This window comes from Nesoenas mayeri, assembly GCF_963082525.1.
Source record: "Nesoenas mayeri genome assembly, chromosome: 8".
Classification (NCBI taxonomy): domain Eukaryota; kingdom Metazoa; phylum Chordata; class Aves; order Columbiformes; family Columbidae; genus Nesoenas; species Nesoenas mayeri.
In genome coordinates, this window is record NC_137554.1 from 9,036,608 (window position 1) to 9,180,786 (window position 144,179).

At 40.3% G+C, this 144,179-nt stretch overlaps 7 protein-coding genes across 7 annotated transcripts; 2 read left to right on the plus strand and 5 right to left on the minus strand.

The window, feature by feature from the left end:
- Positions 1–11,121: 11,121 nt before the first annotated feature.
- RPF1 (ribosome production factor 1 homolog) lies at positions 11,122–18,329 on the plus strand. Its single transcript, XM_080348640.1, has 9 exons — positions 11,122–11,382; positions 11,478–11,534; positions 13,670–13,750; positions 14,164–14,259; positions 14,978–15,131; positions 15,714–15,796; positions 16,675–16,856; positions 16,951–17,077; positions 17,897–18,329. The coding sequence occupies exons 1-9, from the start codon at positions 11,221–11,223 to the stop codon at positions 17,936–17,938; spliced, it is 984 nt and encodes a 327-aa protein (XP_080204766.1). The 5' UTR covers positions 11,122–11,220; the 3' UTR covers positions 17,939–18,329.
- Positions 18,330–19,284: 955 nt separating this feature from the next.
- On the minus strand, positions 19,285–23,088 carry GNG5 (G protein subunit gamma 5). The gene is made up of 3 exons (XM_080348770.1): positions 22,937–23,088; positions 21,688–21,843; positions 19,285–19,526 (listed from the first exon to the last, which is right to left on the minus strand). The coding sequence occupies exons 1-2, from the start codon at positions 23,015–23,017 to the stop codon at positions 21,718–21,720; spliced, it is 207 nt and encodes a 68-aa protein (XP_080204896.1). The 5' UTR covers positions 23,018–23,088; the 3' UTR covers positions 19,285–19,526; positions 21,688–21,717.
- Positions 23,089–24,025: 937 nt separating this feature from the next.
- Positions 24,026–40,651, plus strand: SPATA1 (spermatogenesis associated 1; the record flags this gene model as incomplete). The annotated part of the gene is made up of 13 exons (XM_080348838.1): positions 24,026–24,284; positions 25,127–25,233; positions 29,084–29,201; positions 31,217–31,270; positions 31,369–31,699; positions 31,801–32,040; positions 33,763–33,889; positions 34,029–34,089; positions 35,075–35,192; positions 35,974–36,099; positions 37,687–37,856; positions 39,725–39,823; positions 40,547–40,651. The coding sequence occupies exons 1-13, from the start codon at positions 24,249–24,251 to the stop codon at positions 40,649–40,651; spliced, it is 1,692 nt and encodes a 563-aa protein (XP_080204964.1). The 5' UTR covers positions 24,026–24,248.
- A 5,064-nt stretch (positions 40,652–45,715) lies between these two features.
- On the minus strand, positions 45,716–51,019 carry CTBS (chitobiase; the record flags this gene model as incomplete). The annotated part of the gene is made up of 7 exons (XM_080348929.1): positions 45,716–45,901; positions 46,909–47,070; positions 47,752–47,849; positions 48,405–48,576; positions 49,183–49,391; positions 50,335–50,473; positions 50,888–51,019. 7 exons carry the CDS (start codon positions 51,017–51,019, stop codon positions 45,716–45,718), a joined length of 1,098 nt encoding a protein of 365 aa, XP_080205055.1.
- A 354-nt stretch (positions 51,020–51,373) lies between these two features.
- LOC308042912 (vitellogenin-2-like) lies at positions 51,374–74,100 on the minus strand (the record flags this gene model as incomplete). The annotated part of the gene is made up of 34 exons (XM_080348681.1): positions 51,374–51,489; positions 51,632–51,793; positions 52,912–53,071; positions 53,152–53,249; positions 53,698–53,789; positions 55,104–55,290; positions 56,435–56,570; positions 57,252–57,390; positions 58,490–58,632; positions 58,725–58,937; positions 60,488–60,571; positions 60,733–60,780; positions 61,139–61,453; positions 61,714–61,889; positions 61,978–62,206; positions 62,953–63,097; positions 63,289–63,474; positions 64,216–64,309; positions 64,633–64,822; positions 64,916–65,035; positions 65,638–65,739; positions 66,409–66,533; positions 66,960–67,057; positions 67,166–67,383; positions 67,738–67,956; positions 68,999–69,124; positions 69,601–69,766; positions 69,850–70,007; positions 70,115–70,265; positions 70,700–70,848; positions 70,958–71,119; positions 71,271–71,522; positions 73,344–73,495; positions 74,061–74,100. The coding sequence occupies 34 exons, from the start codon at positions 74,098–74,100 to the stop codon at positions 51,374–51,376; spliced, it is 5,151 nt and encodes a 1,716-aa protein (XP_080204807.1).
- A 4,663-nt stretch (positions 74,101–78,763) lies between these two features.
- LOC308042913 (vitellogenin-2-like) lies at positions 78,764–101,368 on the minus strand (the record flags this gene model as incomplete). The annotated part of the gene is made up of 35 exons (XM_080348682.1): positions 78,764–78,882; positions 79,467–79,628; positions 81,040–81,199; positions 81,934–82,031; positions 83,162–83,253; positions 83,582–83,768; positions 84,210–84,345; positions 84,999–85,137; positions 85,532–85,674; positions 85,764–85,976; positions 87,022–87,111; positions 87,992–88,042; positions 88,537–89,127; positions 89,509–89,684; positions 89,775–89,997; positions 90,117–90,261; positions 90,816–91,001; positions 91,113–91,206; positions 92,439–92,628; positions 92,714–92,833; positions 93,491–93,592; positions 93,703–93,827; positions 94,127–94,224; positions 94,382–94,599; positions 95,511–95,729; positions 96,069–96,194; positions 96,988–97,153; positions 97,238–97,395; positions 97,521–97,671; positions 98,246–98,394; positions 98,481–98,642; positions 99,212–99,463; positions 100,907–101,058; positions 101,164–101,184; positions 101,299–101,368. 35 exons carry the CDS (start codon positions 101,366–101,368, stop codon positions 78,764–78,766), a joined length of 5,484 nt encoding a protein of 1,827 aa, XP_080204808.1.
- Positions 101,369–104,878: 3,510 nt separating this feature from the next.
- On the minus strand, positions 104,879–119,334 carry SSX2IP (SSX family member 2 interacting protein; the record flags this gene model as incomplete). Its single annotated transcript, XM_080349113.1, has 13 exons — positions 104,879–105,219; positions 105,418–105,535; positions 107,547–107,658; positions 109,896–110,069; positions 110,529–110,665; positions 112,175–112,325; positions 114,135–114,306; positions 114,384–114,459; positions 116,031–116,166; positions 116,429–116,539; positions 117,908–118,108; positions 118,355–118,521; positions 119,292–119,334. The coding sequence occupies 13 exons, from the start codon at positions 119,332–119,334 to the stop codon at positions 105,138–105,140; spliced, it is 1,680 nt and encodes a 559-aa protein (XP_080205239.1). The 3' UTR covers positions 104,879–105,137.
- Between the last annotated feature and the right edge of the window lie 24,845 nt (positions 119,335–144,179).

Here is a 144,179-nt window from a genome sequence, read left to right on the forward strand (position 1 = left end):
ACCAGTATCACTCCATCAGAACAAACTGTGAAAGGATGAACAGAAATATTAAGGGTGAGTCCTGGTTTTCCAGTATCTTCTCAGGATTGAGCCTCAAAAATGAAAGTCAGCTTTTCTGACAGTAATCTCTCGTAATTACAGCTGAAAATGATGCAATTGTCAAATTCTCAACAGCCTTGGAAACTGGACTTGAAGCGTTCAAAGTGAAAATAAAGGCATGAGCCTTCAAAACATTTCACACACAGACACTTTTTGCTGATATTCGCAATTAGAACTCATATTTCTGTCACTAAAGAAAAAAGACATACTATTTTTTTCGTTGTTGATACAGTTTCGGATCGGTTACAGGTTTTAATTTCTGTTTTGGATACTCCCAGGAGGTTGTCAGTGCAGATGCCCCTGACTCCACTGAGTCATCGGCTTCTATACAGCTCAACCATTTCCCTCCACTGCAGGTATCAGATGCCACGGATTATCTTAACTCCAGTTCTGTGGGTTTTTTTCTTCTTCAGGCTTATTAAGAAACAACTCTTGGACTGTACTTTTACCAGAACAGGTATTTGAATTCCTTTTACTCCCAGATTCCATAGAACCATGTCCCAGATGGCTTAACATTGAAAAGGATTCCATTAAGTCTTGTATACGGATGTACGAAGATACAATATCTACAGAAAAGCTTTAAACTGAAGAGCTCTAATACTGTAAAATAAAGCATTCAAAAGTGAGGAAATACAGAACTACATTTGCCTGGGAAACCTTGGTTTGACTGGTGTATGGCTATCCTTTACAACTGGACCATCGTTCATTTAGTGTACAAAATCTACAGTTTTCTCAGATAAGGGGTAGGCTTTTTGCTAGTTTTTAATCCTTTTTACTAAGTACATAGCCTTCTGATACTATTTATTGTTCACTAGCCAGCTCCTTCCCAGAACCTAATTCTGTTGTAGGAGTTTTACATGTTTAGCTCCCTGAAGTATTACAGTTCTCATGTTTGGTCTAGGATGTGTAGTAGTGGTACAAGTAAGATGTATGCCTATGGATGGAGGGATAAAGAGTATTTACTATTAACAGACTCAAACCATTCATTTCCTTCCTTATGGTATACCATAGCAAGTTCTACTGCTCAACAAATTTTACGAGTTTAATGTATTATTAGTCACAAGATTATCCTGCCTTCATGCTAAGCCTTTACAAAGATTTTCTTAAAACCCATTGAAACACTTTTCACTCCAAGTAAGTAGTTTGGTTTCTGCCATGCAGTGCCCTGATGGTGCCATACATATGTAAAGGAGTTTTCCAGATCACAGTGGGTGGAAGCTTGGTTTGAGAATACACATGAACATCCAGCAGCATTGAAGTTTAAGGTAGCAACTACTAAAAAACCTTGGAAACATAAGTATTTAAAGGCCAGATGGTTCAGGAAGCTAACAGGAGATTAGCTGGCATCAAAATCTGGGACAACAAAAACAGTGAAGAGGGTTATCTGCTGCAGTTTGCTTTTTGAAATGAGAAAAACTGAAACAGTTGATGAGGGCAAACATGAAGGGGACAGCACTTTTCAAAGAGTTTAGTACTGCAGAGAGTTGTGGAGTGCCTGCCTCTTCCTAGGGCAGGATAATACCTAGAACTACAGCAAGTAGCAGATTGATATCTCGCCTGAAAAAACAAAATTACCTTATTTACTTTCTGCCAACAGGCATAATAGACTGAAAGATCTTGAGCCCAAAGGAAAGGAAATAATTATGCCCCAAAATATATGGACTGTTTCCTCCTGAGATGGTGTTAAGGACAGGCTGCTCTCCACAGAGCTGGAGGGGTGACCAGAGAAACAGCAGCATGGCCAATGGATGCGGTGATGTTGGTCCTTGTTAGGGTGCCAGTTTGTTCCCAGGATTATCAAGCAAAATACAGCTAAAAGAATAAGTGAGAACTAAATCTTAAATACAAGCCTCAGACTGGATAAAAGCACAGAAAAGTATACATTCTGTTGTAAAAAAAAAAAAATAATCTAGAACAACATGCTCAACATGTATATACATACATATAAACATATATATACAGAGGTCTGTAAAGAGACTGCAATAATCTCAGCAGTATATTCTAGTTAAGTCTTTTAAAAGTAGAACATAACTTGGTCTTGATAAATAACTTGTGTGCAGATTCTAGGGCAGTCTAGTCAGGATCTCCAGCAACACCATCTCTCCATCTTTCAACAATTCTGTGGTTGGCATCGTATCAACATCATCAACCCTGCAGGTTGTGTAACAAGATCATGGTGCAACCCTTAGGGATGAAAGTGGAGGTGCTGGTAGGATGACAAAGTCCTACCACCCACATGCAGTAAGAAATATTTGAGATTAGGTGAGGCTGCAGTCAAACATGAAACATTAAAAATACTGTTTATTAACAATCATAGAACCAATTAAACTAAATTTATATAAACTATTTAATTAACAGATTAGAAAGCCTGAAGTGAGCTCTGTGATCTCCTAGTCTGACTTCCTGTGTAATGGAGAACAGATTTCCCGGAACTTAGTTCCTGTCTGAGCTAAATTCTGTCATTTTAAGGGGGAAACATCACATCTTGGTACAAATATCAACAGAAGAGTTAGCATAATTCTTGGTAAACCTCTCAATGGTTCACTATGGGTAACTATAAATTAAGATTGCAAGTCTTGGATTTTTGTCTGCTAGAGCTAAGCCATGTATTTTTAAATGGATTTTTACTGCATAGAAAGGTACGTAAATTACCCCTATTAACTTTCTCTTTGATAAGCTAAATAGGTGGAACTCCTTGAGCCCCACATTAGGAGACTATCCTAATCCTTTAATCATGTCTTATGTCTATTCTATGAAATCACTTCAATTTTTCATCACTCTTTTTGGATTCAAGACACAAACCCTATGGACAACATTCAATTTTGGCTTGTGCCAGACACAGAAGAAGTATAAACCTCTCTATTCTTTCTCAGCATTTACTTGCTTGGGCAATCAAAAGTTAGATACCCTATTCTAGTCACCCTGTCGGAGAAGCAGGGATTGTGGTCTGTTAGTTTCCAACTCCTTTTCAGTGACTCTGATTCCGAGGAGACAACTCCCTATGACATTTGCTGGGTCCTTGCACTTCTTTCTGGAATACATGTTATGTGTATTTATCTGTATAAGGCAAAAATGTTTTCACACTAATTTTGTAGAAGCATAAGGCACAAAGGGACTTATCAGAAGTTACCATGAAGTATTTGTGAAGAAGGAAACTGAGGACAGGACAAGTCTCCTGAATCCCATACTGGCACTAGAGCTGCCCATTGGTATTTGAAGTCAAATTGTCCAGATGCATTGTAGGCTGACAGATACAATCCTGCTGTCACACTGAATGTTGTCATTTCTTTTCAGATGCATTTAAAAGTTTGCCGGTGAAATAAAAAAATAGGGCTTGAACCATTTAGCCAAATCCTTTCTTGCCAAAGGTAACTATCTTGTACTTTCTCTCTCTTAAATAATCCCACACAAACTTAGGAAATAAAATACGTTCCCAAGAAGGAGGAAAACATGATCAAATTGGAAATATAGACAAAGGAAAATATTATCTTAGCTAATTCTTCCCTGTCATATTGTACGGTAACTTTTACTGAAATGATGCTTTTGACTTTGTTCTCTGTCTCCTGCTGTAGGGAACAAAGAGAGCTTTGGTGTCAGTCTGTGTTGGGTAGAGCACCAAACTTGCTGAACTGTGTAGACCAAGCAAAAGAGCTACTGTAATTAAAGATCTAACTTAAGTCCAGATTTCATCCAAGAGTTTCATTTCTTCGTTCAGTCAAACTCTGTGCACCAGACAGGATTGGCTCCGACAAGCTTCTACTGTAAAATGCTATAGAAGAGGCCAAAATCTAGGCCAGAGCAAGGGATCGTTCTTGGGAAGCTCTCTGGATTCCTGGAGGGCAAGGTGGGGCTCTGTACGTGGGAGGAAAACGCCAGTGATCTTCTGTTACTAGTAATTAGGTGCAGCTTGGGTTTCATTAATAAGAGCTACATATGCATATTGGAAAAAAGAGTTTATCTGACACTGAGATTATTACATGTTGCCAGCTAAATGTCTTACAATGTTCATTACCTTTGTTATTTTGTGATTAGCACTTATAAACGCCTGAAAGCGTTTACCAACATACAAGGAAAAAAAATGTTCTGCCACTGAGAGTTTATACTGTAAAAGAGAAGGAAATCTTCTGGTAAATCTTCATATTATCCCACCAATCTGCATAATATTTTGGAACTACTTCTTGCATTAGCAGTTGTTTTTATTAGCTTTAGTCATTTTGCTTTTGATGTTGTTTATGATCACTACCAAATATAGAAATGTGCTTTCCAGAAAGTTATCCTGATGTGAACACCCAGCATGGACATATCAGTCTTAAAAATTTTGATATACCAATACAGGAAGAAAACAGAATCTTATCAGGGGAAATGGATTTGGTGGCCTTAAATAAAAGAGCACTGCAACACTGCAACTCTAGTGATTATTCATCAAAATTTAGCAATACAAACAGAGAAAAACCCAAACCTGTAACGTAGCAAAAAAATGTCTGTTTTAAAATCCATTCATTGCAGTCTCTACCCAGGTACTATCTGTATATTATGGCAGATACTCTAAAGTTCTTATAAAACTTTTTAAATGTTTGTTTGTTTATTTTCCCTCCATTTTGGTGTTTCATAGCATCACAAGTTTTCAGGAAAGAAGAAAGCACTGTGATTCTCTAGCCTGACCTTTCGCACAGTACAGGTGACAGTTAGATCCAGTGATGCCTACATAATTTCTGGTGGAGCTGGAACAATTCCCTTGGAAAAAAATCCACTTGCATTTTTTAAAAATTTCAGGTGACAAGGAATATTTCACAAGCCTACCTATCTAATTTTTTTCCAAGGCTTAGTTAGTCTAAGGGGTTTGTTTAGTTTGGTTTGGGTTTTGAATCAAAACAAGTCTCTTGACTCAACTTTCAAACACTACATCTTTAAAGATTTGTTTGCTAAACTAATGATTTCTATGCTTACAATTATTCTCTTACATAATTCCAGGTGAGTTAGCTCTTATGTAATTCATTGATGGGCTGAAGAGATTAAGATTTTTATGTCTCTTCTGTAAGAAGGGTTTCTAGATCCCAAATCAACCACGTAGTTCTGTTTAACCAGTCTGTCAGTTTTCGTAATGATATGAGGCCAAGCCAGGTTGGCTCCACCAAGGAAATCCTTAATTGCTTTTCTGTATCACTACTGTTCATACTGCAGTCCTCATCAGATAACTGATCTATGTTTTTCTTTCCTGGAAATATTGGCCTGCACTTAACTATATTAAAATGCACATTGTTCAAGTTATCTCATCTTACCAAAGATTTTGGTAACACTGTGGAATAATCCCTTATCATGTCTGAATTCATAACTTATGTTTCTTATGCAAATATTATCTTACAGATTTCTAAACTAAGTGCCGTGTGTCACTGGCCATTGATAAATATTTCTGACTTGTTAAGAATGCCAAGTAGAAAATGGTCCTAACTATTTTTCCCAATTTAAAATGTAAAGTATCTAGTAAGAGCTAGAGAGTAATATAGCCAGACACTGCAATGCATTAAACTAGAATAATATTTAAGCAACATACTTAATTGTTCATAATGTGTGTGTTGATACCATGGAGTCAAAAGCGATCTGCAAGGGAAACAACAGTTTCACTTAAGGTGTTTCACTCTGTAACAAAATAGTAACCTTATTCCTAGAGTAGAGTAGAATAGAGTATTTTTAACAAAGAGAAAATTCTTAGATCTCAGTGGGCGACTGAGAAGAAGAAAAAGAAGTAAAGAAGAAAAAGAAGTAAAATTATTTGCTGTACCAAGTTCTATTTATTATAGAGAAATTTTTCCACTAGAGTGCAAATACACCTTAATATAAAATAACAGGAAGTCAATAAATAAAATGAAAACACAAGGTAGCATATTCTGAAAAATATCTGGCTAGAAATGAGTGTTGGATGAATGTTGAAACTCTCTCTTCTTTAGCACATGAAGGGATGTTTTACCAAGGTACCCAAAGCTGTGTGTAATTGCCACCAACAGAGATACCAGCATTACTTCTTACAAAGAGGACCCTCCTCCTGCCCCAAGAAACACCAGTTTTCCTACATACCCACAAACCTGGTGAAATGTTGCCATTTACTACTTTCTCTTCTACAGGAGAAATCTTTAGAAAGGATTGTGATCTCCAAAAGCAGCAAAATGAATTCAAAAAATACCATATTGGAAACAGTAGATGCTTCTTCAGTACTTTGCCATGGGTAACTATTGGATGAACTTCTTAAAAAGTCTAAACCTATCAAATTGCCATTTTCTTGTTTATAGAATTTCTATTTGGGGAAGTATTCCAGCTTTCTGCATGAAGGACTTGAAGCTCCAGCAAACTCTTTTTTCTTTTTGGCTTACAGGCAATTAGTGCATTATCTAGCAGTTTTAATCTACTAACCAGAAGTGCTGACAGAGTTGTAGGAAATCAAACACCCAGTATTCATCAGGCTGATCTGCAGGATTAAGATAATGGCCAGCTATGCCATCTTGATAGATCCTGTGGGAGTGAATTATTATAATGTTGGTTATAATTACCTGTTTAAGCTTGTGTTGACATCCGTATCTAAAACAGCTGTAAAATAGTTTTTTTAAACTCTAATGATCTTTAAAACTGGGCACTCGCAGCAGACTATGGAATTCCCATAATTTTTAAGTAACACATTTGCAAGTTTTTTTGCAAGAATACTACACAAAACACATAATTTTTCAAATGCTCTCCTTTGCTTCATTTTTTCCTTGGATTATTTACGTGTCACTCTCTCAGGCTTCCAAATGCTTGACTTACTTTTCCTTCTTACATGCATGCACGTACACGTTCTGAGGTGTTAGACACAAACCATTTAAATGCGTCAGTAATCACTGCTCTTCACAGCGAATGGCAAGGGGGTTACACTGAGCTGAACTGCTGCAGGATGGAAGCGCCAGGGAACTGTGGGTCTGTCAGCCTCACCTCAGTCCCCAGGATGACTGTGGAGCAAATAGTCCTGGGAGACACTTCCAAGCACCTGAGGGACACAAAGGTGACTGAGAACAGCTGGTGTTACGTGGCGTTACCAAGGGCAAACCTTTGATGTGAAGGCTGGCTCAGTAGAGGAAGAAGAGCAGTGTGTGCTGTTGACCTTGGATTTAGCGACGCCTTCAGTGTGACCTCCCATGGTACCCTCACCGTCAAACTGGTGAAATGTGGAGCAGAAAAATGCTCTGTAAGGTGGGGGATAATTGGCTGGGCTGTGGAGTACAACAGGTGTTGATCACCAGTGCAAAGTCCACCAAAAAGGTGGGTGATTACTAGTGGTGCTCCTCAGGGACACCTACGGCGGCCAAAACTCCTAATGTCCTGATTGATGACCTAGATGAGGTAACACAGTGCACTCAGAAAGATCTGCTGTGATACCTACTGGGGAGGGGGGCATCTATACTCCGGAAGATAAAACTACGCTTCAGAGGGGCCTTTGCTTTTTTTACCATTGTTTGCTTTCTTAAACCTAGGACTTTTTACACAAAAGCTATACAAAGCACAAAGATTGTAAAGAAACCCTCAAAAGCTAGGGCATTACAGAATGAAAACTGACTTAAGAATATTTCATTTGGTCTTCTCATTCACTCGCAGTACAACAAACTTTAATTTCATTCCAGGGACAGGCACTAAGTCTGCATTCCTCATTTGCTGGGTACCGAACCTAAGGTATCTGGAATCTCATATCTAGAGTGATGCTGAATGTGGTGAAGTTAATTGTGAACCTAATTAAACACAGTTGTGATTTGAACACATGGTGCTAAATATTCTCAAAATATCCCAGTTCAGGTGTCTTACGCGAGGCATTCTAAATTCATAGATACATTTGATAAATTTTGTTTTGGCAAACTTTTTAAATTTTCCCATCTGTATAATGGACATAGTACTTTCTGTCCAATAAGCACCTTAATGTTTGCACACAGCTCAGATGCTGTGAAGAAGAGTAACCCAGAAAAGCGTGTGAAAATAATTAATGTTGGTGTTAAGGGATTACAGCAGGTATTAGGAGCACACAGTAAGATCTAGTGTCATCCTGAAATGTTAAATCATAGTCAGCTTTACTGAACGTGATCAACAGTTTTTCCATTAGAAGAATTGCCCTAGGGACTGAAAATACTGACATTAAAGACTATACACAAGATCCACTAAGGAATGCAAGCCTGTAAGTCTCAAACAGACAATCTTGAAAGCTGCCCATGTGGTTTCTGCATAGGCACCTTGTCATTTTACTTTGCTCCCCTACGTAATGCTCCCCTCAAGAAACAGCTCTGGGTATGCCCAGTTCTGGGAACATTCTGTTGAGGGCTAAGCAGTTTAGCATTTATTTCAGGCTTTCGCCTAGCTGGATGAACAAGAGGCTTTTCTACAGCAGAGATCCCAGATGGCTTCATACAATGGCAATAACAAGCATCACAGGCCTACGCTCTCTAAAATATACAATGCAGACTTTCTCTCCAAAAGTGACGGTATAGATGTCACTTTAAAGAAATTCTGCTCATGAATCTTGTCATCTCTAAATCACTGTTACCAGTTGGTGGTTATCTGCTTTAACAGCAACCACAAAGAATACTAGCTTGCTGATTCTGAGGGGAGTTGCTTTGCCTAATTAACGAGGCAATGTAACTACAGTCAAAATAGATCTATTTTTGAACCACCTACAACAGCCCTTTGTTTTAGTTTTCAAGTGAAAAACAGTATTCTGCAGGAAGAAAGAAGCCTGTAGGTCACGTCTCTCTTCCAGCGCAGGCAGTGGTTTGTCTGGTTCGGAGCACTGTGTTTTCTAGGATATCTTGTTCAGTATAATGAATCTTGAAGACAAGAGGTATGTCCTGTGTACCTTCTGGTAATCAAATTAAGAAAAGCAAAATAGGAAGACAGCAAAGTGTTGGTTATTGCATTAAAAACAAACAAACAAACAGGTCTCTGATAAGTTTTTGGATGCAGAGACACCTTCCTCTCTTTTCTCATCTCCTACCATAAATATTTTCTAACTTAATTTCCTTTCTGCAGCTGAATTTTTGTTCTTTCAACTTAATCCCAAGATACTTTTCAATTGTTTAAAATGCCAGAAAAGCAAAAAAATCTCATGCTTTATCAATACAACTCAAAATGATGCAGCCATGACTGCAGTTGGGTCAGTAGTAATTTACAGAACTTTCCTTCAAAAATTCCATAGTGCTGACATGGAATATATGTCTCTATTTATCACTCTCCACCATGGAACTTACTTGTTGTTTTACAGAAATCAAAGCTACTAGTGCTTTCCATTTTTTTATTTTTTAACCCAGCAGCTTCTTCCAAAAGATGGTTTCCTGCCAATGCTATGTTAGTGATAAAAAGAGAGTATCCTGGTTATCTACACAGAACAGAGTTCATGGCTAAAATAAGCAAAAGACCTTGGGGCCTCCTCGATGCAGAAATTAAACCAATACTTTGCATGCATTTAGTAGCTGGGCCTTCAACTGAAGTTATAATTGCACCTTGTTAGTAATCTTATTTTTACCAAGTCCACAACGTGTTTCTTGTGTCTTTTTATTGCCCCTCCCCTGCCCTAGGAAGTTCTTGTATCATTGTATGTTATTATTTTGTCCTTGGCAGAAAAGCCTTTGGATAATATTAGGAGGCTGTCTTCCGTCTTGCCGCGAGGGAGAAGAATAATGTGTTTTTTCCACACGTAAGCACTCAGTGAGCATCACACAGTTACGCTGGACAACAGTTTGCAATGATCCCCACAGAAACACCACTGCAAACTGGAATTACAAATAACTCCGAATTCCCCATTAGCTCTGCTAACAGCAGTGATGGAAATCTCTGCTAATGACTTTTAGCGATACCCCTGCAATCTCTGCCATTTGAATCAGCGAGTAAGACAAAGTTACAGAAAGTCCTTTGTCTGCATAGTCTCAACTAAATCCCCCAAACCTTAATCACCATGGAAACTACTTATCCTTAAGGCACTAAGGACAGCTGCAATAGTTTCTCTTGACAAAAATGGGAGTGAGGCTCAGAAAAATATAGGATTGTGCATAATTAGGCCTTTGATCTTTCATTTACATCTGTGTTTAGTAGGAATAGCCTCCGTGAAGCAAGCTGAGTTGCATCATTAAATTCTTCAGTAGGACAGAAGTAGGTTTGGGACATGGTTTGGTTCTGGTTATTTCTAGATCTTTTTTCCATTATCTTCAAGTGCATATGTTAACAGATTTCTTTTTCACTTTTCTAGTAAGAGAAACTTAGCAATGCAAAATAGTGTTCGTATATAAAATTAGGAGACATATTCCAAGCTTTGAGACAATCCTTGGGACAAATGGAAGTAATCAGTCCCACTGAGCCACTGAATTTTGGAGTCTGAGATTAAAAATGGCTCAAATGTAGCACAGGCCCCACCGAAATCCTGACATATTCAATTTCCACAAACCACAGTATATTCTTCACTGTGCAGCAACACTCACACACCTCCAAGCTGGAAAATCAGCGCAGGAACAGGCCACCTCATTTCCAGCTTTACACAAATGTAATGTCCTTATTTAGTTGCGAGGGTTGTTTAATTTCAAGCTAAGTTTTAACAGGTTTTATTGGAATAATTCCCAGGAACGTTACCATCAGACAACCCCGCGGCTCTGCGGACGCTCCCAACTTAACTCGGGTGAGCAAACGCCTGGACGTGAAACGCGCACACGGGCAAACACCGCTGGGTCACCATGTTGCTGCCATTTGTGTAAACCCACCGCTGTGTCTGTTCAAAGCTTCCCACTTTGAGGTCCCCGATTGCGAGTCACACTGCGGCAATAGTAACGATTTGCACTAAACACCCCATCGCACCGCGCCCCGTGTCCGCGTCCGCGCCTCCTCCCGCCGGCGGTTGGCGCAGAGTGAAGCCCCGCCCCCCACAGCGGCCCCGCCCCTCGCACCGGCCCCGCCCCTCACAGCGGCCCCGCCCCTCACAGCGGCCCCGCCCCTCACAGCGGCCCCGCCCCTCACAGCGGCCCCGCCCCTCACAGCGGCCCCGCGCTCGGCCGCCCCAAGCGCCGCTCCCCGCGCACGCGTGCTCGCGGTTGGCGGGGTCAGGGGTGAGGGGTCAGTTCCGCCGGCAGCAGCATGGCGGGCGGGGACAGCGGCGCGGCGGGCTCGGCCGTGCGGGATGGGCCCCCGCCGCCCCCGGAGCGGGTTCTCTTCCCGCCGACCTTCAGCGTGTCCGAGATCAAGAACAAGCAGCGGCGGCACTTCATGTTCCTTCGCTGGAAGCAGCAGCAGAGGAAGGTGGGGGAGGGCCCGGCGTGGCGGCCGGTACCGGAGGGCGGGGGAGGCCCCGGGCCGCGGGTCTGGCTAACGGGTCGCTCTCCGTGTCCCTCCAGGAGAAGCTGGCCAACAAGAGGAAGCGGAGAAAGGAGCGGGAAGCCCTGGGAGACAAGGTGAGTGCGGGCTCAGGGACCCCCGTATGGCTGGGGAGGTGTCGGCTGCGGCAGGAACGCGGTGGGTGCTGGTTACACGGGGCCCAGACGGGTGCGGTGGGTCTGAAACTGACAGCGGCGTGAAAGCAAGCGCTCCCGAAAAGCCTTCTCTGTGTGCTGTAGGTGGTACAGCTTCCTGCTGGAGGAATTACACTCCAGTGAGTGTTTTCTGTATAAGCTCAAACCATCAGCTCTGAGCAAACAAACCCTGCCCCGACCTGGGTTCACGGCTGGGCTTGCTGCTTTTCCTCACCTGGGGCACGCTGGTGAATACCTGTGTTACTGCAATCTCACAAGAGTTATAGATGTTCTATACGTTATACGGGTTATAGATGTCCTATGCGTTATACGGGCTATAGATGTCCTATGCGGGTTATAGATGTTCTATGCGTTATACGGGTTATAGATGTCCTATGCGTTATACGGGTTATAGATGTCCTATGCGGGTTATAGATGTCCTATGCGCTATGCGGATTATAGATGTCCTATGCGGGTTATAGATGTCCTATGCGGGTTATAGATGTCCTATGCGGGTTATAGATGTCCTATGCGCTATGCGGGTTATAGATGTCCTATGCGGGTTATAGATGTCCTATGCGCTATGTGGGTTATAGATGTCCTATGCGGGTTATAGATGTCCTATGCGAGTTATAGATGTCCTATGCGCTATGCGGGTTATAGATGTCCTATGCGGGTTATAGATGTCCTATGCGCTATGCGGGTTATAGATGTCCTATGCGGGTTATAGATGTCCTATGCGAGTTATAGATGTCCTATGCGCTATGCGGGTTATAGATGTCCTATGCGGGTTATAGATGTCCTATGCGGGTTATAGATGTCCTATGCGGGTTATAGATGTCCTATGCGCTATGCGGGTTATAGATGTCCTATGCGGATTATAGATGTCCTATGCGCTATGCGGATTATAGATGTCCTATGCGGGTTATAGATGTCCTATGCGGGTTATAGATGTCCTATGCGCTATGCGGGTTATAGATGTCCTATGCGGGTTATAGATGTCCTATGCGGGTTATAGATGTCCTATGCGCTATGCGGGTTATAGATGTCCTATGCGGGTTATAGATGTCCTATGTGCTATGCGGATTATAGATGTCCTATGCGGGTTATAGATGTCCTATGCGCTATGCGGATTATAGATGTCCTATGCGGGTTATAGATGTCCTATGCGCTATGCGGATTATAGATGTCCTATGCGGGTTATAGATGTCCTATGCGCTATGCGGGTTATAGATGTCCTATGCGCTATGCGGATTATAGATGTCCTATGCGGGTTATAGATGTCCTATGTGCTATGCGGATTATAGATGTCCTATGCGGGTTATAGATGTCCTATGCGCTATGCGGATTATAGATGTCCTATGCGGGTTATAGATGTCCTATGCGCTATGCGGATTATAGATGTCCTATGCGGGTTATAGATGTCCTATGCGCTATGCGGGTTATAGATGTCCTATGCGCTATGCGGATTATAGATGTCCTATGCGGGTTATAGATGTCCTATGCGCTATGCGGGTTATAGATGTCCTATGCGCTATGCGGATTATAGATGTCCTATGCGGGTTATAGATGTCCTATGCGCTATGCGGATTATAGATGTCCTATGCGCTATGCGGATTATAGATGTCCTATGCGGGTTATAGATGTCCTATGCGGGTTATAGATGTCCTATGCGTTATATACTAGTTATCATTGAATTGTAGGTGTCCAGGATATCAAGGCTAAAATGTGTTGCTGTTGAAAGTGGAGTTTCTTTCTTCACGAAAGAGAAGCAAATTAGATAGAAAGTTCCCCTCCTGTTATTTGTTTTTGAACTCAGTTTTTTAATTAGACTGAAATTAAGCAGCGTCACTATTCTAGCGATGCTTCTCTTCCGTGCGATGTGCTCTGGTGTCCCAATACACATGCATATCTTTAATCAAGGTGATGTTGTGACTTCTTTTCTAAAAGCATAAAATATTAATATTTCTGATCCTATTTAGAAATATTCACAATATCATGGTATTTTTAAAGTATTTTTTCACAATAGACTTCAAAGTTACGTGAATGTGTTATGCTAATAAACTTATTTATTTTAGGCACCTCCAAAAGCCATACCAAAGACTATTGAAAATCAGAGAGTGTACGATGAAACAACTGTAGATCTCAATGATGAAGAGGTAACTGCTTAATTTCTGCATATGCTATTAAGTTAACCATTTTTATCCAAGAAGAGATATAAAATGGGTTGATGAGACTTAACATTCAGTGCTCTCCTGTTCAGGTGCTGATGAGTTACTTTTTACGTGTGATGGTTTCACTAAGAGGTGATATTAATCTTTCATTACCTACATTATATAATTGCCTTTTACATTACTGTTATTGATAGCAAAACCTGTCAATCAATGTTCATCACACTAGATTCTTAAAAAATGTAAAAACCACATATCTTGTGATGATTAATTACAGGACAGGTCTTGTGAACTGAAGTTTTTCTCACTAAATTCAATTTCATCAGAATTTAGATCAGATTGAACAATTGTTCTTCAGTTATTTAATGTATAGTGGATTAACAAGACTTCTGTTCTTCCAGGTTGCTTTTGATGAAGCAACTGATGAATTTGCACCGTACTTCAACAGACAGACAGTTCCCAAGATTCTTATTACAACATCAGACAGACCTCGTGGGGTTCGTATGTTTTACTTGGAGAGTTCTGAGCAGTCAGCTGGTTATAAGATACCAAGGTTTTCATACTGCAGTTGGCAAATTAAAGCTGAAAATAATAGCTTTCACTTGGATTTCTTTCTGCCGTTTTATTCAGCAACTGTCAATAACCTTGTATATGCATCTAACCTATGAGTTTCTCTAGAACTGTTTGTTTTCTTCATAAAGCAAAAACAACCTCATGCATACGTTTTGATATGTGAATGATTTGCTTACCTGACTGGGGAGATTATGGACATTTGTGAAAAACATTAAAGAAGTAGTTTTAAAAACAGTAGGATGTACACCTCAAACAGTTTATCTGGAAACTCAGACTTTAGTACCTGAAGTAATAGTTATATTGTATTTTGAAATGTTATGATCTTTTTGTAAAGCAATGTCCTTAATAATTAATGAGTTTGGGATTTATGCTTTTGGAATTTTTGAGTTTTTCTGTGATGGGGGGAGGGAGGGTGAAAAATCCTCTAAATAAGAAAAAAGGTCCCTGATGTGCTGCAGTCTACTGCAAGTATGTTTTTTTTCCCCCACTGTCTGCACAAAGTAATTTAATAGCTTGTCTTCAAATGTTTATAGAGATACTGGAAGTAATTTATCATCAGGAGGGCAGCAACCCTCCATTCCCCTCATATTCAAATTTGACACTGTATTTTCCACATTGCAATTTAACTCACCTGTTTTGCAGAGAACAGTGAGATTCTGTGAACAACTGTCATCTGTTATACCTAACTCACATGTCTACTATCGAAGAGGACTGGCTTTGAAAAGAATTATTCCACAGTGTATTGCAAGGGACTTCACTGATTTAATCGTCATTAATGAAGATCGCAAAATACCAAGTATCCTTTTGTGTATTTGTTAAACTAGATATGCTAGCTCTGAGCCTATTAGGGAAACAAAGTGATTCTGTAGTGTGCATCAAAGATCTATTTTAGTCTAGGTTTTTTCTCTTCACTCTGCAGCTTACAGTGTAACTACAGAGTTAAAAATCACTGTGCCAACTGGAATATCTGATGGCTAATGGTACTTGGAACTATTAAGGAAAGTGCAGTGACTTTTTTTTTTAGTTTGTAATTTATGGATAAACATTATTTCAGTAAATTTAACGGTTTGATTAACAAGTTTTTCTGACTAGGAAGTTGCATTTAGTTTTTCTGACTAGGTAAAACATTGCTAATTAATGAGTGGGAAGGTGACAAGGTAACTGTGGTTAGCTATTGAAGCAAAATTTAATGGACTGACTTCAGAACAGTAGTTAACTGGTTTATGAATGTATGTTGGAAAATATAATGAAACCGTGTAATTCAGACATAGGTTATGGATATAATATTTCAATGTAATACTGTGTTTCACAGAAAATATTCCTCTGTAAATTACATGTTCAATTTTACCAGCCTTTTTTTTTTTAACCCTGTGAACAGATGGTCTTGTTTTAAGTCATCTGCCTGATGGTCCAACTGCTCATTTTAGAATGAGTAGCGTCCGTTTGCGTAAAGAAATAAAGGTGAGACTCCAACAAAATAATTTTTAAACAGGGTAGTCTGTTGTTTAGTGATAAATATATTTAGTCTGCTTGAACTGTCAAAACTGGTTGTGCTTTTGTACAGTTCAGCTGATCTCGTAAAGGTGTTTTTCATAAGCTAACAGAAAGCTAAGGATTAGTATATTCCACTGCCATAAGCAGCATATTTCCTTTTTCATAGTTATTTGATGAATTGCTTTAACTGTCTGCCAAGTATATCTATAGTCATGCCAATAAATAGCAGCTGATAACCTACATCAATAGTGAATGCCCAGTGTATAGTACACACACAGTAAGGTACTTAAACATCAGCAGTATAGAAGATTTCAATAGAGGTAGTTCCTAGTCTTGAATAAAACCTAGTTATTCTTATTCTTACAGCCCTGTCACCTCTTAGGTAGTTAAGGATTGCTTACTTAGCCCTAATTAATTTGCAGTAAAATGTTCTTTTTCTTTTGAAATAAGTAATTTTTAAACTTCATCTGTTCTTATTATAGAAGAATCCTTTATCTTTGTAGTCCCGTGTACTCTGAGTTGGCATTCCCGGGATAGGAACCTTGGATTATTCCCTATAAGGGGTGCTGCTGGAAACTGGTGCAGGAGAGAGGAAATGTAAAATTACTTGTTATTTTTCATTACATTTATATTGTTGGTACCAAAGATGCTGATGTTACCAGCTGCTCCTTTACTTGTATACAAACTTAGATTGCATTTGAAGAAATGATTAGGGCATGTTATCGGCCCTGTTAAAAGAATTTGGCCCTGGTTGTCTTCCCGTTATTTCAAACTCTGCTTTGATAATATATTAAAATCCTTCTGCGTTCTATTATTTGCATTCTTATCTCTCACTTTCATTTCAGCGAAAAGGGAAGGAGCCCACAGAACACATACCTGAAGTAATCCTGAATAACTTTACAACACGACTGGGCCATTCTATTGGTCGCATGCTTGCCTGTCTCTTCCCACACGATCCTCAGTTCATTGGAAGACAAGTAGCCACATTTCACAACCAGCGAGACTACATCTTTTTCAGATTCCACAGGTGATGTTTTGATGTTTTTTGCAAAACTCACAAACGAGAGAGAATATTCTTGTAACTTACTTCCTAACTCTTTTTTTTTCTTTCCTTCCCCAAGATATATCTTCAAGAGTGAAAAGAAAGTGGGAATTCAAGAACTTGGGCCACGTTTTACACTAAAGCTGAGGTCTCTTCAAAAAGGAACCTTTGATTCTAAATTTGGAGAATATGAATGGATTCATAAGGTATGTCTAAGTAATTATAGTAGTCCTTCTTGGGAAGTGAGACTGAATCTGACATGAAATTTAACCGCAAAATTTAGCTTAAAACAGTATAAATGCAGTTCTCGATTCAGAAGTGTTTAACTGATATATTTAGAGGTACCTTTTTGAGAAATGCGAAGTAGAAGAATTCTGCTATATTGCAAGTCAAAAATAAAAATCACAAGGGTAATGAATATCAATATACCACAACTACTTATTTGCAGAATGTAATTTCTGTAACATACACAGGTATAAGCAGTTGTGAACAAGGGTGTAAGCTATTATTGGAACCCTAGTAAACTTGAGAAGCTATTTTTGTACAAGGTGAGTGCAAGAATCATCGTATAAAAACAGTTAAGCTATTTACATAAATGTCAGACACTTTTTAACAGTGAATGGAAAGTAACACTGACCACTGCACATCTTCAAGTGGAATGGAAGTATTACTCTAGGCAATGATAAATCACTTTTCCAGTCATTTTCACCATAAAATTGTAGTTGATTGGCAAAACTTAGAAGTCAGTATCCACGCTATACCAGAAGGAAAATGCTAATACTCATGACGTAATCCATGGAATGGATAATCTTGTTTTAAAGACACTTTGCTGTCAGCAGAGAACTGTTACATGTTCTTCAGTTCTGTATCAATAATCTCAAATTCTTCTCCCTTGTTAGTCTTGAAAAGCTGTAACTGTAACACATTTCACTGCCTACCCTACTGTAAACTGGAGTGGTCATCCTTGTTTGTAGCTTGTTGCATGAATTTGCTGGTTAAAAAAGACATTATCTTTTAAATTTCAGCGCCGAGAAATGGATACAAGTAGAAGAAAATTTCACTTATAAGGGACAGCCATCTGCCAGCTGCTGCTGACAAGAAATACAACTGCTTTGAACTGTGGATTATCTCAGACTGCTATCTGATTATGATACTGGACAGTACCTGTCTGCAGAAAGACAATCTGCAAACATTAAAACTTCTACAAGAGCAGATTGAGTAGGATGCATCTTTCTTCCTATGTTTGCAGTTAAATCCAACGTGACAAGGACAGTGACTCTTTTTCCAGTTTAGCAGGAAAAACTGTGGCAATGTCAGAGCAATCTGTAATTCAGCTGTCACCGAAGATTTGCCGTGACTTCTGCTGTTCTGTAAATTACACTTTGCAACATCAAAGACAATAAAGATTTTGGATAAAGATAGTCTCAGAGTATTTCTAGTTATACAGCTTTTCTTTTCTGTTACGCAGCTAAACCCAGACATCTTCTATTAATCAGGTAAGAGGTAAACATTTTAAACCTCTTTCTAACTTACAGCATGCTGTTCCCTGACAGTATGGTGATAGTTTTCCAAAAACAGCCTCCTATCTAGAGAACAGTGAGAGGCCCTATGCCATCCAGGAAGTCTGTGCTATTTTATTTCATTAACATCTTGCATAAAATAGCCACATTGCTGAAGTTACAAAAACAATATGCTTGACTCTTACAGGTGTCTTTTCTTTAAATGTTGTATTTAAAAGAGGTATATACCCAAAACAGTCACTGTTATTGTATATAAAAAGAAATAAATGCTGATGGGAAAGAATTCATAAGGCCAGCTTAGAGGAAGTATATAAAACTATCTCATCTAAAAATGCTGCTCAGTTGAACGTGTGAAGTCTCTGAGTGAGGTTTTTCCCATTAAAATTTTAAAAATGCTTTTTCACCCTCATAGCTATACTCAAGTTGGTATTACCTGCAAAATAAAATGCTCTTCTGCCTTAAGTTTGCACATTCGCTGGCAGCTAAAAAGCTAAGTTTTATTTCAATTACTTTCTTTTCATATGCAGCTAGAAGTACTGTTTCATATATACCTGAAGAGTAAGATGGCTCATAGAGTAACCTATGCACTAGGGTAGAATTTACCTTCTAAGATAGACTGTCTTTATTTAATGTCTACAATAAGGGGCAGCTGTGTAGTTAGATTATAAACTAACAGCCCAAATATTTTGTTCTGTTACACTTAGAAGTATAGTACCGATGAAGCCTCATTGTTCTGCAAGACTACCAACCCCAGGCAAACTTGCAGCAGCACAGAATATTTAAAGACAGGCTCCTGTACACATTCTCCAGCTGCTGCAGAGTCGTGCAGTAATGGGTGAGGTGTCAACATATCCCGAAGTTAATCAACTCATTACAGTAATCTCAACACTAGACTAAGTCAAGACACTTTTATTTTTTGCTCGGCATATAAAACTGATTCCCTTATGAAACAGAAGTGTTGTAACTAGGATACAGTTCATTTGGAGAGGTAGATGGTAAGAGGTTCGACGACAGTAGCAATTCTACAGTTAGATTTGGCACGTCAAAGCTAAGCTTTTGTACAGACTGCAAACCAGGCCACTCCTTGAGGCACTCTGCCCCTACACACAGCAGCTAGGAAAAGATGCTAAAAGATCTGAAAAACAAAAACAAAATGTGGTTAGAAAAGTATCAGTGCTAAGTAAAGCAACTCTATATCTAAGAACATGTACCTTCAGAATATGCCATGGACAGCTACTTAGAAAAAAACAATCCTTTTCTCAGATGTTTTATAAAACTGTTGGTTTATAAAATAAACTTTTCAACGTGAAGCTGTCCACAAGGGTATAAGGTGATAATCAAAGCTATTACAAAAGAACTGAAGCTTAGTGTCTCCTGGAAGCCAAACAGCAAAGTGGAAGGACAGAAAAAGTTGTTCCTGGTCACTTGGTACACTTCACAGAGGTAGTACTGACTGTGCAAACACAAACTCTATTGGGTCACCGTGAAAACACCAGGATTACAACTAAAGAAATTGCCTATTTTGAGGAAGTGCTTGCAAAAGATGATACGGAGTAGGAAAAAAAAAAAAGGTTTTGTATTGGTAACGTAACTAAAACTGCTATTATAATGACTTTTGCTTGTAATATCAGCAGAAACAAGTGCTCTGTGCCAAAATCAGAAAGGGGGAAGGGCTGTAATTGAGAATGAAAATACTAAGCCTTTTGTGCCCTGTGTACGCACATGTGTGGGTGAGACAAAGGAAACATTATTCCCTGATGTCCACACCCAGGAATTACTAGACCGTGGCAAAGCTCAGTGGGGAACTGTATATGTCACCGATTAACGTACCGTTTATTTGGCTTTTCATAGGTTATCAGTCTAAAATGCTCACAGCTGATCTGATTTCTTCCTTGAATCACTGCTTACAGCTGAAGCTACAGTAGTGTGAACACAAGACAGTGTCCAAGAATAATATCTTTTAAATAAGAATAGTTGATAAAATTCACAACAGAGATAACTTTAAAAGCTACAAGAACTCTTAAGGCACATTTCGGTTATACTGTTGTAATTCACTGCTCAAAACAATGGGGGAAGTGGTTTTGTTTGTTAAATAGTGAAGCATCAACCTCTATACTGTTACTGCTTTACTAGCATGAACCACCTTGCTTACACACAAACTTTTTGGAAGCTTTCTACTGTTTGCTTGAGAGGAGAACAATTTTAAAGAACAATTTTGACAACTCATTCTGACTGTGGTCAAATTTCTATATAGCTGCCGAAATAATGCAACTCAAATATAGCCAACTACAATTCTTTAGGTGATATAAGTCAGCTATAAAACCAGAATTCTTGAAGGTCAAGACTCACTATGAGATTTCTAAGGATTGTGAACTATGGTTAACTGCATATCAGGTGCTTCTGAATAACATGCTCTCAGTCCCAACAGATCCAAGAGGGAGAAGAGGGACATGGTAAAATTATAATGTATTTACTGTGGGCAAAATATCAAATTATTGGGACCCTCAGAGTCTTGGTGAGACTACTGTGGATCTAAAACTCACCTTTCTAAATAGGTTAGTCTGAAATCTAACCACCATAATTTTCAAGGAATGCCAGATCAGTAGTCTTCATAGTGATAGCAGTAGTGCTAATGAACCTATAAAAGTTTTGGAATGAAAATCCAAAGGAGTATCCAACTGTTCCTAATTACTCAAACTGCTACCCATGTAGTGGCTTATTTAAGTGGAGTATGGGCCTTTATACAATTCTTGGACTAAGTACTATTTAATTTTGGCTTAGAGGGTGTGTCCTAGAGGGAACAGTGCTCTTCTTTGAGACCACCACTAACCTATCTTTGGAAGTGCTCTTCCAAAGTTTAAGAACTAAAGTCTGCTTTATCTGCCACAAACTGGATTCACCATGTATGCTGTCAGGCAAGTAGTCCTATGTGAGAAAAGGGAAACAATACCCTTGCACAGAAGGAAGATACGTCAGAATTACTGTACAGCCGGGTTAGTCCAAATAGCAGCTCAGTAGTAGCTGGCGCCACTACTGCTTTGCTGCAGCAACAGAAACTGTGGGAAGCTCTGCAACAGCTAAATGCTACTCATAATATTTATGAACAGCACGTGTCCAGTACAGAGCTGCCGGCAGAATGGGGCAGGAGGGGCCCACAATGTGGACCTAGACCAACACCAGCTGCAGAAGTCAAGTGTCTCTCCTGAATACTTTTACTACAAACAGTCTCATTTAAAGCCTGCTATTGTTATCTGTTATTGACAGAGCAGTTTGTGAATCGTAATTCAAGAACTTACCACTGAAAGATACCGAAGTAGTTCACATAATTACAAAAATGAACAAACTTTCTGGGGTCTGAATGGATTTGTACTTGATGATACTCCTGTCAGGAGAGGATCATGTTGTGCATTCTGCAGGCAGAATTGCTTCAAGTCTGCTGCAGCCTGAGAAACCTGGTAATAGTGAAAGTTTGCATTAGGATTCACAGAACACTTGACTGAGGATGTAGCTAATAAATACTGCTAAATGACTTTGCAATACAGTTTATGTAGATTTTATACAACAACTTCATCGTAATTTTTTTGTTTCTTAAATGCAAGAAGTTTTGCAACATTAGAATAAGAATTAATTTGTAAATTTTTCATGTTAAACTTCTAAGCCTGAAGGGTGAAAGATGAACATCTTGGAGATGGCTTTGTTATGAAGATCCTTGTTCTAGCCTGAATTGGTTAAAAATACAGCCTATAGTTTAAGATGCTCTATTCAACTGAACTGGCATTTTATCTTCCCTTGGAAAGCCATCCTTACTATGAGATCGCGTGTGGGTTTTTTGGTAGGCAGCACCTACCTAAAAGCAGTGAAAAAATTATCCATCCTGCTTTTCTTTGCTGTAACTCTGAACTCATCAAAAAAAAAGTTTCAGGAAGTAGCACCTTTAGTGGTATCTTGTATTTGCCGTTTGCCCAGAGTTTCTGTAATTGGGCAGGGCCCAGTCTCACCCCGAAAATGCACAAGTTCAATGCCGCAGCACGTCTTGCAGCAAAGTCTCCATTTCAGTGTCAGGGCCAGGCCAGCCAAGGCAACCTGTTGCATCCCCAGCTCGGGTGCCCTGTTCACCGGGCTGATGGAAGAAGAGTATCTCCAGAATAAGGAAATGAAGGGGAGAGTGGGCACGTCCATCCCCGAGCAGCGCTCGGCTGGAGAGCAGCCCCGGGGTCCCCGCGGGCTGCAGGAAGCGAGAGGGCGCGGCGGGCCAGTCCGGGCCCCGCTCGGGCCGAGCCCCAGGAGGCGGCGGCGGCGGGAAGGGACCCGGCTGCGCGGCTGGGGAGGCCCGACGGAGCCCCGGGGCTAAAGCCCTGGAGCGGGGCGCCGCCGCCCAGGAGGGCCGGGGCAGACAGCCCCGACCTGCCCCGGCCCAGCCCCTGCCCCGCCGGGCAGCCCGGCCGCCTCCGAGGAGCGCCGCGGGGCGCGGCCGCGGGACGGTGTAATGGCGGCGCGTCCGCCCCGTCCCGTCCCGTCGCGTCGCGTCCTGGCCCCGCTGCTCACCTTCACGCGAGTCACGCTGGCCTCCAGGCGCAGCTGCTGCACCACCTTCTTCATGGCCGCCACGTTGGAGGAGCCCGACATGGTGGGAGCGGCGGCGGGCACGGCAGGCGGCGGCACACCCAGCACAACTTCCCGGCGCGTCCCAAACTCTCCGGCACGGCGGCGCCTGCGCAGCGGCCGGGGCCAGCGCTGCCGCGGGGGGCGCTGCGGGGCCGGGCGGCAGCGCGGTGTCCGGGGCTCTCACGGCTGCGTGTGGCCCCGGGGCTGCTCGGCTGGGAGCTCCGTGTGCCCGGGCAGGGAGAAGCCGCCTGGAAACATGGAAATGAAGGACACGGGGACCGATGGGAAGAACTTGTGCTGTAACCTGCAGTGTCTTTGTTTGCGACTAACTGTGGAGAAGTGACGGGGTGTTCTAGTCAGGGCATTCGTGAGAGCTCAGTGCAGTGTAATTGTGCGGAGACGAGTAAGGACACGGGCTCTTTTAAGTGGGCACTTCTCACTGACACGAGGAGTCTGAGTTCCACGCACGGAGCCAGGGCGAGACCTGAAGGTGACCTGGCCGGTCCGGTCACTCGTGCTCAGGGACAGGTGCATGGGCAGCAGCAGGGGCGCAGAACAGCAGGGGCGTTCAGCAGCCTGGACGTCAGGAGGTTTGTAACCTCTGAGATGCTGGAAGAGCCTTCCAAGTGAGAGCACTAAGAAAAAACAGGGTTAGGACAGAACTGTGGTTTATAGTTTATGAAAAGACTTTTTGTGGCATGGTTGCCCAGCACAGTCGGGTTTTCCTGGAATACTGTGTTTGGCCAGAGCAATGCACCGTGCCGCTGGCTTGGCTGCAGTTCACAATAATCGTCCCTTTAACAGAGATACACCCAGACCCTGCAAGAATCCCATTTTGTGGGGATTTAGGTCTGTCTTCAGGAAAGCAGTACTATTGCGTAGAAAATTATATGCAACTGAAGTATATTCATGAAAGGGGAGAAAATGCGAAGAGGAAATCCTCCAGGGCGGATCTCTCAGAGCTGCAGGGCTGTGATTTAGCAATTCCCTCAGTTACTTAGGTAATACTTGTGTAGAAGGTGTGGCAGAGTCTGTTTGTCTGCAGTTAGCCAGAAGCTTTCTGCCTCAGCACAGAAACAACTTTTCCATTTCATACCTGGAAAGAAGAACAGTAAATGAAAATAAAGGGTATTAATGGGGTAACTTCTCTTGTAACAGATTATCATGAACTTCATTCTTAAAGAAAGTTTTGATCAAAAAGAAAATTAGAAAGCCCACCTGGCATCTGATGTGACCAAGCACAGGGAACAACATGTCGTTCAGTCAAACGAGACCTCGAACACCACAGGTGAGAGTTTTTGTACTTTTCCATAAAGATGATTCAGGTTTCACAAGTAAAAATAAAAAATATTAAAATAAGTGACACTACACCATTTCTATGTGATCTGAAAGGAAAAAAAAAAAAGGTTTTAACATAATATATATAGAAAGTATTATTTTCTGGTTTATATTTAGTAACTTCACAATTGCAAGGATATATAATATAGCATATTTGCATGGCTTCTAGTTATACGGAAGAGTACCATCCTTGTTAATACCATCTGATTTTCACTGAAAATATCAAGACCCAGACACTAACAGTCCCATGACCACCACAGATTTGAACACCATCTAAGTGAACCTTGCTCAGGGCAGGCTTAGTTATTCTTGTTGCATACATTACCAGGAGCATTTCTGTGCTTCCAAGGTAGCTGATATTATCAACAACTGTCAGATATATATAGATTTTTTCCTTTCTGGCAAGGTCAAGCTGTGGTGTTGTTTGGATCAAGTTTTCAAGGCTTTGCACTTTTTATGAGATGAACAAAGGCAGGATTTCAGGTGAAGTATTCCTGTAGCCGTGACACGCTCTAGAGTATCAACTGGTCCTCTCTTTTCATTGTTGTGTTTGTTCTAATGTGGCTTAGTTTGATGCTCTCAGCTGGCATTCAATCATACATTGCTCAACTCATCACTATTCTCACAGCGTAGTCATCATTGTCAGATAGAGCCTCACTCTTCTAGTGTGTGTGCTAACATCAAAGGAACCATTCCTGCCTCCACAAATTGAAAGTCCACCTAAGCAAAACAAAATGTATAGGAAGAGAGTTGTAATATATTTACAATTATGATCATCTGTTCTTTATTTAGTTGGTGGAGCTACATGTTTTTTATGTCCCGGAAGAAGTGTGGAACTTCCAGCTGAATACAGTTCCTGTAGCTCTTAGTAGCAAATTCATCTCAGCTGGATTTATAAGGTGAGTATAGACTTAGGCTTCATGTATGTGGTAGGCTCTTTATGTTGTCAGTCATTTCGTCCAGCTGTTGCTCTATAGAGCACAACTACATCTCTTGGAAGAGACTTGTTCTCTAACAATTTCCAGAGGGTAAGTGGTGCACCTGTCTAGCATTATGTCTGCTCTGACTGTATCAGGCTTTGCTCCATCACAGCCCTCGGTGTAGACCGGGGTGCCAAACTCATTTTCACCGGGGGCCACATCAGCATCGCGGTTGCCTTTCAAGGGCTGAATGTAATTTTAGGATTGTATCAACATTGATACAATTTATACAATTTCATGCAATTGATACATTTATACAATTGATACATTGAGACAATTTGATGGAGTTGATACATTGATATCATTGATACAATTTGATGTAATTGATACATTGATACAAATGATACATTGATACAATTTGATGCCATGGCTACATTGATACGTTGTTGATACAGTCCTAAAATTACATTTGGCCCTTAGAAGTCAACCGCGAGGCTGATGTGACCCCCCGGTGAAAATGAGTTTGACACCCCTGGTGTGGGCTATTGAAATGCATTTCCAGAGCAATGCTGGTATTTCTGCAGAATAATTGATGTTGTAAAATCACAGACTTATATTCTTTCTGTCTTCTTGAGCTTGGTTATCAAAATCTTGAATTCTTTTTGGCAACGGGCTGGCTTCAAGGCAGAGTGGCTTGGTGAAGATGCGAATGCCTGTCACATCCCGGGAACAATCTGGGCTCTCAGTCCAAAGAAAGAGCTTAAGCTGTGTTTCTCAAGGGGAAGCATTACAGCCCGTACAAGGACAAGCATATTTTCTTTTGTCTTCAGTAGTATTTCTGAAAGGTTGTGCACAACACCATGTGCTATGTGTGCTCTCAGGTTGCTGTTTAGAGGACTTATTGAAAGAATACCCCAGTTCCCAGTCCTAGGTCCAAACCTGGTATAGCGAGTTGCAGTTTTAATGTTTTGTAACTTTGAAAGTTTGTTTTATGTTCCTAAACACTCTACTTACAAAATCTGTGTGTATCTAGTGTGGTAAGAAGTTGTAGAAAAATGAATAATGTAAATATGTGTATCGAAACGGAGCTTTTACACGCACCTTGTGTGCTCCTGTGCAGAACCTGTCAATTTAGCTTAAACTGCAGGGAGTGTGGTTTTTAATGAAATTAACTTTAGGCTTGTATGGGCTACTCAAGACAAGATACTGCGTAGCTGGAAAGATTGACAGCAGTCAGGTATGAACATGTAGGGCAGAATGTATTCATTTTCACAGCTTCTTTTGTTGAAAGGCTGCTCAAAATCAGAGGAAATAACTGCATGTATCCATTTTCTTTGCTGTTCTTGTCTCTGGTAGAGGTGCTGGTCATTTCATTTCAAGTCATTTCATGTGACTGGACATCTGTCACTGCCCTCTGTTCTCTAGTGTAAATTTATTTCACTAAGGCTCAACTCCGAGTTGTCAACTTTAATTAGGATTCTCATTGATTTCAGTGGGTTTATATCTGTCTGGGTATTTGTTGCTTGGCATTGAGTCTTAAATAATTACTAATTAATTATTCTATGGGTTTTATGCAACGCTGCGGTACATTAGCATTAGCAATAACTGCACCTGGAATGTGTACCACTGTTTACAAAAACAAAAATGTATTTTAAGAAGCTTCTCTTATTATAATCTGGAGAGGGAGCAGCAGCCTTGCTGGTACTAATGCTTGTTTGGACATTGTTGATAATACTGTCCAGTCAGCTTGACAATCCTAGTACTGAGTCAGCTTAACAAAGGATTCATGGGTCTAAGTACAGGGCACTTCCATTAATCACAAAATGAGGGGAAAATATTAAGTGTGTAATTGTCTAAGGCCCTGATTTCTTCTTCCCATGAACTTGATTTCTCAGCCTCTGTGATCTTTATTTATTCCTCATTCCTCACCACAGAAGCCATACTTTTGTTACATCTAGATGAGATGGCTGCAATGAACTCTAGTTTGCATTACTTTTAAAGGAACACCCTGAAGCAAATGACTCAGATGTGACTAGTTTTCTGCTAGCCAGTGGCAGAAAGTAAGAAATATGTTATTATATGTTCCTTGCAGCTGCACTGGAAAATAATTTTCAAATAAATTTCTGCCCTGTACCTCAGGTTCAATATACTTAGATAATTTTTGCCCACAATATGTTGTAGTTACTTAGATGTTTTCCCTGCTGTTCATAAATGCCTTAGATTTAGATTTCTTGCTGGTTTGGATGGGCGTTATCAGTGAAGGATGTGCAGTGTTAGAATGACTTCTGAAAGAGGTCACATTTACTGTGTTTCAGAAGAACATTCGAGGGGTGTATCTTCTCTGAGACATCAGTTTGAAGAAATGACAGTGAATGAGAGATATTTGTATTATAGATCATCTCTTTTCTCACATTAAGACCTTGAAAGGATGTGTATTGAATTATGTATCCGTCTTTCACGTATTTCTTTATACATTTGAAATAAATGGCATTAGGGCTAATGTCTGCAGCAAGTGTGGGCGAAATTGGCTGTTGGAGAAATAAACAGGAGCTAAATGTAAGGGACCAAGCGGTGTGGCCTGGATGTGTCCACACTGCAGACTTCGATCTCCTCTGCTGCACACCTGTGCTCCATTGCAGATTCATGATCTCGAGGAGGGTCCTCTAAGTCCGGAGTGTTTGAAGCAATGCAAGAGAAGCTTTGTAGCCCACTGAAGTACTGTTTTTACGAGATGAAAGAGGGTGTTTTTACACACCTAGGGTGTAAAATGAAGGCATATAGGGCTGTTGGCCAGTGCAAACTAACCCTGAGAGGTTAATGTTAAAGACCTGTCCAAGCTGAAGGGATGGCACGTTCTTGTCTACACTGTTTACTGAGAATGGCATGTCCTGTCCCCAAGCTACGTCTGTGCATTGCTTAAGAGTGATAGCTGCCTGGGCCAAAATCACACTAGGTATTATACTAACACTTCATCAGCATGGGTAATTAACAGTGTCAGGCCTGAATTTGTTCCATGGTTAATTTAGATGGCAGCATAGGAGCAATTAGAATTGCTTATGTTGTGCTGTAGAGCTTTTGTGTGCCTCTTGCACATTTGGTTTTATTCTGAGGAGATGCTTTTTATTCTATAGTGATTTTTATACCAAGCTCATTACTTTAACATTTGCATGGCTTCCAGTAGTACATTAAATGATGCAATTCATATTTGCATCAGCTCTCTCATCTTTAGCCTATGGTGGAAATGTTCACACTGCGGTGTTTGGTTTGGATTTAAAATACATTTGCATGTACACATGCCCACTCCCAGCTGTAAATTTGTGTCGGAGAAGACAAAAGTCAAAGGAATGTGCCTGCTACTTAAAGTGGGCAGTGATGAAGACTCCTCTAGCCCTTAGTGCTTCAACAGGTATGTTTTATGTGCCTGGACCAGACCCACGGAACTTTGTCACCTATATGGAAATGCATGACTGCAGTTTCCAACACTTTTATTATTCATCTGCAGATGAGCAAGAACATTCTGAAGGAGTCATTTTCAAATTTCAGCTACTTGCATATTCTTCCTTTGTATGGGGTTCCTAAAATATGAACATTGCCAGTTAATGTTATGACAGCCCTTGTAATACAGCCTACCATACCGTGATACAATGTTCTGACTCTACTGCATTAAGACTCTCTGGCCTATATGTAATTAGGTTGAGTTCTAGGACATAGTTCCCATTTTTGGTCATTTTGTCCACGCAAGCATGTATACACCATTATCTTCCCCCTCTTACTAACTAGCCATCATTATTTGATCTTACAGATGTATTAATGAATAACAACATTCTAGGGTGTCTCCTCACATCACGTTGAGAGTGCTACGGGAGAAGCTTGGAGAATATCTGGGTGGAGCTGCCGTTGTGGATAAATTCAAATTTTTGAAATGCATTGGGAAAAAACTAGCAGTGGTAAGTTAATATTCTTTTTATTTAGTGCTTTTGTGCTTTATAATGTAAACCACACATTTTGTTCCCACAGATTAGATAATATCCCAAGAAAATAGCAATAACTTTAGGACGACTGTTAATGGTTCTTTTTAAACATGCTGGAGCATAAGCTCTTGTCAGAGCACATCTGCTTCCCAAATACAAAGGCACAGCCGGGCAGGTATATTAGAAACATCCATTAAACATTAGATGTAATTAGTTGCCATCCAGTGAAAATATGCTAGTTTTGACAAGTCAATAGATTAAATATGACAAATCTGGTTGCATTTAAAAAAATCCCCCTAAGGTCATTGTTGCCAGTACATGGTTGGGAATATGGCACTTGAAGAATTTGCAATGGAACCTGAGTAAGGCAGAGCTCCTCTGATGGTTCCTGCTCTGACCTGCCCAAAAGCCTTTCAAAGATCAGTCCCTGAATAAAAACTTCTCTGGATGTACAATTGTCTTCCCCTAATTAGTCCAGAAATACAGCCTGAGATTTATGTATTAAAAACCTACATCTCTGAATCATAACTGTTCTTCACATTGACTCTCTATGTATTTATATCTTACAGCCTGTAGTTAAAGATTAAATAAATTTGAAAATCAGTCCAACTGAAAGTTTGTTCTTGTAATACACAAAGATTTAAGTCATGTACATGAGTACAGGATACTTTTTTCACATCTTATTTCACCTGTTTCTCACAGATTTGGAAATTAATTAGAAGCTGGAAATTTGGTGCCATTCTTTATTTCATTTGTAGTTGAGTTATCACTAAAATTACTCACACAGAAGACTAGAATAAATACTAAGTAATATGCAAAAACCGGGTGGCAAAACATGAAGAGTAACTTAAAGACTGTGCCACAATCTAAATCTGGAAATGTGCAGATGTCTTTAAAGAATGCCGGTCTTTCTAACTGAATGATGATGAGTAAGATGGTGTATTTCCTTCCACACCAATAGTTCTGAGATAAATGGAGAAGTTTTCCAGCTTCCTTTACAATGTTAGGAAATCAATAAAATATTTTACTCTAATAGAGGATTAAAGATATTGGTAGATACAAGTGGAGATTTTTAGCAACAAATTAAAGATATAATTTTAATTCGGAGTATTTGCTGTTGCTTGATGTTTTACTTGATAACAAAGTGTAAAGCAATAAAAAAACTAACTGGTTTATTTGTTTTTTAGGGTCATGGTAACCTCTTTGAATTACATCTCCATGATCAAATATTTGTTGAGGGCTTTATTCTGCCCCCTAGTCTTCTGTTTTGCAACAGTAGCAATGTCAGCAGTACTAAGAACTGTACCCTACTTGCAAATAAGGGTCTTTAAATGAAAAATAAACATAAACCAAAATTGTGTTTGTTTGCTCTTCCTTTTCTTGCATATCACCTGTGTCTCTAACGGTGAATCAGTGGCATTGCCTGGCTGTTACTGAGAATGGAATTTGGTCCCATGATTAGTTCAATTTCATTATTTAAATGTAGGCTCAGGTGTTTTTTCCCTGTTGGAACACATATTTCAAATATATGTTGGTTATCTTAGACTTTTATATATATACACACATTAAATATTTTGCAGTATTGCATCAGATAAATAGAGAATATTATGTGAGACTCAACATTTCTATTCAGACTCACCTAGGATCAACTTTCGGTAAAGAATGTCAGAGACTTCCTTCTGCTCTGACTGTTGGATCAGGTCCTTTGAACCATAAAAGAAGATGCAAAGGATAAAAAAACCTATTCAGTAAATCAATGTACTCTACGGGTCTGGCCAAGATTTTAAAAACAAGATAAAATAAAGTTTCAGTCCCATATCAGAAAGTAAAATAGGAGTTTATGTTCCTTCTTCCCCATGAGGCCATTGCAGAAGATTGTGAAAAAATGTAGTATGCAGAGATGATGATAGAATACAGAAATTAAGTGATATACGACACTATTGATAAAAAAGGTATTTTATTGGTTACGCTTGCATTCTTTATCTTCCAAGGTGAAAGCGAAGCAAGAAACAGAACTGGAACTGAAGTCATTTGCTCCTCCTTATGTATGTATTGAACGGCTTTTAAGGTATCATTTTCAGAAACTTTTTACATTGTACATTTCCTCTTTTGTCCTATCTGATGAATATACTGCATATTTCAGGCACTTTATCCTGAATTATATTTATTACCTGGAGTGGAATACTTTGAAGATGTTTATCCATTATCATCATCAACTCAACAAAGACATCACTATAATGTAAAAGCTAATAGGTTTGGTCATGGATCAAGATTGCCCAGACTAACCCAACAAAAACCTGAAAAAAGCAAACAGTTTTTAGAAAGCATACAAATCAGTTCTCAGCTAGAAAATCAGGAAGGGCACAGTCCTGTAGAATGGGGCGAGAGAGAATCTGTTCCAGTTTTGCACACAAAACATGAGCAAGATCATAACAACAGGATTCAAGAAAAACAGATAGAGTTTAGAGAAAAAGGTAAGTTTCATGAATGTAGTTAAGGAGGAGAAGAATAAACATTATGGTTAACATTTACAATAAAACAATATTTCTGTTTTCTCACATCCATTATTATGCAGATCAAAGTGGATCTCTCTTCACAGCAAGTAATTCAAATCCCGCAGACTGGGAGTCTGGAAAGAGTGATATGGTGTTGCAGAGCTCTCAGCAAAGCCATCTCAGACAGGATCCAAAAGAGCATCCCGCTCCTAAGCAGAGTGACAAAGCTAAAGGAACCGCTCTTACTTTTCATGTAAACCGCAGTGCTGAGCAAGGACAGAATATCCAAACACCCCAAAATCACATTAAATATAAAAACGGTACAACTGTTCATTGTCATCTTTTTGTTAAAACATGCATTTTAGAAAATGAGCAGAGTAAAGCTAAGTCTAAAGAAATCTGTAGTTAAAGCTTGAACTGGAATATTGCTATCAGAACAGTATCAAAATTTTTTAAACAATAATATCTTTTGAAGAGCTGTAGTTTTACATTGGATGAGTCTGTTTTTATCACGGTGTACTGATGTAGGGAAATGCTTTACTATAGCTGATAAATTTGTCTAATCTTATTTATATGAAAAAAAAATTACTGAGCAGCCACTGTAAAGATTGGAGGATAATGATCCCATAATTCAGCAGCAATTTTAAATGAAAAAAAAAAATCTTGTTATCAGTATATCAGGGAAAGCATTTAGTACTTCAGCTTTTGTTGCCACCTTCTCCATGGCTACATTACCACTGAAGAGGAAGTGTTTCCTCCCCTCCCTCCCATATAATGTTTATTTATATCCTATTGAACAGTGGCATTCCTAAAACTGAGAAGTGAGAGAACTCTGAGCTGACTACAGTGAAAATAGTACAAAAGTGTGGACAAGTTTAAAGTGCACAGAAACTAGATAACAGTTCTGTGCCAAAATAGAAAACGTTGTTTGTAAGAGATCTGTTAACTACTACTCCCTTTAAAATGGGATGTGATATGGATATTGAGGACCATTAAGTCCCTATACAGTTATATAATGTTCTTAATATTCCTAAATTTTTAGTGATTACCAAGGAAGACATGACTGACATATTTAAATGAGTTTTGAATGACTACTGTTATATTAGCGTCAAAATTATAGCACAAATTGATTTTGGGGAAATACTTTTGAAAGACAAGTCTTAATATTTGGCTAGAATTTTACAGTTAATGTAAAAAAGAGTGACCTTTATTCTATTGCAAAATTTCAATGAGTAATTATTAAATGAGGTAATAGTCAATTTTTCATAGGTATGGGCACCTTATAGATTTCCATTAGAATGATTTTCTGGACATCCAGCACTTTGAGTTAAGAAAACAAAAATTTGGATGTTGTATTCCTTGAGATGTGTCTGGAGAGTGTATTAGAAAAGGCTTCCATGGGTGATTTCTCAGTAATTTCAGTTTCCAGTGCTAATCTGTAAAAATCTGTCCCTCCATCATATTAACTGATATTAAGTATGAGACCAATTAATATACAAACATAAATACGTAAATATATAACTGAAAAGTTTTCCATAACTTTGTTTTGATTGATGAAGGATGTAGAATTTTGTAGTGGTAAAGGCAAAGGTAAAGTCTGTCAGCAATTTTCTTTTGAAATATTAATTGTATATATTTTAAAGCAGATAACATTTATTTATTAACATTTAAGCACGAAACATTTTGCTCTCCGTTTCCTTGCTGGGTCCAGTTTGGATCTTCAGTCTCTGAATGGCAGAAGGTGTTAGATACAGAATTAATTTAGGGAAGGTGAATTAACTGGCTTCCTTATCTGTGATAATGTTTCTCATACTAGTGACCAGAATTAGACACAAATTTTCAAAACACAAATAGCACTTTTCTTTTTCCGTATTTCTTTCGTTTGTTATTCACACAACATTTCCAAACCCCAGAGATAAGATTTATTGGGTGGATTCACTGAATTTCCAATACAGATTGGAAAGTCCAGGCATTGACAGTCAAAACAGCTTGAATTTTGTGAGTGTAATCTACAGATTTTCATCATCACTATCCTGTCACAGAACTAATGAACATGGAAACTAATGACCACCAAAAAGATACCAAACTAAGAAGAGGCAGAATAGAGGATGCTGGAATTCTTAATGTAATGGAAGACCAAACCACAGAATATGTATACAAACAACAAAGGTTAGTAAATAATGATTCTGCTAAAATAATGGATAATATTAATTCATAGCTAGAAACTTGTTTTATAGACTTCAAGTAAAAGAAAGAAAATGGGGGGAAAACTATTACATGAATGTCACTGTTTTGGTTTTATCTCTAGCTTGCAGCAATACGGAACTAGCAAGTGTATAGCTGATCCTGGTGACAAACTGGATAATCAGGTGTGTTTTTCAAGGTAACATATTCTTAGTAATTTGGAGCAATAAACATAGTCCTCCACCTAGAAACAGTCTAATTTTATAAGACATGTAACCTGTTAGAAATGTGAAATACTCAAATGTGTGTTTGAGAGTAGCTGAAAAAAGTTAATTCATGCCCTGCTACTCTGCAGATTTGCTAATGAAAAGTCAACTATATTTCTAAACAATGAAATAAACTGGTTATACTTCTGCTGATAATTTAACAGGAACTACATAAACAATACCTATCTCAGTCTTATTAATGTTAGCTGAATTTCTTTTAGAGTTTTTTAGCAGTAACATTTTATTGTTTTATCAGTGACATTTTTATAATTTCATATTTCTTATGGGAAAAAAATTGTCTTATCTCAAGCCAAGCAAAACTCCAGATAAAAATTATAAGATTCTTTAAAACATACGTATGATATAGTCATAGTATTAGAATAAGAACATATTTAGGAAGGCTCAGCACTCACATACAGCATAATAGCCGTCACTATTAATTGTTGCCTGTGAGCTCTTGAGCAGAAGAGATTGTACTGGAGTCTTTTGAAAATAATAATGAAATTGAAAATCTGCTGTTATAAATTTTAGCTTAGAAATTAGCAGTCCAGACTTCGTAAGCAATGAGCCAGATGGCAGTTTTAAGTCCCATTATTCCTGGTCTTGTGTGGGAGTGTTGGCACCCTGTGGGGTTATGGACACGGAGAAGTACAATTAGCAATAGTCTACATTTTTGTCTGTATTTTCTCTGCGGTATAAGTGTTCAGTGTTCTGACTTCATTTGTAGAAGCCCAGCTGTTTGTAATTTACTAATCATTTATACTGGTAACAGAATTTAAAAGTTTGTATGTAGAATTCAAGTTCTGCCCTCCCATTCACTTAGGCCACTCTCAGGCCATATGTCTAGTGTAACTATCCAGGATTATGACTTATGTACTTATAGCTGTGTCTTTTCACTCTGTAGGCAGATGAAAACAAGCAAAATCATCTTATTTGTCCAAAAGAATATATTTCACCTCCCAGCCCACCTTTTCCATCACTTTCTGTGAATCCAACTCAAGTTCCTTCAATTCAGGCAGCAAGTGAGTATATGATTCCAAGAAATTGCAGGGAAGTGAACATTTAATCAAATTGAATCATTAAGGAAGGCATACTTTATGAAAGAATTTGTACATACAGTCATTCACAGTATTGTTACAAATTTTAATTTGTGGTTGGAAAGTTCCAGGCATTTATAATTTCATGGGCTGTTCATAGAGCATGGCAGGTTCCCAGTGTTAGGAAACTCGGTTATGGACTTGGGAATGGAAGGAGAAGAGGAGATCAGATGAAATATTGCTGGCTCCAGTGAGAATGTAGCAAAGAAAACCACTAGTGGTATTGCTGAGGATCCTCCACAGTGGTGGAGGAGGAGGATGGTAAGAAGATAAGTGAAAGTCTGAGATAATACCCTGCTTATGAACAGCTGGAGTGCAAGGCAAGATTTTGCTACAGTTTATACTGTGAAGTATTTTGGGTAAGTAACAGTCTTTTGGAAGCTTTTTCGGCTTTCTGTGGCAGAGTTTTCAATGTATGGAGTATATATATATGTGTGTGTGTGTATATATATATATATCTTGAATATATAGTTTTAGTGATACTTTGTCCAGGCATATAAAAGAGAGTGTGTGTGTGAATGCCTGGATGTGTGCTGGATTTATCACTTTTTTATAATGCACCAGCCATTTTGAAAAGAAGTTTCTATTGCATGTTCTGGCAGAGCTTTTGGCGTGATTTATGATGGGTACATTACAAAAAATCTTGATTGATCCTTCCTATTTACACTATCCAGATGCTTACTAAATATAATCATGATATCTTTAGAAAACAAGATGTTAGAACAATTGCAAGAAATGAAGAAAGACAGAAGGCACATGGAAAAAACTAGAGAAGAACTGATCAAGAAGGCAAAAGGGCTACTGGAACAAAATAAGCTGAGGAGATACCACGGTACACTTTTAATTTATTTTGGAACTTGGAATGATTGAGAAGTGACACTGAAACCAATGTGAATTTTTTTGTTTCCTTGTCAGCGAGCTTAATTACAGAGAGAGCAGTTTGCTAACCCATAGCTGACATATTCTAAACTTGCCTTTAGCAGGTGCTCACAGAGGTTTTTAGCTTTTCACTGTGTTGATAGGGCTTCTAGTCAAATTACCAGCATAATATTTTTGTTCCTCCTATCTAATGGTATTCAACTTATAGTTTGCAAGTTACAAGTCTGTCATGACAATCCTGACAAACTGCATTTTTTAATGAGGTTAAATCTCATTGAAATTCCACCCAAATTTTCTTTGTAAAATTGTTTTCAAGTTTGCACTTCAACTCTTCTCCTTAAGTCACATTCCAGTTGTACAGAGATGAGGTTTAATCACTTTGTTTTGAGAGCATTCTCTTTGCTCTTAGATACAGCCACATCACTAGGAGTCTCAACTGTTATTTGTAGCTTTCTTGAAAGGAGAAGACAAGCCAGTTCTTCCAGTTGTTCTCTAAGGGCATCGCTACACTGCACTCTGCAACATGGTGACGTTCTTTTAAAAAAACGAAGTAAAAATGGGGTGCTTGAAGCAGTGAGTCAGTGGTAGCATGGAGCTGCAAGGTGAGCTAATTTACTCTGCTGAGATAAGCCTTAAATGGCTCCTGCGTTGTCTTGAATTATGTTATCCAGTTAGGTAAAGATTATTTCATAAGGGTTGAAACAGCTTCTGCAGGTTCATTAAGAAACATCCCTACCTCTGAATTATTTTTATCAGACCTGTAGAGTTTCATAAGTACATACATTTGCAAACATGTTTCTTCACAAGGTATGAAGGGAAGAGCATATTCTGTAGGAGCAGTGATCCAGTCTATATGTAATATCCTCCTAAGGTGGCCGTGCTGACAGCCACTCTCAGTTACATATCGTAGAGTCCTCCAATAGCTGGGTTCCTCTTGGTAAGTTTCTGAGAGGCAGTTGTCTTGATTTCCTAAAATATGCCTTGAAAGAAGGGATCATTTAAGATGCTTTGCAGACTAGTGGATGTATGTGGCTGTAAGACTGCGGCAGCAGATATGAGGGATTTATGTGCCAGCTGTTGATAGCACATTAACAACACAGGAGGAATCAGAGTTGAGCATAAAGGTAAATAACTGTTTCACATAATCTTGGGACTTCTGTATAAAACAAATATGTTCAAAATCTCTGGCCCTGCAGAGCTCAAATTTTGCATAAATCTACAGTGCTAAATATTCTGCTACAGTAAAGCTGTGGACTTCAGGTTGTGATGGCATGACAGAGCCTTTTGTTGCGAGTGATTGTTTGAAAATTCAGTTGTATTTATAGTGAATGTAACTGTAATTAATTTATTTTTCACTAATTGTGTGGTTGTTCGGTTGGGTTTTTTTGTTTGTTTGTTTGTTTGAAGAAACCTACTGTCATATTTTAATGTGTGCATTGGTCAACTGAATGTTGTGAGATCAGCTGGTCATTACTTTCTTCAACAACCTTACTATGACAAGGTGAACAAGACCAAACAGTGTCATTGTTTTTCTGTGTAGTTCGTGAGGAATGGAAAAAGAAGTACTTTGAAACTAAGAAAGCTACAGCTTCACTGGAGGAGGCTTTAAACAGATTGTGCCAAGATGTAGAGCTTTACCACCAGAAATTACTCTTGCAATTGGAAGCCAGAGATAGCCGAAAAAGACCAAACAATATGACAAACTCCAAGGTATGTGATTGATTATTTAATCTCTCCTTTCACACAGACTGTTGTTTTGGTTTTGTTTTCTTTTTTTTTTTTTTATAAAATATAAAGTAACAAATTAATCACCAACCAATAACTTGTAAACTAGCTTTAACAGCCTAATATCCCTCAACAATCTGAGGTATAGAATTCCTTCAGCTCATTCTTCTCAAAAAAGACTCAAGAAGTGCTTGAACCTAAGCATCTGATTGTTTCTGCTTTGTGTCTGTAAAATACCTTGTTGTAACAAAATCCCCTTTTGTTCCATATGATGAATTGATTGTTTCATTGTATATCGTTATCATCCCAGATTGCACAAGGATGAGAAATGTCTCTGAGGCTTTTGGGGTGGTTGCCCTTGAACTATTGCACAGCTCTGAGTCTCATGTTATGTTGTTGATGTCAAATCATGGGAAGTTCAGAGAGGAAAATTTTTTAAAAAAGAAAATAGGGAAACACCTTTCCCAATAGTAGTATCTGCCAATTTTCTAAATGTATTAATGGAAGTAAGTCTGTTCATCAATCTGAAGCTAGACTAGGAAAAATTAATGTCTCTTTCTTGTATCTGAAAGGTAGGAGAGTGTACGTACAATCTAAGAGCATATATTAGATAAAAATATGTATTATTTGAGCTATCTTAATATTTTTATATTGTAGATATTTATATTAATAGTGTTGATGTTACATTATATTACTAGCTATGTTCAGATAGATATGTTATTGCTCCTTTTGAAGGGATATCATGTGCACAGCTGTTATTAATTGGCTAACACACACAGAAGATAGGTAGGACTTAATGAGCTATTAGGCTAAGCAGCTAATGCTTTCCACGCCTTGTCAGCTACGTGCTGGCCAGGCAGTCGTCAGTCTGGGGAACAGAATCTGCTGTTGCTGGTTTCCCCTCTACCATCAGCTCTGTCCTCACTGGTGGCTCAACCCAAGGACACGGAGGTTCCTCAGTAGCACCCAGCTAGTCTGACAGCCCTGCCTGGTTCTTTCCTGCATGCCTGTGTCCTGTTCATGCTTTCTCAGTGGTCTGAGCCAGGGCTACACAGCTCTATGGTGTCAGAGCGGGGACTGGGACCCTCCTAGGCAGGCAGCTACACCCCTGGGCAGGGAGAAGCTCAGAGATGAAAGGCTACAGATACCACTTAATGACTCCTCCTATAGGCAACTTTATCCCATCATTTGCTTCAGCTGGCACTTTAATAGCATTTTTAAAGGCTTGGAACATCAAGAGATTACCACATACAGACTCACCCCTCAGCATTACTGACTTCAAGGGACCAAGGCTGACTTAGATGACCTGAGTATCAGAACTTGCAGTTCAAAAACATGAATTTCCATTTTACAGGTTAATTCGAAGACAGGCCCACCCACAGCTACTGCTGAAATGACGTGCTGTATAACCAGGAGTTTACCTGCACTAAACATGCCCTGAGTGTAGCAAGCTTATCAATGAATGTCCAGTGAGGGAGTGATGATAAGCATGAGAGAAAAAAAATACAATTTGAAGTATGCCTTTTTGTTATAAATGAAGAGTTGCCATAAAAGATAATTGCAATCCAATGTTTTGTTACTCAGATTTGATCTGGATCTTAACTTCCCAAAGCAACAGGGAGTGGAAGAGGCTCCAGCTGAAGGGCTGGCAGCAGAGCAGGAGGGAGCTGCCTTCTCTTGGCAAGCAAACTGCTTACAGACCAGAGCCAGCCCAACAGACATCAAGGAGTGGAAGAAAGCAGTGGAGTTGGACAGAGTTCAGGGGATTGTTTCTGAGTGGTGAAAGAACACTTAATTGGTGAAGAGATGCACTAATGCTTCACTTAAAGTTTTCTTGTTCTTCTTTCATGTAGAATTATAATATCATCCAGATTACTACAGTGCAACATGAACTCGATCAACTGAGGAGGAAGCTGGATGATACAAAAATGAAACTCGTAATAGAAATTAAGGTACTCTGTCTTTTAATTAAAAGAGTCAAAATACTACTATGTATAAAAGCCGCTCAGGTCTTCCTAAACTTTAGATGATGTAAATATTTGCTAAACAGTTCTTTTTATGCTGTTAGTGTTACGGTGCTAGTTTTCATTGTAACTATCACTTGAGCCAAATTACTCCAGAACACCAGATTAATAGGTCAGTTTGCTTGTGTGTTATTCAAGGAACTTAGATTTTCAAGGCACTATGTAAACTAAGCTTCACAAGGTCTTTCATAAAATTCCCATTTCACTCAAAAGGTAATTGAAGGAACATACTTGGTGAGGCACTGATCAGCAGATGACCACAGTGGAAGGACAATGATGGTACAGGCCTGCACATTGGATAGCTTTTCAGCTCTGAATGCTTGAAATAGGAGTCCTCTATATCACAGAGGTTGCCCATGCCCCTGTTCACTGGGTAATCTAAGGTGGATGTACTTGTTATGCCTCCTCCATGGTATAACAAGGAGTGGAATGAACAATGTTGTCTCTTAAAAACATCAAGGTGAAGTACAGAAGAAAGTAGTGCTAGAACTAGGCTATTTAATTAGACATGTAAATTCTTAAAGATGAAAGATGTATCCTGTATTCACCCACCCTATATAAAATTCAATCTTAGTTATAAAAACCCATATGCATATCAACTCCAAAAACTTCCTTAAATTGCAATTCCTTAAATTACTGGTTCTTCTGCAGATGAGAAAGCAGGCAGCATCTGATTTACGAGCGCTGAGAGCAGAACTGACACAGAAGAAGATTTATGCAGCTTTAACTCTCCAGTCCAGAGAATCAGGAATTTAAGAGCATGACATGACTTCAACATCAGTAAAATCTACAGAAGGTCTGTAATGTATAGAGAACCCCAGAATTTCAGACCATTTGTTTGTATGTTCTTGAAGTTATCTTGTAAAAAGATACCAACTCTATAAATGTTGTGGAATTTGTATACTAGGCCACCGTGGTACTGCAGCTCACTTATTTTTAAATCTCACTCTTACTATAAGATTAGTCAGCTACTTAAAGTTTAACCTAGTAACATGTCTCAAACAAAGCTAAGTTATTTTAAAAGTGCAAATTAGTGAATTGTGTAACAGCACATTGGCATGCTAATATTCTTTCATTAACAAAATACCTATTAAGTAAATAAACCTATAATCTACAACCCCCTGTTCTTATTTTGAGGCACACACATTAAATGTTTGGAAAATGATTAAAATATATCTTCTGTAGAACTACAGCGACAGTAATCCTTTGTTTAGCTATTTTTTTGGAGTATATTTTTGTCATTGGAAGTATGCCTATCTATAAATTACCAGTGTATTATTAGTACATTATTATGAAGTATGAACAAAATCTCAGATAACCTCATCTTATTTCATATCACAGTATCACAGTATCACAGTATGTTCTGGATTGGAAGGGACCTCAAAAGATCATCTAGTCCAATCCCCCTGCTGGAGCAGGAACGCCTAAGTGAGGTTGCACAGGAACATGTCCAGGTGGGTCTTGAATGTCTCCAGAGAAGGAGACTCCACAACCCCCCTGGGCAGCCTGTTCCAGTGCTCTGTTACCCTTACTGAGAAGAAGTTTTTTCTCAAATTTAAGTGGAACCTCTTGTGTTCCAGCTTGATCCCATTGCCCCTTGTCCTATCATTGTTTGCCAACGAGAAGAGCCTAGCTCCATCCTCATGGCACTCACCTTTAATATATTTATAAACATTAATAAGGTCACCCCTCAGTCTCCTCTTCTCCAAACTAAAGAGACCCAGCTCCCTCAGCCTTTCCTCATAAGGGAGATGCTCCACTCCCTTAATCATCTTGGTTGCCCTACGCTGGACCCTCTCCAGCAGTTCCTTGTCCTTCTTGAACTGAGGGGCCCAGAACTGGACACAATATTCCAGATGGGGTCTCACCAGGGCAGAGTAGAGGGGAAGGAGGACCTCTCTCGATCTACTAACCACCCCCCTTCTAATACATCCCAGGATGCCATTGGCCTTCCTGGCCACAAGGGCACAGTGCTGGCTCATGGTCATCCTGTTGTCCACCAGGATCCCCAGGTCCCTTTCCCCTACACTGCTCTCTAATATGTAATTTCCCAACCGATACTGGAACCTGGGGTTGTTCCTGCCCAGATGCAGGACTCTACACTTTTCCTTGTTAAATTTCATTAGGTTATTCCCCGCCCAACTCTCCAGCCTGTCTAGGTCTCGCTGGATGGCAGCACAGCCTTCTGGCGTGTCAGCCACTCCTCCCAGCTTAGTGTCATCAGCAAACTTGCTGATAGTACACTCTATTCCCTCGTCTAAGTCGTTAATGAATATATTGAATAATACTGGCCCCAGTACTGACCCCTGAGGTACTCCACTAGATACTGGTCTCCAACTAGACTCCACACCATTGACTACCACTCTCTGGCTTCTCTCCTTAAGCCAGTTTGTAACCCACCTCACTACTCTATTGTCTAGACCACACCTCTGCAACTTAGCAACTAGGATGCTGTGGGAGACTGTGTCAAAGGCTTTACTGAAGTCAAGGTAGACCACATCCACGGCTCTGCCATCATCCATCCACCTTGTAACATTCTCATAAAAGGCTATGAGGTTGGTCAAGCATGACTTACCCTTGGTAAAGCCATGCTGACTGCCCCTAATAACCTTCCTATCCTTGATATGCCTTGAGATAGCACCAAGGATAAGTTGTTCCATTACTTTCCCAGGGACAGAGGTGAGGCTGACCGGTCTATAGTTACCCGGGTCCTCCTTCTTGCCCTTTTTGAAGATTGGAGTGACATTTGCTTTCCTCCAATCCTCGGGCACCTCTCCCGTTTCCCAAGACTTGGCAAAGATGATGGAGAGCGGTCCAGCAATGACCTCAGCCAGCTCCCTCAGCACCCGCGGATGCATCCCATCTGGACCCATGGATTTATGGATGTCCAGTCTATTTAATTGCTCCTTAACCCAGTCCTCGTCAACTAAAGCAAGCTCCTCCATTGACCTGGCTTCATCTGGGGTCTCAGGGGTACAGGGCTCCCCAGGACAGCCTCCGGCAGAGTAGACAGAGACAAAGAAGGCATTCAGTAATTCTGCCTTCTCTGTATCTTCCGCCACCAGGGCACCCACCCCATTCCTCAGTGGGCCTACATTGCCTCTGGTATTAGTTTTATCCGCTATGTATTTGAAAAAGTTCTTTTTGCTGTCCTTGACCCCTCTCGCCAGCTGTAATTCTAAGGAGGCCTTGGCTATCCTAGCTGCCTTCCTACATCCTCTAACAGCAGCCTTATATTCTTCCCAAGTGGCCAGCCCCTGCTTCCATGACCTGTAAACTCTCCTCTTCTGCTTGAGCATACCCAATAGATTCCTATTCAACCACGCAGGCCTCCTGGCTCCCTTCCTTGACTTCCTACGTGTGGGGATGCTCTGATCCTGAGCGCGGAAGAAGCAATCGCTGAATGTAATCCAGCTCTCTTGGGCCCCTTTTCCTTCAAGCAGTCTTGCCCATGGAATTTCCCCCAGCAATTGCTTGAAAAGGCCAAAGTTAGCCCTGCTAAAGTCCAGGGTTGCAATTCTACTTGCTATGCTGTTCCTGCCATATATGTTCCTGCCATATCTAGCCATTTTTGTTCCCTCTCTTATTAGGAAAGCCACATGGACATTAACCACCTTCTGTATTTAGTGGAAGGGGCAAACTTTATCTTGGACAAGCTGTAATGATGATCCTGGTCCAATTTACAGTACTGCATATTCTGTTGTCCTTTAAGTTCAAGTTCTTGCCTGTGCTTAGATAATAATTCTCTGAAAGAGTAATCAGAAACCTCTTCTTGATAGTATAGTATTTTTTTTTCTAGTTCTCCTGTTTGCCTCTTTGCAGTACCAGATGTTATTACATAAACAGTAACATACTAGGAATTTATATCAGCCAAAAAGCTGATACTTATTACTGGATGTAAAACACTCACAGGAAATCAGTAATACCATAAGAAAATTATGCAACTCTCAAAAGGACTGACTTCCACACATCTTGAGTCAAACCACCCATTATCTAATCTATATTCTTCAAGACAGAATTTAACAAAGATTTTAATGCAAAGGTATTAAATTCATTATTAAAACCACAACCACTTTTGCTTAATTCAGGATTGAATCCTACATCCTGTGTTTCAGAATTGTGTCTTATTTAAGACACAAGAGCAGGCAACTATCTACTGAAAAATCTGAACCTAAATTAAAAAAGGAAAAAAAAAACCTAAAAACCATATCAACTCAGGATTATTGACTGCTACAAGAGAATTTTGTTATAAAGTCATCCTGGTCTTCAGTTAGGATTTTGTAGGTCAGATCATCCACTCCAGAAAACCTCTCAATTTCACAAATATCTATCTCACACTATTTTAGCATATGAATATAAACAGGAGTACAAATTCTGAAGTATCTCTATGTAAAATAAATTTATCAGTTTCTCCTAAAACCTACAGATCAGATTTCTGTTGAAGAGCCCCCTGATTTTCCAAGAGAATTTCTTTCCTTATGGGAGAGCAGTCGGCTTCACCATCGTATCAAGTAATCGGACACTCCTATGAAGTCTCCTCAGAAGCCACGGCGGTAGTGCTGTTATTCTATGGTGTTTTCCCAGCAACCATTTCACAAGAGAAAAAGACCAGCCAGTCAACCAAACCTGCAACTGAGTACTTATATCCAATTAAATAAATTGTTTAATTGATGGAGTCACTTAAGCAGGGCACAGTTGCACTTTAATCTGGTTGTGAAACATGCCTGAGCAGTAGAGAAGCAGCGTGGGCTGTAAGCTGTAGAACAAATAATGCATAAACAGACAATACTGTTTACCAACCTTAGTGAAGACAGCATTTTATTTAACAAAAGATATCCTGTAAAGACCAGTAAATCTTTCCATCGCTACAGATACTTTAAAAGGAAGTTACGCATTTTCTCTAGGCAAATGATTTTCTAAAAAATATGAACTAGAAAGCAAATACAACCTCATATTATCTCAGAGGGAACACCACATAAAACCAAACAACAGGCTACTGAACAAGTCTTAAAGTGTGTGGAAAAATACATATGCAGTTCATTAAATAAGCTTCTGAGTTCAAGTTTTCAGGAAGTACAGAAATTTGAAATGGAAGAAAACATCATCCACGTCCTCTCCATAGTGATGTTCCCTCTTCCAGATAAGGTCTAAGATTTTTGGCTTTGGAAACTAAGGAATTTAGGTGATACAAAAACATGGTGAAACTAGACTTTATTGAATAATCCTTTCTAACAAGTCTGATAAAAATCTTAATGGCAACTACTTCATGTTACACAATTTCTTCAGTCTATAAAACATTTCAATCTCTAGAAGGGTAACCAAGTACAAGTTTCACTAGGTTGCACGTAACCAACAATCTGTCTCTCCAGTATTTTGTGTTTAACTTGGTTCAAGAGTGACTGAGCTAAAATACAGGTTGGGGTGGGAAGACAGAAAGCTGGGACTGCACCATGCAGCCTCGGAATGAAAACCTGCTGCACCAGCAGCCTTAGCAAAGGATCATTGTGAGACTGCCCCTGCAAATCTCCACTTGGACTTGTTACCAGACACAGTCTGGCTTCAGGCTTCAACCAGCTTCTAGTAGTTGTGAAAAACAAAAATCATGAGCAGTTTTTTAAAGAAAATGCTGCTAAAGCAACACTGGAACTTTTTGTAGAATGAAAATACAGCTTTGCATACCAAACAATAAGATGGATTTGGCTAGTTCTCAAAGCTTTTGTAATCATGGCATATTTATATAAATTTAAAATCTTTGATAATATAAGCCATAATAAAAAATCACTGATTTTCATCATTCTAAATCACGGGTTCACACAGTTCTTACGGTGTCAGGGCTTGCCACATTGCTTCAGTTTGTTGTTCTGCTACAGCTTCCTTGGAATAGTCAAGACTATTTCCATTCCACATGCCAATGCCCCTTAAACCTCGATTTTTCACATACACTGCTTTTAGAGAGATGCTGCGAGGGTCATCATACCATACCTGGTGGAAGTGACCAAGAGAATCCTAGAGAAACATTTAAACACCAGTGTCAGTATCTACCTATCTACATAAACATGATACATTAAAGTTCATTGAGTTTTGATTACATTTTCTGTTGAATGCAGTGAAAAGTACAATTAAAACTGAGATATACGAGCTATGTAGATTTACAAAATTATATTTTCCTGATTTACAAATTATTTTTTACACTGGATAATTAAAAATTTTAAGTCAAATATTTGGCTGATTTTTCACTTGTAGAATCTATACTATAAAACATTGATACATTTTTACTGAAGTTACATTAAAAGACTTAGCTAATTTGTATTTCAATAATTTTAAAAATACAGCTAAAATACCTGATACATTATCTAACCTATCAGGTTAATTTAGTTGGAAATTTAGTGCTTTTTTCAGCAATAAACAGTTTTAGAGGAGGTTATATAATTTTGTCAAAGTTATGCTGCTTTGACCTGGTCATTGCTTACAACACCTTTTAATCATCTGCATGTGAAACTTAAAATTGTGTCTAAAGAAAGAAGGCAAAATGCATACACTATGTTGTCCATGTAAGCACAATCATTCATGGACTCTTTCATTATGTCTATGTGGAAACTAAATGCAGAAAAGAACATGCATGGAAGCCTCTGGGTTAGTAAAACTTCAGAGTATCTCAGAATCTGTTTTAGTTCAAATCAGTCACCAATACATAAAAGTAACTATAACAGTGAAAGATGGAGGTGTATGATTTCTTTGTGCTAAAACATCCTTTTTGACATGATACGATCTCTCCAGAAAACTGCAAAGTAATAAAGATCTTTATTACTTTTGTAGTCTTCAGTCACCGCACACTTCTTTCAGACTAGAAATTCAAGATATGGAAATCCAGCCACCCTTTACTAAACACACACACAAAAAAAAGAACTAGAAAACACAAATGGAAGAATCTAACCCTGAAAAATTTATGATCAAAGAGCTCTGGTTCATGAATATTTACTCTACAACATGGTGTCTTATAAAGAGACACTTACCTTGTATTCATAAAATGGAGCTTTCTGTAGCTCATCCCACAGCACCCCTGACAGAGAACTGTTCACCTGCTTCATGATTGCTCCATAAGGCACCTGGCGCCCGGCAGCATCACTGCAAGGAGCCCCACGGAAAGGTACTTCGGGAAGGTGACAAACGTGATCCTAGAAAAAAAGCAGAAGGCATGAGTTTCATGTTACATAGATTCAATGAACTCCAGAATAGCAGTACAGCCACAAACAAAGTAACAGAAGGCACTGGGGGCTCAAAAATACCAAATCTTCAACTATCTGTGGCACACATGCTATATGTAGAGAGAAGTAAACTAAAACAGTCCAATTTTGTTTAGTCTCTAGAAATACAGGACTGGAGGGACACCATTCAACTTGTGCAGTTGCCTTATTTATCTTTTCCACTTGTAATTCACTCTTACATTTCTGATGAGTAAATGTTGTTTGAGACCCCATGAATTAGCCATAAACTTCTATCCTTTAACAATCACAGGTTTGTTATGGTTTGTTGCACCTAGTCTTTAAGCAGTGAGCTTAGTGCCTGTGTTGATAAGGCACATATGAGTGTTGCAATGCCTTTGGACATCACCTCTTATCATACAGATAAAGTAGCTCCTTAATCAAACACGGTGCTTGGGAATCATGGGGTTCATGGTAACACACTGGCCATCGTTATCAGCCAGGCAAAAGTCTCTGTCTTGCGTCCCAGTTTTATGCTCCTATCCATCAGACCACAGTATTTCCTAATCCAAAAACAGGATCACCAAAATCTAGCTGGCTCTTTCCAAGGAAAAAATTAACAGTACGATTGCAAATGAATAATTTTGATCTGACCTTAGATAGGTTTTGGCAGACATAGTCATAGCCATACCAGGGGATGCCCATCACAAGCTTCTTAGGATCAATACCCATAGTAATGTACTCTTCATATCCTAGTTTTGAAGGAAATAGAAATTAAGATCCATTATTGCATTGTCCCATGCTTTTTATCCTTAGAACTAATCTAGAGCCAGAGACAATATAGGATTTGCATGATCCCCTAACAGAGGCTAAGGCACAAGCTCTTCTTCACCTCCCACCTGCATTCTCCTCAACTTGCTCTGTTCAGATCCCAGTAACTTCTCTAGTTGCTGATACTTGAAACCCGCTGCCCGCAGCAGCAGTTTACAAGGATGAGAGAAAGGTTTCGGGTTCTTTGCAAGCCTGGGCAGACACCATTGCTTTGGCTGTTGTTTGTCATTCTAAAAGCACTATTCACAATCGTGAGGGCTAGACAATCACAAGTAAGAACACACAAGCGCCAAAGGTCTATCTATAGTGTCATAAGGATCTGAGATACGTTTTTCACTTTAGGTCAACATGTAATTGAGCACACCCAAAAGCCTTAATACAACCAAAAAACTTGTGCAAGAAGATACAATGTTTACTATCTATTCATTTGAACAAATGGAAATGTTTTGACTCCTAGGGAGGTGTTTTGTCCTCACCAACTAAAGTCTGCAGGTAAGGAGCATTGGCTTTTGCAATACAGTCTGTCCAGATCTGGCTCTGCTCATCATATGACATCACAAATAAGAAGTCACAGGCATCTGCAATCCCCGTGTAGTTGTAGCACCTTTTATCTATGCATGCCGGAGACCAAGCCACATCAAATGTCACCTGAAGGGAAAACACACAAGTTAGTATCATGTATGGCACTTAGGCGCTCTTGTTTTGTCTATAAAAAAAGCTGCAACTCTTAAAGACAGTATTTCCCAAATGTTGCACATTTGATACTAATGAGCTGTAGGAGAAGCCACTTAGCTGATAAGCAATTAATAACAAACAGTGAGTGCCCCTATTCAAAACACTAAAGAAATTAAAATAAAACACAAACTCCTTCAAAAATAAGAAGCATGATGCAAATCCTTAAAACTTTAGTGATGGGTTTACCAAAACATTATCAAGTTTGTGCACCAGAAGGCCATATTTGCCCCACTTTCAGAGTTCATTAAGCCATACTAATAACTGCCAGCACACATACGGCAATAATACTGTATCTACAAATCTCAGTGAAACCCTTCTTCTATTTAAATTCAGATAGGTCAGAAAGAGTGGTTCTTATAACCGTGTATCATCGCTAATATTCATAATCAACCATTCATAAGAATATTGTGCTTTATATTTGCATTTTTTTTTCATATTCTTATGCTAAACAGCTTTCTCAAAACTCCATACATTTCATAAAGTCAAATTTAATGGTTGCATTAAGAACATTATTAGTACCTGTGATCCTGGAATTTCTCTGTGAAAAGTATCTGTAGTTTCTCTAACAAGCTCTGTTAATGCATAGTACTCAGGGGAGGTTTCATTAACTTCTTGCTCTATATCTATGTTAATTCCATCCATGTACTGTCTTTTTGCAAGGTCCACCTGCTGAGATATCCACGCTGCTCTTTTAGCAGGATCAACAATTTCCTTAAGAGGTACATCACCTAGATGAGAGGCCTTCAAAAGTTAACATGCATTTACACCACAGGAAGGAGAAAACTTCACTAAACCAACTAGCATAACCACAAAGTAAAAACTCCCCACAACCATACTGGTGAAATATAAAAGATTTAAGCTTTTCCCGCAGGCATAATTTTGAGAACTCACCCCAGAAGAGCGTATCAATCTTCATTGAGACAGCGATGTTTAAAATTAGGTTACTTTTGAATTTTTTTTCATATCATGCTTAATATTTTTTTAGCCACTGTAACCTTCCTTTCTTGAAGTCAATTTACTGCCAGTATTTCCAGGGAACCAGCAGGCCTGTTGTCTGCTTTGATAAACATACTTTTATGCTTAACTGTTGTTGTTTTTCACATTGTGGTCTTGGATTACGTTTTTGCCTCAACAGAGCCAAAACTTGACTGCAGCATGTAAGCACAGATCAACAAGATAGACTTTGTCTTTCTAATCAGCATTTCCTGAGTATTCATGTTTATAAACTCAACCACTTCCTAATACAGAAGGATCAATTTAAGTGAAAAGCAGTAAAAATTACTTGCAGTCCCTTCCCTTACCCTGTCTTTTGAGTGCTGTGGAGAACATCCAGAACACAGACCCAAATCTGCTACAGGGTTTTCCTTTCGTCTCTTCCACCCTGTTTCACTGTAGCTGTGATGTTCCCTGTTACAGGACGTTCTGTTTAGATGCCACTGAAATGGTTTTGCCACTGCTGGTTTTCTTTTTAACATCCTGCATAGCAGCATGTGCAAACTGTCAGGTATTATAGGTCTGGTGTGGATTATACTCTTATTAATTAATCCTCTTACTGATTTTTAATACTCTGCATTCAAGTAAATGTGAAATGTCAAGGTATTACAGCCCTATGTACATTATGTTCTTATTCATGTGTCACATAAACATCCACATTTTCACACTGTGACCAACCTTTCAGTACTATCCTGGAGCCTTTAGAGTGAGCATAGCACATCAGCTCGGGATCGTACTTCCCGAAAGCTGCCACAGTTGTAATTTTGGACCAGTTATAGGATTTCCAGGCTTCCTTCCCCACATCGAACACAAAGACCTGGAAAAGGGGTAGAAAGCACCCTGGTTAGCTCCGGACAGTTCTCAGCAGGGTAAGTTACGCGACCCGCGTCGCTGGACACCAGCCCGCACCCCCGCTGCTCCGCAACGCCGGCTGCACGAACGGCTCCCCGGGGCCGGGTCGCTGTTTCCAGCAGCTGGTGCGACGCTGAGCCCGGCGGCGGGGACAGCACTCTGCAAACCCACACCCACCGCAGCCCGGGCATTTCCTTCTAAATCACATGCACCTGGGTTTTCAAAAACCCGTTCGACTCCGCTGCAGGCAATTAGAACAAGGCAGCGGCGCACGGCGTGTTCAGCGCGCTGCTCCCCGGCCCGGTCCGCTCCGCCGGCCGGCAGCGCCGCGCCGCTCCCGGGCCGCCCGCCCCAGCCCCGGGAGCCGGGGGACGCGCACCTCGAAGCCGCCGGTGCCCGTGATGGGGTGGCAGAGCTGCGGGTCCCGGCAGGGGCAGGCAGCGGCGGCGGGGCCGCCCAGCAGCTGCAGGAGCCCGAGCGGCAGCACCCACGGGCCCCACGGCCGCCCCATGGCCGATCGCCGCTTCCGCCTGGGGGCGGTGGCGTGGCGGGCGGGACGCGCTGGGTGCCGGGCCCGCCCCGCAGCTGCGCCCCGCAGCCCGCGGGGGGTGAGCGTGGGCGGTGTGCGGCACCCCTGTGAGTGTGGGGGGTCATCTTCGGGGAACCACTGGTTCGGGAGGAAATGATGGTGACTGCCGCTTTTGTAGAGCAAGGGTTTATTAATAGCTCGAACCCAACGATGGGTGTCCAGAATTCTTTTCAAGATCTCGAAATAACTAGACAAAAAGGATCTCCCCGCTACTGTCACAGGCAGCCTGGGCTGGCACCAACACCCAAAAACGAGGGGTCCCCATAAAGCCGGGTGTCACGCCGGGCATGGCTTTTGCTGACAGGAACATCCTGTGTGAGCAGAAACACTGCTCACAATGTCCTCAGATTTCTGGTCTAGCCTCATCTGTGCCTGCAGGTCGAGAGTGGAGTCTGTAAATGAGAAAAGAGGAAAAAGAAGAGGGGTTTATACATGGAGGTACTCAGGTGTTAGTTTGGTCAACCTGTTTTTTCACAGAATTCCGGTTGGACACACTGGTTGTGCTCTGCCCAAGAGCCTGTTCTGCAGACTCACCAGTCGGCACACAGTGGAAGCCCACGGAGACAGAAACAGTGCTGGTCGCTGAACAGCCTTCTGCACAGTGCAGAACTGGCTCCACGGAGAAGCATTTCATTGCCTTCTTCTCAAATGCAACTGGCTTCTCGATTTCGACGAATTTGCGCTGCAGCTTGCAAGCTATAAAACATGAATTCTCTTAAAGCACCCACAGAATTTATATAAATAACTTTTTGGACATAATATGTACAATTAGCAGAAACTAAGACCAATGGATGAACCAAGTGACACAAGCTACATGAAACTAATCTGATTAAAGTGCATTGGTTTTCTGTCACTGGCTTAGGCTGTGAGAAAACCAGGCATGTGGGGCACAGTCCCAAGGACTGAGGTTTGCCAAATAGGAGCTAGGTAGGACATAGGTGTCCAAATCCAAAAGGATGCATGTAAAAACCTTGGTCAACTGACACTCAAACTATGTCAGCACTTCATTTAGGGGCAGCAGTGGCTCCTAGACATCCATATATCCACTTCTGCACTGTGCCTCACATCGCACCTGCCTTGCCATGGCTGGGTAGTTTAGCCCTTAAGCCTCTGAGATCCAGGCTTTCCCGGACCAGTCCACCCAGGGAAGCTTCATCCAAGAATATATTCCAAAAATGCCACCATATGCCCAGAGGGTTGTGTTCCGCACAAAATGCGGTGCACCCTAATGTTATCCAAATGTTAATGTTTTTGTATGGGATCTGGATGGAAAGAACAATCATCTCTGGGCTGAAGTTTCAGATTAAGTTCATCTTCAGCCTGAGGAAATTAAAACATGTATTTCCCATCTTGAATGCCCTCTAGTTTGATAGCCAGAGCCAGGTTTATTTACTTTATATATGTATCTATCTATTTATTTATTTATTTATGGGAAACTAAAACCCTGGACTTAACAGAATGGAAATAAAGAATGAAACTACTAAGGGTGACTTAAGATGTCTTTTGTCAATAGTCAAACTACCTACTTTTCATACTAACTTATCATCTTAGTTTTAAGTTTGTAGTTTTATCTGGAACACACAAACTTCAGATAACTACATAGTGCATAAGAAGCTGGTATAAAAATACAACAAAACCAGAACTTGCAGTGAACAACCAAACTCAGGAAAAACAGGTGGTTTTTTTTAGTCTATGACCACTAATCACAAAAGTAGTGAAAAGCAAGATGATTGTGCTATAATTAATATAGATTATGTATTCATGTGACTAGTTAGTCAAAGGCAATGACATTAATATATGTTAGAATCTAGTACCTCCAGCACAGGTGTCTTCTGAGATGATCCAGGACTGACCAAAACTCACTGGATCTTTAGCTAAATATCCACTGGGCATTTGATATTCCCTTTCCTTCTCAGCATCATATTTTCCACAAACACCACATGTTTTTCCAGCCATCCAGAAAGCAACCTGAATCTTTGTGGAAATAAATAAAAGATGTAGTTAAATGTTTTTTCTTCTAAAAATAAACCCACTGAAAATAATTTTTAAAATACCTCAAATCTATGCCCATCGTAATATAGTTCCTCTATGCCATAGTCCGGGGCTTTTAGTGCCAGGCCTTCCTTTTTGCTGCTGATCAGCATGCTTGCATCTGCAACAAAAAAGCAAAAAGGAGTTTCTTTTAGAAGGAAGTTATCGTTTTCAGTTCCAGCCTGAAGCACTTGGTTCCTGGGGACTTAATGCAGGCTCTAATGTATCTTGAAAGAGATGGGGAAATGAGAGAGACTGTACTGGCCCCTGCCCTGTGACAAGGGTGGCTGTGGCCAGGGGACATCTAGATGCTTGTTCTCTGAGTCTCTGTGATCAGCACAAGTGCTGCGTTACTTGTTTGGTGCAGAGATGCACAGGATTAGCATCTCTTTCTTTGCTTGTCTTTTTTGCCACCCCTCACGAAAGCTAGCATGAAGGTATGTTAAAATCACTTAATTGTTTCTCAAATTAGGCCTATCTTTATCTTGAGAGGTGTTGGCAGCATCACATCCTTTCCTTCTTCAAAAGATCAGAAAAGATTAAATGAAATATAAAGATGAGTTGCTTACCAGAATTAGATGTGTATGGGACATCTGTTGGGGCTTGAACACCATTAATCTTCAACTGGATGAGTCCATTGGAAACATACATGTCAACCTCACTTTAAGTAAAGAAAATTAGTATAAAACAAATGCTTCTTCTTCGCCCTCCTCAGCTCACAATTTCTAGCATTGGTAGAAGCAGTGCTGCAGAATGCTCATGTCATTCTGGCATGAACCACCTGCCACCCTTTGGGAGGCAGATTGTGAGAGCCCAGGAGAGTGTGGCAGGAGCGCTCACAACACCCCTCCCTGGCCTGGCTCATCTCTGAGCGTCTGCTTGTGGCCACGGTTAGGGCAGGAAGACACCAGGCTACAGGGACCCTTGCTGCAGAACAATATAGTTGCTGTTACGTTTGCATAAATTGGAGGTGCTTTACATTTCAAGGGAAGATTGGATCCCCCTCAGTGGTTCTCTTACAGCCTGCATTATTCTGTGCATTGTAGTATTTTCTTCTGGGCAGTGTTTGCTCTAATGAGGAAATATGAAGCTGAAGCACATCAAAAGGACATCCATACAGTTGTATTAAAAGATCAAGGATGATGCAGTGACAAGGAATGTCTTTATCACAAAAGATACCGTCTATAAAACAAGCATCCTTCTGTTCTTCCACAGAACAGGTGCAGGGAATACTAGTTTTTCTCTGTTTCTCTAACATTATGGCACAGTTAGGCACACACAGTTTCCATAAATAAATAATTAGTTGTAATGAGACCCTACGGATCAAAGCCTATGTATGTGCTTTGAAGAATAATCCCTATGATTATTTTGGTATGCATAATCCCATGCAATTTAGAGTATCTGGCTATACTTTTAAAGAGGAACCTCTGATGGCAGAGGTGATTGCTCCAAGATGAAACAAAACGGGTCTTCAGTTAATTTCAAATACATTAGAACATCGTGCACCAACTAAGGGATGACCAAAGAGAGTGCTTCTAATCTGGGATGAGTAATTCCCTTTTTAGCCATGTCCACTTCTCAACATCTCTGCTGAGATGATCGTGGGTGCTAATTAGTTCTAATTATTAGCTTAGTGTAGGAGGCCAGACTAAATTATTACAATAGTTCTGTTTAGATTGATAGTTTGTGTCTACCTAATTACTAAGAACTGAAATGAGATGTCTAAATGCTAACAAATCAATGAACAATTTTGAGCAGTAAAGATTTGAGGTTCCTGTGACCCTCAGATATATTTCAGAAGCACTTTTGAAAGACAAAGTCCCAAATCCCACTGACACTCATAGAAATCTTTCCATTAACATCAGTAATTCTTGCATGACTCATGCTAGCACAGATGTGCCCTAACAATCTGCTCTTCACATTCTTAGCATATTCAGCTTGACATCTATTTGTCATTAAGTTTGCAATTACTTACTGGCTGGCGAGTCTGACATTTATTGCTGTAAAGTCAGAAGACTCTTCAGGTCTTTTCATCATCACCAGGAATTTCAGTTCTGGACTACAGTCCTGCACCAAAATGTGGTAGCAATTTGCAGGCATTGAATAGTTAAATCTAACTCCATTGAAGGTTGTGATTTTATTCTGGAAAACTGAACAACGAGCTGAAAAAAACCCAAACCAACAGTCAAAAGCAAGCCTTTTATAATTTATATAAGAAAGTTATTCCACTTTAGATTTGCAATTAAAAAAAAAAAAGACCATTTTCTGCTTTTACTTATTCCCACATAAAAACAAAACGATTCCTTCAGATTAAATATTGGATTTGTAATTACACGAAAGCAAAACTTTGCAAGTCCCCAGACAGGAACACAACCCACTCATGATTCAATCGTTGCATGAGATCAATTCTGCTCACAGCTGGTGCATCTCTGTTTGTGGCCTTTTGGCTTTTGTAACTTTCTTGCAGTCAAAAGAATTTCTCAATGTCGTTAACAATTCACATGTCATTAACACTAGAGGAAATTCACGAAAATGCTGCTACCTTTATTGAGTCATAACCAGGATTAGAAATAGAAGATGAGGAGGAACAAAAGCCACACTAAAGTAAACTTCTCCCTTTTTAACTCTAGCAGTATTTTATTGGAAATCCTACCAGCTCTGATTAGAAATTATTTTACAACTGTTTTAATTACTATGGACTAGTTTTGGTGTTTACCAAAGAAACATATATAGATATGATATTAGCCCACTGATTTCAAGCAAAATGTGACTCCTTATCCCAGGATTACATAAAGCTTTTCCATTTAAAATTTACCCTAGGTAAGTATAATGTGATTGGTTCCTAATGCAGCATTAATGAATCAATAATCCCTTCAAAATCAAGTGCAGGAGGTGAAATTAATGTCTATACTTTTGAAGCTGGTTTAGCTTCTAAAAAACAGCACAAATAAAGCAGAGCACCCCAAATCTGATAACACTTAGATGTCCCTTTCATAAATTTTGTAATTATTTTTTTTCTTCACGGATAATCTCTACAGTGAAGTTGAACTGGCTGCATTTGGGAATGGATGTATTTGGAATCACTATTTGAAATGGAACTGAGTATTTAGTCTTACTAATGTGTGTTTTCTTTTCTTTACATCTTTGCAGCCTCAAAGGTTTTCATACAGGTGGGTTTATTTCTATCTGAAGTTCAACTGATTTTTTTAGTGAATGCAAAACAATTTCAAGCTATGTCAAAACTATAAATCGTATTTACAAGACCTGCAAACCAACCAATGCTTGTGCAGATAGTTCATTGCTGACCTTTAAGGTTTTCAAGGATTGAAAGAGTTGCTTGGGAAAAGACATTCCAGTCAGGGGGTGGCACTATTGGAATTGGAGTACCTGGGCTTGAAGGGAATGGCAGGGGAAGCCCGATGGCTCTGTTGTAAATTGTGAGCTGAAAGTTAGAAAATAAACATGAATGTAAAAGCAAAATACAATATAGAGATGAGATAGTGTTTTTCTATAATGTTCAAAGAGGACTGTAATGACTGAAATCTAAATTAGAATCTAGATTTAGGTCTGAGCTAAAAAGAAGTCAAGTCTTCTGTCTACAGCATGAAATAGTTCTACAGTTTGGTGCATCTGCAACCTATAGAATAGCAGTGCTATAAATGAAGTTAGACATTCACCAACTTGCAGCTTTTTGAGGAGCTGTACATCACATTTTTCGCAGTATGAACAGTTTGCTTACCTGAGATAGACACCCTCTCCTTGCCCATACATTGAGGGCAGCTATTTGGCTGTTATGCTTCTCTACAGCCTGGTTTCATTATCTTTTCCAAGACATGGGAAAACCTATCATCTTCCTGAAGATTTGTCTATATGCTGTCAATAATTACGGTTGATTTGTAGTCTGTTTCCTATTTCATGTGTTTGCATGCTACATGAAAGAGAAATGTGTTTAAAGATATTTTCTTAATGGAACCGATCATGTGAATATAATGTCCTTGTGGTGGGAGTTTCTTTACAGTTTAATAAACTAAAAATAATAAAAAAAATATCAGTGGGTTAAAAAAGCTATTACCCTTCAATTTTGTAAGTATTGAACACCCCAGGAGATAGTGGAAACAGTCACCTCAGGTAGCTTGAGGACCACATCGCAGGTTCTCGGAGATGTCAGAGCCACAACCAAGGTTGCCTGGTGAGAGGGACCACGCTGTTGCCTTTGGGAATACCCAAGCACATATGCGGCTCCTGGAAGAAATGAGTATAACCTGGAAAAGAAAGTGACCACAATGATCTATCTTTGAAAAAATGTTGGTTGTTACTTGCTCAGACTAAAATAAAACAATATGCTTTCTGTGTTGGACATGTTTTGTATAAGGATTTGGTAACACCCAGTGGTGTGTATGGGAGGAGGAACAGGCAGATTCTAACTATTAGTGGGTGAAACAGTCTTCAAGAGACTGGACGGCAGAGTGAGATGGGAAGAGAAGTATAGTCAACTTGTTTTAAACGCATTCAGAGTTAAAAATAGGCACTGATTACATAAACCCCAAAATACTTATATGCAAAAAATAGAGGACCTCATATTAATGTGTCAGTCCTGCAATGGTAACTTTTAGCAAGGATCCTCTGCCCACTAAGATTGTCAATGAACAGACAGAGGGATCTCTATGATTGGCTTCCCTTACAGGTTTGGGACTCAAATAGAGAAAACCAGAAAATATTCCTAAAAAAAAAAAAAATAAAAACAAAAAACAAAAAACATAATCTCAGAGCAGATAAAAAAGCTGCAGGATAGTCAAGTGAATGGTTTCATCCCCTCTAATTAGGGCAAATAGACAGTATATGGATAGACACATATGTGAACTGAGTCCAGCAGTTACAGTTTTCTTACGCTGTCACACAACATTTGCTATTTAGTGTGCAACAAGCCTTGTGGGAGATGTTTGTATCGCCTTCTCCAGAAGCCGGAGGTAAGGTGCTTATGTTAGGAAATGACTCTCCCTATATAGTCAGTAAGAGACAGATTTCTTCAGAGAACCAAGGTTGGGCTTCTGCTCTGAGCCTTCATCAACTGGGAAGCATCAGGAGACCTGTTTCCTAATTCAGGCACTTTAAATTAAAAGTCTACAATAGATTAGGTGAATCACATAATCTCCTTTGTTTCAAGTGGCTTTCCTGCAAACTAAAATGCACTATGCTTTGAGGGAATGAATACACAGAAAAAAAGGGACATGTACAATCTGATTTTATAATATCCTACTGATTAGTGAGAATTTTTCCAGCTCAGAAATTTCAGAACTGAATCTGCAATTATCTGGAGCATTAACACAGGTGAATTTTTCAAAAACTAAAGTAAAATCTCACCATCTTGCAGTTGTTTGGACTATTGAAGGTACTTTTGGCCACTCCAGCTTCGTCTGCATAGCTGGATAAGCAGCAAATTGTCCTGTTGCAATCTGAGCAGCAATCTGGTAGTCCTGGCAATCTTTACCCCATTTAAGAGAACCCTAGTAGAGAGGAATATGTATGTTTTTGTATAAACCACAGTAAGATCATTGTATTTTATTTACATTTCAGATGATCATTGTTTTAAACTTACCAGTACTTCATGGGAATTTACTACTGAAGCATCGGCACAGAGTTTCCATCTACTTGATCCTGCGATGCTTGAAACGAACATCTGCATCCTCGATCTCATGGATTGTGTGTCAGTGTACAGTACAAGCTGTAATCCCGTCGGCTGCTCGTTTCTGTGGATGGCACGAAGGACTGCAGCCAGTATTGGTGGCTTGCTGTCTCCCAGGAATTTAGGCTTAATTCAGCAGAGACGAAATAGAGACCAAAGACATAAGCAACATATTAAAAATACTATATTAAAACCACAGATAAAAAGTTTTTGTAAAGGAGAAGTCTAATGCAAGAAGACTTTTTATATGAGGTATGGGACAGCATCATAGGTCATTGCTCAGTCTGTTCAGTTCAAGGTAGTTCTGTCACAGCCTTTCAAGGGAGAGCTGTCGTGACCTGTGTAAGTAGAACAGTAGTGTTGGGAGGCTTTTTGTAAAGTAATTTCAGTGTAACAAAAGGAAGTATGGAGTAGGATACTGCTGAATAAAGAATCAATATTACCAAGCTTGGCACTGCTGTCTTACCTACCTGTAGTTTCGCTAACAGTCTTTTTGATAAAACGCAGTCCCCCATTTAAAACCCTGACAACTTGTGTTGACAGAGGGATCTGTTCAGTGCAGTCCAGCTCGCATGAGGAGCAGCACGTGGCCCATTTGTAGTCGGAGCCCTGTGCCCAGCAGTGGCCATGATGGCCCCACTGGAGCTGTGGGGCAGGAGTGCCCCTGGCCAGGATTGCTGTGGGGCAGCAGGTCCTCCCTGTGCTGCCAGGTCTGAATGACAGAGACCCACAGAAGGACTGGGGGAGATGGAGCTGGCCAGGGCTTAGGGGGAAAAGGGGAAGGAGCAAGGCTCTGGCTGAGGAAGAGAGTGTATGTGGTGAGAGCACTGGGGAAGACTGGGAAGAGTTCAGAGAGGTAGTAGTATGGTGAAAAGGTGGACAAGAGGTGAGTTCAAGTTATGTGGGCATGGGCGGGGGATCTGGTTGCCTATCTACTACTCATAGTAGATCTGGTTGCCTATTTTCTGCAAGCTACTTGCACTAATAACCGGGAGCTACTGGTGCAGAAGGGGTCTCTCGGCCAATTATGGTTTACTATTTTGTAATTATGTAGGTCTTTATCTGAAATGTGTGAAATTTTCCATTAATAAAATCTGCTTTGGATTTCATCAGTTCTTAGAATAGGTCTTACAGAAGGACCGGGTACTATGTACCTTACAGTCATTCCTGAGTAAACACCTGAATGGCTCTCAAAGATGGAGCGTTACTGCAAAAATCAAGGTCTTTCCAAAGGCCTTTTATGCTCCTGCTAACATGAACAGAAGTACTTGGCAGTGAAGTCTTAAGGAACAAATGAGTGGCAGAGTCATGTCCTGAACTTCTACAGAGAGCTATGCAATACAAAACGTATCTGAAACCAGTTTCTGATCAAGCAGATCAGCACTTCTAAAGCGTTCTCATTTTTATAGTGAATTGTTTACCAAGTAACACAGATTTCAACAGATGCAGCAATATGTTCCAGTTGCATTTAAAATATAGCCTGTATTCAGTGAATATTCAAAGCCATTCAATGGCTATCCAGTGTGCTCACTTCTAAAAAACAGGTAACCATTCATTTTCTTTCTGTATATTATCTAATATGCTAAATCGCTATACTTTTCCTATTCTGTTATAAACATACAATAACTGGAAATCTAAAGGAAATGTTTTTATTTCTTGTAGATTAAGACACTCACCTGAGACATGGCTGTAGAGTTGCCTTCACCACTAGCTGAAGAAGAGGAGCTGATGCTACCGTTCAGGATTTCCCTTTCTGGGTCCTGCAGAAGCAGAGAATCGTCTTGAAGCAAGTTGTTTGCCACTGGAAGTTGTCACAGAATTAATCTATCACATTTTTGCTATCACAAAACTAAGCTCTAATTGCAGCAAAGCTAATGAGAGCAGTTGTAGGTCCTGCTCACCATACAAGCAGTAAATGTACCTGTTCATTTGCTGACTTGAACCAAAACCGGAAAACAGGTAGATTTGCCTGTGAAAATAGATAGCTTGTAAGAAAACCCAAGAGAAGACAAAGGACTAACTTTTGAGAAATGCATTAAAATGTTCAGTATTGAGTACAGAAAAAAAAGGTAAAACAAAATTATTTTTTAAAACATTTTAGATTAAAATCTTCTGAAACGTTAAACTTCTGAAGTGCTTCAGAGAACCAGAGAGGTTAAAAAGGGGGAAAAGCTCTGCTAGGTGGTTGCCTTGTCCATCCTGCAGCAAACAGCCACCCCCAACAGTCTGTGTTCTCTTTATTTGGTCCGTGCTCTATGGCACAATTTCCTGATGTACAAAAACATTCACTGCAAGAAATGTAAAAAGCTCCAGCCTGGGTGATTTACCTGTTGGCTGGAATGTTCGCGATCCCCACTGCAGTGCCTGTCTCCAGAGTGGTCTCTGCTGCTGCTGCAGCTGTTGCTGCTGGCAGAGCTGACACTGCTGCTGCTCCTGCTGCGGCTGCCACGCTTCTTCCCAGACTGCCTGCTGCTGTCTTTCTTGTGTTCATTTCCAGGCTCTTTACCATCAGCAGAGGAAGCAGTGGAAGAAGAGGATGAACTGGAGGAGGGGGCTGCACCAGGCACTGCCCAGAGGTCTGTGTCTGCAGCCTTGTGTTTTCTCTCAATCCGTTTTGTACGGATCCGTGTTTTATTTGAGTCCTACAAAAACAATTCAAAGCGTTATGAATGTATAGCTTGTTTTGTAACGTTTCTCTGGGTGTCAGACAAACTGCTCACCACAGGCTTTCAAGGAAATACAACTTCCTGGCCCCACATGCTGTGGAACCTGCACCAGAATTCACCTAGTGCCATTCCCACCAGCCAAAATCCTTGCTTTCCCATGCCAGTTTTCCACATCAGAAACCCTTGGCTTCATTTATAGAAAAATATTCCCCTCTCTGATACTCAAAGTCTCTTACCTTGAACATATTTTCAATGCCTAGAATCTTCTTCAGTTTAGCTTGAATATCCTCATATGGAGATGTGGCATCCTCTTCCTTAGACCCTGAGCTTGCTACATCAATTATTTTGGAAGCTGCTTTGGATCCTGCCTGAATCTCCAGCTGTATTTTGTCAATATCAGCATCTGTATGAACTAAAGTAAAGATACTTACATTCCAGGTTGTGCTGCTTGGGCAGCGTTCACAGAGGTTGACAAGAGAAGCTGGTTGTAATGACTGTACCTGGCTTCAAAACCATTTTGGCTTCAAGTTCTCCAACTAATTTGTGCAGATAGGTATTACTTAAGAAAGCAGCATATTGTGACTTCAGGCTGAGACAAGCAGAACATCCCAAATTCTCAGATTTTCTACAGAAGATATGTGTATAAAATCTTCCTCCCAATCTGTGGTGGTATGCCTCTTCTGACCCTTGCTGGTATCCTTCGGATATCACACTAGGAATACTGCTTTCCTACATTAAACAGAAATAGAGCAAATAAAAATATTTTCCACAAAAAATGATCACAGCTCCTAAAATCTTTCTTCCTATTAATGAAGAAAACTTTGATGGTCTTGCTTAAGTAAGGAAGCACTGCTCAAAACTAGAGATCCAAGCAGTGGAAAGAGTAGGGTTTCCTCCGAATTACTCTGTGGAAGAGGACATCTCTCCTGCCCAAACTTTCTCGGGCAGTTTTTCACAAACATCCCAATGAGAACCTGCAGGGCTCTCTGGAGGGCTTATTTCTCTCTGTCAGTTTTGGGCTACTAGTCCTCCTGTTACTAGTCAACCCATCCTTCCCACGCCAGCCTCAGAAGCTGAAGAGCAGCAGGAATTACCTCAGTATCTGGGAACAGAAATGTATAACCTGCCCCAAACCCATCTTTTCCACATTGCTCTGGCTTGGGAAAAAAAGAGATATTCTACAAAGGATATGAATTTCACACGCCTTCCCCATGACTGTAAAGAAATAAGGAGGCATGCTGTTGAAGCACGCTATCGGCATGAGATGATGAGGGTGAGCGAGCTGTGAATTATCATGTCTTTAGCCCACTGGGACCTACATCAGCCCTGGTTTGGGATATGTCAGGCGCCTGTGGAATCTCACAGTGTCTGTTTGTGATCCGGCCAGCCAGCTGCTTTGTTGGGGTGCTCAGCCCGTTTGAGGAGCTGCCTGTGCTCTACCTGTCTGCAAAAGAGATTCTGAGGGGTCTCCTTACCTTCCAGCTGCCAGGTTTTGAAGATCTTTCTGATGGCTGAAATGGCTGGCCAGAGATGATTGGTGCTTTTCCTCTGGGGAGAAGCTGGGATTTCTTTTCAGAGTCTACTTCTTCCATGTTCCTTGAAATAGCATAAGCTTCACTCCTGTGAAGGTGATAAATGGCACACGAGTAACATCTTCTGATTTTGCTGGTGCAAACAAAGACAATACTAAGCTTTATCTGGCTGCCAAAGTACGGCACAGCCTAACAAGGAGTTGTATGTTCAGGATTTTATAACAGTGAGCTCACAATCGGTAACATATAATAAGCCAAATGCAACAAGCTCCTCTGTACCTCGCAGCTGCAAGCTCAACCTCCTGATAGCAGGGAGGGGCTTCAGTCTTCACATTTTTCTCCTTCATATCTATCCTGGCATCAAATTTCATTGCAGTGTTGGCACAGAACTCTGCATGAAATTCAAGACCACTCTGAAAGTATTGTGTATTAATCCCCATCATTGCAATCATATGAAAATATGCCCTAAAAGAGTGGAAATAAAAACACGCATAGTTACAGAATAATATGCATATATTTAACTTTGAAATGCAAAACCACGTTTTCACATTGTTCTGTTTATTGTAAGAGCCAGTGCTGATGGATGAGAAGTTGTATCGTAACACAAGAGAAAAAAGGTGAAATGCCACTGAAAAAGGTGGAGGGATTTGTCTGATGAATGAAGGTAATGTGGATCCTTTCACTGCTTTGTCACTGATACATTGCTTGAGGACAAGCCAATGCCAAAATCTGCTAGCTTCAGATTCTGTCTAGTTTATTATCACTATTGTTATTACTATTATTGTTACTAGTACTGTTGTGTTTGCTTTTGGTTTTGCAGATCCAGAAGCATTTCCCTTTCCCTTTCCCCATGAAATCCCTCCAGCTTGTGCCAGGTGACGATGCAATTCTACACTGAACTTGTAGAAGCCTGTTCATACTTAAGCAAATATATCTTTATAGGTTAGTATCTTAGTCACTTAACAGGTAGAAATGTGAGTATTTTTAGCACTGGCAGAACAGCACAGCATCCCAAGTGATGCAGTGCACGTTGCTACGTTTTCAGGTTCATAAAGCACCAGATAATTCCTCATGACTTCACAGCTCTGGACTAGTACAGCTGTCCCAAATCTGGGACAAGGGAGACAACAACGTGCAGTCACGTATCTATTTAAAATATAAATATAAATGCTTCTGTGTGTATGTGAAAACATATGCCATTTTTACTTTGGCTTGATGTCGGCATGAACATCCATGTTGGTTTCCAACAACTGTGAAGGTCTAAAATTGTCTGATAACGGTGGTGATATCTGTATATCCACTGCAAAAGACAGACAGGAATAATGAACAAAGAACAGGAAAAGCTGGAGATCCAGTTTTCTCAATAAGCATAGTAGTTAACACATGGGCAGTGCTTTTACATTTTGGAATACTGCACATGATTATTTAAAGATTACTACTCCAAACCAGAGTTACACAAATATGTCCCAGGTGAAACATACTAGTTATTTCTCAAACCCTTTGGAGTTGCTGAACAGTAATGTTTCCCCATTTTCAAGATTATAGAGGGATTTAATTTCATGAGGGGAGGTCAGACCCACAATTATTGTGGGGAAACTGCCTGGTTTGGCATCTCAAGCTCACCGTCGGCCGCACCCTGGGCCAGCGCGGTGCCGCACAGCCCGAGCTCCAGCGGCACGCCGAGCACCGTGGGGATGATGTGCCGCAGCTCGCCCACCATTGCCGGCAGTGTCCATCGGCCTGAAATGCCTCGCTGCACCTCTTCCACCACTTTTTTCAGCACCAGCTGCCTGTTTGATGATCCAGTTAGACTCTGAAAACAGGGAAATAGATAAGCAGGTAAGAAGAGACAGGGAAAGGAAAACATTCATCATTGCAGACAAAAAGACAACAGCCTTGTAAGTACCATCATGGTCTGCTGAATGGCATCTTTATCGACATCAACAAAAGCGATCTCTTGGCCCAGTACTTTGATGTAAGCGGACAACATAGGGTCTTCAGAAGGCAGTTCTTTCCATCCCAAAAGCTGTGATGTTAAGGGGAGATGGGGAGAAAGGGAAGAAACAGATAGTGTCACTTAAAATACAGTAATCTATTAGCAAAGAGTAGATCCTACCTGAAGGATGCTAGCCATGGTTCCTTAGCTGAAAAGCTAATAGGCATCATACAGATCTGAACCAATGTGACCTTTCTTATGTTGCATGACTGACTTCAGTGGGAGTTTCCCCATGTAAAGATGAGGTAAGAACTTGGTAATTTCTGCTGCTGTAAGTAGTGGGTGACACCTGAGGACTTATGAACTAAAATCTTCCTCAATAATAATTTTAAAAGGGAAGAGCAACCAGTTACTGTGTTTTAACATACACTTTAAACCACACAAATTTTGGCTACCAGTATTATCATAATCTTTTGTACTGTACATTAAGGGGTGACATATCTTTAGTGAAAAGATGACATCTGTTGACAGTGTAAGTACAATGTAAGTACATCTTTCCGTGACCAAACGGGATGACTGACTCCTTTCTCACTGAAACATCAAAGGGTTGGCTTGATGGGCAGGTGATGCAACCCCAGTGCTACTAGGAGCCGTGTATTGCAAACAAATGAGAAGAGTGCATAGAGACATACCGTTTTACTGAGTTCCTTCAGTGTCTTGTGTGTATCATACTCAGCAAAGGGAATATTCTGCTTCCTGATGAGCTTGGTTAGGTCTCGTGACCGGAGAGCCACCTGTAGGAAATAGTATCAGGTGTCACAGCCCAAGTACAAGAGAGCCCAGAAAACCTTTGTACTTGGTATTAACCTCAACAGAGGCTGCTCTAAATGCATACTTCATCAAGTCATGGCACTTACAAGGCTATGTCTACCTGTCAGATGACTGCAGGCTATGGCTGCAGATGCTGAGGACGTGCTGAGCCAGATTTGAATTAGTCATCAGGGATAATTTCAGGGCAGTGCAGAGCTCAGCTCAGTTGCAAAGTTTGCCTAAGAAGCTGAATGAATGCCTACGTGCTGTTACATGGAGCTTCATGCTGCCCTGGCTGCTCTGCTGGCTGAAATTTAATTTCAGATGCTATCTACCTGTACTTATGCAAAATATCCTAGATGCCATCTGACTTTAGGTAGGTAGATGAATGTTCTGCTGCATAAGCTTTCCTCTACTCTCCTAGATTTTCAGGCCTACACTGAACATGTTGATTGATGAATGTATGTGTCAAGAAGCCCAAATAAAAAAAGAAGCCTAAGTAAAATCATAATCATTATCCAAATTTTCTCTTCCACATTCAGCCTTGCAGTCAGAAGTGTAGTTAAACACTACACTGCAGTTCAAATGGCTTAGCAAGTAATACTATCTGTAGCTGGCTTGCATAGAGCTGGCTGTTTTAATGAAATACTTACCTCGATAATATCTGTTGCAGTATTTGCATAATATCCTCTTACTTTTGTGATTATATCAGTTGGAAACATGGTGCTGGGACTGTTCATTAGATAGGCCCTCCAAATGGCACCAGCCTGATATTCAGCTATCACAGGAATAGAAAGCAGCAGAGGTTTTGGTTAAGGTCTCCGAGGTGTCTGGTGCATGCATGTAAGCCACCTCAGGTACATGCTGTAGTAGACCACAAGGGGTTCTGCCAGGATTCAGTGCCACAGGTCCTCAGGTTTGCAAACTCAAGAGAACTTTGTTCTAGGGCAGAATCAACACAACCACAGTGACTGAAGAAGGAAGCCTAAATCCATGTGCAAGCATCGCTTTCCCCAGAAGTTACCCACAGAGCAGTAGAACACCCTCAGGGGATTTTGCATTTTAGGAGGCTCTTGTGCTTTGTCTGCTTCAAGAGTGGACCAAGCTCACAGCCTGCGATGCGATTTTGGATTAAAACCATGGAACACAATAGAGGCATTTGGCTATGTAAGCTGAAGCAGTGGACAAGGCATGTGGTACTCACGGGAATAATCACCAGCATGAATGACCTTGCTGTAACGATAGCTCAGCCTGTCGAGTCTGGGGCTCAGTAGTTTAACTGCAATGTTGCAAGCAGCAGATCTGAGTAATAAAGGGTTAAAATCATATGAAGATGTGACCAAATTCTTAGACAACTGCAAGCAAAAAATTACCATTTGCTACTAAAAATGTACTTCTTTCTCTACTTACAGATTATAGAGCTGTGGGATCCTGCCTACTGCCAAAGCCTTCATGTGTGAATATGTGAAACTGGCCACTTGTAAGCTGGGCTCCATCAGCAGCGAGCTGGCCATAGCTGTTACAACTGGAAGAGCAGGCTTTGTTTCGAAGAGGACAACACAAGCCACCATTCGGACATTAGGAGCAAGTGTGTTGTCCATAAAGACCTGGAGGGAGACGTCCCTTACCTAGAAGAGGAAGGGACAACCTGTGAGTACCTCATAACCCCTCAGTGAGAAGAGGTCCCTAAACTGTGCGCGTGTGATCTACAGTGGACAGAGAACAAAACCCTAAACAGAGACTTGAGCATGGGACCTGTCACTGAAAATGAAGATGCTGGTGTATGCACAGTAAACAGGGCTGGAAGAAACATCCATCAGTAATGGGTCCAGTGTTACAGTGACTAAAGTCACCACTTTCCCAGGATATCAGCAAGGAGAGGCTGATGTTAGGAGTTTGCAGTGTGGGCAAGAGGAAGACCAGTAGGTGAGAATTCAAATCACACCCTCTAGGACTTTTGTTTAAATAATAATTTCAGTTACTTTTGCAGGGTCTTTTCTGGCGATTTTCCTCAAGGCCAACACAGCATCAGCATGAATTCTGTTTGGTAATGAAGCTGCAGCCATGGCAAATGTTGGCAAAAACTTCAGGATGCGTTTGATACTGGCCGGCTCTCCTGCATTGCCGATGGCTTTCAGGGCCAAGGCCATGTCTTTGGCATCACCTTTGCTGACGGCTTCAGTAGCGAGGTCGTGGAGTGGCTGAAAACAGAGCAGACTCTGTTAATCTTATCAGGTAATGATCTTGTAATAATGCATAAAAATATGCATTGTCATAGCAAACAAAACAACTACTGGTGCAAAGCCCAGAATAAAGCTGATCAGATTTTTCTCCAAGCAAAAATCTCACCATCATTATCAGGATGCCAAATGTAGAACACAGAAGCAAAATAGTTTCTTCTTCTTAGAGAATGTTGTAACTGATTTTAAATTGTGCCTGAGCCAGAGTGTAGGAGATAATCCTAGGAGGATGCCTGCACCACAGAGTCTGTTGCAAGTTCAAGAGCAGCCCTGAGCTGACGCTGGGTTCAGTCATTCCCTGGGGCACCTGCACCAGCCCCGCCAGCCGGCAGCCCTGGGCTCTGCGCAGTTATTTTCCACTTCCAATAGTGATAGCAAGTTTACTTAAACAGTTTTGCTGTTCTGAGAAGACGCATTACTTTTCTAGTGGATTGGCTTTGTTTCACTCTTTTCTTTGGAAGATTTATACACAAGTCAAACATCAGCAGGCTGTCTCAGTGCTATGGTCCTTCTGAATAAGGAACCAGAGCTGCATGGTCCAAAGATAATGTCCTGAATGTTTCTGACAGTGATGTGTAATTCTGTAGCAGAGCCTCTTTGGAAGCCCTAACCTATGACATGTGCTTATATTCACACCTTAGTGCCTTTTTAGTAGATTTTTAAAGTATGCTCTACCTAATGTAAAAGTAGAGAGAATAATTATAATTATTTTGCTTTAATCCTAAATTTAACATACCTAAACTCAGGTTCAGGTTGTTTACAGAATCCATTATCCCCATGTGCTTTTACCACTTACATTTGAAATTCTGAGCTCTTAATACCACATTTTTAAAAGGCATCAGCTTGGTGACTCATTCTGGCTTTGCAATTTTGCAGGCAATCACAGCCAGGAGTGCGGCATGTAAACAGCTAGTTACCTAATTGCCAGCATTGTGAGAGCTAAATTAGAGGCATTTAAAAAATGTCTTCACCTCTTATGAAACAAGAAATGAGAGTCACCTACCTGAAGAAGTTCATTTGGACAAGGTGAGGACTGAGCACAGTATTTATTTACCATGCTACCATAACCTAGGTAAACAAGCATTCGAAGCAGTGGTTCTTTCCGGATTTGGGGACAGGTCAGAAAACTCTGCAGAAGAAAAAAAAGTATCAGTTATTAATGTTTCTAGTGATTAGAGCTGGTATTTAGCGAAAACTATGTTTAAGAAATAAATAGATTAAATTGCTTTGGATTTTCCCTAAATATTTTCAGAAGTTAAATCAAACGCTAGTCATTCAGCTACAGGAAAGTAAATAGTCTCACTCCAGTTATACTACGTGTATTTTGGTTACATTATATAATTTTCTTGATTTTGGCTGTTTTTTAAAAATATATTTTGGCAAAAAAAAAAATCATTAACAGTTTTCCTAGGATATGTCGAGTGCATTAAAAAATGTTGGCAACAGGTGTTTTGAAACATTTTCTAAAACATTCCCTATTTTTGTTAATACCTTGCATTCTACAAATTGAGAAGGAAATATGTTATGTCTTTGACCTATAATCCTGTGAATTCACCTTTAAAAAGGATTGAGAAGGAAATAGAAAGAAGGATGATCTGCACTCACTGAGGCAACTTCTAGGGTTTCCTTGTTGGGTGTAACAAAATGGGAGGCGAGAGGGAGAGTCGCAGCTGCTTCCCAGATGGTCAGCTTCCCATCATGAATTTTTTGCTTCAGGAATCGAAATGTGTTGGTAGCTCCAGCAGCACAGATCGCGCTCAGAAACCAAGGCCTGCCAGGGAGAGAGGGATTCATTATCCCCATTGTTCAGTTGTGCCTCTGCTGGGAAATCCTGGCTGAAGGCAACACAAGTACCTGTAGGGAGGGTAGCTGGCAAAATGCACCCACAAAAACTCAATTTGATCAAGGGTCACTATACGAAGGAGTTGGACCATTTGTAAGAACTTGATTGAAGCTTCTTTAGTGGCTCCTTCCTTGTTTTTCTGAGCTACTTGCCGCAGTGTTTCTGTTAACTATGGGGAAAAACAGACAGTTGAAAGGATCAGTGTCAAAAATAATTATGTGCTGACTTGTTAACATTATAAATAATGAAAGAGTATAAAAAGTGAGCCTCTAATACCTGCAAATCTGGATTTTTAATCCTTAGTAGAGGAATTGGCATCTGGAGAAGCTCTCCTGAGAAATGATAACGAAGACTCCCCTGGTTTTGCAGCTGTGTTTTTGGTGCACTGATGGGAGTCCTTTTAACGGCGACCAAAGACAGTTCTTGTCTTCAAGGAAGAGAAAGGAATGCATTAGCAACCTTTGACCACCCCATGTGAGTGGAGGACATGCACAGTGGTTGGAGTAGACTGAGAGGTGTCCAGCAGGGCCGTTGCAGTGCCCACAAACCAATCGTGCACTTCTCCATTCGTGCATTGCTCGGGATTATCTGGAAATGGCACAGGGGCGGTGAGAGCTCTCATTAGAATTTGCCAAAGTCTCTGAGAGGCTGGACAAATGTTTCAGGTGGCCCAGCAAAACCCCCAAATTGCAGGTCACAAAACCTGGCTGCGCATCTCAAGGGACACACAATGTCTTGGCCCTTCGCAGCCCACGGGCCAGATACTCCTTGCTAACTCACGAATCAAAAGTCAATATGTTTTGGGCATCTCCTCCTGGCTCTGATAATCACAGCTATGCTAAGGGCATGCATGACACCTACCTTGCTTCCATGACTACCACCCCACTGGGCTCATTGAAGGGAGAGATCTGGTACAGCTGCTCGGACGTAGCAGACGTCATCAGGGCCCCCCTGTCATCGTACTTCATCTTGTAAGTGAACATTACCGTGCCCTTCATGTTTCTGACTTTCTAAAAAAGTGCAAAGAGACCCACTCAGAAATACAAATGGGGGCTAGTTAATAAGTACAGAGGAGACAAACTTCCTGTGAGCCAGAGCGTGGCCCCGTGCTGCTCGTACCAGGGGGCAGGTGGGGCAGAGGCGGATGTACGCCATTCCCACGTTCTTCACCGCTCTCTCCTGGCAGTCCATCAGGTTCTTGCTTTTGGAAATGGTGGCACGGTTGTTCTTGCCGTCATCCTGAATAACATACTTGGTTTGGCAGATGCCTTCAATCCCAGCCTGTGAGTATTAATTAAACACAATGAACTTCCTATTTGAAATGACCTTGAAACAGCAATAAGTCACATTGCATGGGAAGCATAGGCACAGTCAAGTTACTATATAATAGTAAAATGAGAATAAAAGTAAAATCAGAATGGAAAAAACAAACCTCCTGTAGTTCATACACATTTTGTGCCTTTTTGATGGTTATCTGCATCATGTTCAGAATCCCCCTCACTAGGTTAGTGCACAGGATGGGACAGTCCTCAGGGGCATAAATACTTCCAACCCTTCCCTCAGTGTACTCAAACTTAAAGGCTGGGCTGAGACATGCAGCAATGGTCTCTGTGAGCCTTGAAGATGGAGTGAAGGGGTCTGTGGGCCAGAAGCCATTGTATTCCTCCAGCTTTGGTGACTGAACCTGTGAACAACATTAGGAAAACGTTCATTGTATTCATTCAGTTTGAAACCCTGCAATAACAGGGAAACTGGGCACTTCCAGTCCATGGCCGAATACAAGCCACTTGTCCAACACTACAGGATATGTTTGCCTCCTTGGACTCGTGTGCTGTACCTAGGAAGCACCCTTGGAAATGCAATTTCCATGAAGGATTTCTGCCAGAAAAATAAGATCATGCAAGTGGCATTCAAAACTTCAGCAAGTCTGGTGGAATTTGCTGGGTGAGTGAAACACTGCCCTTCAGCACCTGTACAGAAAGGACACTCGGCCATTTTCCCCAGAAGTGCAGTGAGATCTCCTTCTAGTCTGCAAGGCGGCCAAGCCATTGCTCAAGTTCCCTGTCTGAACACATTGGGCACTATTTTGGCTGCTCCTCCTGGTCCAGCATGTTTCAGGGTGCCAGACCCCCAGCACTGCTGATGGGGAGGCAGAGGTGACTGTGGGATCTTGCACAGGAGGTGGCCCAGCAGGAGCTGATGTCTCTTTGGAAGCAGATGTCACCATTTTGAGCTTATCAAGCCTCAAAACTTGCACACAAGTCCTTGAGTGCTGCCTAATGGGAAATGCGTGCCCACATGCATGTACATACCTAGTCACACATGCATACAGTCCCACCCTTGTACATAAAAGTACATGTCCCTGCCTAGAGGGAAATGGCGTGGTTCTAGTGTTCTGTTTCATTTTAGGCATTTATAACCAGTGCTACAAGGGTGGCTTGCCTCTTGTTACATTTTCTCAAATTAAATCCTACTCAAGACTATTGTCTGCAATTGCTGAAATTATAGCAACCAGTGAGGTTACACAGAGCCTACAATCGCAGCAGTGTGTAAAGTTTGATAATAGGTAATCGTTCACACTATTTCAGTAGTATATGCACAGGATTACAGATTGGGTAAACTTCTAGGACAAATGCTAAGAGCCCTTTTACAACTTTCCACCTACATGGTATCTTCTAGAACCCCTTTCTATGGTCTTTTGTTCTATTCCAGTATTTTAAGGTATTTGGTTTAACCTTTTCAATTAGTAACAGTGTTTCCAGATCTTGATATCATTATGCCAAGCACAAGGATTGCCATTAGAATTCTTCACATTTGAATTAATGACTATGTGAAGAACATCAAAAGGAAGATAATGTAGAAAGATGGGACTTTCTAACTTGATAACTGAATTCCAAACCCAAGATTTTCTCAGGCTATGGGACCAGGTTGAAAAACATGGATATTTCATGCTTGAATTCTCATTTTCATACTCAAGTTTAGTGTTGCCTTAGTAAAACTAACTTAAGAACATTTCTTTAAAGCAGCTGCCTGCCGCATTTCTGCATGGAGATGAACCTAGGGCAGCTTTAGCCAAGGGGGCTTGGGTGCTGATGGCAGCAGAGCTGGAGCAGCCCTTTCTCCCTCCAGCAGAGGTTCTGGGCTTTTAAGAAGCCTGTGGTGCTGTCTTCAGGTCATTACCCATAACCGAAAGCAGTTTGGCTACAGCTACAGACACTCCAGCTGTGCCCTCAGCTCTCTCCTGGCATGGTATGGGGGCATGGGGTGCACAGCTCAGTGCCTGTGCCCACACCACTGCCCGCGCTGGGGAAATCATCACTGCTCAAGGGAAGCTGCTTAGTCTGACATTGAGCTTCTGGGGTCATCTCAGCACTGGGAAACATGCTAAGATTTCCTATGAGCCTGGCATCTTTCTGTCATGTATTTTGTCAGCCTGGAGGTGTGAACTAAATGTCTGTAGCCGCGTGATGCAGGTGGATGAGTTTCCACGCCTGTGGTGATTTACCTGGAGAAGGTGGTCGCTGTGAGACACACGGCTGATTGCCAGCTTGCCGGTCAACCTCACCCCCGCCATTGCCAAGCCTCTGCCGGGCAGCCCGTGCAGGATGAAGCTGTCATAGCTATACAGGTAGGTCTTACCAATAAGAAAAACAGGCTCTGTCGAAAACAAAACACATATATATAACAGAAACACCTCATTTGCTATGACTGTTGTGATGTTACTCAGAAGAACTATCCCAGAAAAGAGGGGTGAGGCTGCTACTGCCGAAAAATCAGTGCAAACAGTGGGCAATGCAGGGCCATAGGGGAAGGCAGCATGGAAGCTGCTCGGTGGGAGCACACTTACCCAGGTCCTGCTTCTGGCCCCCTGTGTGGGAGGAAACAGAAGGATGCGTGAGAAATCCCCATCTCTGTGGATCATTTAATTTATTATTTATTTAGTGAGTATGCTAATGGTTGGCAAACAACCCCTGATGGGCTCCAGGGTGCACCCCCACAGCCTCAGGACACCAAGACTGCACCAGCCCCACTGAATAGCTGCTGCATACTCTGCTTTTCCCTACTGCTAATCTTAGGCACGTTAATAGTTTACAGCCCAAGTCATAAAAGCACTTCAGCAAATTAAGCTGTAAATCTCCCTGAAAGGCTCAAAGGAGATGTAGTTTGCTCTGGACCACAGTGACCATCACGGCTCAGCAGTGCTGCTAAAGCTTCAACTTACCCACAACGGCGAGCACCAGGGTGAGGATGAGTCCTTTCATGCTAAAAGCAACTGAAGGCTGCAGAGGCAAATGTGTGGCTTTTATAGAAGAATTATTAACAGGCAGAGTGAATTTTGTTGAGTTATCAACTTTTTATCAACCACTCAAACCCTTTGAGGGAGAGGGGGTTGGGGACAATGCGCCGGCTGTTATTGCTGAGCCAAAACCATCACAATTTTGTTCTTGCCTCACCAACTAAATGCTCTGAAACTACCTTTCAAAACAAGTGCTTGAAAGAATTAAAATGTAGTTAAAGCCAAAATATTTCTTGTGTAAGAAAAACTACTAACTGTTCTTATTCATTGGAAGCACCCAGTGCTATTGCAGCCTGTGCTGACTTTGCCCAGGTGATCCTGACCTGACCAGAAGGCACACAGCTTATCTAACCGATAGTGCTCCAGCAGGATTGTGCAAAGCCCTCAGGCAGCCCCCCTGTGACACCACGCTGATGCCCTCCCTGCTGTCAGTTGGACATGCTGTCACCCCCAGCACTGCCCTCTGGGGCGGGAAAGTCACCCAGTAAAACCAGCTTCAAGTCATTGTCACAAGGGCCATGGCTAAGCGCCACAAACATCCATCCTTCCCTCAGCTGCCTTGTCTCACATGGCTAACGTGTCAGCCCCCTTCACCGGTGCAATTAGCCATAGTGGGGTGCTGGGGGGAGTTGCCCCTGCAAGGTGGAATGTGGTGAGGCTGGTGGGCATTACAGACACAAACTTCTTGTTTTACGAAGTGTGGTTCACTCAACCGCATTTCATGTCATGCAACAAGGGACAGCATCTTCAACCCATGGTGAAGGAAACCTTGGCTCCAGGGCTTGGCCAGGTCCCCCAGTCCTCCACAGCCAAGGTGTAGAGCTGTGCTCAGTCAGGGACCACAGAGCCACCCACACCGCTCTTGTCAGGAACCTGCATGAGGAGGGTTATGGCAGGCCCCAGATTGAGGGTTCATGTTGATGCCACAGCCACCATTTGCCTGCCAAGCTTCTCCATGGGTGAGGAACCCAAGCTGCTACCCAGCTCACTGTGGGGTGGGCCACAGCTCAGTTTCCTTAATGCTCTTTACTTGGTGTTTCTGTTTTATAATTGAGCAGTTGGGATATAATTTATAATTATAGAATCATAGTATCATTTTGGTTGGAAGAGACCCTCAAGATCATCAAGCTCAACCATTAACCTAACACTGGCACTAAATCGTGTCCCTAAGAACCTCATCTACATGCCTTTTAAACATCTCCAGAGATGGTGACTCCACCACTTCCCTGGGCAGCCAGTTCCAATGTCTGACAACCCTTTCCAGCAAGAATTTTTTCCTAATACCCAATCTAAATGTCCCCTGGTGCAACTGGGAGCCATTTCCTCTTGTCCTGTTGCTTGTTACTTGTGAGAGGAGACCAACACCCTCCATGTTACAACCTCCTTTCAGGTAGTGGTAGACAGTGAGAAGATCTCTCCCCTCAGTCTCCATTTCTCCAGGCTAAACAGCCCCAGTTCCCTCAGCCACTGTGCAAAAGAGTTCTGCTCCAGACCCCTCACCAGCCTCGCCACCCTTCTTTGAACTCTTACGTCTGGTAAACTATGGATTCTGTTCCTAGATCAAAGATGGCATGTGCAGGATTAAAATAAAAATATATTTCTTTCTTACCTTCAAAATATTTTGAAGTACAACAAATTCTTCACCATGTTTTTACTGGCATTACATTCTGATCCTGTTTGTTTTAAACTCTTCCCTGGTAAAACTGATGGCACATGATAGAAAAGCAAAGCCATTCACACCAAAAGCAGCCCTAGCAAATTGTGTCATGTCTTTGGAGATTTGGTAAGTGGTAAATGTAGCTAAGGGATTTGAGTATACTATTACTGGCAACTGGTAACTGAGGCTCAAAACCTAACATATTATGGCATAACTATATGCAGCTAGACAGTTTTCTTTAAAAAACAACCTTGTGGTCAGCAATGGTTTGGGGTCAGTGGCAGTGCAAGCAGAAGAGTGCTGTTGTGATGGCAGATTACATGCAACAACACTTGTATTCTGCATCTCTGTGTTATAACATTGGATTGCTAAAGCACCTCACTAGAACAGTGACACCACGAATTGTAACACTTTTCCAGTAAAGGGTTCTCCTTGGTTGTTGTGTGGGTTGTGCCCAGCTGCAAGGGCAGGGTCTTCCTGAAGCCCCCGTCCCCTCAGCCCGAGGCTTGCAGGGTCTTACTCCCACCCCACCGCTCTAGGCAGCAAATGCTGCATCCCCCATCACCTTGGCTGTGCTGCTGTCTCGGGGTGGGATCATCTCTTCTTCTGCTTCAGGTGAAGGCAAAACTTGTTGGTGAGGGCTTCAGCTTTGGGTGTTTCTTTATAGAACTGAACCCTCTTATTTTTCTAGACCATTTCTCTGATAGGTCAAGAATGATTTCAGCTCCCAGCCTGTCTCCCAGTGCACTCACAACCATTCCAAGCTCCATATTTCTTCAAAGGATATAACCTGAATTAAAAAGAGAAAGGAAAAAAAATCCTAAGAAAAAATGTGAGATGATAAACAACTTCACTGTGCTCAGGACCAGCCCTGGACAGCATTTCCACAGTGTTTGCATTCAACTCTCCCCACAATGGCAGTAGTGGAGAGGCAGGGGCCAGCTGAGACCTCCCCACTGCCCTTTGCCAGTGGGCACCCACAGCTCCAGCCCCCATAGCCCTGGGGATTCTCTGGCTGTCACGGTGGTCATGGTGTCAGATCTGCCGGGTGATGCTCACCTGCAGGTGTCCTGCCAGGGCGTTACTACTGAGCTCATCACACTCCTCATGCCTGAGCACAAAGACAAGAGTCCCCCAAAGCTGTGCTCTAGCCCCAGCAGACTGGAGAGAGAGGAACCCTGTGGGCTGGACCTGCTGGAGTCCCCCGTGGAGCCCAGCTCCAGGGTGCAGGCAAAGCCTCAGCTTCTGCTGAATTTGGCCTCAGAGGTTACCCAGAAAGGTCGCGGTTCCCATCACCACTCCCTGTGACTTCCAGGTGAGCAACAACTGCCCCCAGCTCACTGCTGTGCTGTTGCTGCTGGGCAGTGCCCAAACACTGCCTGCTGTTAGCTCCTCATCACTTTGCAGCGCAAGGTACCATGGCAGCATTTAATCTGTCTATAACATATATGAATATCTTTCAAACATACACCTTTTGCTACTATGAACCTTACCTTTCCAAACTACAAAAATCACATCCAAACTATAAAAAACACATACGTGCATCCATCAAAGGTACCAAAGCTGCTGAGGAAGGCAAAATGACACAATTTTTACAGAATGTTCTCAAGTGTTTTCAAAAACTAGTCAGTGATTACCTCCCCACCCCATGTGGTCATCATTAAGTACCATTTTTCTTCATTGGTTTCTACTAATTTTAAGAACCAAATGACTTGCTTCTCTCGTAATTAATTTACTGAAGACCTACACTTTAACAGCTCAGTAGGATCACATTCTGCTTTGCCTTAACTTCAATATAAAAAAATGAATGTGTTCAGTCAGTAATAAAAAAGGCTCTGTGTGTTTGTATTCATTGAGAGAATGCTGATGAATTAAGACAGATAAACTTAAAAAGTACAATACTATTTCTATTGAAATTAGTGCAAAACTCCTGACGACTTAAGCTTCCAACAATGTCATTGACATCAATGGTTATGTCTCCACCACCTTCTAAGGCATTTTTCTCAAAAACAAAGTCACCCAGCATGCACACTCACCCTGCAAGCACAGGGACACGGCAGATCTGCTGGAATCCTTGGGGCTCCAGCACTCCTAGCAGACAGACATGTCCCTCATCATGCCCACGCAGACCTGCAGCGGGTGTGAGGAGGCAGAGCTCTGAGCCCGCCTGCTGATAATGGCCACAGTGATGGCTCATGCTGGGCACAGAGGCTGGGGCATCTCACCTAAAGTGCAAAGCCCTGGCTCTGCTTCAGAGTTTTTGGCAGGTGGTGTATTTGGGTAATTCCACCACACCCTGTTCAGAGCCCTCTGATTCACACCAGCTTCTGCATGTGGTGTATCAGGAACATAATGTATTCTTGACTCCCTCAGAGCTGCCTTGTCCAGTGGCGTGAAATTCAGGCTATTCCCTGATCTCACCGTTTCCTACAGCAGCACTGGCACATCACGTAGTTATTGCAGAGCACCATGGCTGTGTTGCTGCTGTATCACACAGAGGTGACCGGTTCCTGCTCTGGGTGCACAAGATCCCAGCACCAGTGAAGAAAGCCCCAGGGGAAACAAGCAGGAGCTTGGTACCACAGCTACCCAACCCACATCCCTAGTGGGACCTGACACAAATACCTGCCCAGTGCCCTGAGGACTCACAGACTCAAGAGGTCTACAAAAGGCAGAGGGAGGGTGGGAGGATAAGAGGATAAGAAGCAACACAGACCTTCTCTTTCCATAACTAGTGAAATAAGGAAGACTTCATCAATTTCTCCATGCATGGTTTTATTATGAAATCAGATATTTATGGGTAATCATAGAAGTTTCTACAATAATAAAGTTTAATACTTTAAATTACTTGCAAAGATACTGTACGCTCTTAAACTTAATTTAGCATCTCTATTATTCCTTGAGTTTTCTTACACCACATAATAAAAACATTGAAGTGTTTCTGTTTTTTCATATGCTGCAATTTACAGCTTCATGCACTGCAGTCTTCATTCTCACAAGAACACGCTATGTGTGCATCAACAGTGTCCTCTATATCCTCTGACTTCTGGTCGAACTTTGCCTGTTTGTCCGTCAGGCTGGTAGCTGAATCTGAAGGGGAACAAGGAATGAAAAGTAAACAGTATACTTCAGAAGTAGTTTTTTTATATCTATTTAATATCTAAGAATCTACAATATAACTACCAAAAACATCCTCTGATATCACTGGACCTGTGTGCAGGAACCCCGTCCACATCTGCCTATCTACTGCCTAAATCAGCTCAGTGAAACAGGATCACAGCCAAAGGCAGCAGTATATAAAATATACAAGGCGAGTATCCCCATTTCAGGGTGCTGCACATGGTCAGATGTGGTTGAATCCTCACAGGCTGCAATACACAGTTTTTCAGATTAATTATAATGTTGATTGTGCTGTGAGCTCAAAGCATCACGAAGGCTCAATTTAGATTTTAAATTCATAGCAAAATTACAAGAGAAAAACACCTCTCATGCTAAAGAAAGTTTTACATATTAATGAAAACACAGAAAGATCTTCAGTCAACACCGCAGTAAGTCCATCCCTACCTGTGGATATGTTAGATTATTCATACATTTCAAGTGGAATAGCTGAGTCAAGGCACAATCTATGTAGACTTTCGTGCAGCTCCTATTCATTAGGATTTCTTTTTACTTACCAGCTGGGAGACAGTGGAAACCCACAGTGACCGGAGCAGTCTGCGTGGCAGAGCATCCTTTCATGCAGCGCAGCACAGGCTCTGTGGAATAGCATTTGGACTCCACGCCTGCCAGCTGAACTGTCTTCTCAAGCTTCACAAACGAGCGTTGCAGTTTGCAGGCTGGAACAGAATAATTCATGATCGTTTATACGCTCACATTCAAAATCCTCAGACCTACCCAGGACGACCATCTGCCAACACTGCCAATTTACAAACAACATTCCTCTAAGAAAACTGTATTTTGAACATAAGTGAAACACAATCACTGATTGATAAGCGTTTCAAATTGGCTAATTAGATATGGAGCTATGGAAAGTTAATTTAAAATGCAACAGGATTATTTCAAGATTAACATGTAGAAACACTGTCTGATGTGATTTCTAATAAGCATTTTTCAAAGTAAACTGGCTTACTACAGCATATAGCTGCAAAACAAGGTTCAAAAGGGTTCAATAGCCAGCAGTGGAAAGAAAAGGAGGATTCCTGACCAAATAAAAATAATCACTAAAGAATTACACTATTACCACTGTCATTCAGACACAATTGCTGCAGATAAAGAGCAAAAGTCATTTCTGCCAGCCAGTAATATTGGTCTCATTTTGGATGCCCAGGACAAGCAGTTACAAGTGTGTGAGAAGCTAAATGGACCACAATTTATTCCTGACTACAAACTTAATTCTCTAAAATTCTAGCCATTTCCACTATATGTTAAATGGAAACACAATATGTGGTCACAACCAACCATGGGAATATTATCGTGTACATGCATGGAGACTCCATATCCACCTAAAGCCAGTTTTGTGCCCAGCATTCTTTACAAAGACATAGAAAAACATTTGATGCACAGCTAAAGGTGTAGAAGGCATCTCCAGGGACTGAGGAAGTCCTTCCCACAAGGACAAGTCTTCTTTACAAAGGCAACGTGCCTGTTCTCGCCACAGCGCTGTGGTTGCATCATAACCTCAGCTGAGAGCATCAAGCACACCATAAGATTCTTATCTATTGAAACACTTGAAATACAGCTTTTTTTAATTTCAACCATGTAATTAAGTCTCTGGAACAGCTCGGGTGCTCAAATGCTTTGCTGGACAGGTTGCACTGGTTCAAAAAGCAGGTGGTCAGCCAAGGCAAAGTCATTACTGATCCCCATCTGATTTTTTGATGCATCAAATACTGGAAATTGACATCTGGAAAACGTTGTTGTGTTTCATTCAAAGCATTCCATGTGAATTTGTCTTTCTACATTTTTTTCTGATATTCTAAACCACTTCAAAACCTAAAGAAATATTTTGTTTCTGCTGAGTTATATAATTTCAATTGATTTGTGTATTTTGGCTTGTTTGTTTAACTTGTGGTTTCTTATTTCTTTCTAAACTGGCAAATAATTTTAATGCTTAATATATAACTTAATGAATTCTTTTAAAATCCTTTTGTTTTCCTCAAAATGTTTACAGATATAAAATTTTCTGAACAGATTCTACATTTTCTAAACAACTGCATTAATATATTACATTAATTAGAGCTTGCATACCTCCTGTACAAGGCTTTTCTTCCAAAATCCAAGAATGCCCAAAGCTCACTGCATCTTTAGCTACATATCCATTGGGCATCCGATATTCCTGTTCACATTCTGCATCATATTTTCCACATATTCCACACATTTTCCCTGCCATCCATAAAGCAACTTGAATCTTAGAGAGAAAAAAAAAAACAAGAGTCATAATTATTTCAAGCTAAAAAAAAGTAATACCGATGGAGCAGATTTTTACTATGCAGGTCTCTTCCAGTGTAAGTTAATGCACGAATATTTAAAATCTCTTTGCTAAGGATTCAAAAGGCTCTAAGTCTGATGCAGCGCCTTTGACTGTTACAGCCTTTAAAACCTCCTGTGCCCGTCTAGTGTGTTAAGCTATTAATAGTCTAGACTATTAATTTGCTGAAGCTTTTGCATGATGTTTTCATAGTATGGGTGATAGCTACAATATGGTTTACCAATTTTTTACATTCCTATTTTACATTATTTTTAGTGCAGCCTTTAAAGCCTTCATTCATCTTAAAAGAATGGCTGCATTTTTGCTGATTTGAAGAATGATACAGCTGTTAAGGACAGTGGTCAGGAGCTGAAAACTCATTTTTCTTGCAAATGCAGTGCTGCCTCAGTGTGTGTACACTCATGGGCCCATTTCTCAACACACATACCTGCAAGAATAAGGTATTTTTTGTCAGTGAAAGATTCTCACTTCTGCTCAGAAACAAAGAGCAGGACAGTTCAACCCTGTAGTTTCATCTTCCCTTTTGTGTTTTTTCTTGGCCCTGCACACATTTGGCTTTGCCACTGTATACTCTTGCACTCGCACATACAAGATTTAAGTGGATTGTATGGAAATTTCTCAACATCCAAGCTTATAAAGAGGAAGAATGATACCTTGAATGCGTATCCATCGAAGTACAATTTATTGATGCCATAGGCTGGGGCAAAAAGTACAAGCCCTTGATCTTCACTGTGGATCTGCAGAGAAGCACCTAGAAGAAAACAACATAAAACAAATCAAGACAGACCCAACCTAGCTTCTTTAAGAAAGACAAAAGCATCTGCCTGTGTTATTTTCATTGAAATTTTTCGGTTGTTCTATTTAAGAAACAAAACATGCAGCAAACAATGTAGAAATGTGTATGTATAGAAAAACAGGTGTTTGTAAAAAGTTGGAAAACAATTTTAATTATCACAGATTTATTTATTTTTCTTTGGGTTATTAGCATACTCATATTGATTTCTAGAAATGGTTACAGAACTTTATATAGTGCCTGTATAGTTGTGCACCTATACGAGGCCATGACTATTCTATGATGGAATAAGAAAATACAAAGAACACCTTGACTGTCACTGAACCCATTTCTAGCACAATTATGACTTTCTCAAGTATGTAACAATTAGGACAATGCTCAGCACTGGCAGATGCCAACCCAATTTCAGCAAGACTAAGCCTGATTTGTGTACTACTTCTCTACAGTCAGGAAACACCTGCACTGTATATTGCCCCTGACTGCATAGCACAGAATGAAACAAGGTCCCACTGCGTCCTTTCACAGAAACAGCAACAACAAAACAACTAACACAAAACAACAACAAAAACCAAACCAAAACAAACAAAAGGCCCACACCAAACTACTCCTGCTTTGAGAGAAGCAAGCAGGCTATTTCCCAGTTCACCATATTTATTCCAGATTTCAGAATGCTAGCCAAATTAATGCCAACAAATAAAATAGGAAAAACGCTGGTATGCAATTGTGGTGAATTTTAGAAGAGCTCTACTTCAAAAAGTTTTAATCAAGCAAGATTTACAGTACAACGAAAACACTTCTCAAATTGGGAAATCCAGTGGGAACTACAGTAATGTATGAAATGGGGAGATCTTCGTGTTAGTTATATCTATCTTAGTTTGGCCACTTCAAGAGCTTGACACTCTAATCAGTCTTTCCAAATGTTCCGATGCAAGGGAGTATAATACATTTTCTTAACTATTAACCCTACGGCCAAAGGTAGAAATAGTTATTGAATACAAACTGGTGGAATCTCTTAAATAGATTTTTAGTGTGTTTTTTTTCTCCTAAAACACACATGAAAATGAAACAACAGATGCTGCATCACTTACCAGCAGATACGTACGAAATATTCTTTGTGGGGCTTTCGACCCCATCTACCAGCAATTTCACTTGTCCACTTGCAGGACGCATATCGATTTCACTGTTAAGAAGAGGAACATTTGCACCATGTTTATATCACATTCATACACATATAGTGACAAAGGGATTTTCCTCCTCACTAGATATTACTCATCACAGCATATGATCATTTCAACTACTTAAATTACATCATAGGTATCCTTGTCACCTAAGATGCAGGATAACACCATCAGCATCACAGTCAATGTGCATGGAAAAGTAAACGAGGGAAGTGCCGAACTCCCACAGGCTGCTAACCATCCCAGTAAAGCTCAGACTTAAGCTCCTCTCACGTTAAATGTGGACAATGCAGCCTCTCACACTCCCAGCATCTGGCAGGAGTTACTTACTGACTGCCAAGCTTGATGTTGATTGCTTTCAGGTTCATCGCTTCTTCAGCATTCCTCATCATCACCAGGAACTTAAGGTCAGAGCTGCAATCCTGAGCCAAGATGTGGTAACAGTTTGCTGGCATTGTGTAGTTAAACTGAACTCCGTTAAAGGTTGTGATCTTGTTGTGGGAAATTGAGCAGCTAGCTGGTTAAATAAAATGCCAGTGAGTATTTGCTTTTCCAGAAAAAAAAAGTCATTAAATCATGTATTTTATTTTTAGTGCTATATTATTTTAGCTTTATATGTTTTCCACTATATTTTTGTACAGTTTACAGGGGCTTTTGGCTACTAAGCACCCATAAATTCTAAAAAAAAAGCATGGAAAATATAGTCCTCTGTCTAACAAAAAATAATGGCCAGAAAGCTTAAATGTTATCGATTCAGATAGATGGTATTTTGATCCATGAAATGATGATGATTTCTGTAGTATACACACACTATTCTCTCTCAGTTGAACCATCCTCACTTTATTACAGCAAATTTCCTAATTAGCTGGAGACAAATAATCCCAGAAAAATTCAGAAAGTGCTCAAGTAATCTGTGAGACTGAGGCTGTCATGCTTCTGAACCTGCCTAGACCCTGACCTTTCAAATTCTCGAGCACTGCAGATGGGGCTTCAGCAAAGACATTCCAGATGGGAGGCTGCAGCTCTGACGCTGGTATCCTCGGACCTACAGGCAGTGACAGGGGAAGCCTTATGGCTTTTTCAGAGAGGATCACCTGAAAAGGAATTCAAAATCACATTTAAAATATTATTGCACCAGGTATTCACAAGAAACAGCTGAGGTCAGCTTTTTCTCCTATTTAGAACTTCATTTCAATTTCTTCTGCTTTGGTCGGCAAAGACTTTATGGGAATACAGTTCATCTAACTCACTGTCCATGAGCTTTTTGTTCCTGCTTACAGTTTTCTCCCATGGTGTGGGTTATCATTCAGATATTATTTGGGAGATAATTAACTACTTTAAACCTCCTAAGAGAGGGTAGATTTGGACTGGATCTAAAAAAGAAGTTTTTTACAATGAGGGTGGTGAAACCCTGGCCCAGGTTGCCCAGAGAGGTGGTAGATGCCCAATCCATGGAAACACTTAAGGCCAGGCTGGACGGGGCTCTGAGCAACCTGATCTAGTTGAAGATGTCCCTGCTCATGGCAGGGGGGTTGGACTAAATGCCCTTTAAAGGTCCCTTCCAACCCAAACTACTCTCCTCCAAAGGTTCTTAGGTGAACACTTATGGAGCTACTACAGATGGAAATGCATGTGATGCTCACTTAATTTTTTCTTTCTCAGAATTGACCCACTGTAATTAAAATGCAACAGTCTCACTTTTCTACTAGGAAAAAATAAGGGAGTGAAAATAATATTTCATAATTACATCGGGAAGCTTGATAACAACATCACATGTCCTTGGAGAAGTTAGAGCCACAATCACCCTGGCTTGTCGAGAAGGATTCTTGTCCATTTTTTCAGAGAACCCCAGCATAAACGCAGCCCCAGGGACAAATTTGTAAAACCTTCAAAAATTCAAATCAGAAAGATCTGGTGAAATAGAGAAGCAAAAAGCAGCACACATCCCAACCAGGTTGTCTCACTCCTGTGTGTAAGTATCATACACAGTCTTCAGAATCATGAGTTATGTCCCCATGATCACACTCTGCTTTACGAACCAAGTATTCAGTGAGAGGAAGGATCTGTTCCTCAGTTTTCAGTAATTATGTCCAGTAGAAAGGATTACTACACAATAGATGATCTCCCACTCAGCTTTTAAGTCTGAAGGCAGTGCTCAGATAGACCAGAGAATAAAATAATAGCTAGTACTTTAACCATTATAAGATTATGAGTGGATGCTGATTTTTCCCAGTTGACTGATACCATGAACAAGTGTCACACAAAAGACTAAAACCTCACCATTCTGCTATGGATTTGACACTTGAAGGAACCTTAGGCCACTCTAATTTCACTTGTACAGCAGGGTGGCCAGCAAACCGCCCAGTTACCAGCTCAGTTGAAATCTTGTAGTCCTGGCAATTCCGGCCCCATTTCAGGTAAGCCTATAATGGAGAGAGAAATGGTCGAACTTAAAATGCACATGGTTTTCCTGTGATGCATACAGCTGTATGTAACTGGTTTTGAGCCTTACCGCTGCCTTGTGAGCATTGAGGACTGAAGCATCAGCACAGAGCTTCCACTTGCTTGAATCTGTGAGGTTTGACACAAATACTTGCATCCGGGGCTTGACAGAGTCAATGTCAGCATATACCACAAGCTGGAGACCTCTTATCTTCTTATCGTTATGAACACCATGAAGAAAAGCAGCTAATACTGGTGTTTGTACATCTCCCAAAAACTTGAGCTAAGAAGAAGGGGAAGAAATTATGCAAATAATATAATTATAAAAGAGTTACCATTAACATTTTAGATGCAAGATTTGGATGAATAAATGAAAAATAAACAACTGGACTGCAAACATATACCAGCATACGTACTACACATATATACATGCCTATAAAATCTCACGCATATGTCTTTAGTGAGCATGCGCCTCTGCGGGCTCTATTTTATACGAGCCAAAATTTGTAAGTTTTTGCCATTTCCCGAGCCACAGCAGATACCATGGAAATATTCATATCATTAGGATATAGTAATGACCATATTATTTAAGCTTCATTGTTAATATCCATATATTTACCTGTGAATGAAAGAAAATGGTTCAATTTGACTAACAACATCAGCTGTCAGTTGTACTCATCACTCATTCCCATCACAATAACATCCTCTAGCTAGCGTCCTCTTGTTTATCTGTCTGGTTGGTCTTTTGGCTTTTACCTCACACTTAGCTGTCAGGTGTGTGAGGCAGGCAGGTTTCACATTTGCACAGCACCCTAGCACAAAATATAATCCAAGACATTGTCTTCTACCTCCTCCCTTGACAGCAGGGCCTTAAGCATGCTATGACCTGCAGTTCCATCATTAGACTTCATCACTTGCCCCAGAGAACAAGCAGGCATGCATCAAAATGAGTGGTGGCAAGGAGCCAAGGTGCTACATGTCACCTCTGGCAATTGCCTTCTGCTGAGGCTCATCTTAGCTTTGGCCTAGAGCACCGATGTCCTTGCACTGGCACTGCGGCACCTCAACTTCCCTCCTGGTTGCACAGGTCACAAGATCAGTCTCTGCAGGCATCTGTTGGGTGGGATTCCCATGAGGGATCCTCACCACAGTTCAGTGGAAAGTGTGTGTGGCAACTGTGGTGCGTGTCTCACTCTTGATTGATACCGGAGACTTGAGAGGTTGGTGTTTCTCACTTCCATTATCCTAGCTGTACAATTACTGCAAGTGCACAGCTACTCTGCCATTCTTCCAAGCTGTTAAAAACCCTTAAAAGTGATGCAACTAACCCGGGAAGCAGCTTGGGATGAGGCATGACTGGATTTGGCAGAAGAATCCGCGCTGCTAAGTTGGTCAGCCGGGAGGTTTCTTTTTGGAAACTGCAAGAAGAAAACATACCATGCTCAAGAGGGTAACTTAAAAGCATGCTTGAAGACATTGCTCTGGGCAGTGCTACAGAACACTCGCTGGTGTTGGCAAACTTGTGTTCCAACCCTGGGCACCTCAGTGTCTCATCCTGCTTAGTACATGTGATCTAGCTCTGAAAAATCTTGTTTACCCAAACATATCTTGATCCCTCAGAAGACACAAACAAGGAACATGTCTAGATGAGAATTTGCTATGTGAAAAAAAAAAAGACCAAAGCAAGTCAAATTGAATCAGCCACTCAATCTAATACGAAAGACCAGTACTGATTTATTTTACTTTGGAAGGGCCTGATCAACTGAAGGACACATTGAACGGGCCAACTGAATGGACACACAGAGCTAAACTTTCTACTTTTTGAGGAACACGAAGATAAAGTACACTGCTCCTGGTTGGCTCATGCCCTAGTAAGAATCTTCTGCCAAAGTAAAGTACCATAAAATAAGATATCATCACATGTTTGTCAACATCAATATTCCTGTGTGTATCAACAGTGATTCCAACTCAAGAAACCAAGTGATCAAAGCTAAATGACTTAAGCTCTTGATGATAGAATCTTTGTTCCTCCAAAGTGTGCATCCCCTGTCCCTTGTACTGCTTTGGTAGAGTTTTGTATCTATTTTGCCAAGCCTCAAATGGCATAATGTGCACAACACAAAGGAGAACTCAGCTCTCTGTCTTTCCACATCTCAGAAGAACAACCACAGCTCATTTGGTGTTCTAAATGTAACCAGTACCATAATTTTCCCCAACAAAAACAAAAGTTGCCTTTAAGGTTTCTATGTGACCTATGACAGATTCCATACTTAATTTACTGAGGAAAGAAAAACTCACCTCTTGTCTATGCGCTGATTTAAAGCGATAATGATAAATCTCATGATGTTCCTTTGAAAATGATTAAAAAAAGAAAAAAAAGCTGAAAAGTCTCAGAAGAAAACAAATGTTGCAATTACATTGAAATCTGAGCACTGGGAATTAAGTAAGGATTTTACTAATTATCATTCATACATAGTTCTGTATGTTTAGTCACAAGAACATAATGTAAGACTTCGAGTAGTTTATAAAAAGCATTAATGTTCTTACAGCAAAATTAAGAGGCATGCAACATATATTGACAGAAAGCACTAAATTGGCCAAAAAAAAAGGTTCCCTGCCTATAACAAAAGTTTCAACAAACTTGTGAAACTTTTGAGATTCTTTGAAGTAGACATCTGAGCCAATTATTGCAGGTATGTTTGCAGAATAAATGTTGCAATTTTATGTTGCTAAAATTTACTGTGTCAAACCATAATTTCCTGATTGATGATGCAAAGCCAGCTGCTATCAGGAATGTGATTCACAAATATCAACAGCATCAGTCAATTTACTGACAAAGTTACCCATATTTTGGAACAACTGCTGCTGCTGTCCCCATGTCCTGAATGATGTTCGTGGCCATGGTGACTTGACGAGCTGCTGCTGCTGCTACTGCCATTCAGATGCCTTGAGTGATGCCCATGGCTGTGGTGACTCGATGACTTCCTGCTGCTGCTGCTGCTACTACTACTACTGCTACCTTTGCTGCTGCTGCTACTACTGCTGCTGCTGCTACTCTTACTGCTGCTGCTACTGCTGCTTTTGCTACTACTACTCTTACTGCTACTCCTGCTGCTACTGCTGCTGCTGCTGCTGCTGCTACTTCTGCTGCTGCTACTACTGCTTTTGCTGCTACTGCTCTTGCTGCTGCTGCTGCTGCTCTTGCTGCTTGCATCTTTGTTTCTTGCTTGCTTTACTTGATCATTCTCATCTTCATCCACTGTCTTTTTACGATTAGGAGAAGCAGCAGATGGTGAGGAAGAAGAGGATGCAGCTGAGGGGGCAGAAGATGAGCTGGAGGGTTTTTTTGCATTAGGGTCTCTCCCGAGCTCTGTTAGCACACTGTTTGCTTTCTTAGAAGGTTTCTTCTTCTGGTGTCGTGTTTTATTTGCATCCTGCAAAAACGGTTCAAAGAGAAGGGCAAGAGAAGAGATACGTCTGGTCCTGTATTTACAAAGTAAAACTTCTCTGAGTGTCATACAGGCTGCTCATATCAGCCTTTCAAGGAACAACAACTTCCCTGCCTCACTCACTGCAGAAGCTGCAGAACTTCCTTAGGTCCACCCAGCCCAGCTGAAATCTAGCCCAGCCCAGAAGACCAGCCCCAGCATAGGATCAGTCCCCTCAGATGTGGCACAGGCTGACAGGCCTGGAACTGGCACCTTTCAAGCTAGTCCCATCCTTGCTTTCCCATGACAGCTTTCTGCACTGAACTTCAAATTATTGGCTTCATTTTTGGGAAAATATTCCCCTCTCTCATGCTCAAAGTCTCTTACCTTCAATACATTTTCAATGTCTAGAATCTTTTTCAGTTTAGCTTGAATGCCCTCATGTGGAGGTGACTCATCCTCTTCCTCAGACTCTGAGTTTACCACATGGATTATTTTAGAAGCTGCTCTGGATCCTGCCTGAATCTCCAGGAGAATTTTGTCAAGATCAACATCTGTTTGAACTACACACCAATTGCACACATTAGAAGGTTATACTGCTTCAAAAAGCATTCGCAAAACAAAGATGACAAGGCTTGTGCTCGATATCGTACCTGGCATCAAGACTATTTTAGCTTCATGTTCACCAATTAACCTGTGCAAATATGTATTTTTTAAGAAACTGGCATCTCGTGACCTGCTGGAAAAGCAGAGCTGACAACCAAGATGATGAAGCTTGACGCAAATGTCTTGTTTATGAGTTTTTCTTTCTGGGCTGTGACGAAGATCCTCTTGAGAGCTAGAAGCCTGTTTCTTCGGCATGCTGTCAGCTCCCTGCTGCATTGGAGACGAGTATGTGAATACTGCTTGGTGCATACCATAGGCAAGAGTAAAACTGCAGATGTGCATCACAGGGCAGGGAAACAATACTACATAAGAAGAAAAGAATCAGTTACCATTGTGGAACCTTCACTGGAAGCTCTCTCCGATGGTTTGAAAGGTTCTTGTACAATATTTGATGAAGCATCTTCTGGGAGAATTGAGGTCCTCTTTTCAACACCTAGTTCTCCTATATTTCTTGATACAGCAAAAGCTTTATGTCTGTTGAGATATGTGCAAAAAACAGTGAATTATTCTGAATCCTTATATTTGGATTAAATTAAATACATCCCTGTCAGTATCCTGTGACAGCACAGAGATACGTTGTTTGAACATAGGGATTTTATATGCAACTATAGGTATAAATATCATTAAAGACAAATAAGACCAGTTAAGGACAAACATCAGTTCCTTGTATGACAGGAAGTTTTCAAAATCTGGATAAATTTAAACAAATTTCCAAAATATGAAAGACATTCATTTAAAAATAAAAACTAAAACCCCTAAAAGGCAATAAAATAAGCAATAAATAAGCAAATAAAAATGAAAAACAGAAAATAATAAACACATTAAAATAAAAAATCCAACTCCTAAATAATTTAGGTATCTTCTGACTTCTAACTCCCCTACTTCTCTTCCTTGCTCTTTATCCCAAAGGTTCTGCTACACACTGAAAAGTCACCCTGCCTATCTAGAAACCTCTGTAGGAGGTCAGTGAATAGTGAACTTTGTGAGGTTTCAGTAACAGGAACCATTCTGAAGTAATGCTACCATACCTTCCAACCACTATCTCTGTTTCTTCATGGCATGGATTTGTTTCAATCTTAACATTTTTCAGTTTCATGTCTATCTTGGCATCAAACTTCACTGGCACTCTTGTCAGGACCTTGCCTTGAATTTCAACAGCATGTTGAAAGTATTCGGTGTTGACACCCATTGTTGCAACCGTGTGCACATATAAGCTGAAACAGAGTGAAGCAGTCGGTGTAAGAAAGGTTTTCCTTCTTAACATGTGGTTCTGCCTTTTCACAAGAAACCTCCATCATATGTAAAGCCTTAGAAACCTGCCATACCTTGGTTTTATGTCAGACCGAATCTGCATGGTGGATTCAAGCAACTGAGGTGGTTTGAAATCTCCAGCTAAGGGTGGGGTCACCTTTCCATCAACTGCATATGTCAGAAAAAATGTTAAAAAAAGGTCAAAGTGAAAGAAAAGATTTGAATTTAAGCAAGACACAGTTTTCAGGAAGAGGTAATATTTTTGTTAATACAACAAATATGGCTGGAAATCAAGACAGACTTTGGGGTATGTGAGGTTATACTACTACTACTACTATACTGCTACTTGTTAAATAGTATAACATCGAAATTTCAGAATGCGTGGAGCCAGAAGACAGAATGAATGATGGGCAACGGGGTTAAACAAGCCCTGCTCTTTAGTCTTTCCTCACATCCAGTGCGAACCCCTTTCTTGTACTGTAAACCGCAAACTGGACATTGTACTCCAGATGCAGCCTCAGATGTGCTAATTATGGGGGACAATAATTTCCATGTTAGCTCTGCTCTCGCTGTTGCAGCCAGAGATGCAGTTGGCCATCACCACCACAAGAGCACACTAGTGATTCACGATACCAGCTTGTCCACCCGCCCCCGTGGCCCTTTCCTGCACAGCCTATAGGCTTGCATGGCTTACTCCATCCCACGTGAAGGACAGGTGGGTATTCAAAGATGCTATTTAAACAAACAAAAAAAACAAGAGCAGCGAAGAGTGGACACATATGAGACATGTAAACAGATCACAAGTATATGTATTTCACCCTTCATTCCTTATGTGGTGTCAGCAAAAGGAAGGGTAAGACAATTTTTCCTAAATTAAATGTTTGCTGCACAACAAAGAGTATGATCACTAATTTAACTTCTTGATAAGTATTCATACTTGAGTATTTATTCTGTTAAAAGAGAATTCTCTGTCTCTTTTCACAAATCCTCTTTCTCTTCCTGCCTTCTCTAATGTTACTTGTGGTTCTCTTTTGATTGCCTTCTGCTTTCTTCTCTGTTTAAATCACCACTGGATCCTGTTCAGCTTGTGTGTGGGTCTCTCAGGAGCCGCCCATTCTGCCTATGTCTGTAGTCAGCTCCCCAGTAAGCTGGACTAGAATGTCAGGACCTTTCTCTCTCTGGTTTCCAAGATTCTCATCTCACCTCCTCTGTCTTCAATCCATTCAAAGATGAGGCAGAAATCAGCTGTGTCCAGCTTTTCTTCAAACATATTTGCCACCTCCCCTTCACTACAAAAACGTGTTCTTTTTCTAACTTTCTGTTTTCCCACTTCTTCCTCGCCTGTCCCTCTCATCCCCTGCTCAGACCTCGCACAGCTGATCATGTACATCCCAACTCACCACTGACAGCTGCCCGTGCCAGAGCAGTGGTGTATGACCCGTACTCCAGCGGCAGACCAGTGCAGGTAGGAACGATATATCGTATCTCTCCCAGCCACACTGGCTGCGTCCATTGTCCTGCAATGCCATTGCGGATTTGGCTGGCAATTTTCTTTATCGCTGCGTTCCTGTCAGCAGGTTCCAGCACAGTCTGCAGTAAAACAGACATCAAGAGGTTAGAATATAAAAGTACAATGGTGTCAAATCTTGCAAAGAAAAGTAGGGGTCACTGGTACCTTCATAACCTGCTGCAGGACTTCCTTGTTGACATTGAGGTAGCCAAACTCTTGGCCAAATAGTTTCAAGTAGGCTGATATCAAGGGGGTTTCTGTTGGCAGCTCCTTCCATCCCAGCAGCTGCGGAACAGATAAAAAACCAAGCAAAGTTCCTTAATGTATCAGTTTTAAAATGGTAATTCAGCAAAGTGATCAAATCCATCACTGACCAAGCTGCACCTTTCCATTACTGCTTGTATGTCTTTACTGCTTTGTAAATAGCACAGTGTCACTACTTAGACTTGCTCCCTGTCACTGAGATGCCCATGAATAGCCTCCTGTCCACTGTTGTGTATTGCGATGCAATAACAATTACTCAGAGGGTTTGGGCCATTATGGCCACTAAACCCAGTTTGAAAGCACAGCAACAAATCACTTTTTCTCTTGAAGACAAAGGTATATTCTTGTAAACTAAGTGAGGTGGATGAAGGGAAGGAGGAACAAGGCTGCCAGGCATGAGACACACACTGTGCTGCAAAGTCCTCTTGCCCCCACTCCTCCCTTGCTCTGATGTGGGGAGGAGGCAGAGGAGAGCAAGAATTCACAGAAACTGTCCCAACCATCGCAGGCATGATGTCCCCTGCAGACCCACAGCAGATATCTCTCTCTCTCACAGAAATGCTCGAGGTGACCGCTAGGCAGGTAGTTTGCCTTCTGAGACAGGGCTTAACTAGTACAAAAAGCTTTACTAAATATCCCTTCCTATAACCCACACACTGCGTTACCGAAAATACCTACAGCTTTTCCAATCTCCTTTATCTTTTTGTACGCGGGATATTCAGCAAATGGGATATTTTTTTTCACGATGACATCTGTGAGGCCTTCCACGCGGACACCAACCTACCAAGAGAGCATGAGATGGAGCAGTCAGAAGCATACTTACAGAGAGGAAACTTAAAAGTCAATTTTAATTTTAATTTGCTTTAGTATTGATTTAGGCAAATATTTACCTCCACTAAATCAGCCACTGACCCTGCAGAATACGCCATCAGCTTGGAAATGATTGCTGATGGGAACATTGTTCCCGGGCTGTTCATAATGAAGACATCTCCAGCAGCACCAACTTTGTAGTTATCTATAGCAGAAGTAAACAAAAGACACATATTTTTTTCTAACTGTTCTGCTTATCATTCAATATCATATTTCTGTAGCTTTTTCCTTTACCAACTCTTAAGATATGTCATTACATAAATTTTAACTGTTTAGCCCCAATTAATAAGTGTCTACTCGTGCACTTTTAAATATGTGACCGTCACATTTAATTCAATTTCTTATTGAAACACAGAATGCCATAGTTCTCCAAAGGGCTTAATGGCTCTTGAGAATGTATTTCTGAAGGGATAGTTTCCCAGTAGCTGAAATGCTTTTACTCACCAAAGTAACCAGCAATATGCATGACCTTGCTATACCGATAGCTCAGCCTGTCCAGTTTGGGGGCCAGCAGCTTAAGGGCAATGTTGCAAGCTGATGATCTAAACAAAATGAAAAAGGTAATAATATCCAAAAATAAGCTGCACCCCATAGAATATAAACAGGATTCAGTTTGTTGGCAAATGCAGTGCTCACTAACAAGAATGTAACAGAACTTAATTACAGAAGATGGCCTGCTTCATACCTGTCTCTACTTACATGTTGTACATGGATGGCAAGCTGCTCTTCGACAAAGCCTTCATGTGGGAGTACACAAAACTGGCCACTTGCAAACTGCTCTCCTTCATTGCCACATTAGCTATGGTTGTTATCAAAGGAAGGGCAGGCCTTGTCTCGAAGATAACAGCACAAGCCATCATTCGCACTTCTGGGGGAAGTGACTGGTCTGCAAGGATCTGGATGAGATATCCCTGCACCTGCAGAGACAAACCACGTCTGGAATTGCCAATAATTGAGACACTTTTGCAAACTGGATCCACACGTAACCCACAAGAAAGATGGGAGAGAGTGTCATTATCCCCAGAGAAAGGTTTCCTGATCTTTTTTACTCCATGGTTCCACATCATTTTGCTATGACAACTGAAGGAGCCATGGAGGGACAGCCCCATGGTGAAGGGCTGGCACTGAATCTGAATTAAATGTCCGTGTATCAATGTATTGGGTAAACCCAGCACAACCAAAAAGATATCAGCATAGCTTTTTTCATTACTGACATTCAAAGATTGGTGAATAACTTAGAAAGAGACAACTGTAGATAATAAGACCATTTCCAAAAAGGGAGCTTCAGCCGCTCACCAAAGACAGTCTGAGTGGGTGCTGTCTCACATAAGTCCTATATCTAAACCACCCGAAAGGCAGGACTCTTGCCTATGCTCACCATGCCAGCAACCTCAGTGGGAGCTGACTCATCCAACTTGAAGATGAGGGTCTAAAAGAGGCAGAGCAATGTCAATATTTTGCCTAGGAGGTCAATAGAAAGTACCTCTCTCTCTCCTCTTTACTATCAAGGCAGGTTAAATTATATGTCTGACTTTTAGGTGGCTAAATTTCCACTATTTATAACTCGCACAGGACTTAATTGGTGATGACGGATGACTAAAGAAACACTGCTAATATTGTTCTGGAAGCTTTCTACTGACTAACAATTATTACAGCTTAGCAGAAAAGTTTAGCTGGATCATAAAACTGTGTTGAGTTCTCCTTAAAAATAATCATTTTTTAAAAAACATGCTGAATCCACAGACATGATACTATCAAATGTATTACCCTTTACAGTATATATTCTTTAGTTCAGCAAATAAAGAAATCTCTGGCAGATCATACTTACTGTTTTGGGGTCCTTCCAAGCTATTTTTCTCAAGGCCATTATGGCATCAATCTGAATGTGGGTGGGGATATCAGAAGCACTGGATGAAGATATGGGAAGGAACTTCAGGATGCGCTTGATGCTGGCTGGCTCTCCCATGTTGCCAATGCACTTCAGAGCTAATTTCATTTTGTCTTCACGGCCCCTGCTGACCGCTTCATCTGCCAGGTCATGGACGGGCTATAGGCAAAGCACAATTCAGTCTTTTCTTCCTAATGTATAGATTGTATACAATGTTCCCCTTACCCACTGAAAAGCCTATTGCTATAAACCAACTGGTTTTAATAAAATTATTCAGTAATGGTTTCTCTCAGGATTTTACCTTACAATGTGCAATCTGTGTTTTCAATTATGAACCAAATATCTACGTTAGTAAAATGATTCATTACCTGTTCTGAAAGAGACCTATGTAGTGTGTATTTTAAGTCAAATTGCCGTTTTTATACTGTATCTTAAAACAACTAAGATAATGTGATGAACATTACTAGGGTATTAACAACCTGAGAAAAAGCTGCCCACCTGAAGAGCTTCTTTAGGACAAGCTGAGGACTGAGAACAGTATCTATTGACCACAGAACTGTATCCCAAGCAGGCAACTTGCTGAAGCATGGGATTTTTCTGAATCCGAGAACTAGTAATTAAATCCTGGGGAGGGAAAAAAGGGTGTTGGGGGGAGAAAGAAAGGTATTTAATACAGTGTTTGACAGAGCAGGAAAATCACCAGCACTTAGCTGAGGGGAGCAGTTTCAGAATGATTATTGTTCACATCCAAACAAATTAAATCAGCTCATAGACATTTTATTTGCAAGATTCACTTAGGAGCTGGATTCTCCACTAGTTTCAATATGAATAAGCATATGTATAAATTTACATAGCACCATTTTGATTTTCCTCAACTAAGCATAACACTGAAAATATAAAAATTATGGGTAATCTATACATGGAAAATCTTTAGAGCAATGTGTAACTCAATTACATTAATGCTGTATTCTCACATCATATCCTTTCTTCTTATTTGAGAAGGACATTGACTAGAGATGGGAAAAACTGTGTTCAGAATAAACAATTCATTATAGTGTCAAAATATTTGGTATTCAAATGACATAATACACAAACCACAATTTGTTTCAGAAATAAGAAACTGAAGTGAACAAAGTTTCATCTGTAGAAGGTATGATGTAATCCCAGCAAAGTAAAATGGGAATTAGTCTCAGAAGCTGTTGTGAGAGAATGGCTTTTACACCCATGCACCAAAAGGGAGACACAGGACTCTGTCTCCTTTCACATATGTAGTGCCAAAATAAATTAATTGTTCAACATTTGCACAAAATTGGTGTACAAGAGGAGAATCCACTCTCTAGTGTACTTTACAATCAAAGCTTGTAATCAATTATTCCTTTTGTTATCAGGTAGGAAAGATTCACACGGATTTACTCACTGCTGCTATTGGAACCGTTTGTTCGTCAGCCTTCATTAAATGGAGTGTGAAAGAAACACTCAGAAGAGTCTGAAGGTAGTTAAGGTCATCATTACGAATTCTGCTCTTAATGAATTTGAGTGCTTCTGCGGTGCCTGTTGCAGAAACTGCACTCAGCAACCATCGCCTGCAAGCAGAAAGAAAATACTCTTAATTTTAGCTCTCAGTGTGGAAATGGAAAAGATTCTTATAAGTTGGTATAACGAAATACCTGTAGCGGGGTTTATCTGAACATTGTCTCCAGAGGGACTCAAGAATATCAGCGTTTGCTATCCGGCAGAGCTGGACAAGCTCCAAGAATCTGTGCGGAACATCATCATGGAAATCTTGTTGGTTATTCTGGACTATGTGTTGCAGTGTTTCTACTATCTGTTACAAAACACAAGAGAGAGAGAGAGAGGGCATGCATAATTAAATCATTTGGAATTTATAATCATTACTCTTTCAATATTTTTTTATTAGGAAATCCATTTAAAGACCTAAAAATACTTTACCCGTTGCTCAGGGTTTTTCATCTTGATCAGTTGCAGTGGCATCTGTGGCAAGACTGCTGGGAACTGGTAACGAAGGCTTCCGTAGTTTTGCATGGGAATGTCCGGGTTGCTCCCCCGTTCACTTTTCACTTCCAGCAAAGTAAGTTGTTGCCTGTCGAGAGACAAGTGTCCCAGAAGGAATGAATTAGCTCTCTTCCTCCATCTGCCTTGGCTGTTTGTTGGTGACGGTGTCAGTTTTGCTCTTTAATAATTTTTCTTATCACAGTAAAATCTTACAGTTTGCTAATGGGTAAAGACTTCTAATTGGAACAAAATAGTATTAGAATTATCTACAACAAAGTGGTTTCTGGGGAGCTAAACTGCTGTCTTTTGAATGAGAGCTACTGGCAGAGTAATCAATGATCTAATTTCTGTGTGCACCATGTTTCTCCTGACACGACCAATTAGCTCCTTCTCAGGACAGAATAGTAAAGTTACATTCTTATGCTATAAGTGAGCAAAAGAGCTTTTCTCCTTTTCTTCCTTGTAATTGCAGTGCCAAGTTCACCAGGATACAAATAAAGAACGGTTCACTGCGTTTTTAGGAGTGTGGAAACCCCAAGTATGGGTACTCGCAGCTTTACCCATCTGCTGTGGAGCTCAGTTCCACTTCAGCTGGGGATGAAAGAGACTGCCAGAATCTATAATTGTTCTCACTTTGTGAAGAAAGCCCATGTCTCACCTACCTTGCTTCCATGACAGCAACACCGGTAGGTTCGCTGAGTGGTGAGATCTGATAGATCTGCTGTGAGGTCACTTCTGTGATCAGGGTACCACTGTCTGACTGCTTCAGTTTGTAGGAGAAAGCTGCTGTCCCTTTTATGAGCCTGGCCTTCTGGAGAAGGACAGAGACACCCCAAGAGTGAATGGGAACAGAAGGGCCACGCTTGTAACTACAAGGTCTTTTCACACCTCACATACCATCACATCGGCAGGACAAGGGTAGATGTAAGCCATTCCAACACTCTGCATCACCTTTTCCTGGCAATTGTTTTGGTCTACGGTTTTGGTGACGGAGACTCGGCTGTTCTTCTTGTCCTCCTGGATGATGTACCTCGTATGGCAAACACCTCCAATTCCAGTCTGTGCGCATCAACAGAGACAATGAGAATTCCCAATTATATCAGGATTTCAGTATGTGAGGATAAGTTCAATCGAACAAAGACTCTGAAGGAGCAGTGGGAGTGTAAGGACCTACTGAACAGTCTTAATTGTGGTTTATATTAAATATTAATATGTTAATATTGATGTTAATATTACACACAATTGATCACATTGAACTAACAAATAGACATGTGGGCAATATTCAGTCAGGGGACTGAATTTAATATGAAAAAGTAATCATTTGATTAATATCAACAATGGACAAATAAAATGGATCGAGTAGCTGTATCAGGGATGTCATGTAACAAATACATTCATAGCTAATAATTCTTTTTTCTTCAAATAAATACATGTTAAGTCTTAAAGGCAGATGTCTGAAAAATAAAATTCATTCAACATACATGCATAGATTTTCTTTTATGTGAATTAATTCTTTTTTTTATTATGAACATTTGAAAGTAGATGCAAATTAAGAGAAACTTGAAGGAAAAGCACTTAAACAGAACACATCCTTTCGGTAAAATAGTTTTAGAATGGAAAAAACAAACCTCCTGCAATTCATACACGTTCTGTGATTTTTTAATGGTTATCTGCATCATGTTCAGTATTCCTCTCACTATGTTAATACACGTATTTGGACAGTCTTCTGGGCCATACATGTTTCCAATCCTTCCACTATTGTATTCAAACTTGAAGGGCCGGGCAAAACATGAAGAAACAATCTGGCTGATTTTGGAAGATCGAGTAAAGGGGTCCCTGGGCCAGATGCCATTGTATTCCTCGAACTGGGGAGAGCGGATCTGAGAGGAAATTGAGAAGAGATACGTGAATAAAATTACTTGGGTACTAAATATGCAATCTGATTGGAAGAAATCAACATAATCACTAGTTCAAGATGTTTTCCTTCCAAATATGGGTTTAGCAATTTATACAACAGTTTATTCTTTACTCTCTCACTTATGCTATTGTAAAACCGGTATAAATGCTGTGGGATCAGCAGTGTTATTTTATCTTACAGAAACAGTTAACATATTGCTATTATCTCCCAGGGATATTTTAAACATTTCACTTGCCCGAAATCTATAGGGAGAAAAGCTGATTTAAAAAGTAATGAAACATTTCAAATAAAATTCTTCCTATTGTTTCAGCCTTAAAATAAATATTCTGCTTTAGGTGAAACCTAATATTTAAAAAGTTCTTATAATTCTAAATGTCAAAAAATATAGTTTTAGAAAGTTTCCCCTTCCTTTTTTTTTTTTACTAAACCAGTTGCTATATCTGATTCATATTTGTGAATTGCTTATATCTATCTTTTTTTTTTTTTTCATAATGAACAATGTATATATAAACATTCTTTGCCCTGAGACTGAGGCACAATGTGAATCAGAAGCATTTTCAGTAACTTGGGCAAAGTTACGGCCAGTTTAGGTGTCTCAGAGCACAGCCTGGTGCACAGCACGTAAGAATTTCGGGATATTTGCTACAGCGCAAAATGCAACCCCCAGCCCTTAATTTTGACATCTTGCCCTCATTAAAGAGACACCTGCAGCTCAATTATAACCAGTTAGACCTCTGTCACTGAACACAGTGCCCAAAAAAGAAGCTCTGATTTGTAACTAAATCAAACAGACAAATAAAAGTATTTTTCTGAAACATATTTATTTCAGACAAGTCATGTCTTGTCTCTATAGATGTCAGCAGAGACATGATCTTTTATCACGTTATCCAAACACTAAACATTATTACATGCATCTTTTTGATGTCTTTCATTTTTTAGTATTTCTTTTATCACATATCACTTTTTATCTTTACCTTTTATCACTTTCTAATTCTATGTATATTAATTGCTTACATGGCAGTGAGTTTACATACTTAAGTCCTGACTTCCCACAGAAGTTGGAAATGTGTATTGAGGCTAAAAACAAATCTTAAACCCAAAGCAGGCTAGAGTTAGAAATAACCATTTTCTAACAGAACCCCTGATTTTGGCACCTCTATTTCTGACACAAAGTCTTGAGGAGCACCTGCTACAAATTATTTCCACAACAAACACCAATAAGTGATTGGATACCAAATCACTTCTCTCTTCTGGAAATGTAACTTGCAAGTCGTTCTCTAACATCTTCAGTGCTAAGTCTCCATTGTCGTTCCCTGCAACTTTCCTAAACCACAGGTTAGCCAGACGCAATTAGACTGTGACTTATAGCTCCCTGTTACCTGGTGCATTTGGAAGCAGACAGTACCTTGAGCAGGTAAGTGTTCTCTGACAGCCCACTGATCTCTAGTTTACAGCTCAAGCGCACGCCAGCTTTGCCTAGATTTTTTTCTTGAAGCCCATTCAAGACCCAGCTTTCATAGCTGTACAAGTGGCTCCTTCTGCTGCTGAACCCAGGGTCTGTGGGGAATAACAGCCGTTTTCACAATACTCGCAAACGTGTTCTAATAAATAGAAATCACAACACAGTCATCAAAAGAAGGCTGGAGAAGGAAATTTACTTACCAATGTCAGACTTCTGGCTACCTGCAAAAAGAGATGGAAAGCCAGGTGAGTAACTCTCAGTCTAGATCCAGTTGATGCCACTGAACTTAAAGAAATTTTGGGAAAGAGAAATGAAGAAGGGATGAGGAGGCTTACCTACAAGGGAGAGCGCTAGTGCGAGGATGATTCCCCTCATAGTGAAGGTGAATGGGGCTCTGCCAGACATGGTGAGACTTTTATGGAAGAAAGCTCAGGAACACGTGGCTGTGTTCTGCTGAATTCTCAAGTTTTTTATCAGTTTATGTAAACACTTCCCTTTTTGCAATCATACTTTCTCTTCAGATGGAAAAATGGATATCAAGTCATACTTTGGCATTCCACTGATTTCCTCATACAAGCTGTTTTCTGGATTGTTTAAAAGTTTCTTCTTACCCTAGTAAAACAATTTTACTAGTGAGCTTACAACAAATTTACAATAAACACATTACTTAATTTCCTCGCTTGTGTCATGGTGGGCTGCTGGTATTTGGCCCTGCCACAGATGAGGTTGATTTTGCCAGGTTATGCTGACCTGGTATGTGACCTGAACTGTTATCTAACTGATAGTGGCCCAATTAACAAAGTGGAGTCAGTGTCATACACATTAGCGGTGTTTTCTTTCTCTTCCCTCAACAATGGATTTTGGACACCCTTGTAGACAGGAGATGAGGACAGTTAAACCCTTGCTATTCTTATAGTCATATGTGCACCAAAGCACATGTTTAACATTCTACTGAAAACCCATATGAAATATATATATTTATTTAAATAAATTAGAGACTCGTTGTGTCCTTTCAGCTCCGGTCACACTGACCAGGAGTATTTTTTAAATGAACAAAGATTTCATAAGCAATCTGTAAATATTTTATCGTCCAAGGTAAATGGCAGCTAAACGTGAACAATTAAAAGCCACGGAGGCTTTTAGCAGAGAAGCAGGTGGAATGGGAGTGCAGGTCAGCTAGAACTTTTGCATTTTGCTAAGGATCCAAACACAAAATGCAGCCAAGTACCTGAAGTGATGTAGGCTGGCAGCCAGCTCCATCACTGATTTACGCTGACAGCCCAGGAACACATTCACACAGGTGCCCTGTTCTAGAAATGTCAGGGCCATGGAGGCAAGTGGAGATGCACAAAACACCATTGCCCTTTTAGAGCACGTTAATAGTTTGATAATCACAAAAAAAAGAGGAGTGAGATCTGGTCAAGCCTCCCCAAGAGTTACACAGTCTTCCAAAACAAGGTGGGTGGCACCTGTATCAACAAAAAAAACCCAAGAAAAATGCATAGGGGCTTCTGAGTTGGAGGATATTTCTGGAGAGGTAACTACAGGTGATGCAATAAACTGGGGGCTTTAAGTCACACAGAAGTATGAATCCAGTTCTAACCCAACATCTACATATACCGGTTATTCAGTCACTTTATTTCTGTTCTCACAATACCTATCACAATAATATGTCTCCTTTTTCATTATTATCAATTTATTATGTTCAAGGGAAAAAGCATGTTTTGTGCCTCAGGTGACAAAATTTTCACTATGACATTGGCAAGTTCTTCTGTACAATTGTAATTAACTTTTTATCGTTGAACATTTCTTTAGAACAAACTTACCTGTTGTGCATTCTAGTTTCCCCTTATGTCTTGTACAACTCAACTTGAATGCAGGAACATGAGTACTGTGTGTGAAAACTACAACACAATGTATACCATGGGATATTTTTTTAAGTTATGGTGCAACATTGCTGGGCATAGTGAACATTACAGGTCAGATGTATTGTCTGAAAGCGGGAAATAAATCTAACAATTTGAACTTTTCTTTTGGGAACAGTTTTTTATTCAATTTGATCAGTCTTTCATATATTGACATCTACTTCTCTTGCAAAGTAGGTGGGGTGAAAGGGAAGAAAGTAAAAGCAAGATGTCTTACATGACTTCACACACAAAAGCTTTGGGCTTTTCTACAAATAAAGTAAAAAATAACAAAACAAGACAAGCACAAGTAGTACCCAAGCTAATACAACATTCGCAGCACTGCCATTGCCCTATAAATGCTTCTATTTTCCTTTCATGAATAATATCAATTTAAGAGTGGTAGTCAATGGTGTGGAGTCTAGTTGGAGGCCAGTAACTAGTGGAGTGTCTCAGGGGTCAGTACTGGGGCCAATATTATTCAATATATTCACTAACAATTTGGACGAGGGAATTGAGTGCACTATCAGCAAGTTTGCTGATGACACCAAGCTGGGAGGAGTGGCTGACACACCAGAAGGCTGTGCTGCCATCCAGCGGGACCTGGACAGGCTGGAGAGTTGGGCAGGGAATAACCTGATGAAATTTAACAAGGGAAAGCGTAGAGTCCTGCGTCTGGGCAGGAACAACCCCAGGTTCCAGTATAGGTTGGGAAATTACATATTAGAGAGCAGTGTAGGGGAAAGGGACCTGGAGGTCCTGGTGGACAACAGGATAACCATGAGCCAGCACTGTGCCCTTGTGGCCAGGAAGGCAAATAACATCCTAGGGTGTATTAGAAGGGAGGGAGCCAGGCTCTTCTCAGTGGCAAACAATGATAGGACAAAGGATAAGGGGATCAAGCTGGAACATAAGAGGTTCCACTTAAATTTGAGAAGAAACTTCTCAGTGAGGGTGACAGACACTGGAACAGGCTGTCCAGGGAGGTTGTGGAGTCCCCTTCATTGGAGACATTCAAAACCCGCCTGGACATGTTCCTGTGCGACCTCACCTGGGTGTTCCTGCTCCAGCAGGGGTATTGGACTAGATGATCTTTTGAGGTCCCTTCCAATCCCACACATACTGTGAAAATTATATACACTTCTGCTTCCTTAAGGGTGCTGTGCAAGAACCATACTACAAGTATCCTCTGCAGTTTGAACTGGCTCCTGCTTCATCTCAAGCTGCAACTCAGTGTACTGAACTAACCACTAGAAACTGCAGTTGTCTGTCTTAGTTTCTTGGAGAATTTCAGTTTCTTCTCTTTCCTATGTTATAAACAGAACAGATTTCCCAAAGGCTATATACCAAAGCAAATTCTGGAGTCAAAAGGAAAAGTTAACAGAATACAAAACCAGCATCAGATTTGTTGACTTAGTTTACAGCCCCACAACCATGATAGCTTAAAAGTTTAGTGCACAAAAACCACAGAAGCAGGGTTTCTTAGAATACAACTACACATTTATTGTTCACATTTGAAATAATTTGGTTCCTGACTGAACCATTGAGTCTTAATGCATCTGTAAACTATAAAACAATTTAAAATGCCATGTAAAATAATATTATGTATGCATCTGTTTCATTTCATGGTTTCTCAGCATAACCACTCTATTTACAAATATATAAAGATTTTGCTCTTTAAGTCATCTGAAATATCAAAGTAGTATTTTCAAGTCACGCAACTTAATAAATATAGAACCTGTTTTGTTAAAAATCTACGGTATACTGTACATTCAAGTTGAGACAAAAGAAATTTTAATGCCAGATACACTTGAGACAAATGAATGCTTCCAATAATTAAACAATTTCTAAAAGTGCTATCTCTGCCTATGATGAAAGGTAACGTTCGGATCCAATATTTCATTACAGTCAGTTTCATACTGTTGCTTCATTCACAGAATCAGAGCTTCTGTTACTAGAAAAATATCAAAGCTTTTATATATTTTTAAATTACCTTCAAGAGTTGCAAAAAAATTGAAGAGGCAAAAAATGGTCTAAAAAAATAAAAGCCACGTGCACGCACATACACACACACCACAATTCAGATCACCACATAATCCTCTAGAAGAATGATCAAACTCGCAGCATTCTGTTTCACTTTAGAATAAGTTTATGAACATAACTAACAAAAAACCCAACAGGCAACCCTAGGAAGTCTAAGGCAGTTGTTCTATGTGCAAGTTTCTACATAGCAGAGTGTCAACTCTGGAGTCTTCCCATAACTTTGTGCATTACTCCGCTGCTTCTTTGTCACTCTCCACCCACTGATTTGGCTTGCTATCTCCAGCAGGTGTTTTTGATGCAGCACTGGAGCTGGGAAAAAAGATAATATTACAATGCAAATAAATTATGCTTTGGATATAAACACACTTTTATGATATGATGCTTAATATGATTTGCTATATATCAATCATAAGCCTTATATTAGGCTTTCTGAAGTTATCACAGCTTAGTCTCTGCTCTACATAGAGTTTCAAATTAAAAAAAAATCTGCAACATCACTTCAGATACCTGTTATGTGTAAGATACTGAGACGTCTGGCAAGATTCTGCTGAAACTGGAACACTCAACATACAGTGAGGTTTTCTTTGAGATGTAGATATTGCTAGGCGATTATCTTGGTCAGAACCTAAGAGATGCACATATCATCAGTTAAACTACAGCACAACCAAAAACATTTTAAGGACTTGCTTCTTAATGTTTTCTGCTTTAAAAAAAAAAAATAAAATAAAAAACTCAACACATCGAACATCTTACAGCATGCCTATAGCAGTAAATCATCCTGTTATAGATGCATGATAAAATTTTCTAGGTATACTTAATGCTATTGAATGAAGTTAAAACTGGGATTCTAAATTTTAAAATTAAGCACTTACATACACGGCCACAGCTGCAAGTAGTCATACTGAAGTCAAGTTTAGTCACCCACATATAACTTTTCTGGCTTTATAATTGAGAAAGCATTTTTACTTCTTACATAAAAACTTAGCCAGCATGCATATGCAGTAATTACACCAACACAAGAACCCAAACATGTCAGAGTATAGAAAAAAAATAAATGCAACAAGTTAGTTAAGTCCATATAAATGCTAAGGCATCTATCACTAAGCTCAGTGGAAAGACACGGGCAAACTCAATAGGACCAAATCAATCCACATTAGCTCTTCCTCATATTTAGATTTCAAAGCTGGAAGTGGAAAAAATAGAATGATTCTATATTTTACAGTATTCATCATAGCAGTACAGAATTAAGAGTTTTAGGACAAGTTTTGTGAAAAAAGAAACTTATCATTAGAATTGTTTTAATGTTATGTAGTAATATCCAAAGGGAGTATGACTGTGTGGCAAACATATTTGTTTTTATTACTATTATCTAGTAGCTTAAGATTAGAATATACAAGATTGAAGAATGCACTTCAGGAGAGAAAAATATGGCATTAAATACATCCAGAAACACTAGTCTTTCAACAAAGGCAATTGCAATTCAAAAGCTTTAGTGTACAAGGAATTTTAAACAGATCTCAAGTTGCTCACAGATCACTAAATCAAGTCACCTATTATGAACAACAGCCAAACAATCTGAATTCTCTTCCTAAAAGTTTTCCTACTGTGGAAGACCATTTCATTTCACACTTACAGAAACACTACAGGAGTTGCACAGAGGAGAAACGACGAGAACGCATGAGGTAGGCTACTTTATCTGACAAGAATACAAAGTCAAGCTACCTTTGCTTGCCAGGTGTTTCACACATTTAGCTTTAAAAATTGGCTGCCACAACATAAACCTATTTAACAGAGATTGTTGTTACTTTTTCCTTCCCAGTCCCAGCCCTTAGAAAGTATTGAAGGCTCAGTGGTGAAGACCAAAACACTGCATATGCATATTCAGGCATAAGGGGGTGGGAAATAAATTTGCCAACTTGAAATTAAAAACTTGTATGGGAAATAAATTTAAAATACTTTCAATAAAAACAATATTCCAAACTACATCATGTAGCCATATTTTCATTATATTTTCTGAATAAATTACTCCTTTATGAAAGTTTGAATCTTAATATTCAGTTGTTTATTGCTCAAATTCATTTTCATCTTCATTACACTCTTTTCACTATTTCTTTTTCCTAAGTATTTTTTTTCTTTTCACTATTTCTTTTTCCTATTTTTTTAACTGAATACGTGCATGCATGTTTAATACTACCTTATCTCAAATAATTAATGCTGCCATCACCACATTATGATGCTCTTGTTTCCAAAATGTATTTCTAATCTATACAGATCTCTCATAGGTCATGATTTCTTCAACAGCCTTGGCAATTAATACGCTTACATTTAATTTAATTTAGTAATTCTAAAAGTTCCCTGTTCTTAATAGCTGTACTTTCAGGTACTTGACATTCACCAGCTCACTTCATAAATATAAATTCTTTATAGAAGTAATTATTAGGGAGGGAGTTATCATGATTCCATTTTTAAAAGGAGATTATGAACCATCAGTTATCCTGACAGGTAGAAACATATATGGTAAAATCAGCCTTGGGAAGCTGGTTTTTTTTCCTAATAGTTTTGTTCATATTTGCTTCTTCTAGTTGAAAGGGAGGAAAAGAGACATTACAAGAACACAATTTGAAACAAATACTTGCTTCCTAGGAAGGCACTTGGAGCTGTCACATTTTCAGAGTGCTTGCAATCAGTAGACATACTCAAGAACTGTTGCTTCAGCCACGTTCCTCTATCTTCTTCAAATGCCTTTCTCTAGGAAAGGAAATGACAGTTTACACTTAGGACCACAGGAACAAGCTTAGTGCACATTAAACTGATGCTATTCTATCTAAGAAAACAGAAGTAACATGCCCATGTAATTAAGGAGAGCCAGCAGCTTAACATGAGCAAGCATTAAATCCAACAAGGATTAGCTGAGGAGGCATTCATTTACAAGCCAAACTCCATGACTTGTTTCACAGAAGTTTGACTAGTCCTTTCTTTTCACCATTCTCCATTCCAGTGACACAAACTCGTGTCACTGACGCTGATGTTCCCCCTTCCCCCTCAGGGCAGCACCACCTCTTGGAGGTAGCCCTCATTTCTGTAATCCACTGAGGATTACAGTTTAAACCTCAACCCTGAGCCCTCTCCCAAACAGATAAAAATGGGATTGGAAATAGCACTGATTACTTCTGCCTGAAACCAGGGCAGAAAGAAAGGGGTTGTTTTGTTTTTCCAATCATTCTGAGCACAGAAAATGAAAATAACAGCTAAAAGACCACCTCCAAAACATCCAATGACTCTGGAATCAAGCAACAAGCTCTCTCATCTCCCAAACCCACCAGTGAAATAGGACATCCCCATTATATAAAATTATTTCTACTATGTCAGCAGAAAATAGAGCAAGCTGAACTCCAATGCAAATTTTCACAAGCACCTACAAATCCTCCAGCATTGCTTCTCTTGTCATATTGAAGCACTTTAAGAAAAAGAAGCTTGGGTAGTTGTGCTTATGCTGCAATGTAGTCCTAAATGATTGCTTGTCCAGAAATGTTTATTATCACTCAAGACTTTTAAAGCTGAATTCAAGGTCCAACATGAAATTCACAAACTCATTAAAATGCAAATAAAATGAAATGAAAAGTTGAAGAATACATATCTATAAGTAGTGGTCTGAGTCAATAATTGTCACCATGTGAACTACGGTTGTGCCAGTATCTAAAGTAAGATCTGAAGTACTTTCTGTTCTTTACAATAAATTTTACAGTGCAAGAACAAAAAAAAAAAAACCCCAGCTATCTGAGTCAGACAAGTTGTCCATTTAGCTCAGTATTCTGTCTCCAACAGCGGCCACAAGAGATGCTATGAGATCATGTGAACCCAGCTGCTCTCGGCACTGCATACCCTTGGAGGTTCCCATATCCAAAAGTAATTTGATTAGAGATGTTGGAAGGCAGCCCCTTGCCCCATCCTGCCCCCTGCTTTTGTATCCATCAGTAGATGTGCTGCTCCTGAGCTTAAGCAACTGCTTTTGGAACCTGCTGGTATTGATTACCTGTGGTAGCAAAAAAGTCAGCTACCTGATATATAAAAACGTATCTTTTTTGAATATGTTTTAGACAATTTCAAGAGGTTTCTATGAATTTCCCGTAGTCCTAATCTTGAGAAATTTGGTGAACAACAGTACTGCTTTCATCTGACGCAATGAATCCAGTTTTATAAATCTTAATCACATCCCACTCTAGCTTCCCCCTCCGCACATTAAAGCAAGTAGTTCTGTAAGCTATCTAAAGTCCATTTCTTTTTTCCTTCAATGGCTATTTTTCCTGTTGTATCTGTACCATCACAGTTTTACAACCACATCATCATGACCTCCTTTCCCTGCTAAACTGGTAAGCCCCTTCATATTCTTGGCCCTAACTATTGGGTAGACCAAAAGACACACACACTAGAGCTCAGCCAGTGACTTATTTACCCCAACTGCCTTCCAGTATGTGTGGTTACCAGCCAGCTTAACTACAAGAACAGAACACATAATAACCCTAACTAAGGGAAGGACAGCAGTTACTTTGCGCTTCTGCAATAGTCGCTGTTTTTCCACAGAAGTTTAAGAATCAAGTACCTCTGAAAATTCAACCCTGCAGCCAAATATGACTGAAATTTCCATAGGCCCTGCTTTTGTAGGAAATCAAAATTAAGCAGCATCTAATAACAGATTTAATGATTAGGTGCATTGATTTTTGTAAGTACTTAAATATTTCAAATGCTGAAGCAAAAATGGGTCATTCCAGTGACAGCAACTCTATTTTCCAATACACACAAAAATCCCCTTTTTTTGAAATGCCAACAGAACGATCTACACAGATATCTTTTATACAGTATGGGAAAGATCTTGCTCTACAGATGTTAGCATACAAATATTGTTGGATGGCTGAGCTGTAGTATGTGTAACAGCAAAACTACTTAATCAATAACTCATCTTCCATAGGAGTTCCCCTTTCTAATACCTCAAGTCCTAATCTAATAGCAGCTTCTGTAAAACTTCTTCGTTCCTTCTCAAAATTCTTTTTCTGTTCTCGGAATAGTCTCCATTCCTCCTGAAGACGTTCTCTTTCTTCCAACAAATAGCAGTCCTGTAGTATCAGAGTGGTGTCATCATCACATGGAGACATAAGCTGCTGCTACAGATACAAAGCAACAAAGGACACAAACATTAGTTTGGGAGTGACTGTTAAGAGGTGCAATATTTCCACAGATGCAGTTTTATCAGAAAATGGTTGAAGTTTAATATAGAAACAAGGTACTAAGTATGAAGTTGGTGGCTGGTAGGGCCAGAATTTCATATGGCAAGCAAAATGTCCCTGTTCAGGCAGGTGACCTCATCAGCCTTCCTCACCTTTGTTTAGCCTTCAAAATTATTCCTACCAGGAGTAGAAATTCATGAAAATATTAACCAATCCATTAGCACACCTATATTCAGACCAACCATTAAATATATCTTATCTAAAAAGCATTATCAAAGAATAGAGAAAGGCTCAAAGATGAGAAAAGTAGCACATTAAAGAAAAAAAAAAAACCAAACAAACAAACAGAAAGCTTAGATTCAGTTGAAGAAAATAAGAAAAATTAAAGCCTACTACCTGTAAGAGCTGTTGCTGAGTTCTGATCATTTCTTTACATTGCTGAATCTCTAACTCTAGCTTTTCAGTTTCCAGCTCATGGTCTTCCCTTGAAATGACATCTTTTTCATTCAGAGCTCCCAAACGTACACGTGACACTAGGAAGGGAAAAAAACGCTACTTAAAACCAAAATAAAATCCCTCCCATCAGCGACTCATAGTAATAGCAAAACATTTTAGACTGTATTTATTTAATCCTGAAAGACAGATACACAGTGTATTCACAAGCACCTCTATCAGAGACTAGAGATCTCGAATTGGTGCTACATTGCAATTATGCACAAAATCCAGTTAGAAAAAAAGGCAATGAAAACAATAGCTGTTTCACATTCCCCAAAGTAAACCAAGCATCTGCACTGCAATAAAAGTGCCACACACACACACACAAAACCCCACTTGGTTCAGCAGCTATTTAATAGAAAAATCAAGACAACTGAAGACTTCTTTTCAGTAACATGCTGCTAGCCTGTTCTTCTGAGCTGATTTTTGAAGGGCTTGTGTGTTCATAAAAATATGACAGTAACTATATTTATCACAGATATAAAAAGAAAGGCTTTTTGTTCGAGTCCTGTGAATGAGAAATGGAGCTAACAAACATTGTGTGCATATTTTCATTCCATTAAAGGAACTAATTAGATAGGAATAAAATTTCTTCTGTATATTTACATATTGCTTTATTTAATTTCATGCATTTATGCATAGCTATCACAGAGATTGTAATGAACCAAGTTTTGATGCCCTGATGACAATGTTTGAATTTAATTGAATCCTAAAGGAATAGACGATGGTCATCGCAATAAACCCAAAAAAAATAGTGACTCCAAGAAAACAGAAGATACTTGCAACATTTTTCCTGATGCTTATAACTATTTTTTCAGTTACTTATACCAAATCAAGTATTATTCAAAACAAGTGTTCTTAAAATCCTTTCTATGGTATAAACATATTCTCACAGACCATCTGCTCTTTTATTTGCAATTGCATGTGTGACCTTCTCAGTCTTATTCTTGACTGCAAACATCCCTGTGGTAGCAGCAGCATTTGCTTGCAGGGGAAAATAATACTAGGAAAGAATTTTATATATTTTTAGCCATCTTTTAATGCTGTTTAACAGCTGGAAATGAGGAGAGTCCGACATCATACCATGAGCCAGTTCGCTTTAGAATGCCACAAGCGGCCTCAGAGGTACGGATGTGGCAAGACTAGACTCCTGAGAAGAATTTACATAAATTTGAAGTAAATGGATGGAAAATATATATCTGCATTACTTTAAAATCTCTAAGAGGAAGGGAAAGGCAACAAACCCTACTACCAGGCCTGTCCTTTCAAAATAAAAAGAATGATTTATTAAGAAAGTTGCTGTTTACTCTGTCAAACTATAATAATGTCCTTTCTAATGATAACAGCCTTGGTATGCAATTGCTTCCCATACTACCTACAATTAAAACTCACAGAGAAAAATGCCAATCACAAGCCCTTTTTGAAAGTCTACCAGATCACAATTCCTCCCATTTTAGCTTAGACAGTAAAGTAAATCCTAAGAGCACGATATCAAACGGAGTTATCAGTAGCAGGCTATATGTACTTGTAATACAGTTAAGTGTCACCTTGGTTATCCAGCTTTTCAACGTGATTTTTCAGCATTCTCCATTGCTTTCTAATGCTGTTGGTAAGCTGTTCTCGCACAGTTTCACAAGACAGCTCCCACATATTCTCTTTATTTAACTCTCCAATATCTTCCTCCAGGTCTGACAGCACCTGTAGAAGCAGAAAGAAGAAACTGAAAACCACTCTGTGTATTTGTTTATTTAAATATGTATGTGGATTTCATTTCCTGAAGAGGAAGAAAACCCTTATACACAGGAGAGATTTTTCCATCCAGGGAAACTGGACTGCCATGGAGTTCAGTTTCCTGACAGCATAATGCTGAATAGACAGAAGTGACCTGGCAATCCGTAGAACCCACTACGGAGTGCCTATCAGGCAGCAAGTCTCATTCAGTCTCATCTTCAAGCGAGAGAGGTTCAGAGCGCTGAGTTCTGCTGTTAAACTTCAGCAGTACATGCCCAAAAACTCACTATGCAGCATGAATGGGATCTAAGACAACAATTTTATCCTGTTGGGAATTTAGTAAGGCAGGGACAAGTTACTTTTTTCCACAATTAATACAATAAAACCACACTACACATGGAAGGTAAAGAGGAACTAGCATCTCCCTCTCTCACTTCTATTTTACACTGCTGTTCAGACTTTAAACCTGAATGCTATCTCCAAGAGCTAAAACAAAGTCTAAACAGTCAACAGACGACTAGCCCAGGAACAATTTAGCAGATTTAAATTGAAAAGCTATAGCTGTTTGAATACTTGGGATGAATACTCCACTATTCTCAAGCACCTAAACCATATACAATCCCCTTTATCTAAAAGCAGATAAGAAAATGGGATGGGAAGTACAAAAAGAAGTTCAAAAGCAAAGTAATTCATTTACATATGCAGTAAGCACTTGCTTTCAAACCTGGATCACACGAGATCTTAAGGAATAAAACAGCAGCTCTCTTCTGTTTAGAAAAGTAGTTGTTTGGTTTGAGGTGGGTTTTTTTTTTTTTTTTTGAAAGGTTTTTTTGGTTGGTTGAAGAGTTTTATGTCACTTATTCCTTTACCTATCTTATTCCTTTACCTATATTTATATATGCCACCACCCAGTCCAGAGCAGGCCTCTCGATAGCACTGATTATAGGACAGTCAGGCTGTTTTCATGGCTGTTATTTTGCAACACAAAGCAAAATGATGAATGATGTAAACAACGTGGCCACATCACTAGATGCCACGCTCCAAGGTGTATGTTTCCTTCTAAGAATCTTTTCCTGTATTTCAACTCTTTCTTATGCTCAGGGATACTCTCTCTTACTGCTACAAGAAAGATCCATTAACCTTCTAGACTATTCCCTACATCACACTGACATCAAGACAGAACTGAGACTTCAGCAAAAGGAATAAACCAATTCTGATAAACAATGAATGTGCAGTGTGCTGTTCCACAAAAATACAGTACCTTGTATAAACAAATAAATACTTAAAACCTGGAAACAAACAAAAAGACCCCACAAACAATTTTACTTGGAAATCAAACATCTTCCTTGAACATACCAGCAGCTCTGCAAAAGGAAATAATAGCTACTCTAATCCATATACTATAGGAATGCACCATAATTACGCTTCCTCCACTCCCATGGATCCTATGGGAAACCTGGTTTCTTTGCATAAGCACCTTGAAAGCTAGCATCACATCTTAGTATGGAAGGTGGACAAAATCCAAAATATAGGTACCCACTGCATTTAAAATTCATTCAAAGTATATTTTCAAGCTTTCCATTGACTGACTGGAAAGAATATGCTGGGTATTCTTCACAGACAGAAGAACATTGAAACACTGATGGATTTCAAGCACGGATGTGAAATCCACTGCAAGTGCCACAACAAGTTTACCTTTTCTCTTTCTTAATGATCTAATTACTACAACACTATACCAACCGGCAACAGATTCAATTTGAATTGAAGAATACTTACTGGCCCATCTTCAGACCTTTCCTTAGGCTTCTGTTTCTGTGGTGGGAGAAGTGAAATAATCTCTTTCTTCATTTGCTGAAGAACTTTTTTCAGCTCAGCATTTTCCACTAAAAGCTGTTTTTGGCGTTGTTCATAATCACTTAACAGAACTTTGTACATTTCTTCTTCATTTCTGAAAGAAGAAATCTTACAGTAACAACATAAAAGCCATAATATATGCTTCAATTAATATTGTTCTAAGACAACTACCTGGCTTCTGTCTTATCAGTCCTCCATGCACCTCTCTTCCCATCAGCTCTACCAACATAATTTAGAACTTCCATTGCTACAAATGAAAAGGATATTTCAAAGTGTGAAACAACACGCAAATATATAAATATTCAGATGACAAAAAACTATGTGTAAATGCAACGTTGAGACCACATTACCCAAATATCCCCCTCAGTCTTCAGATCTATATGAAGCTGCATTGCCCTGCTTAATGCAGTAATACTAAGATACTCAAGGAAAGAAGACAGTTTTGGTGTTTGTAAACTCAAGAGGGCTGTATTCTCATCCTTTCATCTTTTAATGCATTTCTTTCTGGCACATTAATCTCTATTTCAGCCTTTATATCAATGGAGTATCAATTCTAGCCTCTCTTCTAGCAATAATGCCAGTTTCACCTCCAGTTTAAAGTAAGACACTTCTTGATGTTTCACAAGGTATTTCTCAAAACAAATAAATTTGTCTGTTTACATTTGAATTAAAAAAAATAACAAAATGAAACAAAGACCTTCAAACAACACATCACTACAGGTTAGTGGTCCAAGTTCAATTCTGGTTAGCTATCAAGCAAACAGTAGCTAGATTAAAAGAACCTGTTATTTTGACCTCCCTGATACTTGAACTAGTATTAGCCACCTGGAGTCAAGAACATGCCACAAGTAAATTTTGCTGACCTCAGGGTGAGCCTTCTGGAGATTACTGAGCTGATATCTAAAGACTTGCTGTAGCCAAAATAGCATCCTAACCTGGTTTAGCCTACCCACAAGCACTTTCAGAATACTAAATCAGCAGAAAATGAACCTCGCAACAACAGGAATAGTTGCCTTCAGGTTTAGTGAACTAAACCAGCTTACTGAAATAAAATCTGCACTCCAGTGGGCAAAGAGCTGAGTGTTTCGGGGTTGTCAGGGGGACAAGAGAGGAGGAGCAGGACTTCCGTTCCACTGGAGAAAAACTACATAAATACTCTAAGGCCAGACATGTGAACCAAAAGGTGCAAATATTTCTATCAATCACATGATGCTGATAACCGTTTTCAGCAACAGACCACAAAAAACTATACTCATGCTAAACAGCACTGAGGAATATCTTAAACACAATTTTTGGGCAGCACAACATATGATAAAGGAGATTTCCTTTCTCTGCATTTCACATAGCACTATATGTATCTTATGTTACCTTCCTTCAAATTTCTCATTATTACCATGAGTAGACCGTGGTACCTCAAGGGGAAAAAAGCTCATGCAATGTTCCTTCCTGATTGTAACTGGTGGGCACAATACAGTGTTTATGACACTGTCTGAAGTCTTCTGATGGTAGCAGTAGCAAGAAAGTAATGGAGACAATTCTCTAGCTTAGGAAATAATTCCACATAGTTCTCCCTAGTAAAAAACTTATTTTGCAAATATCTCCATCTCTGTTTGTGTTTGGTAAACAGTCTTATGGAACACAATATACAAGTTTATTAGCCTTTCACAGTCAGCTGATGTGAAATCATCTATGTAAGATTTCAGCATCTCAAAAATCTACAAGAGAGGGACAACATTGACTTTAAAGATACCCAGAAGCAAAACATTCTTAACATAGAGAATATGCTATTTTGCTGTAGTAAAATTCAGAGGTACTTACCTATCTTTTTGTCCTTTTTGTTCATCACTAACTGATGCAGACGTTCCTTTAATTTGTTATATTCTCTCTCTTTCCTCTTCATATCATGATTGTACTGTGTAGCTCTACTTGAAATTATATTCTGTAACTTCTGTACCTAAAAGCAACCCCACAACAACTGTGTTTTTTCAACAGATAAACAGATATTTCTTCAGAAAATTAAAACAAATACATGAAGCAAAATGATGCTTCTATTCAACTGTATTTCTAGTGAAACGAAGTGACAAAAATCAATCACTTCGGTGAAAGACATTTACCAAAAAGAAGCATTCCAAGCTAACAATTAGGAAACTCCTTGCAAATAGTCATATTATTGAATATCTATGTAATGACTTGTGTTAATGTACAAGACAACTCACTTCATCCTTCTCATTTTTAAGTAACTGGTGCAAATTTCTGTTCTTGCTTTGCAGTTGTCTGTCTCTTTCCTGAAGTCCAACTATTTCCCTTTTAGATAATTCCAGCTGTTCCTAGAAAGTGTTGATAGTTGATTATCAATAAGAATTAATAGCAAAGGATTACAAGACAAAACAACACCCAAACCAAACTGCCAAACCACCTCACTTTAGTTTGCCTATATATTTGATCTCTGATGTTTTGGGGATGATCTTGCATTCTGAATGATAATTTAGTTCTACTTTCTGGATAAAGAAGCATGATTTTCCAGTACAAGAAACACTGCTGCTCACAAGAAACAAAAATTCAGCTTGGTATTTGACAGATACTATCTTATACAGTTATTACTTTCTCATTAGGTCAGGATTCCGTAATTGTATCTATATTGTGACAGTGAGACAGATACTGAGCCACCTGTAAGAATCTGAGACTACAGTATTACTAGAATGCTTCTGTTAAATAATCAGGGGAACAATTAACACAGATATGCAGACTGTGACCATAGCAAAGCAAATAGGACATTTCACACAGAGAGTAAGGCTAGACAGATGATCTCATTACAAATCATGCAAAGTAGCATTTTAGAAATGTTTCTACAAACATGAGACTCAAACAAACCTGAAATTGCCACCTTAAGTGACAGAGCTAAATGCTATATACAAGCTATTTTTCTTTGTATTTGTAGTGAGCTAAAATTTGTAGAGATACTTAAACAACAAGAACTTCTAAGCAAACCACATCAGAAAACAGGTAACACAGTAGTGGAAGTCACGAGGACTGCTGCATGGTATCTGAAGGAATTTGCATGAGAAACCTTACAAGCTGATAGTTAAGTTAAATGTATTAAAGCAATACTAACAAGTATTAAGACCATTTGTCTAGGGAAAGTAACTGCAGCATTCTGTAGCCTAACATTAGCTAGTGTTTGTACAAAAATAAGTGCAGATACACATGATTTTTTCATGTTGCATCAAAGTGTTTCTACATGGATGACCAATTTCAGCAGAAGGACTACTATGGTTTTGAGAATCTATAGCAGTACATGTCAAGGAGATGGTGCTGGCTAACCCTAGTGAAAAGCAAGCCTGAAAAGCCACAAAATATGCATAGAATATTTTTTCCTTTGAAGGAATACTAAGTGATATCAACTGAAGTCTTTAATATTTTCATCCACAGCATGCATTAACACTTCCAATCCAAACAGCCTTCCCTCTTCCTTGATTAAGGAGGCCATAATTCCCTTTAATTCACATTTTGTTTACCTTAAGGAATTTTCAACTGGAAAAAGACTTAAAAAAAACCCAAAATGCACATAAAAATACAATTGTAATTTAGTATAGGGGAGAAAAACAAATAGAAAAACACACTGAGTGTTAAGAATGTACAGTATCTGCTAAATATAAGCACTGTATAATATTAGTGGAATTATCTTGGGTTTTTACCTTTAATTTAGCATAACAGTTCTGTAAGTGTTCCATATCACTACCCAGTTTCAGATGCTGTAATTCTATTTCTTCCTGAGCTCGAAGGTTCTTGTGCTGCAGTACAAGCAATTCATTCATGCAATTTATGATAGATATTAAATTTAATTCTTTTCCTTTAGACTCCGCATAGATAGAAGGAAAGCCCAATGTTGTCAGTTCCTGATAAAAGACAAGGGGTGGGAATAATGACTTGATCAATGTCTTGCAGTTCTTCAAAAGAGGAAGACAATAGTGAGTGAAATCCTATACGAAAGGGAAGTGGGGTGGGGGCACAGAATCCTATTCCCCACCAACTCAGGCTTCTGCACATTGAGAAAGAAGCCTTCTTAACACAGGGAATCTTTGCTACCACAGCTGATTTAATGTCACCTTCACACAACCTCCAATTAACACCATCTGGCTTACCCTATCAAGATAGGAGATACTCTGTTCAATATTCTCTTCTGTGCAGAAGGCACTGAAAAAGCCGTGCATGCTTTTGGATGAAGGCAGTGGCAAGCGTAGCACTTGTGAGTTCATGCTTGAGGGAGAGATCTTTTTTTCTGAGGTATATTGAAAAATATTTTTGCTATCTAAAAATTAAAAACAAAGAAACAAGTCAGCGCTAATAGTTTAGGACAGAGACAAAAAAAGTTCAACTATTCAAATTATTATTTACACAAATCTACAAGTCTAGAGCTTAGAACTTCAGTTAGAATGACATATATTAAATAATTCACAAGGAAAAAAAAAACACAAATGAACTTCCACTGAGGATTTAAAGACTCAATAACATTTTAAGGTATTATAGCTTTCAAATTTTACTCCTCCAACAAGAAAAAGAACAAACATCCAATCTTTTTTCCTAATTGGCCTGCTATGAAACAATATTTTCCCCCCACAGGTGCAAAAACTGTGCACTTAATGAAAATTTAATAGAAAGTACAATATTCTTATTCACACTGAGTGTATGCTGTAGTTTTCCACTAAGTAGAAACAGGCAAGAAAATATTTACTCCTTTAATAGATTTGTAATCAATTTATGAGGCAATAAAATTTAGAACAAAGAAACCTCTGAACACAGAAGAGATCCCAAAAGGTGTGATTTAAAAAAAAAAAAGAAAAGAGTGTAGCTAAGGTGTCTTAGAACCTTTATATATACGTGGAAGGACAGAATTTTACCACAGCATTTCTGTAAGGACTCAATTCAAAACAAAGCGCTGTATGTATTACACATTATTTAACATTCTGCTGAATTAGTCAAGTATGTCACACACACAACTCCAAGCTCTCTCTCTTTAGCAGCTATAACATCACTGGCAAAGTTAGCAAATCCGCTAAATTCAAAATATTACCAGTTTACCTGATGACAGCACTGGCACAGTAATAGTCTTCCAGTCTCCCATAGCAACAAAGACAGGCAGGGTACCTGAGCAACCGGTTCAGCAGTGAAGTATTCAGTACAATTGCTGGCAAGGTGCATTACGTAGACACCTCCTAAAATAGCAAGAGCATTTCAGATTAACAATAGCAGCTAGTATTAGATTAAAGTGGGCATAGGAGAGTGACTTTGGACTTGAGCCACACAAAATTTTTCTACTTCTTTACACAGCATTTGGAACACAGTAAGTGCAGCAATTATGCTATAAAAATTATGCATCTATCTGTATTTAGGTACCCTTAAACTTAACTAAGTCTTGTAGACCATTAAGTAAAGCTAAAATGCCATCCACACATGAAAATAATAAAGACACTGTAAATAACTCAGTTGTTTTTGTTGATATACAGCACAGAAAACACAGCAAGCCAAGTGATGAATATTTTCCTGACATAACTAGTAAGAAATTTTATTAATATAAACTTAGATGAAGTTTTAACACAAGTCTGACTTGGATTATTACTTAAAGAGAAAGATAAAGGCACTACAGAAGATGTATTGGCAGAGAGAAAAATTCTAATAAATATTTAACCATTTAAATTTAACTTCACCTATACATTTAGTTATACTGCCTTTGCCTGGCAAGTTTCTTGCTTATTTGCAGAATCTCTAAAATTGTTGAAGAAAGCAAATAGGAGAAGCAGCCTTACCCCATGGGCACAGCCACTCAGTACAGCTGTGACCTTCTGGAAATGAAAGGAAAAAAATCAGAGACTCGTAAGAAAGAACACACCGACTGTCCCTTCACCCCACCTCCACCACCCAGTAAAAGGGCACATAATAGCATTAGAGTTACCACACTGCTGGAGACTTAAAATCCAGCTCAGACGCTTCAGATTTGGACAGAGCAACCCATCAGCTGTTATGTAAACAATAACACTTCAGGGAAACAAACTTTCCACCTGACATGAAAGAAGACTCCCTTTTATCAATTAACACTTCAGAACAAAATCTCAAGTCAGTTTTAGATGGACTCTGTAGACTTTAGAGTACAGGGATGTTTTCCCCTGCCCCCCTCCCCCCACTAGTGTTCCAACAAACACACTTGGGATAAGCAACTTCAAAATTTCTGGCACTGCAACATTGTATTTTTATCACTGTAGCTAAGGCTGTAACTTGGAGAAAAAATAAGATAATCAAGGAAAAGAAGAAAGCATGCTCTATTATCCATAAGGTCTCTTGAGAACACAGATTAGAATCCTTATCTACACTTCAAAGTGCGGAGCAGTTCCCAAAGCAACACCAAGTCTTTAAGAGATCATAATGGTGCACAGCCACATTCTGAGCCCTAAGAAAACAAAATATGCAGCTGGATGAATATTTCTCCAGGTTCACAAACTTACTTGGGAAAAAGGTAAACAGTTATTCCTCAGATGAGTTGAAAGGTTGCAGAAACTACTAAATTACGTATCAGAACATACACTAAGGCAGCAACAAAACACAGTCAATACAAGTCTAGTGGCTGTTCTTGTACAAGAAGTGGGTTTTTCTCCTTTTTCTCTGGCCATATTATATTTTTTCCCCTGTAATACCATGGTGTACAGAAGCTAACAAAGTGAAGGTTCATTTTAAAGAAAAGAACTGACTTCATAGCAGAAATCTGCAAGGTATATTTGTTTTTACCCATCCAAAGCAACTGTGCTTTTAAAAATGGAATTCAAAGTCAAGCTAAAGATTAAGAGGACACACTTCTTACATGTTCATTTCTTTTCTGTTGGATCCATCAGACAGAGAAACCTGCAAATGTAAGGGAAAAAGGCGGCAAATCAAACCACAAGTGTATTCTCATTACTGGCATCACAATCCCGCATTCTAATAAGGTATTTCAAAAGATTGTTAAGAAACTCAAGACACACAAATTCCATTAAGGACTGTTGAAAAGTCTGCAAAAATAGCACTCAAATTTCAGATATGCTGTTACTTTCAAACAGACTGGCTTTTATTCTTCAAGAAGCTGCACACCCACTAGGAGATCTTATCACCTAAATTCCCTCAACGTACAGTATTGTCAGCCCGCAGGTCTCTCTACAATGACAATACTATTCTGACATACTATATCACCGCACACAATGTTTGACTAGAAGCAGTTGCAAGACTAGTCCAGGTGTGGGAACATAACAATTCTCCAAATTTTAGCCCTGCAAGACACATGCAGATCCATTCCATGAAGGTGCTTTATCAAAACTACCCTCCAGTGACCCACTGTTTTCAAGTACCCCAACAAGAGGCCACAAAGAAAATTAACACACAAACTCAGGCTCAGAAGAATGTCTAGTGAAGACAAAAAGCTACAACACATAGGCAGTATAATAAATTCCAGATAATACAACTATATTATGAGCACATTAATCAACCCTGAGGTCTCTAGAGCCTTTTGTCTTGAAAAGCCCACCTTTAGTACACTTCACACTGTTTAACACATCAGATTAAACACCACCCTCAGCAATTGGAAGATTTGGAAAGCAAACTCAAAAGCTTCCTCCAACTGTTAAACCACTACCCCAAAGGATCTTAAGTTATGGATCAATAGCTTTGAACCAGTAATCATTCAGAGAGTGGCTAGGGTTTTGTACTTGAGTTGTCTTTACATACCGTATTTAGAATGAAACTCAGATGTGCAGAACAAGACAATCCCATGTCAGCTGCACAAGGGAATGCTCCAAGCCTTTAGTGCCATGCTGAGATCATCTCATCAGTTGTACATGGCTTCTACTGCAGTTCCAGACCTCAGCCATGACTTCTAAAGCTACTTAGTGACTGAGATCCATCAGATAGATTTCCTTCCAAGTCTAGGCAGTTGCTCTGGAGCAACACAGCTCAAAATAGCCTCACTGAAGTATGCAAGAGCTAAAGATGAGCATTCCTGAGGAAGACCACGTGGATGTAAAATTAACTTGGATACACTGTATTCAGAGGGGACTAGTCACCTTTAGTGTACTACAGTGTTCTCTTTAACCACCATAACATACCAGTGAACACATTCACATAGATAGAGGAGGAAAATGTGCAACTCTGAAGCAGCATTTTATTATGGAAGAAGAATAAAATACATAAGAAAAGTAATTGAGGGATGTCCCTAAGTTATCCTAGTTATTTACAACACAGAAAGACTTTAACCAAGCAAAAGTAGTAAGGAGGTTTTATGGTGGTTCCCCTCTCCTCACCCTTCCCCAAATCCTCATGGGGAAAATATGCAGTAGGGGGAAAAAAAGACAATAAATCAAGTTTTGCTGTTTCCCAACATCTAATACTAAAGTCAAAAATCTGACTGACTGCAAGTAGGAAGAGAACCACTGAGCAGCCAAACCAACTGTAACTACTTAATGACTTTCCTTCTGTGCCCATTTTCTGTACATAGGGATTTGTTGCAGTTAGTTCACCAACACATTTGAGGACTTGCCCAAAAACCTGTCACAACCCAGCACTTGCTATAATAGATGTAATTCTGCCAATTGTCAGAGTCACTTCCTGTCCCAAGCAAGTAATTCCTGGAGTGCACAAGGCCAAAGTGGACTGTCAAAAAAATGAGCCCATGATACCAAATGTCAAATGTTTGAACATGATGGCAGAGCCATCTCACTGCAAGCAGAAGTCTAAAAACCAAACAAAAAACCCGAAACACACACACACGCCTCCCCAAAATACTCACACTAAAATCATGGGGAGCTTGACTAATACCAAGGAAGTAGTAATCAAATCAAGGCATTCAAGTGCTTGTTGGAATAAGTAAAGTACAAAATAAGTACAAAAACAAACAAAAGAACCAACAGACTTTAAAAAAAAAAAGCACTATGATGGTAATAACATACCAGAACTCAGTTCTTAGAAAGGCACCTGGGGAGCTTTTTGACAAAAAAAAAGTACAGAGGTAGTTCCACAAATACCTACATGATTCACTAACAAACACATTTTTCTTATCAAGAATAAGTTTAATCTAAACTTCAAAAATAGTACATTTCACAAACCCAGACAACTGAAAGAAGCCATTTTTAAAGTTACTGGTTTGTGTTTTGGAGGACAGGGGAGGGAATGACAAAGTACTTGCTAAGATTCAAGATAGAAATCTGATTAATTAAGCCTGAGTTCAGACCATATCACAACTTGAAGATCACAAGCAGTAATAAGTAGGATTGTAAACTTTACACAGTGCAGCATACTTGCAATTTCGTATTATCATGCCTACACTTGAAAAGGAGTAGTTGTAACTGGGTTTGTAACACCCATTCAGACCATCAGAAGGGAATCTCTAGTCATAGCACTGTGCTGGGATCATCTTACACCATCTGCTCATCTCTAACCTCCATAGGGTGTGACACAAACGGGAAATGCAGTATCTGGTCACCCAGAAAACTTTTTCCCCTCTAATGTAGAGAGGATAGTGAAAGGCAGTTTTTGGAAAGGTGATTTCTACCTTCCCTCAATAAGGCAACATCTTGGAAAAAAGTTTATAAAGTCAGTATCAACCAGAAATTGTCAAACAAACATTCCTTCTCTGTATATTTCAACTACTACTACAAGTTGTGACATGTATAAGCTTCAACTTGTAAAACTGGGGGCAAGGGAAGTTAACATTTACTTAAAGGGCAATAGGATTCCTTCTGCTAAAATTACATCCCAAAAGGAGCTGTGAATCTGCTTAAAGCTTTTACATTTGCCTAGTAATCCACAGATGCGACACAGATGGCTTTTATCCTGATAGACACAGAGACATATCAGTATATGTAAATGCAGGGTGCACTCCAGTCATGACATTGGAAGTTTACAAATATATCCCTGATAATGTCACAAGGCATATACTTGTTTTAATCCATGTAATCACCAAAGTCCATACATTTCCTCCCTAGAGTTTTGACACTTCTTGTCCCTCTACAGATGTTCTGATAAAGTTTACAATTAACACTAAAATAGGCAACATATCCAGTGATAACTGTTTAGTTGAGAGGATTCTTTCCTTTAGAACTCTATTACAGTTTTAGTGACCTTTATTCAATATTGTAATTCTAATGGTGGGTCTGGCAATCAAAGTAGACCCCAGATCTTTCCTCCCACATTTACAAGACTGTGTCATTTTAATCATTATTCTATAAACTGCAAAATGGGAGTGGGGAATCCCCCTGCTTATCCACATTCTATGGGAACTTTTATGTCAAATTTCCAGCTAAACTTCTCAGTATTGTCAAAAGTAACACGAAAAGGCAAGTCAAACCACCCAACCTGCAGACATTAAGTCTGTGTTTCATTACGAGCATACCATACTCAGAAAATCCCAAGTACACTTCTCCTTTCCATTTTATTTAAAATCAATTTTTTTTTAAGAGTTAAGAAAATGTTTTTTTCATCTTCTTAGCACATATAACCACACAAGAATATACCCTCACATCTGATAAAATTCAGTGTTCAATGATTGCTCTTTCATGGTCTTTGCCTCAAACACTCTGGTTACAAAGAATATAATCTGATCTGCTGCATCAATATTCAACTCTACCTTTCACATACACAGGTGACTGAAACTCTGTTAATGCAATCACTGAAAACATTGAAACACACGTAAATGTTTAAACCTGGCTCCCAAATTCCCACCTCATTTTGAACTAACACTATGGATCTTCACATTGGCATTTTCCTAAACAACAGTACTATTTTTGTTCATCTTCAAAACTGTATTCCTCTGTGTTCACAAACCACTTACTACATGTAGCTGGAGCAGAACATTCTGGTACCAAACCTCCCCACATCACAGATACCCAAGAGGAAAAATCTAAGGAACTGTCTTCTGCAGATCCTTCTCCTTTCCCTGAGATAAACTTTAGCCAAACTTCATAGCCTGGCTGTCTCTGCAAGACTTTTTAAAAAGAAAACTAACAAACCAACCAACCACACACAAAAAACCCAAACAGCAAAACCAAACAAGTCACAACTTTACTAGTTAGTAATATTTACTGTGCAGAGCCAGAACTAGTGTTCCAGACCTCATAAGTGACAAATCTCACCAGTTTCAGTACAATATAACCTCTAAGTTAAATCAGGCATGGAATGGAAGATGGCAACTGCAATTTCACTAAAAGTTGCCAAGGAACTCAAGGAATGGTTCTCCTGTAAATTCTATGTTTTTATTGAGCAAAACCGAAGTGTCACAGAACAGACTTCGTAACTGCAAATAGGACTGGTGAAATGTCAGCACACCTTCTGTGGGAGGAAAGAACACTAACAAGTCTGTCACAGTGCTCTGGATGACAGAATGAGCCAACACACCTGGGCAAGAGACAGCATAGCTGGATTTCTAAAAAGCTTTTCACAGCATTTCCTACCAAAAGCTCTTAAACTAAGATGTCAGGGGATTTATTAGTGACTGATTATAGATGGGGAAGGGCAAAGTGCAGGAATTAGAAGTTTGAGGTGAGGGTATAAAGTATATCATATGAAAGTCCCAAAGAAACAAAAATTAGAGTCCCAGAGGGGTCTGTGCAGGCATATCTGTTGTTCAGTAAATTCCAAGAGGCTATAAACATGTAAATAAGAAAGCTCATGTACTGTACAGGGTCATTCATAAAAATAAACACCTAGAGTGAAAAACAAGAACTGCAGAAGCTTGTCCTCATAGTAAGCAAATGGATGACAAAACCAGCAGCTGAAATTCCATCTTCGCAAATGCAAACTAACACATTGAAACAGACAACTCTGCTATGTACTTAAACCAACAGCCTCTAGCTAGGTATTGTCATGCAGGAAGAGAACCCAGGGTCACTATGATTAGTCCTCTGGAAATAATAGCTCAGAAGCAGTTAACATTGGAGCTGAGGGCAGAAAAGAGATCATCTCTGTATGAACACTAAACCTGCCCAGCTTAAATATCACATGCAGGTACAACCTTCCCTGTATAAAGGACAGAACAGACCTGAAAACGGTGCGAGAAGGCAAATCAACACTTTCATACAATAAACTAATAAGCTATGACTTTTCAGCTTAAAGAGGAAACAGCTAGAAAAATAGGGCAAACACAGAGAAAATAATTATTCATTGCTTCTTTTAACAAAACAGTTATGTAGGATGAAATTAAAGATTCACCTCAAAATCTGGAAAATAAGAACATTTTTTCCACATAAAACACAATGAAATTGTGGACTTGCATCACCATGAGGTGCTGTGAATGCTAAGTATATAAACCAGATCAAATTCATTGAAAAACATCCATCTGCAGCTATCAAATTCAAAAAGAGAGCTACAACCTCTGCTAAGAGATCCTTCAGCTCCAGACTGCAGTATGCTAGGAGGATACACGGATAAAAGCATCTCTGTGCAACCAACCTACACTTACGACCTCTTCCTAAGCATCTGCTGCCAGACATTCTCAGAGACAAGATATTGACCCCAATGAGCCTGGTATTATCCTTTCCTATGCTCTCACCAGCCTAGATTATAACTGATATTAGTACTACAGACTTCCCCCATCAAAAAAAATAACCAAAACAAAACAACCCCACAAAACAGAAAGAACATCTTCCCCCCAAATACTTATAATCTGAAATCTCCATCAATGATATAAAATAATTTCTCTAGGTCTCCTTTCCAAGCTCACTATTAAAATTTACCAAATACATTCACACTTTACTTCACATGCTTCCTATTTTAAGTCATTGCCCTGGAATTCCTATCATACCTTTGCAGCATACAGAGCACCGTGTAACCATTTCACTGACAGCATAGAAAGCAGCAGAGTGTTCTACAAAAACTGGGGATGCAACGATACTACAATTTGGTCTTGCATTGCGATTTGATCTTCAAACTGAAATGGACTTTGCTACAAATTTGTAAGCAATATTTTTAATTAAAGTAAAAGAGCCATATTTTTTTAAATGGAATCTCTACTCTTGCATCACGTGAAACCGCCACCTAAAGCCGAGCGGCCACGGATCCCCTGACTCAGAAAGCTTCCCGGCTCTCACCTCTTCCAGCATCCGCCGCTTGCAGCTTCACACAGACCAACAGCACGCCGGGCCTTCCAGCGGGGCACAGCCGGGCCGCTGACCCTCGGCCCCGCGGCTCAGCCGGAGCCTGACAAGAAGCAGCACGGGTCAAGACCCGCAACACCGCCGCGGCCAGAGAGGCTCCCTCCGCACGCAGCCCTCCCCCGGCCCGGCCAACGGAGCGCCCCGGGGCGAGCCCAGACCGCGGACACGCCGTTCCCCTCGGCCGCCCCACGCCGGGCTCCCGCACCGCCTCCGCCCGTCCCCTCCCCCCGGGCCCGCCTCGCCAACGGCCGCAGAGCGCCCGTTACCCGCCGCGCCGCACGGGCGGGACGAGCCGCCGCGGAACCCCCTTTCCGAGCCACCGGTGAGAAGGAGGAGAAGAACACGGAGCGGGAGGAGGAGCCCGCGCACCCACCCGCCCAGCACCACCTGCTGCGGCTACTGCCGACGCGGCAAGGGAGGAGGAGAAAGGCGGCTCCCGAGCGAGCTGAGCTGCGCTCCGCGCCCCGCAGCTGCCGACACCAGCGCTCCGGCCCTCGGCCGGGCCCCGCGGGGTTAACCCCCCCGCCGCCCGCACACCCCCGTCCCAGCGCCGCTGCCATTGGCCGGGCAGTTGCTAAGAGACGTTCAACAAGGGCCCGCACCGCCCCGGCGGGTCGCCACGGGTGCCGCGGTACCGCGTGTGGCGGCACCTGCCCCGGCCGGGGTGAGGCGGAGCACGTTTGGCACCTGTTGGCGGGTGCCGAGAGCGGGGACGGGCAGGGAGCGGCGCCCGTCGGGGGAAAGGAGACCCAGAGTGTTCGCTTGGCTGCGGGAAAGCCCTGCGGTGCTGCACCGGAGGGCCGGCGGTGAACAGGGCTGTGTCTCCTTAGATACTGTCCTGCCCAGACTGCCGTCGCCTTTCACGGGGGATGGAGCGGTTACTGGTTTTGAAAAAATGTGTTGTTAAATATTAGCCCTTACCTTTGACTGTATGTTGCTGTTTTTTTCCCTCCCCGCAGGCAATTTCAACAGCTGTATACAAAAGCATAAGAAGTTCTTTGCTGAGTCACGTTATTCAGCCAGTCTAAAATCGCATTTCTGTAGAATACACGTTAGAGAAGACAGCTTCATAGTTGATCTCAACAGTTGTTTGGTAGTGTCTGAAAGAAAGGCATTGCTGATTTGAGTGAGGAGCTTACACCAGGAATCCCTGGCACTCACCTAGATTAAATTTTGGCCAGACAATGCCATGTCTCCCTATGGGAGACCTCACGTACCTAGCAGTCCCCTCTGTGCCCGGGAGTGGAAGAGCAGCCAGACACCCCGCTTGGCACATGCCTTATTGCCAGAGATCATCAGCTATCTAGCATCGCCTTGCTAAATATGTGAGGCTTTTAATAAAATTACCCAATAGTATTCAGGAAAGTTAATTGAGTAATCATGATCCATAGGATTTGATTAATTATTGGGGTTTGCAAGACTGCAGCCTTCACTCGATGACATGATTTATTTTTCTTGATACCTACCACCTTCACACCCAAGTACACCAAATTCTGCAGTCATGTGTATGTATACCTGCAATATCTAATTCTCAGGCCTGTGTGCTGCTGACACCTCACATGTCTTTATTATATTTTGGTACAGGAGAAGAGGTCAGTTTTTATGTTGCCTTTCATAATTTGAAATTTTCTTCCTAATTCCTTTCCAGGTTAATAAACAATATTTTTCCATATTATCAACTTTATTCTGGTTTTGTTTTTAAAGATGAGACAATGAGAACAGGTTCTACTGAGTAAAATGACGTTGTCAATACTGTAAATATTTTCATGTCTAGTGTGTAATGAGTCTTTAAAGAATATTCGGCTCTGTTCTCTGTAAACTTGCCTTTATTGGTCCAACATTCCATTCACCTTTAGCTTTGAGGAGAGTATCCTATTGGGGGGTTCCGTGCAAATAATCAAAAACATCTAAACATAAGCGAAGTGTAGAGATTGAGGACTATTCTTATTGATTTGTCGAAACCTAGGGTGTTATAGTCCAAATCAAGAAATAACAAAGCAATTACTGACAGAAAAGAGGCTTAAATGCAGTAGACAGGATGGCTGTTATGACTGGAAAGCCACCATCACAGAGAAATAGCAGCAATTGGGATAGAAAATATCTATTTTTTGTAGATTATACATTTATATACCCTTTCATAAATTCAGTTATTCACTCAAGTTGGCAAATTTTGATTATTTTCCTGTATTTTCAGAGTAAGAAGATGGTGATACAGGCCACACACGAGCATTTTCACTGACAGGGTCACCAAATGGACAGAGCGATGCTCTCTGGCGTGCAACAAGGGATGGAATCGTGAAAGAGAACGAGTCTCATAGGTTATCCTGCCACAAACATAGCTGCGATAAACCTCTCTATATCTCTTACATGCTGTTTGCTCTCCCTCCAGATTCTTTCTCGCACAACGTTTCTGGTTTTCAAAGGTCAGCTTGAGAATGGAAAAATGCTGAATAAGGTCAAAACCAGCCTTTCGAAATTCTCACCAAAAATCTAACCTCCAGGAATGAACCATACTCCAGCCATAAACACTGGAAGTAAGGCTATTTCTCTTTTTTGTGGGCAGACCATAACTACCTCTCCAGCAGATGAAATAGACTTATATAGGGCTAGTAAACTGAGTGGTTCTTGCTGTGTAGGAAGCACCCTCCCGTGGCTTGCAAAAATACTGATTACTGTTTTGGCTTTTAGTACCTTTGCAATAACACTAATAAATATTTTTAATAACAGTGCATTCTTTTCAGAATTATTTAGGTCATAGGAAATCATTCCTCGCAGTGCAGAAGGAACATTTCATTGTATGACTCAGGTTAACTGCAGAGACTTTGGACCTTTATACTGTAGCTTTGCTGCAGGGGCACTCTTAGGAGGAAGCAGACTAACACAGAATATAATATGTGACTGGGAATGGAAAGTGGGACAACAGACTTTGTTCACGGGAAGGATTAAGCTCCTGGAGCTTTAAGAGATAATGCATGGGGTGGGTGGTGCTGCATTTCCTTTGTCCATTTGATCATAGCAGCTGTTCCTGAGGTTGGTGCTATTCAAAAGAGAACTCCCCAAGCACTTTGCTGTGCATCATGGGCCAGGCTTAGTTTATGTTTTTTTAAAGGGCTGATCAGGAAAGGAGAAGTCTTTGTGGGGTGCTTTCAGGCAAGAAAGTCAGAGGAAATTTTACCATATGAAAAAACATAGCCCAACACTGTTCTTTATTAATAACACATCAGTTTGTTATAACATAGCTTCATAAACCACAGCGAGAATTGAAACACACCTTTCTGAAGTGGTTTAAAACAAGGTGGCATATAGGTGGAATTTTGGTGTAGGAAAAGGGTGGTGTCATTGGAGATTTAGGTTCCTAAGGGATACAGGAGAGAACAAAATAAAGTATTTTTTATACTCTTGAGTAATATAATAAATATCCTGTAATGGATGTCAGGTCCAGCTCCTTAAACAGTATTTTCCTTATTTACTTGGGTTTTCTTGAATCTAATTTATGGAATTATTTGGAGACTCACTTTATTTTGCTTTATAATTCAGCAGTTTAGAAAAAAAACACACAACCTGTTATTTCACAGCCATTCCTCTCTGTGATATAGACCATTATCCTTAAAATTAATTTTAGTCCCATTCCTTTTACAAACATAGTTTATAGAATCAAGAGAAAGGTTGAAAATGTATTTTTGCTTTCCTCTTTGTAATCCTTTGCTAAAAAGTTTTATTAAGAATTATAATGGAAAAAATATTAAAGAACCCAAGCAAACTGGATTATTTGGGAAGTAAGATATGCAAAGTATCTCTAAAAGCTTAAATTCAGGCTGGATAAAACTGTAACATGGACAGGAGAGCAAACAGGCTCCTACAATTCAGAAAGAGCTGCACTGATCCACAGTTTGTTTGCATTTCAATTCAAACTCATCTTCTTAAGTACATTCAAAACCACTGTCAGCTGGAGTGGTTTCTATAGCAGTGTCCTGACTCGTTACAAATCAGCAGGGCTGACTAACCACGGACTAGCAGAAGCTCATTAAAATGTCTGATCCTGTTATGCAATAGGCCAGTGGCAGCCTGTGACTCCTTTATTGTCTCTTGATGTAGGAACAGTGTCTCGATAAAGCCTAGCTCATCAGGTTTTCGCATCTCTTTGTGGAAATGCATAAAAATAACCTCATCAGCCGGTCTGTGGGTTGTGCTGTGTGCTTGCAAGCACTTTAAGGGCTGTTTTCAGTTCCAGATCATACATTAGAAGCTCCAGTCATGCAGTGATACCTCTGCCTGTGCATGGCCCGTTGGAGGCTCCAAAGAAGGGGAACTACAGCAAAGTTTGGGTGGACTTCACATACTTAATCCTACCTGTGTGATCCAGTCCCTTCTCTCTCCCCACCTCACTATGTGACAGTCACTTGGCTCAATATCTAAAAGACATGCAACTTTTGTCTGAAAGTTCCTTCTGTTCTTGCATTTGAACTGTGAGATTTCAGGCTGATCCCTGTTAGATCACAGCAAGTAGAGAAAAGGGTGCCTATTGTTCCCCAGGGGTTATGACCGAGCACACCACGAGTCACAAAAACATTTCTGAGATGAGATGGTGCTGCTGCCTGGCCAGAGCACACCCCCCCACCCTCCCACCAAATCTAGTGCCAAACCTGTGCCATAGAAAGCAAACTAAGCATCAGGGATTCAAGATGATGCAGCACAAGAGGGATGCTGATTCTGCAGCAAAGAAGCTACAGCCCAAACTTTTGAACTAAAGCTCCTTAGGGTGAAAGACAAGATACCAACTAAACCGTGGGCCGTCCCTCTTTCACTCCTCCTCTCCGAACTTGTCTGCAGTGTTATGCTTTGGTACAGGCCCTGGTTTTCATTGTACCCTCAGCTGCATCAGTTCAGCTCACTAATTCTATTTATTCTATTTTGATTTTTTGTTGGGCTAGTTCTCCAACAGCTTAGTGCATGAATTGGCTCACAGAGGGTTTCACATATGCTAGAGCCGGTACAAGATAACCCAGGAGAGGAGAGAGGGAAAAGAAAGACTGGGGAGAGGAATGGGACTTCACAGTTCTAGTGTCAATGGGGCATTAGATCACTCATCCCTTTCATGGAGTTACACCCTCACATTTCTGTCTCTGCAACCTTATTTCTGCTCAAAGACATGAGCAGATATTCACCTCATTTAGCCTGTCTCTGTGCATGATATAGGCACCATAGGCACCCACATTTTGCTTTCTGCTCTGGGAGACAGGCACCAGGAAAGCTTGTAGTGGATTTACCCCAAAGTCCTTTGGAGGAGGATAAAACATCAGATGCCTACAATGTCTGCAGCAACTCAGATTCACCTCTGAAATATTTCAGACTGTCTCTGGTTCAAGGGACTACCTCCATGAGGTAAGGAGCAGTACACACAATGCCATTTAATTCAACTAATTTTGATCTTAGTAGCTATAGCAACTCATGCCATGAAACAGTTGTTCTTCTTCCCACCCTGTCCTGTGCTACACACACACCATCATCAGTGAATATGTGCAGTATTTTGCATGTCTGCTTCAACCTCCATCTGAAAAAGCTTCACAAACACCAATTTATTCAACATCTTACACTCGTAAAATTGAAGAGAAGGTCCCACAGCTTGTAAAAAACAGCAAAATAGCATTTAAGGGGAAAGTGGTCAATGAAGAGTGTTGGTGTAGTGTCCACAGAAACAGTCTCCATTTTATCTGACCTCTCCCCAGTCATGAAAATGAGACTTTTTATTGTCAGCAAATAAACATATCTGTGCCATTGATCAGCATCCCAAAATAACACACAAAACCCCAAACTTTGAAGGGTTATCAGATAAAAAGAAGCAGGAGTGTTGTTATAATTTTAAACATGTGGGAACTGAGACACCAAAGAGTTAAGCGTGTTTTCAGGGAAGTACATTCCATAACGGAGGGCTGTAATTTGTTTTCTTTGCTCCAATTTCAGATCATTAGGATATTATATTTCAATAGAAATATGTCCCTGACTCCCTCATGAGTTTACTGTTCATTTTGCACTCCTATGGAGCAGTGCAGACTTAGGAGCTACCAAGAGTGACACCGCATGCAGGTACAAATCTCCTTCCACGGGAAAGTTGCCTGCAGCACCATTTATTGACTGTAGAAAGGATTATATACATGCCAGAAGAAAAGAATTAAAGCTTTCAGCTGGTGCCCCTATCAACCATACAGTGAAATATTTAGGAAAAGAAAATTCTAGAATCATATTTAACCACAGTACAGTCCTTTCAACCTGAGGCCCACAAACTAACACTGTCAGAAAAGCAACATAACGTAATGATTTTATCCTCTCCTTAGCTGGTCTTGTGACTAGCTTGCAGAGCAATTAAACTACAGTTATCTGTGGTGAATGCAGCTGGTACTCCAGTTTTTAAGCATCTTCAGCTGCAAATAGTTTCAAACGATGCCTCTCCCAAGAGAGGTGCTTCATGTCACGCCACTGGAGCATGGTCTGACCTAGGCTGGGTTTACTGCTCAAAGACACTTAAATCAAAATCCTTTCATTTTTGTGTCAGCATGAATGTAGAAGAAGCATAAGGAAACAATTGTGTGTGTGATTCTATATCACCCCTCAGTCTGACAAGTGCTGGTGTTCCTACACGCAACTTAAACTTCACCTGCACAAGCACCTTTACCTGTTAGAAAAAGTAAATGTCAAGATAGATTACCAGCTGAAAGGAAACTATTTTGCAAAGACGCAATATTCAATTTAATATCTTAAAAATGAAATAGTTACTGGTTAAAATAAATTTTAAGGGCAACAATATGGAGGGGAACAGTATCTCAGCTCTGCCAAGACAAGCTGTCTCTGCAGAGAGCTGGCATGCCTCCTGCACACTGCGCCTGCAACAGAAAAGCAAAGACAAAACTAAAAAATAAGAAAATATTGTAAAAATATTATAAAATTTAAATGTTTGAAGAGAATAAGAAAATCTTGGTAATGCGGTCTGTTTTCTCCTTAGTTCTTGATCTGAAACCTGCACAAATAAACAGCTCATGCACTTGTACACAGTTTAAACATGACAAATACAGCTAGCATAATAGCTCTCTGTCCAGAACAGGAAAGGCAACGATGAGTAACTGGTTCTTACTGGTCTCTAGGGTAATAGTTTAAGAAAGATTTTCTGTCATTGGAAGAAATAAAGTGAGCTGCTTTAAAAACAGATTAAGGCCAACAAATGGATCTTTTAAAATGTCCTTAAGTGAAATAAGTTTTGTAAAATTGTTATCAGGGTCTGTATTCCAACAAACACCTGAATGTCTCACTCTGTAAACTTGGGTTATTTCTTTGAACATTCATAGAAACAACATCTTATGTTGTGTGCTGTGGGCACAGTAAAAATTGTGTTAGGCACCTCTTCAGTCCCTGTCTAGGCTGTGATGTGCTACTAGGGTGCCTAGATTATTATTATATCAGGTCCCTTTAAAATGAAAACTGGTATTCTACACTGTACACTTGGATTTAGAAGTGAAAAAGTGCCCTTTTGAAATGAAGCCAAAATAACCAAATGAAGCTTTTTAAACAGCTGGGGTGGAAAGGAAGACACAGGGGAAAACAATCAAACAAACAAAACCCCACACCACAACAACACAAAAAACCAACACATCAACCAACAAACCCACAACACAACCCACCTTTTTTCAAATAAATAGTATCAGAAAGCATGGTGGAAAAGGTTTGTTGCTGTATTAAAATCAACTGATAAAAGTTGCAAAAGAAAAAATATGAGCCACGGAGAAGATTTGTTTTAGGTTCAATCATAAATTATACTGACACTTTCGTCTCCATATCTGCATAGACGACAGTCACCTTTCCCTTCTGACTAAAGTACACTTGCTGGATTTTGAAAGGCAGTTACAAAATGAGGTTACAGATCCCTTGGCTAGGATAAAGCAATCTTGATTTTAATTTCAGACATCCACTATTTTGTGTGTGCATGGAATTGCCAATAGAAAGATGAGTGTGTGTGTTTCATAAGAAAAAAAATAGCACCTATATTTGTCTTTTATACTGTTTATAGGAAAGGGAAAACCTACTTTTGTAGTGCTGCAGTTGGGTGCCAGTATGTAACAATTATCTGATTTAGTGCAAAGTTTTAGAGTAGAGGATTTAAGAAATTACTACCTGCAGTTGTCATTTTCACCTTTTGCTAGAGGTGACTGCCTCTGGAATATCAACTAGAGCTGCTAAGAGGGAACATCTGTTCCTCCTGGCAACGCCATTAGGAGACTTGTCTCCTAGAAAGGAGAAAAAACCACAGCATGGCTGCACGGCACAGAGAGGGATGAATGGTTGTGGTGCAGAGAGCTTGCACAGGAGAATGCCTGAAGAAAAGCTGGGAGCAGAGGGGGGTCACACTGTCTATTGCTAGAGCAGGGCTCAGAGCCAGCCCCAAGTGGGAATTTAATCATGGAAAGCACCAGTGTGACATAATACACAGACCTGGTGTCTTGGGATGCCAGTGTGTGGAGGCTTTGGGGCGGCACTGCATCCCCGTGGCTTATCACAGAGGTGAAGGGAGAAGCTGCAGAACTGTGGTGTGATCCTGGGAACACCTCAGCACCGTGTCCTGAGAGCTGCAGGGATTTCCCATGGGCTTGCAGAGAGCAGAGATCTTGAGGAGCCACACACTCAGACCTGCAGATGGTGAGAAATACAGCAATCCATGTCCCGTGATCCTGCAGACAGAGGCAGAATTGGATTCAAATACATATATACATTTAAAAGTGTTGAAAACAGTACAATCTTTTAAAAGCAACATAACACAAAAAGACTTAGAAAAAAATTTGCATTTTTTTTCAACATGTTTTTCTTCTGATCTTAAAGTCTCTCTGACACATAGCTCTGAGCTTACTCCTGAGAGAGATTGAGAGCTCCACTGCAGCCTCTGCCAGCTGGGAACCATGGGACATGGGGCAGGGTGGAGATGGGCCACCAACAGTCTGCCCAACTGGCTTCCCTGGTTGGGCCCCCAGTTTGTTGGGGGCCAGTATTAGGTCATTCATCTCTTCCTCTTCTTCTGAATGACACCTGCATGACCAGAATATGGATTTGAAATAACTTTTCTTGAGTCAAAAATACAGGAGTACCAGGGCCTTTGAAGGGAAAGACTGGTGCTGTGATTCCTAGTGAGAAGGGGCTCTGAGAAAGGAGGAAAGTCAAATGTCTAAGCAACGTAAAAGCCACTAATAATTTCAAACCTAATAGCTTATTTTCTTCAGAAGATTGCACCTACCAATACTATTTAAACTCCCTTCTTCAGGGATAGTAAGCCAGTCAGAAGATGAAACTACTACAGAATTTCAGTGGAACAACAGTGGCATCCAGTGGCCGGTCAGCAAAATTTAAAGCACTCCTGCCCCAGGATTTCACTGGGATACTGTGTCCAGCTCAGACATCACGTATTCTGTCCTTGATTGCTTTATATTTGATGGTGAGAAATAATACTTCTCTTTGAAAATGGGGTGTGTTTGCACCTCAGTGAAAAGAGTAAAATAGATTTTCTAAAGTCTAATAATAAAAAAGTTATTTCTCTAAGGCCCTATTGCAGTTGGCAACTAATTATAGGGAAGGCAAAGTCACTCTTGGTGCAAACACATTTGATCTAAAGGCCCTGTTCTTGCGACAAATGAGGTCAAACAAAGGGTAATACCTCATGGTAGCTATGTTTGGTTCCTCTGATTGTCTAGAGGAAGATCTGTGTGCAGTTTTATAAATCACCAGAAGTAATACTTCAGTTGCTATAAATCCTCAGAAACTTATTTTTACCGTGTCACTCAAGTGAGTTGCATCATGTCTCCTTACTGGCCATCATTCATGTTATTAAAATAACATTGCACTGTGTAGCTTTATAGCATTTCTTCCTGTACTGAATGTAAGTTTCAAGAGGAGAACACGGTTTGACATATTCGGTTTCAGAGTCTCACCTTTAAATTGTGGGTGGAGAGCTTCTATTCACACCAGGCTGACCAGATGTTCATTGCCCTTCTTTCTGTTCTGAAAAAGAAAGTGTTTACTCCACCAGACCTCTGAATAGTTCCTTTACATCCATCTTCTGCTATTCCATTTAGAGTTCAGCTAAAGTAATGAACCTAATCCTGACTTGGTAATGACAAAAGTGTCTGCTGCAGTCTCACTTCTGCAGGAAACAAAATGCTGTGAATGAGATGCTGCCATACCTCAGGAAAAAAAAATACACTTGTTACAAGATTGTAGTGTAACTTTATTGTAATATCTTTTCCTCTCAGATATGCTCCCAACAACTCTAAAGTTTAAAGGTTCGTCCAGGGCACTGGGTTTTTAATTGTTATTCACAGCCATTATATATTTGCACATCAACCAAGGGGAAAACTAAACACTTATAAACCTGGATTCAGATCTTGGCAGTGTAGGCATTGATACAGCATTCATGATACTCACACGTAATTGTGAATACAGTTTTTACTTTTAATCAAAGTAACATCATAACATATATATTTCAAAGCTTTCCATGTGCCTGTTTAGTATCACTCATGTCTGGTCTAAATATAAGTTAAATATAAGTTCTATAGGGTTTAGCCTGTTACAGGTTTATACATTGCCTTAATGGCAATACTTGTGCTACTTGTCAAAGACAGAAATATGAGTTAAAATTACATGTCATGACATCTGACAGAGAGAAACTGAGTGAACTTCTTTAGGAAGTTCAGAAAAGTCTACTACCTTTTAATTATATGGCTGTTGAGTGACAGAAGGGACATTGTATGGAAAAGAGAAGGGAACCTTGTTCTATTGTGGTTAGTAGATGCTTTCTGCCTAATAAAAGATGTCTGCTGTCTCAAATGCTGTGTGCATTTTATGTAGACTTAGGAAATTCCCAATTCTGTTCTTGTACAGGTTCGCTCTCCCTTTCTTTTGCCCCTCCCTCTCTTCTAACATGTAAGGACTCAACTCAGTCCCCAATAAAGTAAATGTAGACTCCTACTGACTGCAGTGAGAATTGGATTAAATCTCTAAAACAACAATTACATGCCTAATTGCTTTTTACTGCTCACTTAAAAATGCATTCTTTGAAACACTACCAGTATTTGTAAGGGCTGAAAGTTTAATGTGCCAAACTATTTAGGTTATTTGGAGACCTATTTTCTATCAGTGCCTGGGGATTTAAATGAATGCTATAAAACAGTGTTATTTACATTCTGCATTTCTAACAGAAGTGTTTATATTGTATCATTATTCTTCACAGTGATTTTCCTCTAACTGCCAAAATTTTGCTGCTTCAAAGTCAGTGAGAGAACTGCCATTGACTTCATTCAGGTTGAAACTGGGAGCTAACATAAGGAAAAGGCAATGCAGGTTTCAGATCATTCTGAAGAGACAAGTCTTGTGAAAGACTCTTCCTAGAGCTTTGTACTGGCTGTCTCTCCTGAAGGTTGCTCTTAACCTGTCCACTCCAGTCCTGAATATCTCCTGAGCATCAAAAGACCACGGGTTAGGTTGAAGGTGTCTGTAAATAGTACCTCAAAGGACTGTGCTAATTTGAGAGTGGCTTGGAGAACTTTAACTCCATTCTGCAAGTGGCAGTCTGCACCAGCTCAGCTCTCTATATTACAGTCCTGGCTCTAAGATGAGTATGTACAAAACCCATACAAAAGCAGGTGTGAAAAGATTCTGCAGAAATTAACTCACTATCAGTGGTCCTTTACTTGGCCTCTGAGTTTGAAAAAAGTAGTCACTGAAGGGAAACAGTGCAATCCTCTTCCTATAAAATCCACCTGAAAGCAACAATATCATTAAAATAACTCTGAGACTTGCAAGCATGGCCTGGAGGAAGACTATAAGATCTGAATTTGGCTGCATGCCTAATGACTTTTACTACAGAAACATTAACTTCCTTCATTACCAGCATCCCCTCTGAATGTGCAAACTCAATCTCCACCACAGACCTCCGTCTAAATATAACAGACAAAGTTTAGAGAACTTCTTCAGCAAATATAGCAGGAACTCTCTGTATAGGCTTGGAAATAATTCTGTTTAATGCTGTTAGGCACCATAAGGAGACAAGTCAGATTTCGGAAAATGAATTAAAATGGTTACAGAATTTTAACTTGAAAGAGGGTTGACAAAGGACATTTTGAAAGTAAATAGCCTCAAAACCCATTTATCTACCCACAAAATAGCTGATCATTAAATAAAATTAAGCATGCTATGAGTATACAAATTAAGGTGGAGAGTACCTGCACACTGTTAACTTCAGCTTTATTCCCATCTAAGAGGGCCAGATTTTTCCAGGAATTAAAAGCATACATCTCATTTTGCTATAATGTATTTATATACTTGCTGCTCATATTTAAAAGCATTTCACAATCATATCTTAATACGCTGCAGTAATAAAAAACCACAATTGTTCCTAGTATACAATACTGTTTCTCCAGAGCAGCTATTAGAGTAAAATGTTACTCTTCTGCTAATTCAATAAAGGTAAATAATTTAAGAGAAACCTATTAAAATATTCCAAAGTTAAAACTGGAATATGAGTATTTTGTTTTTGCAGGACTCTTGGTTGGTGTGGAAGGTTTTTCCACAAAACCTAGGCTAGGAAGATGGGTTCTAACTCTTATTTCCTTTGCAGCCCTGCATTTCACCCTGTGAGTACAGCCACAGTTTTTCCCTAAAAGCTTTAAATTATTTACAGTTTAAATTCTCATGGTCAAGTTTATCTGCATAGCATAATTTTCCTTGCCAGCATTGTTTGATTAGTAACACGTTAGCAAGATGCTTGAGGGAAACATTTTCAGTACAATTAAGAACTCTGTGAAACTAGAGCAAAGCTGGACATTGCTGAACACAGCAAAATGAAAGGACGTTAATGGGGTCATAATTATATTGAAATTTGTCATATACTGTAATGGCAATGGATAAAGCAAACACTTCTGGACTAATGGAAAGTGACAGTCATGACAAAAGAAGTGGTCGGTTGTGTCCATATGCCTGGTTAAAGCAAACAATCCTCAGATCCATTTTCTTACTGATGTTCTCCCTGTTGCTGGGTCTGGTCAGTGCTGTGGTCAGTAAGCACTATACAAATGGGAAGGTTATATTTAACGAGATAATAAATACAAACAAGAACACAACACAGATATAAAATAAAATAAAATCAGAGTGTCTTCTACAAGGTCTGACATTATTATTATTACCTGATGTCACCCTAGCAGTTTTTCAGTATAAAGAGTGATGATTCTAGAGCCCATTACCCATCTTTCAGTGAGCTCAGGTCCATTTCCATGGCAACAGGAGTTGCAGCCCTCTGCAAAGTTGTCAGAAGGCTGTGACGTTCAGCTCCTGTGCCAAGCATGGCCGATGGCAATCCGACAGCAGAAATCCACACATTTCAGAACTCGTCTCCACTGCAGTGCTCTTAGCTGAATGAAACAGAGAAATAAGTATCCTATTAATGGGCTGTGGGGCTTTATTTGTTGTTGTACAATTTATCTTTTTAAAGATTTCATAAAATAATTATTTTTAAGAAATGTTTCTAACTAGGAAATTCCAATACCTGCATTTTGGTATAGCACAAGCCTCTACAGTCAGAAACTTCACCTGTTGTAGTTTGTTTGGTTGGGGTTTTTTTTTGTTGGTTTTGTTTCAAATTAAGTGCTTCTTCCTTTTTCCTCAGCTCTGATTTGCTCCAGGCCTTTGACAGGGGCTGACAGCCCAAGTAACACTGTGCACAGACAGTGCAAGGTGCAGTTGTTTGGCCAGGTTTATACACTGAGGTGTGGTGACTGAGAGCAGTTTGAATAGAGTGAGGATGTGATGGGTCAGATAGTCTAAGAAAGAATTTGTACAATTTAACAAAGCTTGTGTAAGCAGAATAATCAAACCTCTGGAAGATTTGTGGGCACTCAGCTACAGTCCATCCCTCTGAAGGTGTCTGCACTCACTGGTTATGGGCTGAAGAGTGGCTGGATGTAGCTGCAGCCCTTGGAGCTGTGAGGGTATGTCCTGTCCCTTCCCCAACAGATGAACTTGTGCCATAGCTCATGGTTCTGCACATTAACACAAGCGTAAACCCTTCAAGGTCTAGGTTAACAGCCAGGCTGTAACACGTGGTGCCCAGGGTGAGCTGTATATCCCTTTCAGCCATGTGTCCTACAGGGATGTTCATCCAAAGTGCTGGCAAGGAGGTTACCCAGAGGTTGTGGTTTCACTGCTGCAGTAGAACCCCCTCTGGACTGCAGCCATGTACCCCAACAACGCTGCTATTTGACAAAACATTTCTAGCACACTTGTACCTTCCCCAGCTGCTGTGGCATAGCAGTGATTGATGGCACCAAGCAATGCAACGAGCAGTTGATGGTTTCGGCAGCTTTATGCTCCTAGCAGGATCTTCTGCTTCCACAAGTGCCAGAAACGTAGTACAGCCCACCCCTACTTTGAGCATATTCAATTATAAGGGACTAACTAGAAAAGTACATGGGGAGGGTGGCATAATACTGTTCAGCGTATGGATGTTCTGCTTTCCCATGCCCAAATTCTGTCTAGCATAAATAGAGTCATTTCCAGCTAACACCAAGAGATGATGTCTTATGTTACTCCATCCTGAAATCTGAAAGTGGATCATGATCATCTCCTACATTATCAAACAAAAACTAGTTGTCTAAAGCCAGACAACATCCCCATAACAGCTCTGGCCTATGCCAGGAATCTTTCCCTGAAAAGTGATCTTCCCTCACTGCACTGGCTGTCCTCTGATCTAGCAGAAGGTTATTAGCAGGTCAATGCGGAGAACATGCCTATTCCAAATTCATGCAGCAAGAAATAACTCATTCTGGGCTTTCAGCTTGGTCCAAACAATGCCAGAGCTGTCCTGCACCTCTCCAGGTGAGAGAGACAAAACCTGATGTTTAAGAGAGGTTGAAAGACAAATCCTAAGGAAGTTGCTCCCAGGCACCCTGCTATCCAAGAGCAGCCCTGGTAGGATTTGGTACAAGGTAGACATCCACCACCTCCAGCAGACAGCTGTGTGTGATGCCGCTGACCCACAAGCACATTTTGAGGAGTAGGAGGGCATGCTGACTGCCTTTGTGTGATCAGCAGCGCCTCTGTTCCTCCGGTTATTCATGTTCTACCTCCAGAAAAGGATGCTCTGCCACACATCCTGGCTTGCAGCACAGAGCCTTGCAGCTCTGCTTTGCAGATTTACTGCTCACCAGGCTGCAGCACCACATGGACACCCCTGCTTTTCATGGCAGAAGGAAGTTTCTCTAGGAAATGCCACACTCTCAGGCATTCATATTTTGTTCATGCAGCTTTTCCTGTACAGTAAGAGAGAAGCCACATCAGCTGCCAGTGAAATGCCCTTTGGATCAAGGTCTTTGAAGCGGCCTGTTGTGTCCAGTCCCTAATTGCACTAACAGTCCTAGCGAACCAAGCCTCCCAGAAGAAGCAGGGAAAGCCACAGTGAGAATTATTTAAAATTAAACCAAACAAAGTGCTTGGGAATACACTGCTGGGAACAGCTCTGCCTTAGAGGTGGCAGCCCATTGGTCCTCTTCTCCCTCTCTGCCCGTTTAAATCTCCAAGAGCATTTGCATTCCCCCTTGGTGGGCAAACCCAGACCCACCTCACCTGGGGCTGTGGAGAGCAGCCAGGAGGCAGCTCTGCCCCACCAGAGCCACAGCTCCCACTCTCCTGTGGTGCAGGAAGGCTTCCTGCACTAGCACCCCTCTTCTTCCAGCATGTTTCTTGTGGCAAACTTCAAAACACAACAGAAAATCTTGAGTGTCTTACATGTTTTTCCAGTTACTCCTGCTGTTATTTGTAACTGCAAATATTTACATGTCAGCCAGGATAGTTTATCCTTCGTGCCTTCTTAATGGTAATGTAACGTTACTTGCAGATCTTTAGTCCCACTCACACATAGACCTCAGCCTGCTTCAGGAAAGAGAGTTTAGCTGTTAAGTCCTTCAAGAAGGACAAGAATTGTAACTTGTAGAGAACTCTGCTCAGGACTGGAAGCAGAACCAGAAGCAGATTTGGCAGCGGTGGTTGTGAGGACTCATGCTGGGGCTGCAGGCTGCCTTCCTCCACCTCCTCCTGCTAAACAAGAAGGTTGAAAGATGCATAGCCCTAACCAGGCATCTGCAGTAACACAGGAACGCCCCAGAACATGGCACTGGAAGAAACCTAATATTATTGTGCCTAAATCGATGCACAGACTATACTCAGAGGCTCCCACATACACATCTGTCTTTTTGAAACACTCAGTAATGGTACTTATCCTCCCTAATGAGACAGGTCTAGTGCCCAGCTTGATTCTTCCAGCCTTCCCTCAGAGGCCATGTTTTCTACAGCCGCCAGGAATGTTGCTGTCCTCTGAACACCTTCCAGTTTGTCCAAATAGTTCAATGCAGTGCCCTAGATGTGGCCTCCCACTGTCAAGGAAAGTAAGATGCCTGTCCCCCCACAATAGCAGCAATAGTCCCATTAACATATCTCAGAACAAGACCTGTGTTTCTCTTCTCTGCTTGCAACAGCCTAGTGATTTGTATCTGGTTTGTGACCCAATGTTTTTCACTGGTTTGGATTTGTAATAGCCCTTTCTATTTTTGCACTTGATTCTTCTTCCAAATGCAAGACTTTCCTTATATTTTCATTTTTCTCATCTGAACCACATGCCCAAAGCCAGTGGGGTGGCTGAGCATAGGCAGGAATCTGAAGCAGTTGAGGAGTTGTGTGTTTAAGAAGGGAAAGGACTGCATTAAAATATCATAGATTATACAATGAT

What these genes read in the sequence shown, in the direction of transcription:
- RPF1 (XM_080348640.1), top strand. Translation starts at nt 11,221, where the DNA reads ATGGCGGGCGGGGACAGCGGCGCGGCGGGCTCGGCCGTGCGGGATGGG. An exon ending in TAGATCTCAATGATGAAGAG is followed by an intron (nt 13,751 to 14,163) that starts GTAACTGCTTAA and finishes CTGTTCTTCCAG; the next exon opens with GTTGCTTTTGATGAAGCAAC. An exon ending in AATATGAATGGATTCATAAG is followed by an intron (nt 17,078 to 17,896) that starts GTATGTCTAAGT and finishes TTTAAATTTCAG; the next exon opens with CGCCGAGAAATGGATACAAG.
- GNG5 (XM_080348770.1), bottom strand. Translation starts at nt 23,017, where the DNA reads ATGTCGGGCTCCTCCAACGTGGCGGCCATGAAGAAGGTGGTGCAGCAG. An exon ending in CCAGCGTGACTCGCGTGAAG is followed by an intron (nt 21,844 to 22,936) that starts GTGAGCAGCGGG and finishes CACTATTACCAG; the next exon opens with GTTTCTCAGGCTGCAGCAGA.